Source organism: Dermacentor variabilis, chromosome 9, assembly GCF_050947875.1.
Source record: "Dermacentor variabilis isolate Ectoservices chromosome 9, ASM5094787v1, whole genome shotgun sequence".
NCBI lineage: Eukaryota > Metazoa > Arthropoda > Arachnida > Ixodida > Ixodidae > Dermacentor > Dermacentor variabilis.
Window position 1 is genome coordinate 38,780,072 of NC_134576.1, and position 144,179 is coordinate 38,924,250.

At 46.6% G+C, this 144,179-nt stretch overlaps 1 protein-coding gene and 1 long non-coding RNA gene across 4 annotated transcripts; one reads left to right on the forward strand and one right to left on the reverse strand.

The window, feature by feature from the left end:
* The first annotated feature begins 15,790 nt into the window (after positions 1 to 15,790).
* LOC142592627 (uncharacterized) lies at positions 15,791 to 18,436 on the forward strand. Of its 3 annotated transcripts, none has more exons than XR_012830747.1 (3): positions 15,791 to 17,119; positions 17,922 to 17,996; positions 18,324 to 18,436. It is a non-coding gene; the product is annotated as an uncharacterized LOC142592627 (long non-coding RNA). The 3 variants fall into 3 exon arrangements; XR_012830746.1 differs by lacking the exon at positions 18,324 to 18,436 and adding an exon at positions 18,065 to 18,314; XR_012830748.1 differs by lacking the exon at positions 18,324 to 18,436 and adding an exon at positions 18,069 to 18,314.
* A 6,593-nt stretch (positions 18,437 to 25,029) lies between these two features.
* LOC142558306 (endothelin-converting enzyme-like 1) lies at positions 25,030 to 98,965 on the reverse strand. Its single transcript, XM_075670455.1, has 9 exons — positions 98,766 to 98,965; positions 77,125 to 77,301; positions 64,972 to 65,479; positions 62,244 to 62,524; positions 44,405 to 44,717; positions 37,795 to 37,893; positions 35,831 to 36,157; positions 35,007 to 35,063; positions 25,030 to 25,380 (listed from the first exon to the last, which is right to left on the reverse strand). The coding sequence occupies exons 1-9, from the start codon at positions 98,963 to 98,965 to the stop codon at positions 25,030 to 25,032; spliced, it is 2,313 nt and encodes a 770-aa protein (XP_075526570.1).
* Positions 98,966 to 144,179: the final 45,214 nt, after the last annotated feature.

The window sequence follows — 144,179 nt, forward strand, 5'->3', positions numbered from 1 at the left end:
CTAAATTAACACTGAGCATGGTGTCAGCGCGTGCAACAAACATGAGGACATCACACTCGATGACCGCGGACACTCGCTGTGGAAACGCTGGCGTGAGGAAACGTGGCAGCAGCAGCGAGCGAAGTGATCTTCGTGCTGTCTATCGCTACCACCCAAAGTGAGCGCCGAGAACATACAGCACGCACATAGCTACGAGCCGCCGACGCACCTATACCGTCTAGACTCTGCCTCAACGCAGATCGCTCTAAATCCAAACCCGCGTGACCGAGCGCAGCCGCCACATGCGCAGTTGCAACCGGAGTAGAACGCTGCCCTCTCCCATCCCCCTGTGCCTCGCGCCCCACGAAAGACGGCGTGCAGTGCTGTGTGCAGTGCTTTCTATGCACTTCTCGGACTGCCAACCAATGCGCCACAGTCGACCACACGTGGACTGTTGCTTAACATGAGCCGACGCCAGCGCTTGCTTAGCATCGCCCCATTCGGCTATTAACATGGAGCCGGAGCAACAATAGATCTTGTTCCCATACGTCGAAACATGCATACTCAGTACAACATGAGGAGGCGATAGTCCCACGCTCGCAAACTGCAACATAGGTGTTCCTTTCCGCACGTGGCCTATGTAGACGCGGCTGAAGACCCTTGGCAAACAGCTATAGTCACTATGATCCTCACCGGGTCTTCGCAGGATATCACCGCACCTCTAAACTTGAGGAGAGCGAAGAGGCCGCCATAGCGCTCGCATACGCCTCTCCGCAAGCCAAAGTAATAATAATTGATTCGAAGACAGCAGTACGCAATTTTCTTAAAGGTTTCATTTTTCATCCAGCACTTCGCATTCTTAAACACGCCCCTCCCGACCGACACGGCACAGTGCAGTTGATGTGGGCCCCATGCCACTCCTTTCTCGCAGGCAAAGAAGTAGGGAGCACACACGCAAGACCTTACATGCAGGCTCTGTACAACGAGGCCGATCACAGCGCCGCCAGACAATACGTCCACCGGGCTCACACACCGTTTTTGGCGGAGAGCGGCAATCAGCCCTCGAGTCAGGTCATTGGTCATGTGCTCGCAGCTGCATCAGATAACCTGCATCAGTCGCAGGCGAGGAACCGCATGACCATTTACGGCGAGATCCTGCAATACTATCGCAAGACACGCTTGAAATACCCACCCCTCACCGCTCACTCAATAGTCTACCACATGGCGCTTACTTCAAATCAACAAGTTCCCCAACCCTAAGCTCTACCGTCGCACCTACGCCGAAATTTGCTGCCAGCTCTGCACGCTCTGTAATTATTCTGCTGACCTACATCACATTTTCTGGGCCTGCTCACAAGACATCTTGCTTGCTTTCCTTTTTTTCACTACCCACTCCTGCAATAGCCTCACCGAGGCTGCAGTATGTATAAATAAAATAAAATAAATAAATAAAAAAAGGGACCGGGGAGACACGGTCTAGTCCACTGCGCAGGAGGGACAACCAGAGTCTTACATTCGCCTCCTCCAGCTACGAGCCGCCGAGCGCAGGGCTGAACGTAGAGCACTGCGCACCAGTTAGAAGAAGAACTGTGCCGAACATCGCTGCATCGGCGTCACATGCAGACGACACTCCCGGCAATGCAGGTGCCATAGCTGGCAGGGCATTTGTGCCACGATCATCAGGGCGCAAGATTGAGCCCGAGCCCGGCGCCTTCTCAGGGCCTTGCTGGTAGGACCTTGTGTGCAACGCCTGGTGCTCTCAGTAGCTGTCGACCTGCACTGTAAGTCAAAAGAGACACAGTGGTATAGGGGTTATTCCTTTGAGGGACTAACTGCGTTGCCACGACCATTAGTCCCTTTAGGGAACAACTGCAAGGGGACGAACTGTTAGTATCCTAGCAGTCACTTTCTTGCAGATGAACCTTTAGTCCCTCCAGTTGATCTCTGAAGGATGAAATGTTAGTCTTCCCAGTTGCTCCCTGAGGACTAAATGTTGGTCTTTGCAGTTGTCTCGATGGACCTACTGCTCATTCTTCCAGTTACTCGACAGGGGATGAGCTGTTCAGTCCTCCTTATCTGTAGTTACTCCTTATGAAGTTACATTTTTATCTCGATCATGCTCTTCAGACAATCGACAAACGACTGGACATGCTTGGCCGAGCGCTGTTTGGGTGGTTGTAATAAAACATATGGAGAAAATTGAAACAAATGAACAGTACTTTTTTTTCACTGCAACATGTGTGCCACACGCACAAGGGAAGTCGGCCAGAGGTGGCCTAGTGCAGTTGGCCAAAGAACATTTGATTTAATATGCCGCATGGTTTGTGTAGTTGAACACAAACCATGCGGCATATTAAATGAAATGTTTCTGTGCCTTCAGCGGAAAGACAATTCAAAATTCCCATTGCAGAGTAATCTGCGTTGCCAGGACAGAAAGAAAGCTATCTTCGTCAACTGTAATCTACTCAAGCTGCACATGGAGGGTTGTCGCTTAGAGCAGGGCAGTACCCTCAAATGTCACTGTAGGCACCAGGTGAGGAATCCCGGTGCTGCAAAAAAAATAAATTTAGGGGTTTTCACGCCAAAACCAAGATCTGATTATAAGGGATACCGTAGTGGCGGACTGCAGAATAATAGACCATCTGGGGTGCTTTAACGTGCTGCTGCAAAAAGAGTTGTCAAATCTTTCCATTCTCTGTGGGCTCAGTCATGCAGCCCACAGGAAATTTGCACGAATCAATCTGATTTATACGCTTCGGTACAGCTCAAAAAGGTGAACTGCAACTGACTACCCAATCCAGCAGCACATCAATGACTAGTATCCTGGCTTGCGAAAATGATACCACTCCATACCCTGTTTAACTAACTGTATGCAGCATTATGAAAGCCACAGCCTTCGGCAAGAAATAAGAGAATAAGTGCAAGATTGAAAAGTAATTGGAAGACACACACTCAACAGTATCCTCTCAGTGACTAGTTTCATAGGACATGCCTCTTCAACCTTTTCACTGCCAAAGGGTGCAGCTTTTGCAATGTTGCAAGCAGTAGGTGAAACATCAATTGGGCCCTAGCTGGTAGAAGCAGAAATTAAAGAAATTAATTTACACACTAAACATCATGTAAGAAACTCAAGGCGTAAGTTTTTACCTGTGTCAGCACACTGCAACAGCGAAATCCCTGAAAATTTGCTTTAAGTCACTCCACAGTATCATGTGTAGGCACTGCACATAAATTATTACATGAGAAATGTTAGCATAACTGAGGAGAGGCAGTTTGGAAGCTGGCACAATACAAACATGCTGGCAGATGTGCAGGTATCCATTATTTTCCTTTACAGCAAATCTATGCACAAATAAGGGAACAGCCTTTTCCTGGAAATGGGAGCTTAGGACAGCTGCACGTGCATTTGATAGTAGCAAAGCATGTGCTGGGGCTTTAAGTATACACTACACGCCAACACTGTGGAGAACATTAAGCAACATTATTGAACAAGCAGCAAGTGTCATCAAAGCAATGAGCACCAAATGTAATGAACAAGCTAATGTCATGCGTAGGAGGCTTACAGTGTGTATGAGCAGAGGTAATGGAAGAACTTGGTTCCGGTTCTTAAAATGCTTTGCAGGCTCATAATTTTGCATGCTCATCTTCAAGGTTAGAGGCGGATTTGGATATCAAGGACGTCAACAATCCTAAAATACAGAAAAAATAAACAAGAGATAGAAGTTTGCAGGTTTCCAACAATGTCCTGCAATTCGGATGATTTTATGAGAAGCAAGAATGCGTTCACTTCGGAAACCGGTGCTCATGTCGCGCAATGAGCATTTGTTTTGCTTTTTCGTGCCATTACAGCTTCTCTTGTGCTGGTTTCTGTGTACATGCTTGCCCTGCAATTGTGTGCTACCCTGCGCAGTTATGAACATTATAGCACGCTGCCCATCGATACAGCAGACTCCCAATAATTAGAATTCGGGATATATATTGCCGTATAAGCAGGTACGTTGCCCAAACTTATGTTTATGCTTGCATCTGCTAATTGATACTTCTGATAATTCACATAAAATTCTGGGGCCCCCTCGAGTCTGAATTATCGAGTCTACTGTAATATGAAATGTGACAACGAATTGTGGGTGTGGACAAAAGTTTCGTGGCAAGCCGTGTCTAAAGTTGTGTGGCTCCTGGGATGGGTGCTCTTCACAGGACATCTGTTTCCGAGAAAGCAGTATTGTGGCACAAAGTCTGTGTCGTATCAACTAGGCAGTGCCCATGCAAAAATGACCGATTTGTATTTGTCGCACTTCATGCTACTGCCAGTTTATTGCACCCTTTCCCTTCAATAATGCAGCTGAGTAATATTGCAACGAGCCTTCGCACCATTCTTGCTAAACACTATCACAGGTGTCACCAACATTACATGCCTTCTGCTGGTGCTAAAGCAGATCATTTGCTAACGTGCATAGCAGCTGTGCATCCTACTGTCCTATAATACGCTGCTGCTGCGCCCTCTAACATAAACATACATCGTAACACTGGGCATACTTGAAATATAGATTATAGCCTTGTAAAGCCATGCCAATATGCATCACTTCTTTGCACAGCTGCAACTACATGAAAGCTTGCGGCATTTAAGTACAATTATTAGCTTTTCACATCGTTTTACCAGCATTCACACGTAATTGCATGCTTAATGCTGTCAGAGCACATAATTTGCATTTCGATACAATACACGACGCTCATCGAAGCAGTGATTTTAGTCAAATAATGCAATCATGCTACGGCGTGCCAGGAAACGCAACTTTTTTCTTTATTCAACGTGGACACTTGACAAATTTTTCAACAGAGGTGCACTAGCTGTGGGCATTCAAAGCATAATTAAATGGGCTATGCCGCAAGAATATAGAAAATTGGACACAACGATTGCTGGCAAAATGAGCATCTCTCCCTTCTTCTCCCTTCTCAATGTCACCCAATCATACACATACATTTTTTGATTGTACACTATAGTTAGATACATTTCAGCAAAGTTATAATTTCATACATGGCATAAGCAATCAGCACACAGCTGGGATACCGAAGACGATGACCAGCAAGTTACGATCACCCTGTCAAACACAACAGCAAGAGCAATAATGAGGCAGAAACGCACACCACAGAGTGGAAGACAGCTCATGCATGTGCAGTCGAGATCGCTAGACTCTAAGTGCTGCTGCCAAACTATCTGCCAAGAAGCCCCTTGTTACTGTGGGTTTCAGGAAAATAAGATGTCAGAGTCCGTGTTCCTATGTTATTTCGTTGTCGTCGTCACGCAAAAAAAAAAAAAAACAGTTGGTCCGAGAAAAGACCATCTTCGGGAAAAGGTGGTTTGATGAGTTTACAGCTGCGCCGGCGTCGGAGCCTCAGTCGTCAGCAAGAATTCCAACTGCATAGGCGCGCGCTCACGCCATACGCGCAACCAATCAGAGCCGTTTCGCTTCTGCTGCGGAGAGAAAGGGCAGGAAAGGGTGTCGCGCGCCCTGTGGAGGCTTTCGTTACCGTTCACTGTCTCGGAAAACGGATGGTACGGCCACGCGTTGTCCGTTCCTTCCGCGGAACGCACAACGCGGCCAGAACTCGCCCGTGAAATGGCTCGTCGTCGGCGCCCCGATCCAGCTGTTAGAGTCGCGCAAGCCCAAGCAGTCTCACAGCAATGACAAAAAGTTCCCGAGCTCAGGCAGCGGGAGGCGGAAGCAATCCGGCACCGTTACCTGTGGGTTGGTTAACTGTGACGAAGGTCAGGTACACGCAGGACAAGCTTCGCTTACCCCCATATTTCGGTAGCGGAAAAGTTGTCCATTTTTTTGCGTAGGGAGTTGCAATGGTGTGTTGCTGCACCTGTAACCGTGGACTTTCTTGTGTTCCGGGTCGCTGCACTCTGTGTGGTCAGCCAGCGCTGAGTTTGTTATCAGCGGTTGCTGATAACACACTCAGCGCTGATAACAACCGCTGATAACAGTGGTTGCTGACCCGGCACAGCGCTACAAAGCCGGACACGATCGAGGTACCTATTTATGCACGTGGTGTGATAGGCGGTCGCTTGATATTTTTTCTTTATTTACATGAGGCGTGCGGTCATTCACGGAAGAATCGCCTCCTTTGGAAAGACAACTCAGCCTTAATTGATACTGTTTATTTGCACTTGACAGCATTGTTCTGAAGGCGTATGGGGTTGAGCAGAAAGGCAAGCCCCCACACGCGAGTGCGCTAATACAGCGGCCTGAACTCGCTGTCACGCCCTTTGTTGTCGTGGTAGGTTAGCCTGGTTCCAGCAGCAACCTTAGTCGCGGCTTTCGCTGAGATACTGTAAGCCGTCGCTGAAAACAGTCGCAAATGAACAGTCATTCAACCGTGCTTCTCGCTATCGGCTGTTTGTCGCGACGTTGTACGGGGTCCCGCTTAGCTTGGCATTTTATTCCGATGTTCTCGGGCCTTTTCTGTGACAGGTTCGCAAATACGGTATGTGAATCACGACGAATGCAGCTTCAAGCGCTGGCGTATTGGTGCAACCGTGGCTTTCATTTGTGTGCATGCATATCCATGTGGTGTACAGCTTGCAACACGTAGTCCCCATTTGCCAGCCCACAAAAAAATCTGGCCCTTGAATAGACATGTGGCCGCGAGAACATTTGTCTGCGGCGTCCAGCAAGAGAGCAATGGTCGCGTGGCGAGAGCAAGCGTTGCCATTCGACCTACCCTTAGTCGTTTTAAAATCGGAGACTAAACACTTAGTTCTCTGATTTTGGGCATGCTAGCCAAATTGTTCCAGTTGGTCTCTCTTGGGACTAAGTTACCCCCGTATTCAGAAATGCAACTAAAGTTGAAGCCCATGCTTGACTTTATCTAAAGGACGCCTATCGAGAACGCGCCAAAAGAAACGCAGTGAGCGTCTTCGGGCTCGTTAACAGTAGGCATCATTTAAATCAAGTCAAGCATGGGCTTCAACTTAAGTTGCATTTCTGAATACGGGGGTAAACATTGGTCGCGAGGACTAAAAGCTGCATTTACTCTCACTTTGTCCACTTTGTGCTTAGCCTGTCGGAACCACCGCACCTGTTCAGGCGGACCTACTAGCTGACTGGTTTACCGTCCGGCCCATGGCACAAGAGGTCCTGCCTCCGCGAGCTACTGGTCATCGGCGCCTCTCCACTTTTGACCACCCGGACTAGGTGGTCGAGCAAATGGATGCTCTCTGCAACGAACCCATCCGGGCACATAAACTCAAGGCCGCGCTAGGATAAACCAAGCGATGGAGCGCTCCAGGAGCCGATGACATAACGTTCCAGATGCTTCGGAACCTGCAAGATACAGAGCAAGGTCGCCTCCCGAATACTTCAATACCATCTGAAGCATCGGGGTTCTCACGGACAGCTTGCTTACCACGGTAGTGGCACCAGTCCTGAAGACACGGAAACCTGCAGTGGTACCCTCATCGTACAGGCCAGTGTCTCTCACTTGTGCCGCCTGCAAGGTGATGGATAGATTTGCCCTGGTACGCATGGAGTGGATCGCCATGCTGGTGCCCCACTTTCCAGAGCAGCAGACCGGTTTCCGGCACCATCGCTGCACGGTCGATTCCGTCGTGGACGTCGTGGCAACAACACAAAATGCAAAGAACAGTGGTGACGTGGCCCTTCTCGGGCTGCTTGACCTGCAGAGCGCTTTTGACAGCTTGCCCCTCGTGGTCATCGATGCCTCCCTAGATGTCCTCGGTATAACTAGCAGCCTCAGGTGCTTTATATCTAGCTTCTTGATGGCAAGGACGTTCCAGGTACGAGGGGGCTAGGCGCTCAGCGACCCTCGAGCCATTGTGACAGGCATGACGCCGGGATCGGTGATGAGCCCCTTCATGGTCAATGCAGCCGTGGCAGGTCTTCCAGCCGCACTAGCGGCAGACTCCCGGTACCACACACAATGTCCTCCATTTATGCTGATGACCTGGCGCTGTGAGTCTGGAGGCCAAGGAGGTGCCTTCCAGCTGTCTCGAGATCACTGCAAGGGACCCTCGACTCGATGGCTACTTTCCTCGGGAGGATCGGCCTAACAGTCTCTCCTACAGAGACAGAGGCCCTGTCAAAAGTCTTGATGTATGCTGACGACAACACCTTAGTTTACTCAGGCGACTCACTCTCGTCGCTACAAGACACTATATCTGGCGAACTGCTAAAACTAGCTAAATGGTTTTCAGAAAATAGACTAGCCCTAAATACTGATAAAACTAAGTATGTCATATTTCTTTCCAACAGGAAAATAGTAGACTACAGTGCGTTCACATCGACTCTAGCAAACCGAACTCTGGATAAAAAAAATAAAGTATGGGGTTTTACGCGCTAGAACCACTTTCTGATTATGAGGCACGCCGTAGTGCAGGAATCCGGAAATTTCGACCTCCTAGTGTGCTTTAAGGTGCACCTAAATCTAAGCACACGGGCGTTTTCGTCCCAATCGAAATGCGGCCGCCGTGGCCGGGATTCCATCCCGCGACCTCGCACTCAGCAGCCCAACACCATAGCCACTGAGCAACCACGGCGGGTCCGAACTCTGGGTCGTGTTGACACACTTAAATATGTAGGGGTTACTTTAGACAGTCACTTGCGTTTGAGACAACAAATTAGCGTTGTCTGTAGAAAACTCTCTTTCAGCTGTTGCACACTGGCCCGTGCCCGGTAATATTTTCCTCGTGCTTTGCTTCGTTGCATATACTTTTCTTTGTTTCATACCAACATGGGATATTGTTGAGAAATATGGGGCCTAGTATATAAAACTTATTTAACACCTATACTGCAGTTGGAAAAACGCGCCCTAGGAATAATAACATTTTCCTCAGTTCATCAACCTAGTATCGTTCTGTTTAGTGGCTTTCGTATTCTTTTTTTCAGGGCGTTAAATAATTATAAGATCACTTGTTTAGTTCACAAAATAGTCAATACCAACTTCCGCTTACCCAACACCATGGTTAACTTCCCGCGCGCAAACACCAGGCCAGCAACTAGTTTTAACTTAAACCTTCCTTATTGCAGCAATGTGTACGATGAACGATTATTAGAGTTCTTTGACATAATAACTTAGAACACTGTTCCTGGGGAAATAAAAGTAACTAGGAGGAATTTTGATCTTGTATTTAAACGCTTCTTCTTTAGCCAAACGTAATAACTGTTCCTTAAAATGTACTTGTTCATGTAAATAATGTCTTTACTCATTGAGCAGATATGTACTTGGTTGACCTGTATATGTACTTTTGTGTCTTGGACCAGCTACTAGCCACATAGGCTATTGGTCCAACTATTTTTGTGCACATTCCTTGAATTGTTTCAATAAAGCTCACTTTTTGATATATTGATTGATTGATCCACCCAGGAGCCTCAGCGTCCACCAGCTGAGAATCGGCAATGACCCCCTTCCATGGAAGCCGATGGTGACCTATTTTGACCTCACCAGACACCACCGGATGATGGGGACACATACTATGAAGGTCCTCAGCACCAAGGGGCGCCGAGTACATGCAGCTGTGGGCCGACCGCTACAACGAGGCCGAGGTTGCTCCGCCAAGTGAGCCCTGCGCCTGAACAGGGCTGTAGCAACATCATCCTTGTTGTGTGCCCTTCTGCCCGAGCACTGGCTAGGGCGGGTGAATGACGACTGTCACTGCTCATGCTGCAGAGGGGACTGGGACACATTGAGAGACTGTATAGTGCACCAGACGGCTACGCTCTCCTAGGCCGGCTCCGGAGCCTGCAAGCCTCTCGCATGGTCAGCCTGTGCCGCCTCTATGAGGAGACAGTTCCCCAATTACCTATAGAAGCCTTTATTCCGCCTCCCTATTACCAGCCTCGGTATGTGCACCTCTCCCTCAAAGGTTTAAGCTAAGTGGAGAACGCCCGCCGCAGCCCTGTAGCAGGCGGCAGCCTGCGAGATCCAACAGCTGGAAGGGCACCTGCTGGTGTTCACGGATGGTTCGGTCCTCCCGAGCGGGTAAGCAGCAGCGGCGTCCAGAGTTCCAGCCATTGTTTGTCATAGACAGTACCGGCTTCCTTTCGCAGCGAGCTCCACCGCAGATGAGGCCGCGAGGCTGCTTCTGGCTGCCGACTTCCTTGCTGAGGACCCTCCCCAGGAGCCGGTGGAGACTGCGCTCCAGGTCCCAGTCAGCCCACCGCGGGCTGGACTTATAGGGGTGCTGCCACTTGACAAGCTAGCGGCTCTAGCCGCCACCTGAATGAATCTTTATATTTTCCCACTGGCTGTCCTCACACGTCGGGACAGCCGGCAACGAGGAGGTGGACACATACGCCAAAGCTTCTCACCACAATGAAGCTCCAATTACCAAAGCGGTAGCGGCCTCAAACTACACGAGAATATGGTGCCTGATCACCTCCACGCACCGGGACTCCCGAGTGACTAGTAGCAAGGCTCCTGAGCGGCTTCCAGAGAACACGTTCTCTAGAAGAGACCGGTCCATGTTCGTGCGCTTACGTGCTGGCTGCACCTGGATTGCGGCCCGGTTGTATGCGAAGGGCCGCGCCACTTCACCTTCCTGCGAGAGATGCGGAGACCCCGAGACTCTGGAAAACCTTCTCGGTACCTGTCCATCTTTGGCGCAAGAACGCTCCAAAGTCATCACTACTTACAGACGCTACGGCCTTCCAACAGCCACAGAGATTGACCTGCTTTTTCCAGGGTGTCCCCAACTCTGTGTGCTGCGAAGCTTGCTGGAGTTTGTAGACTCAACTGGAATAGCCACCTTGTCAGTGCCCGCTACAACGCTGGCCCCTTTGGTGAGGACCACCGCCTGTCACACGTAGTGGAATCTATCCCTCCTCATCCTCCGTCTTTCTCCATCCGCTTTCACTTCCCATTCTCTCTGCCCTGACGGCGCTTTGCCAGGCTCCCTCAGGGGTTGTAGAATCAAGTGTCATTTCCTTCTTTAGATCACTATCATCTCGTACTGCGACCTCGGCCTCTATCATGCTCAGGTGGAGGCATTGCGGTATGAACTTTTGTTTAGCAGACCATCGGAGAGAGCTATAACACGGCGTGAAGGTCCATTGAAACGGGGACAGGCGACGACGCTACAGGGCGCTTTATTGAGCGTCGGCGACAGCACTCACCAGCAATCTGCAGAGCTTGGATGTTCCTTCTGAGAGGTGTGAAAAGGAACGCTCTTTTTAGGACAGTATTATATACAGAGATTGTCCGAAAAGTAATGTCAGTGATTGTATTGTGAAGCGTCTGCACGTAGCAGCGCGCTAGGACCTGTTGGGATTGGTGGAGGGGGAAGTTAGCTTACGCACGCGCGGTCGCTCAGCCATGTTTTACCAGCTCGTTAGTAAAGACAGGCTTTTCCGTGAAACTCCCTCTCAATTCCAGTGCAAGCCGTAATCCCGCGCTCATTGGAAGAAAGCACCGCCATAAAGTTCTGTGTGAAACCCGGCAAGTCCGCAGTGGAAACCTTTCTTGCGATAAATAAGGCGTATGGTGATAATTTTTTGTCGGAACGTCAAGTCTGCCGTTGGCACGAGGCCTATTTAGAAGGTCCTGAAGAGGTCAGCAATGAAGCGCGCGCTGGACGGCCATCAATGACCACCACCGACGACAATGTGGCGCGTGTGGGAGATCTTTTGAACTCGGAGCGTCGTTTGGGTGTCCATTTAGTGGCACAGACATTAAACATACCAAAAAGTGCCGTTCACGAGATTTTGACGAATACCTTGCAGATACGAAAAGTGTCCGCAAAAATTGTGGCATATGTGTTGAAGGGTCCTTGAAACGGTTCGCACAAATTTTGTATACGCGTAGGGTAGAGCTACAGTAAACCATTTGCACCACAATTTCTGTGAAGCGTATCATATTAAGAGAGCTACGGACGATTACAAGTTACCCTCTTACATGGCCATGTATTTTCTCCTCAACTCGTTCACCCAGTGATCGTTGCTTAGCTCCGCCTTCACTAGCTCTGCGTCACGATGGGACGTCGTGTTGTCTACTTCCGGTTGTCTTGGAGCCAGCGAGCGAAGCCTCTCCAACAACTCCGCCAGCCGCCTGGCAGTCGATCCCAAGCGAGAGCTATCGAAACAGCGTGGGTTGCGAGCATTCTGTCGCAGCACCGAGCGTGTCCGTTATTCCGGTAACCACAGGCGAGCTCGATGTTTCGACGGTTGGGTGGAGGCGTAAACTAGAGGCCCTCCATACCACTACTGCAGTTACGAAGGAGCTTTAGCGGAGCGTAGACGTACGTGAGCGGCCTGACCTGTCTGCGCGGTCCAGATACCGGGTGGCGCAGAGCTTAGCCAGATAGACAAAAAGCTAATATTGCTCTAACCAAGTGTAAAACCCTTTAAACATTTCGAAAAACGTGTTCACGATTGCGCTCCTGCCAGAAATTTACGCCAGCAGCAAAGTAGAATGCACTTCGTTACTGCTATATTAGTTCTGTGTTTGGTTGAACTCTGCGCTACCAGCTGCCTGCACCGTGCAGACTGTTCACGTTTGCGCCTCCGCTCATCCCACGAAACGCTCAGGCCCAGGCCGCTTGCTCTTGCGTTTACCCAAATACCGGACACGCGAAACACTATATATTGTCGTAGTAATCCTTCGGCGTAAAGTGACGGCCGAAAATGCAAGATACCTGGCGCCGATGGGATACAGGCAGTCCGATGCACTGCAGCCACTCCGCTCGTCTGCTGCCTTGCAGAGGAACACGTTGTCGCGGCTTCATATAATGTCATTCGCTACGTTTGCAGCCCGCAACGTAACAAGGGCGAACCATGTTTCTCGCGAAAAAAAAAGGTGGAGACCAACACTGACCGCGGAGCTCTCGGCAACACCGCGCACGGTGTAACACAAGCATACAACACTTGCTGTGTGCTGGAAGTCTTGAGTGTAAAGATAAATTGTGCTTGTGCACTTTCTTTCTGTTAATTTATTTTTATAGAGACAAATTAACTAACATTCCAACTATTACGAACAACATTTCATCGCCATAAAGTTGGAAAAATTGTCAATGACGCGCCCTGAGCAGCAAATCGGGTAGTTCGCCCTACTTGCGCCATATGGTCATTTCGCGTCACCTAGTCAGGGGCGGCTGACAATTCAGCCGAGTGGCATGGTGCGATCGAAAGTGATGTACATTTGTAAAACCTTTCAATGGGTTACACGCTTTCAGCGGAGCACTTACTTGCGTCAATTAATGATGAGAAGGACCTGTCCTAACGGCTCAGTATGTTTGTACAAAATCGTTTCAGCGTCCCTTTAACGGACTATCAAAAATCGCGCAGAGTTGTAACATGCCAAGAACCATGTGCCCTAAAAAAAGTGTCTCCCACTCTTTTAGGTAATGTCATCACAGGTGACGAGCCTTGGGTGTTCGAAACAAAAAACCAAAGTGCCGAGTGGCACATCTCGGCGTCCTCTCGGCCCAAGGGCAGGATGAGCAAGTCAAAGGTCAAGACCATGCTCGTTGTGTTCTTTGACATCAGGGGGCTCGTCCACCTGAGTTAGCACCACATGGTACAACTGTCAACGACAAATTCTACGTGGAAGTGCTCAAGCGACTCAAAGGAATGGTTCATGGCGTCGCGGGCGATTATCAACTTCACCATGACAATACGCCAGCCCACACCGCCTTCCTCGTGACCCGCTTCCTGGTCAATTCATAGGTGCCAACGGTTCTCCGGTTGCCCTACAGTCCTAATATAGCTTCCCCAGACTCCTTGTTTCCGCGTTTCAAAGCTCCCATGGAAGGACATTTCGGGACCGATGGCATAACCACATAGACTTGCACCAAGCTTCTAAATGACATTCCGGAGAAGGCCTTCGATGCTTGGAAATCTTGCTGAAAGTGATGTATCGGTGTAAGAGGAGCCTATTTTGAAAAATTTTAATGTATTGTTTAGACCTGGACGAACACATTGGACCTACTGACATCACTTTTCGGACATAGACTGTATGCATGGGTCACACTGTGATATGCGCGAAAACGCTGCTTAGCGGCGATGGAGCGCATTTATCATATTTCTTAAGTGTTACACTCTATAGTGTCTAGAATAGGGCAGTGTGCGTATCTCGCCGCCGGCTCTGAAGCCCTTCCGCAATGCGTCGGAAAGAGAGGTCCAGGTGGCGCTGGCAGCCGCTTACACATCCACGCGCTGTGATGTCGTCTGCTCGCCGCGCAGTAAATAGACCGAGTTTGCCGACCTGCCTTTGAATTCCGGTGCGTTCTTTCTGCGCCACCTTTAGGTGGGGCCGATTTGCATGAGGACTTTTGTAAAACGACCTTTTTTCGCCGTGAATTTTGTTGCTGGAGATTGCTTTCAGATCTCGCGCTTCTTTTGCATGCTTTTTTAGCATGCTGATATACAGTACGGACTCCAGGAGCCCCAACTGCATTCGCTGGCGCAATGAAATCTGTGGCGTTTAGTTGAAATGGAGATGCGGTTCCGCTATCATAGGTGACGCACTTTGCCAAGGTCTCGGCGCACGAGAAAGAAAAGTTGGCAAGTTCGCTTCGGACCGAGCAAGCTGTTGCAGTACGATCTGGGGACAGTTGTATATTTGTTTGAATGGTCATCTGACTGTTTTTCTTCTGCAAGCGAAAAACAAATCTATGCTACAAAAAAGTTTTATTCGGCAAATAAGTGATATTAAAACATTGAAGAAATTACAAAAATGCAGCGAAAACTCTGGCTTTTTTTTTTTCAATTAGATCAAATATATTCAACCGTACTCTTAAAAGGCTGGCTTTCTACATTATCTACATTTCTACATTATCGAGGACAAAAATCAGAACACGTCACACGTCCAACATAAGCTGTTGTCATTCAAGTGGTTCTCCTTATATAGTTTTATGTGTTTCCTACTTTCGCTTGCTGACAGCCTATCTTTATTCAGGGACTTGGCGAAAAAATGGAGCCTAGTCAGAAGAAAGAACGTCATTATGTTGTTGGTAAGTTCTTTCTGGTGTGCCTGACACACCAGAAAAATAGTCGGAACAGCGCCAAGCAGAAGGACGGGCCTCGTTCTCTCAAGGCGCACAGTTTTGCCGTCAATAGTATGCTCGAATTGACGAGACATTAACTGTATGTCAAAGTGCAGTTCGCAGACAGCTGCGCTGCGCTCAAGAGGCCTGCCTACTCTTGGAATATTGCGCTGCCATTGTTCAAATACTTCCTCTTCTTTCGGTACACCAAACAACGACAACTTCTCCTTGCATGATTTGTACCCGCTTTTCCAGCCGAATAGAAATCAATGACTTTGTCGTCGGCTCATCGTGTATCTTCAAGGCAGCATTTGCACGAAAAAAAGTGCATAAAGCCCGCGCCACGCACGCAGCCGATGATACAAGTATGCGTTTCATGCGGCGACCTGACGTTTAAGCAGGCGAGCACGCCACCTAGCGGAAACATCGCCAAGCGGCTTCAGCGATTCCCATACGCGCCGCTTGGGGGTAATCACACTTCAAGTATTCTAGGCACTGTAGCTGCGTTTACGTGCTCCCATAGAGTTAGTAGAACAACTCTAGAGGAAAAGCTGGGCCGGAAAAGTGGGAACCTCTAGGGCGCCGCCCTGTTGCTACTGGTCAATGTGGCCAGCGCAATTACTATTGAAAGAGCTGAAAGCAAGTACAGGTCACCTTATGCTTTCTCATCTAAAAACGCATACCTGATGGCTTTATGAAGGTGGTACGTTAATATTAAGTTTACAGAAAGCGATCGCTAAGCCCGCGACTTATGTAAATCACGATGTACGCATTCTTGCAATAAAGGATGACGCGAATCTCGGTTTCGAATCTGTTTTTTGGATGCGTAGTAGTTTCGTACAGTTTAGGTTTGACATGCGATCGCGCGTCGACATCGGACGCTATGGCACACACACTCGTGCCTTGTGTGCCACCGAAGCCCCGAAGTGCTCTGGCATATACCTTCACATGTAAGTAAACAAATGTATCTCCTTGTTGAGAATATCACGCGAGTAGGCAGCTCTTGTGGTGCATCACAATCGTTTGAGAAGCGTCACAGTAGAGCATTTTTCTGCATGCGGAGCGGTGTTTTTATTTGCAGGTTTCCCTTCAGTAGGAAATTGCTGGACAGGCGGACCAGCGCACCGGAATTGTACTGGCGAAGCCGCAAGCAACTCAAAGAATCTGTTTAATTGTTGCAATTTGAACAATCATGCTTCTACAAAGGCCACAGCAGACAAACAGCCTGATGCCGAGTATTTCTGTGCCACGAAGTAATCGAGAGGCGAGTGCCTAATGCGGACGAAATCGAGTGCATCGAGACTTAGAACGGCAGAAAGCTCAGCTACTTGGTAAGGATTCATTATGCAAAACAGAGGTGAGGCGTGCAGACAGGACACAAGAGTAGAGAAGTGGGCGGCGCTCGTGTTGTTTGCTTGTAAATACTCTACTCTTGTGTCCTGTCTGCACGCCTCACCTCCGTTTTGCATAACGAGTGCATCAACCCACATATTAATAGCGTAGGCGTTTTATTAACTGTGCAATATTTTCAACACTTCCTTGCATGCCATTTCATATGGAATATCTTTTCTGGTCACAAATTTGTGCAGCGAACCTATTTGCATGATTGACTCCAGGCCTGCGGGAACGTTCATTTGCACTTGATGCTGAGTCTTTTACATGTATCCATAAACTGAAGATATGCACATCAGATCCCTGCGAGCATTTTCAAAATTAATTATTTGAGACAACAGGCACCATATGCGATACTGACAGAATCTCAAATACCACTAAGCAGCTGGGACACACTTTTGTTGAGTATACTCGCAGGTAAAATAAGTGATCATGTGGACAGCTCCAGCTCATTCTCCTTAAATCAGTGTGTACAAGGGGTATGCAAAGATAACTTTTTTTCTCGCGCACCGATTATTTTGCTGTATAAGCAAGAGAACCCACCACGTTAGTGTAACGTATCTTGCACATCACACTAATATGTGCTTTAATTTACCAAGTGAGATGAGTTACTTTTATGGCTCATTCAGTCATATCACACTGCAAGCTGCATTCATCAATCTTCAATTGGATATTGCAAATGTTTAATGAAACATGTTTCCCTTTTATGCAGATATGCAATAGCAAGCCCTTCCGTGTGTTCCAAAGGTAAAATTTAAGCTCTAAATTAAAGAAGACATTTTTAGTCAGAAACAAGCAAAAATGGTGAATGCAGAGTATCGAAGCCCAAGGTACATAAATTATGAGAAGTGTCGAATGATTTTAAGGAAAGAGTCATATTTGAAAATGCAAGACTCTTTAGTGGAGGTCAAGCAAGTCAATATAGGTAGAATACTCTGCAAAATTATGCGAGTGAGGGGATGTCAAACAATGGGTCAGGAAATGCGTTGTTTTTCTGCAAAACAAAAGCTGATTGCCATTACATAAGTCATTTTAGCATCATGAGACTGGTGCTTGATAAATTCAGAAATAAACCAAAAAACAAGACAAGCAAAAATAAAAAAAACTATTTAATGATGCTCTCTCCACAGTGGGATAAATAAAAACAAACACATCACATCTAATGTGGACATATCAGACGTCTTGTGAAACACTAAAGGAAAAATTCAGTTTCGAGCTATGGAACTTGCCGCATAGCTGTGGGGGGCCTTGCACTAATAGTGATAGTTACCACTGCATTTAGAAATTGAAAGCATTCGTGCAGACAAGGATGATTCTTTATATTTTTGGCTACCACTTCAAATGCCTCCACCAAGTGTTACAATGCTGCACGCAGCCATACTAAGGATCTCGCAGCAACACCTGCAGGTAAAAAGCAGAAGCAGTCAAAGTCCTGGTGTTTACTGGACACTATGTTTGAAAATTTTTGGGCAAGAAGAGTGCAAGAAGCAGACATAACTGCATTGATTTCAATAATTTCCCATTTGAATGGCCTTTTCTTTTTGCTTAGACAATGCCTACGCCTAGTCACAGCAGCTCCCTCATACAGACTCCGCAAGCCAAGAGGCCGTGGAGGCAAATGCAGGTAAGAGGCAAGAAGCAATAGCACTGGTATCGACATTCATCTAATTTCTTTCTTTTTCTTTCGTTTAGGCAGCCAGCACACCTCGAACAGCCACCTTGACTGTGGGTGTGTCACCCTAGTCACCAAGGAAACATTTGAGGGAAAGCGGCAGGCAACGTGAACAGCCACTTGTCTATGTAAACGATACTCTTTCTCTTGGATGACTCCTACGCCTCGCCACGCCAGCACACTTGTGCACAAAGATGCCGCGGAGGCACATGCAGGTCAGAGGCAAGAAGCAGTGGCACTGGTGTCGACATTCACCCAATTTCTTTTTCTTACACTGAGGCAGCCAGCACACCTCGAACAGCCACCTTGACTGCGGGTGTGTCAGTAGATTCCTGTTGTACATATGCTCATAATAAACTTCAGTAAACTTGAACTTGATAATAAACTTGAAGGCAAATGGGACATTGATGCATTATATTTTTGAACATTTATTGTACACATACAATATATGTTACACTTTGCAGTGCTACAGAGCGTATATTGAAGCTTCTCCCTATATTTTGCACCTTTAATTACGTATGTGTTGTGTGGCCCTCAATGCAGTTCATGTTGTAGCAGCTGCTTTGTCTGTGTATCGCACATTGGCTTAAGCTCGTGATATCCACATACTTCTCTCACATATACAAAATAAAGTTCTATGTAGTCCTCAGTGTTACAACAAAAAATGAAAGTAAACAATCCAATCGTGGAATTGTGTTTAATACAGTGATTCCTATGACAGTTACTGACAAGTTGACAACTTGAACTGGTCAATTGGTCCATAGCCTCCTCTATTTTTCAAAAATAAAGGAGGCTATGGATCCGTCGTGGCAAGGAATTGTATGTATACATAAAAAGAGGGGGGTATGTGTGTGTGTGTTTGTAGTAGGGGGTATAGGATTAGGGCGGTACGAAAAATGTACCAACACCGTCCTCTAGACCCATTGCGTTAAGGTACCGTAACAAAGCGTATTATGCATAAAGTTCACACAACCAACTCTGATATTACTGCACACGCCAGGCGACGCGAGCTACATTTGTCATGACGCATTCGCGACTGTACCGGATGCCCTCCATATTATTCTCTTTAATCGTGCACACTGCACCGAGGCAAAAGAAAGATGATGGGCGCAGGTGCCTTTAAGGTATCTCGACCTTGCGAGGCTCTGCTGCGCGTGCCAGGGGAGCTGTCCGTGCGAACACTCCCTGGCACACACCTGCCTCGGCGGCCCCAACCTACGTACCGTTCTGCTTCGAGCTTTGATCTCCCCACTGTCCCTTGGGTGCCCTGGAGTTCCTGCGCCGCCTGCTTTATTATAATCTCAGGTGCTCTCCTGAGACTTCCGTTTGTAGGTTACATGTGCCCTACCCCAACTGGATCAGTGCTTATAATAATAAAAAAGCCCGATCTATCGTCGCGACGATAGATCGCGAAAGCGGCTTTTGCAACATACCGCGCCCGTGCGAAGAGAATTACGGAACGCCAACGAGGAATCTGACCACAGCTTCGAGCTCGTAACCTCGTCGAGTGACACTCCTGCAACAGGCGTGACCGCTGAAAACCGCATACCACCGGAAACTTCAACAGGATCATCCCTCGGTTGCATAACTGCCACCTGTACGGCCAACATGGACCACACCCGCACCGTCCCGCAACATAGAATAAAGAACCAACTTATAAAGCACAAACACACGGCTGCACGCACACATCACGACAGTACATGCGAGACGCCATGCTGCTACGCTGCTACTGTTGCCGGATTAAAACTGACTACTGTCACCAAGTCTAGCAAGCGTCTCAGGAGCTGGCAACCTCGGCGCGTAGCAACATGGCGGCGCTCTTGCGGTTCCCGATTTCAATGCATGGGCCCTATGGGTAGCTTGTCCTCTAGAGTCAGTATAGTAACTCTATGCGTGCTCCGCGAGAGTCGACTCGCGCCCGTAAATCTACCCTCACCTGGCGCATTAATGCGAGGCGCCTTGCTAGCGCATTACAGCTGTGTACATGTATGCGATGCGCAAGAAATGCGATGCGATGCGACACTGTCGCATTCATGTAAACACGGCTACTGTAACGCAGCACCGTCGCATTAGGAACTATGGGAAGGAATTAGCTGCGGGACTGCCGCGCAGGTGAAGCTGCGAGACAGCAACACCCGATGCAGAAGCAAAATGGCGTCTCCCACGACAAGTTCACTCGCCGCAGCGTGCTCTACGTGAAACTATCTCTCGGCACTCAGCCACCAACATGCTTTCAATAGAGTTAACTATGATGCACTCGGCCCACTACCGGAAACCAGTTACACCGGAAGTCGGCTGCACTTCCCTTATACGACACCATGTGGCGCTACGTTCTCGCGAGAGTTAATGCGCTACATGTAAACGGCGTCGCATCGCCTTTCCCAAATGCGCTTGGAAAGGCGATGCGCCGTTGCAGGCACGTACCCAGGATTTTTTTCGAGGGGGGCCCCAACACCTTCATCATCATCATCATCATCATCATCATCAGCCTGTTTTATGTCCACTGCAGGACGAAGGCCTCTCTCTGCGATCTCCAATTACCCCTGTCCTGTGCCAACCCATTCCAACAAGCACCCGCGAATTTCCCAATTTTATCGCTACACCTAGTGTTTTGTCGTCCTAGATTGCGTTTTCCTTCTCTTCGTACCCATTCTGTAACCCTAATGGTCCAACGGTTATCTAACCGGCGCATTACATGACCTGCCCAGCTACATTTTTTCCTCTTGATGTCAATTAGAATATCGTCTATACCCGTTCGCTTTCTGATCCAAACCGCTCTCTTTCTCTCTCTTAACGTTATGCCTAGCAATATTCGTTCGATCGCTCTTTGCGCGGTCCTTAACTTGCTCTCAAGTCTCTGCCCCATATGTCAGCACTGGCAAAATGCACTGATTGCACACCTTACTTTTCAGTAATATTGGTAAGCTTCCAGTCAGGAGCTGGCAATGTCTACCGTATGCGATCCAACCTATTTTTATTCTTCTGTGAATTTCCTTCTCATGATCAGGGATCCCTGTGATTAATTGACCTAGGTAAACGTACACATTGCAGTAGTACTCTGCAGATTTCGCGATAACCTGATTGATGACATGGATGTGTTCCATTTAAAGTATATCTTCCTGAAGCCAGCCTGTTCCCTTGGTTGACAAAATCCAGTGTTGCCCTTCACAGTCTTTAGTGGCCGACTGGCGATCCTGATCTCTTGTTCTTTTGCCCGGCTATTTATGATTATCTTCATCTTCTGAATATTAATATTCTGCCCCACTCTTACACTCTCTCTGTTAAGGTCTCCAATAATTTGTTGTAACTCGTCTGCATTGTTGAATAGAACAATGTCATCGGCAAACCGAAGGTTGCTGAGATATTTGCCGTCGACCTTTACTCCTAAGCCTCCCCAGTTTAATAGCTTGAATTCTTCTAAGCACGCAGTGAATAGCTTTGGAGAAATTGTGTCTCCCTGTCTGACCCCTTTCTCTATAGGTATCTCCCTGCTTTTCTTGTGTAGAATTAAGGTAGCTGTAGAACCTCTGTAGATATTCTTACGCGAAGGACGAGTCAGTAAGCCGAGAAACTATTTACAGATTATATTTACAACAGTAGTTGCAGCGCTGACCGGTTAGATTCACAGCGCGAACCCAGTTCGTTCTTCCTCCTCTTTTCTGGAGTGATGGCGCCCACGCGCCTTGTTCAAACAAACGAATACCACACGCATGTAGCAATATTTTCCAAGCTTTTTACGTAAGCGTTCTGTACTCCTTGATTACGTAGTGCCTCTATGACTGCTTGTATCTCTGCTGAATCAAATGCATTTGCGTAATCTATATAAGCCACATAGAGAGGCTTATTGTACTCTGCAGATTTCGCGATAACCTGATTGATGACATGGATGTGATCCATTGTAATGTATCTCTTCCTGAAGCCAGCCTGTTCCTTTGGTTTTGGTTGACAAAATCCAGTGTTGCCCTTATTCTATTGGAGGTTATTTTGATGAATATTTTACATAATACTGGGAGCAAGCTAATGGTCCTATAATTTTTCAATTCTTTAACGTCTCCTTTTTTGTGGATTAGTATAATGTCCGCATTCTTCCAATTTTCTGGGACCCTTGCAGTCGATAGACACTTCGTATAAAGAGCCGCCAGTTTTCCAAGCATTATGTCTCCTCCATCTTTGATTAAGTCGACTGTTATTCCACCTTCTCCTCTCGACCTTCATCGTTTCATGTCTTGCAGGGCCCTTCTGACCTCATCGCTAGTTATAGAAGAGTTTCTGTATCCTGTTTATTACTGTATCTAAGTGAGGTATCGTGACTCCTCTGGGTACTGTATACAGGTCAGCTTAGAATTTTTCCGCTGCTTTTACTATATCTTCGAGATTGCTGATGATTTTATCCTTCTTATCTTTCAGTGCATACATCATGGTTTGTCCTATGCCAGGTTTCTTTTGTTACTGATTTCAGGCTGCGTTCATTTTTTACGGCTTCTTCAGTCTTTCTCATGTTATAGTTTCGAATATCAGTTATTTTCGCCTTGTTGATCAGTTTTGACAGTTCCGCGAATTGTGTAACGCTGTGCGGCAGCCAGTCCCATACAACCGCGTAGAGCGCAGGACTCTGCGATTCTAGACGTACTGCGCTCACCGCGAAAGGTTAGAAAAACACCCACATAAGCACAGCAGAGAAGTGGCAACGTGAGGCGGTTCGACCGATAACTGTAGAAGCCTCATTCAAAACAAGTAATTGTTCTCCACTTCTGGCGGCGTTTTCTCTACTTCCTTTTTAAATAAAAAGATGTTGATCCATAAATATTCTCATAAACAACGGTTAACTTTTTATTATTCGCTTTTGCTTGCAGTTTGGTTGTTGCCTTGGCTCTCTCCCTTAGTAGATCGCTTAATTTCTCAACTCCTTGCGATTTTTGTTTCCAGTTGCCAATTTTGCACGAAAAGTGCTATACAATTAGGGAAAAACAGACGAGGTAACGGGCGACAGTCATCTTGCTTACGGGTTTAAGGGTTATTGAAGGGTTTCATGATGGACTCTCTTTCACATTATTTTATTTCCCACCTTATCTAACCCATATCACGTGTAGATGGTTCCGGGCATCTGCGATAGTAATAAGCCAGGACTACAAAGAGATCAGCAGCGCGTCAATGAAGGACTGCTCGGTAACGGAAGCTGAGGAAATAGCCGTAGCTCTAGCGGCAGTGGAGGGCTACCGATCCGAAAGGTCTTTAACGATACTCACCGACTCGCAAGCTACGTGTCGGAATTACATGAACGGCAGAATAGGACGCAGAGCGCTTCACATCCTCCGCTCCTGCAGGGCTAACAACAAAGTCAGGCATACAATTTTCTGGGTACCGGGACACGCTGGAATAGAAGGGAACCTAAGGGCGGACAAGGCAGCTCGAGAGCACACAAACCGAGCGGCCACAAGCACCGACCCTGAGGAACCCATACCAGTCAACCCAAGCTACTCAGACATTTTGAATTACTATAAGGGGGTCCGAATCAAATACCCTCCACCCCACAACAGCCTAAATCAGCATGAAGCAACCTCTTGGAGGAGGCTGCAGACAGGAACATATCCAAACCTAAACACACTAAGCAAGATGTTTCCAGCACTAGCAGCTTGAAATTTTCAGCACGTACAGCTGTCGGCCAAACAATGGTGTTCCGTTATTCCAACGGGAAGATAATACAGAAATTCCGCTAACGCAGTTGCCTGGTTCGAGTGTCCGGTCGCCTAGTTAGTTTGCACATTCTTTGAAATTGGGTAGGCAATACGTTGCCCCTTGTTTCTTCGGATGAAGAGAACAAACAAGATGTGAGCGTACTCTGCACACGATGATTGTGAGCCATACATGACATCGAAAGGTAACAACAGTCGTCTTCCACATGCATAACCGCAAAGGTGTAACACACACACACACACACACACACACACACACACACACACACACACACACACACACACACACACACACACACACACACACACACACACACACACACACACACACACACACACACACACACACACACACACACACACACACACACACACACACACACACACACACACACACACACACACACACACACACACACACACACACACACACACACACACACACACACACACACACACACACACACACACACACACACACACACACACACACACACACACACACACACACACACACACACACACACACACACACACACACACACACACACACACACACACACACACACACACACACACACACACACACACACACACACACACACACACACACACACACACACACACACACACACACACACACACACACACACACACACACACACACACACACACACACACACACACACACACACACACACACACACACACACACACACACACACACACACACACACACACACACACACACACACACACACACACACACACACACACACACACACACACACACACACACACACACACACACACACACACACACACACACACACACACACACACACACACACACACACACACACACACACACACACACACACACACACACACACACACACACACACACACACACACACACACACACACACACACACACACACACACACACACACACACACACACACACACACACACACACACGCACACACACACGCACACACACACACACATATGTATATATATATATATATATATATTCTTTGATGACATTTAGAGCCTTCTTCAGCAGCTGTTACTGTGTCATGACAGCTTCTGGTGTTTTCCTTTATCCACACGTTTTTACACATTAGGAAAGTTAATTGCGCAATTTTATTATGAAATGAGTTCCTGTGCGGTGGCTTTCAACACAACTGAAATGATTGCCATTATAACACTAGCTAACATTCGCCGCTCGTCGTAAGACCTGTCAAAATATATACTGGTATTCGATGCGGCAACCTTGTGCGAATGAGTCACAGGCAGGCGTCTCGAGAGACCATGGCGCTATTGTTGGGGCAGTTAAAGGCACGCCCGAACTGGGACACTTCCCGCAGCGGCAGGTTACAGCGCACGTTAAGCGGCAGCGAGCCAGTCACGCCGCGCGGAAGCACGACGCCGCACAGCTGGAGGCAGTAAGCAGCGAAGAAGAGCCGCTCCGCGTCGTAGACGGCTCCGGAGTACTCGTCGATGCCGAGGGACGGCCTACTCTTGAAGAACGGGATCTGCTCGCCCGAGGAGTCACCGCTGTAGGATGCTGCGTTCTTCTCGGCGCGTTTACGATATGCAGAGTGGGCCATTCGGAGCCCGACTGTATGCGCTAAGACCTGCAGGAAAAAAAGAGACACTAATTTAGAAATGATTTACGATGGATCTTACTATGCAATGTCCACGAACATTCTACAGTAATAAAAAGAAGAGTACTGCAGCTTCCGTAATCGAGAGCAGACGTAGGCATGAAATGGCAAACGGAAAAGCTGATTGCTTGAAGAAGACAGTAGCCACATTTTTAAAAGGGGTGTAGTGCATGTTCGCAACGGCACACCCCACCACACCACACTGCACCAGCTGGCCATACTGTGCATTGGTCTATATGGACGCTGCCCAGCTAGAAGAAGAAAACCGGCTGAAGGCGGCACGACAGGCAGCGAAAGACGCCAAGGAGACCGAGCGCACTGCCCAGCTAGAAGAAAAGCGCCCAAAGGAGGCGTGATCAAACGTCTCAGCAAACCTCGTTACTTGCTCCGTGATCTCGACGCAAGAGGTCACGTGTTGGAACACCACAGAGCAAACGAATGGCTTCATGGAGCGTACGCTTGCCAAGGCTGGGTGCTGTTTCTGTTGCCCGAGCTCGTGTAATCCGAGAACCTCAGAAAGTGTACACCAGACCATCCTTCGAGCCAGAGCCCCTACAGTATAACGTCATGCTGCAACACCACCGACTCCATCGCTTAACCTATCCGCCACAGCACAAGTATCTCACGTGAGAATAAGCAGTAGCGTGTAGACAACTGCAGACAAACGTGTCAACCCTCAGGCCTACTGTACGCTATGCATCCCACACTTTACTCGAACAAATGCCCCTTGTAACGCACAAGCAGACCCGAAGATCCCTAACCCTGCAACTTGGCAGTGGGAGGCCGTGTTCACCAACTCAGGCCCGAACGACCAGCGACTGATACAACGGACTCAAAGCACAGCAAAAACCACGGGAACCACGGACCGAAGGCCGTTCACCGCACAGGCCCAAGACATCTCTGATTAAATAAATGTGATTTGCTCCTTCCACTCCTCGCCTTCAGTTCCACGGAAGTGTGTAGAGTTGTAGCTTGACGCAAGGAATTGTCAGTTAAATTACACCGGTATAGATAGCGCTTGTACTTAGGTGCATTGTTCTCCCTGCAAATGTCTCTGCAGGCGGACACTCGCTAAGTGTACAAACACCATTCAAACAAGCCTTTACGCCACACGATACACGGTACATTTGAGCATTGTCATGGAAGCTACAGTAGTGACTATACACTGTAGATTACTCTGATCATTCTCTGAGGTATCGCAGAAGGAACCCTAAGAAAACTGGATTTTTCTGGTGTCATAGCCTGTTCAGGTTGGCGCAATATCAACGACATGCGCCAACCAGAACCAGAAAGATGAGCAAATGAAAACTGCCACCTTAAGAAAAAAATCCTGGATATTCGGCAAACCACATAGTGTCCTCGCTGAGTACTTGTAGAGATTTATGCTGGTAATAACGAATAAAATCAAGGAAATAAATTAGCTTTTAATTATTTCCGGAAGCTCTTATTTGCGTATGCGGCGTTGTTATCTGCAGCAACACTATCTGTTGTAAGCGTGCTTTTAGCTGGTACCTGCATTTAGCGAATAGCCCCTTAAAGGGATTCTGAACGACCCCTATAGGGTTTGGTGAAAAAACACATCCCGCGGATAGCATACGTTGCCATGAATATCTCAGCCAAATTTTGCAGTCGTGTGCGACGCGTGGAGTTCGAAAGTGGAGAGCGCAGTCATCTTTTTCTCTAGTACTCTCTTTTCAGCAGAAGCCTGCTCCTCAGTCTGTCCTGGCTGTTATATATCGTCATATAGGAGATTTCCCGTACAGGGCTCTTATTGGCCAATTTCTGATATCAATCAAGAAGGGTGCTCGAATCGGTGCGCTTCTTGCTACTGCTAAGGCGCGGATATAGCCCGACATTTGCAGCGAGCCTGGCAGCAGCCGACGAAGTCGAATACGTCATGCCGGCCACGCCAGGATCGCCGAATATTGGCAGCCTTTGGCGCGATCCGAGATTTTCTTTCGGAGGGGAACGCTTTCAATCGCTGCAACGTCACAAAGTGGGCGGCCCGCAACATTTGTGAGAACGGGAGGGAGAGAGAAGCCAATCGGCAAGCGGTGCATTCCGCGGTAGTTTATGTGCCTCGTTCGTCGTCTGCTTAGGTGCAAAATATTACAAAACTAAATGTTTCTCGTCTTTTAATGAATGATCTATCTATATGAAAAACGTACCTTTTCTTTCTCAAGGTCATTCTCAAATAGTAATACGCATGACTACTACAATTTATTAGTATTAGCTTTTCTGCACGCACGCTAGGGGGGGGGGTCGCATACAGCCAGAAAGAAAAAAATAATGCGACGGGAACAGTGACGAACTTTTCAAGCTCCAAACTCTTCAAAATTGCTGCTGAAGGATGCCGTGACCCGTTCCTACGCAAGATTATCCACCGTCTCATCTCCCAGGCTCCTGATGCCTCTCTCCACCTCTTTGTGCTACACGATGACACTACATCGTAGCAGTTCGTTTTGTGTCGGTGCTGACCTCTTGTGATTCCAGCACATCCCCGCTCGACTGTTATCGCCCAGCTTCATGATGCGCCAACAGCGGGGCACCTCGGCGTTTCGCGTACATACGATCGCGCATGCCGTCGGTTCTATTGGCCAGGCATGTCCCGCAGAGTGCTTCGCGACGTGGCCTCTTGTGACGTTTGTGAGCGCCGGAAAGAACCGCTACTCCAGCCTGCTGGCAATCTCCAGCGTGTCGATGTTCCATATGAGCCGTTCCATCGCGTCGGCTTCGACTTACTTGGCCCGTTTCCTCTGTCTATCTCGGGAAACAGATGGGTCGTCGTCCGTACAGACTATGCAACGGGATTCGCGATCACCCATGCTCTTCCAACCAGCTGTGCGACCGATGTTGCGAACTTACTTCATGACATCATCCTCCAATATGGGGCACCTCGGCAAATCTTAACCGACAGGGGTAGACAAGTGTCTTTCGATGGTGATCGAGGACATTCTACCGTCCTTCGCGACGCCACACAAACTAACCATGGCCTACTATCCACAGATAAATAGCTTGACGGAGCGACTGAACCGAACAATTACCGACTTGCTGCCAATGTATGTGTCCGCAGACCACCAGGACTGGGACACTGTGTTGCTTTCTGTGGCATTCGCTTATAATACCTCAAGACACGAGGCCTCTGGTTATTTGCCTTTCTTTCTCTTATCCGACCGAAAGTCTACGTTGCCCACAGCCACGCTGGTGCCTTCTTCCGCGTGTCCTTCTCTGGTATCCAGCACGCCGTGCCAGGCTTTCTAGAAAGCTGCTGTTCCTGTACACCGGCCCATATCCAGTGTGGCGCCAAATGACCGACGTAACGTACGAAATCGCTCCGCTGTCTTGGTCCCCATCGGGTAAACCTCTCACCGACATCGTGCATGTCGCCCGCCTTAACCCATATCATGTCCCAGACACTGATTAAACCTGCGTGTGCGGCGAACCATTTGCGTGCCGTCGCATTTCGATGCACCGAATCGGTGCTTTCCCCGCCGGAGTGTAATGCTACGGGCCACCTGTCTTGCGGCCGAGCTGTGCCCCGGCCCGCCATCTTTGTTGTTGTGGCACCACTCGCTGCCGTTGTGTAACTATTGTACATAGACCCTTTTTGACATTTGACATCTACCCGTGTGACACACACAAACACACACACGCACACGCACACACACACACACACACACACGCACGCACACACGCACGCACACACACACACACACACACACACACACACGCACGCACGCACGCACGCACGCACGCACACACACACACACACACACACACACACACACACACACACACACACACACGTCAATATATATATATATATATTGACACGTGCCTTTGTTTATCGTTCTCGGGTCAGCCGTTTTCCCCGTATATATATAAAAAATGTTACCGCACAGCGCGGGACGCGCCCGCCCGCATATATAGGAAGTTTCTCGAATGTTGTTGATGGTTCTGTTGTCCCCTAAGCTTGTGTAAATGCGTGTGCGACGCAAATTCTGCACAAATTTCTGGAAGACACGCGAGCAACAGCAATTACTCTGGAACCTTCGATGACTCGTATATAAAAACCGATGCGACTGACCGGCAGATGAGGTTTCGACGATCGCCGACTGTGTTCGCCCTTATCGTTGTACAATAAGTGTAGCCTGTTCTTGTGGGCACAGGTTCGCCGAATGAAAATTAGTTTCGTCGTCCACAGTACTGACACAAATTGTTACTGTGTTCTTTACCGTCGCTACTACGTGACTATATATATATATATATATGTGTGTGTGTGTGTGTGTGTGTGTGTGTGACGTTGAGATTTATTGGAATTGGGGACTTGGTGCTACTTCGGTGGATAGGCGTTGAGTTTGAAGGGCAAAGCAGCAGAATTGTCAGGCACCCGTAGAAGTATCCCACGGTTGTACCGATGGTAGAAAGAGAGGCTCATCGTTGTGAGCCTTAATGTGCGTTCATCGGTGCTGCCAGATACACAGACCATGGCGCTCAGGAAGAGAGGCTAATTCTTGTGAGCCTAAACATACGTTCATAGGTGATGCCCGTTCCGTAGACCGTGGCGTATAGTTGCCGATGAGCCCGCTGATGGAGACCGTACTGAGCGCGACGACCTACTGTGCCAATGGAATACTAGAGAAGGAGCTAATCCAACTGTAGACGGTTTGGCACAGTTATCAAGGGAGGACGTCGCGAAGGTAGCTCTTGCAGAAGAACCCATAAAATACCACGAATCCTTTGACAAAAGCACCATTGTGCAGTGCATCGGTCAGAAAAGTGCGCTAAATCAGAATGTAGGCTGGGCGGTCGAGTTGTGGACAGCTCCCCGGTACGCGAGAAACATTGAGCAAATGAAAATGGCTGCATTGTCGCGATTTATCTCAAGCTCTGCGCTAGCTATGACAGGAACGATTTACCCGCAACATCATTCATACTGTGCGGTTGAGGTGGCAATCATGACCAACGATATCAGTGCCGATCAGCCGGAGATGCACACGAGTGGAAGGCTCGGAAATTCACACCAGAAAGCGTGCTAAGAGAAAGAGGCGCCATAAAGTCAGGAATGCGGCAGAGAATGTAACGCGGCCGAATAAAATGAAAAGCGCTAAGCCCTGTGGGGAACGCAGTCAAAGAGTTCCAAAGGCGTGTTTGTCATTTCGAATATTTCCAGCTATAGAGTGGTGTAGAGAGCGTCGGAGCCGCCCGACGAGGAAGAAAGGGCCGTTCGGCGCGAAGGTGCGCATAGTCCTGGGGACAATTTCGTCTCCCCTCGTCGGGTTCTTTTCGAGGTCTACTAGGCATGGCACAGAGAGCGAGGCGTTAACGCGACGGGAATTGGTCATACGCGGCAGTGAAGTCGTAGCGCGATGCCCAGAAAGCATGTTGCATGTGCAAGTAAAGTGTTGGGGGGTCTGCAGTGAGGGGAAGGGCTTACGTGCCCTTTCTATTACCTGGTTGAGAACAGCAGCCTTCAGACCACGCCAAACTCGAGTACGGCTGAAGAATATGCCGCAACCGTAAGCTCTTTGGAATGGAAAACGGCGATAGAAGTTTTGTGGAAACAACAGTTTGTTTCTTCATTTTTTTATTTGGGTAGACATTTTGAGAACTCCAAGACTAGAGATTGTTTCAATAAGCAAGTTTCGCGCTTTGTTCAAGTTTGTGCGCACAAAATTTTGAAAATTTCTGTTCTGGATATGTCGTTCTCCTTTTAAGCAGATAGACTTCTTTTTTGTGTGAGGTACATTTGGAACGTCTAGTCCAGGATATTCGTTAGAAGCCTGTAGTGGCGCGCTTGATTATGAGTTCAGTTTTCGCAAGTCTTCTCCAGCTGTTCCTATGACAACAAAACGCGTTAGTTGGAGGCGCCGTTGTGTAAGTTAACATTTTTTGGAAACTGTTTGTACCGTTCCTTTAAAACGTGTCTTGCGCGGCACAAAGAAGCAAAGCGTTGGTACACGCGTACTTACGAGACCGCAGCATATTGAGTTTCGTTTAGAGCGTGCGTGAAGGCATTTGGAAATAAGCGTGAACCTTCTTGTAGTTTCTAGCGCATAAATTACACAAGATTTTTGTTGTTTCTATCGCGCGTGTCCAGTGTGGACAAAAGAAATGAAAGGTTAGTGAGTAAGTCGCACGTATGAGTTAAGGGTTCTTACAGCAAAGTGAGAGCGGTTCTGATAGTATACATCCGTGAAGTCGACGAGGCTGTCGGTGGCACTAGTACGTGCGTTAATAACGGATGCAGAGTACAAACAGACTGTTCATGGCGTTTGTGCTGCGTATGATATTTCAATTATCATTTATTTAGGGCATTCTTTTGTATCTTAACTTTGGTCATACACAGCACGACAGTCTGGCTTAGTTGAACTCAGCGGAACATGAGCGGTCGCTTTGGCGGCTCAAAATTTTGGGTCCAAATTAATGGTTCAAGCAAAGCCTGGTGTACTTAAGCGGATTTCGGGTGCTTGCGCGCCTTGTGGCGATCTGAACCAAGGAATGACCCTTCCGTGTCAGTTTGCGAGAAGCTTGTGAAATCCTAGTCTAATCTGAAAATTGTGGGCTTGAGCAAAGGTTTAAGGATTTGATGGCTGCTTTGGTGCTTTCATTAGATGGGGCAGGTGCATTGGTATGTTCACTATATCCGATGGCTCTTGGTGCGAGCACGGCACTTTCCTGTGCCCTGTGGTCGCGTGTGTGTTTTTGCGTTCCCAAGGAGAAGGCCACAACGAAGCGAATGATGGAACTCCAAGCTGCGGGGTGTCTTCAGCTATCACTTCTAGATCAATCTCCGAGGTCGCGACGGAACGCCGAAGCTTCGGGCAACCTGACAGCCGGTCAACCTCAGGTCGAATCTCTCCGTGGCGGAGGTGTCTGTTCCGTCTCAAAAGAGCAATACGCATTCCTTGGACGCTTCCCACGAGGCAGTCCTTTCATCAGCGCGCGCCCAGACGGCCACGGAGCCCTACATAGACTGTGACGCGCAAACAAAGGAGTTCACTTCGAGGCGGCAACAGCCGCCGCCCTCAGTGGAAGCGATAACTACCGCGAAGACCACTCTACCTGAACCTGACAAGCGCACCGTCACGAAGCACCACTAATTGATAAAAGGGGCTTCCATGGAAACGGCGTACACATCAAGTTCCTGGGGACGTATTCTGAAACGTTCGCCGCCGCGAAAGTTTCGCCCTGGCCACGCCTCCGCCGTTGCGGCGCGCGCTGAATGGCTGCTTTGACAAAACCGGAAATTCACTTGCGCCACCTGGTAGTTCCTGTCTACGTCATTTTAACGTCATGGTGTCATTCGGTGCTCCGGACATATATTGAATAAGCGAACACGTCTTTTGGCGTTCGGTTGCTGGTGGAGTCTAGCAGGGTAGTTAGGTGGTAGCTTATAGTAGAGCTTTTGATGGCGTGGTGCATGTGTTGTTTCCAGGCGATTATTCATTGAAATATAACATTTCTCACTTTTTTTCTCTCATTTCCTTTACATAAAGCGACCGGAGCCAACCGTGGCCAGTGCCCAGAGCCGAGCGACGGCCTCTGCACTCGATTACAACACACCCGAGCCGTTCTACACTCGCCGGGCGCGATCTCTCGTGCGATGTGAAGCGTTCGAGAGCGCGCGCTGGTAGTGCACGCTGACGTCACGAGTGAGCAGGCGGTCGGCTTATCGAATGTGACGTTCGCGGCGGCGAAACTTTCGCGGCGGCGAACGTTTCAGAATACGTCCCCTGGTTTGCCACGTCGTTGTCACGTATGCGGGAGCGATCGGACAACATTGGAGGCGGGGTCCGGCGGAACGATGCGACGTCATGGCCGGTGTTTTGCGAAAGATTCGACGAATGGGATTGGCCAAGGCACAGTCATCAAATTGCCTAGTCTAGTCACCTAGGGAAGACGACTTCTTTAAAAGCGGACACCTTTGGTGCAGAGTGTGCGTCCTGACGTCTGCTGACATGCTCAGACATGTAGTGCTCCTACGTGGAGTGGGCTTCCATGCCTGGAGCTAGTGTAAAGAAATGTAAAATACACCCCCTTTCTCTCGCTTCTACTCCAGAACGTACTAATTGCTGTGGCTGGAGCACTGATGACGTATACACTACCCTGAGTCCCAAAGGAAGTCGCGACAAGGACTGTATGACGACCACGGTGTCGTGAAGATAGAATGAGGACGATTGCATGATTGCGATGGAGCGGCAACCACGGTGTGATGACGTCGGCGTGACAACCGTGGAATGACAACGACATGATGACAGGTGCGTGAAGGAGACGAAGTGACAATGAAATGACAACCACAGGATGGCGGCATGATGACGTCGTGACGACAAAAAATGGATAGGTAAGCTATTTGGGAATACATTCTTAGAAAAACTTAGAGCGCTATAAACACACAGGACGCAGAAAAATCTGCCGTGATTGAACGCGGTTAAACCAAGTTTGTCAAGTGGTAGCACGTTTTTGCTTGCTTTGGGAAAGGACAAAGACGCTACTCGGAGCCGTCCTTGTTCGCGCCGACAGCGTACAGTATATGGATGGATGGATGGATGTTATGAGCGTTCCCTTTGGAACGTGGTGGTGGGTTGCGCCACAAGCTCTTGCTATTATAGTGCCTAATGTCCTACCTAGGTAAAAAAAAAGAAAAAAAAGAAAAACAAGAACGATGAATTTCCATAACCAAATTTTCTGACCCCTATCGTGAACATTGTTTTTGTACGTCTCCGTTTTTTGTCGTTTCCCTACTGCTCTTCCACCTGTCTTCCAATCGCCTCTTACTGATCTCTATTGCGGGCATGTTTATTTTTCTCCTGCTCTCGCTGAACCCAAGGCCTTCAAGGAGTCTATTGGTGCCTAAATCGACCGCTGGGCAGATATACACATTCTAATGAAACATGCTCCGTCGTTTCCCTAGCTTTACCGCAGCAAGCACATGCTTCTTCTTCCTTCTTATATCTCGCATTATAGGTGCGTGTTCAAAGGCATCCCGATCTCGCTTCGAAAAGTAATAGCTTTCCTTTGAGCGGCCACGGTGGCCGCATTTCGATGGGGGCGAAATGCGAAAACACACGTGTACTTAGATTTAGGCGCACGTTAAAGAACCCCAGGTGGTCGAAATTTCCGGAGTCCTCCACTACGGCGTGCCTCATAATCAGAAAGTGGTTTTGGCACGTAAAACCCCATAATTTAGCTTTCCTTTGAGTTATCATAAATTGTTTCTTTCCTGATTTCGTATTTTTCTTTTGAAGTAGTTACTCACGGCAGGTTTATTTTCCAAATTACCGTCACCCATGATATTATTTCAGCCTCTCTGACTTTACACTTGTTCTTTTTTGCTGTGTTGCTCACCCTGCAGGCCGCATACTTGATGGTAAGCTTCCTAGTTATTTTCCTTTCCTCCACTGTGAATCAGTGTTTCTTCTGTACAAATACCTCAACACTCTACCAGCCCATTTACTTGCTTCCACATTCCTCAGTCGTTCTTCATAATCAATTTTACTGTGCGCCTCACTTCAAAACTTGTCCAGCCCATATCACCCTGCACAACTTAATTTGTAGTCTTCCCGTGAGCACCCGTTGCGAGGGGTTCCACTGACCTTTGGTTGGAAATGTGGTTGGTTGTACTTCGATGCAGCTAGCGCCTCTGGCGGTGGCTGCACCAAAAAGTACACCAACCACATTTCCAACCAAAGCAGTTCGTTACAGTTTACTCTACAGGCTTCGTCGCCGACAGCAACTGTTCGTTTCCCCTCCGCAACGCATTAGGCAAGCTAAGTCCCAGTATGATCTTGAATGAGTTCGAAGGTCAGGCTGACGGAATGAGGCCTTTCCTGGGTTTGTGCCTGGAGTAGTAGAGCTATCGCTGCAGAAGGAACCCACCCACACGTGCCCTATTGAAACATGGAAAAGAGCCCAGTGCAAAAGAAATACATTGCAAACGCATGCAGACAGTTCGTAATGCATTCTTAGAATAACTTAGAGCGCTATAAACACACAGGGCGTAGAAAACAAAAGCAACGCGCACCACATGTGCACACCAGCGACGACGACAGAATTACAAGAGCGTGACGACAGGAGCGAAAACCGGACGAAACCACAACGCAATGACGACGACTCGGTGAAGATGACGGAACGATCACGATTGTATGACAACGAAGAAATTATCACATTAGAGCGAAGGCGATGAAATTACGACGATAGCATGGCAACGACGGCGTGTTCGTGTTGGAGCTCCCGTGTGTGCTTTCGTATACATCACGTGCCCCCCGAGGCCGACGCGGCTGGCAGTATATCCGGTACCCGGTTAGCACTATATCCGTACCGGTTGATCGCCCAAGGCAGCAGAAACCAGCAACCGCAAAATGAGTCGAAGAGACAAGAAGAACTTCGCTCAAAAAGTGCCTAAACATATACTGCTCACCTCAGATGCTTCTTCGTTGGTGACGTCAACTCCTTCGTAGGAGGCCTGACGGAGTTGAATGCAGCGCAGCAGATTGAAGTAGGTCTCATTGCTCTGGGGCGTGTACCACGCCTCCTTGCGAATGCCCAGGTGGTCGTAAACGCCCGTCACAGGGTCCAAGTGGCGTGCAACCATCGAGGCAGTGATGGAACCCAGTGCAGCGTAGTTCACTATGGCCGAGTAGGGCAGGTCGTCGGGCACCACGAACGGGGGGAAGAGCATGGCTGGGGACACGAGCAGCTGCCGGCGCATGGTGTCCAGCACCGCGCTGGGGACCGTGTCCATGAACTGCGCCGACAAATGTCGCAAGTTCATTACTGCATACGGAGCCATAATTAAAGACGTAGTATGGGAGAAAAGCTGAGGGGTCATCCAGAGCAACTGTGTTTTAGCCTACTACTCAGGGTTGAGGTAGTGTGAGAAGGGGAACAAAAAGAAAAGGAGGAAGTGAAGGTGATAATTTGATAAGAAAAGGCATGAACAAAAGAAGGAACAATTAGCTGAAAACAGCGATTACGATCGTATATCTAGTTTAGTATCCCTAAAAAACCCACTTCCTGGCCGGACACAAAGAGTATTTTGGTCATGGACCAAAAAGATGTCAAAGAGCAGGCGCATTAATGTAGGGATCTTTATAGTGCTGCTTAAATAAAGTGTAAAACGATCTCCGGGAAAGATGAATGTGAAGTATCACGTGCGAAGACACTGCTGTGAAGTGTTCAAAACAGCCAGAAACACAATACGCTCACCCACATGGTTGGCCTATGGTATTTCAGGGTCTTTCACTTGCACTGAAGGTCAATCTCTTTGTTGGGTGTGAACTTGTTAATATTTCTTGAACATTGCGTTACCTTCGAGTGAACATATTACCCGCATATTATAAGCAAGTTTTTCGGAGATCTTAGCAGATAGGTGAGGCAACCGAGCAAGGTTTTGATAAACAAACTTGACTGGCTCAATTCTAGTCTCCAAAGAGATTTGGTCTCGTACTTTCAGTTATCCAAGTGGCGACGAAAAGGAATGAAAAAGAGACAAAAATTCAAATAGAAGTACCATTAGTGAGAGTGTAACTCTAACCAGTCGGAAGGAAAGCTGTCAAGAGGATTAATTTGAACGTTGTTAATTGAAAAATGGCGCTGAGATTGCGATTTGGATATGTCACTAGATTTACAGATAAATGTCACGGTTCCCCCGAAAGGCAAACCATTGATTGCGAAAGCAAATGATTAGACAGGTATTGGAAGTATGCATAGTAGCTTTATCGGCCGTATAAAGTTGCTGTACAGTGGTTTATTTAATAAGCATGAAAGACACGCATGCAGGTTTGCTTATCGAGCGTTATGCACCAAGCGTGTGGGCTCTGTCCTCGAGTGAGGCGTTGACGATGCGCCTGAAGTACACGCCTGCCATCTTCCCTACAACTGCTCCCAGAGAAAAGAGTGCCAACCTGGCGGCGAAAATGAGCCGGTCGTAGTAAGCTTTGAGCCGCTGCACATGGACCGTCTCGCGTGCGCGCCACCTTAACTCAGCCGACGGCGTGAGTGGCTCGACGAGGAAATTGACAGGGGATGGCTGTTGCACCGACGCGATACTTGGTGGTGCTTGACGAGGAGTTTAGAGGAAAAACCGGGAGTAATCGAAGGTATCCAGAGACAGACTAAAGAGTCCGACTGATATGCGCAGCTGGGCCGGTCGCCCTCGCGACGAAACATTTACTGCCACTGCTCTTCAGTTGTAAAGAGAGGGCGAGCTGGCGGCATTCCTTGGCGTGTCTGGAAGCTTCCGAAGGCGGTGTGCAATCGGATGGGTTAGGTCAGTAAGGGCGAATCGGGTCAAGCGTACACGAATGTTCGCGGCCATATGTACGAGAAAGAATGGGAAAATCCCGTCATAGCCTGTGAGGCGGTGCTGTAGGCGTAGGTCACATATGGCAAAACGAGGTCCTGCTGGGTGTGGTCGGACGCAATGTAGATGGGTAGCATGTCGTCCAAAGTGCGCCTGAATCGCTCAGTCATGCCGCTAGTCTGTGGGTGATAGGCAGCAACGGTGTGATGGACAGTGCCGTATGCAGTAAGGAGCGCGTTAACTACCTCCGAAAGGGAGACGCGTCCTTTGTCACTCCCGGGGCGCACCATGGCCAAGTACGAAGTGTTGCATGATGAAGGACGCAGCGTCGCGTGCTGTGGCGGTTGGTAGGGCAGCTGTTTCGGCATAACGCGTCAGGTGATGTATGGCAACACTATTCCGACGATACCCAGCAGTTGTGCAATGTAGAGGGCCGCAGTGGTCGATGCTGACGCGGTCGAATGGTCGAGATGGGCACCAAATTTGCTGCCAGGGACCAGAAGCATGGTTAGCACAAAACTTGCGGCGTTGGCATGCTGAACATGAACGGATGTACTTCTGAAGAAATGTGTAGATCTCCGGAAATAAAAGCGCAAGAGGAGCCTGGTGTAAGTTTTGAAGAGGCCAGCGTGGGCGCATTGCGGGTCGGCATGGAAAGCGGAGCATACGTCTGCGCGGAGATGGCGAGGGAAGACGAACAGGCACTTGCGATCGTTGGAGGCGCACTTGCGGCGATAGAGCGGTCCATCCCGTACCGCAAAGTGAGAAGCTTGACGGCACGCGAAGGCCGAGTCGCGGGCGAGTCAGAAAAGCAGTCGAACAAAGCTGCAATCCACGGATGCTTGCGCTGCTCCGCCGCCACATCGACCAGCACTGGTGACGAAAACACTAAGTTTATGACGGAAAGACAAGGCATGTCACTCGATGTGGCCGAGCAAGAGAGAGCCTCGCGCCCGTGTGTATGCGGCCAGACCGATAGACAACGCGCATGTCGAAGTCCCGTAACCGGAGGGCCAAGCGGGCAAGGCGGCCTGATTTGTTTTTCAATGTCGACAGCCAACATAGAGCGTGATAGCGGTAACGACATCGAGGAGACGGCTGTACGGGTATGGTAGAGATTTTCTAATAGCCCGAATGATAGCTAATTAATTCTTTTTTGTGGCGGGGCAATTAGCTTCGGACTAGGCTAGTGTCCTGCTCGCGTAGCCTACTACTCATTAGCCGCATCCACTTTTACGCCGAGCGAGTACAGCACCGAGACCGACGCCACTGGCGTCCGTGTGGACTTCTGTGGCAGCCATGGGATCGAGCTGGCGCAGTACAGGCGGCGATGTCAACAGACGCTGCAATGTTGGAAACGCGGCGTCCCAAGCTGGGGACTAGGTTGAAAGGCCAGTGTCGCCTCGCAGGAGTTGGTTCAACAGAGCAATTAGCAAAATTCCTGGTGAAACGACGAAAGTATGAATGGAGCCCGATGAAGCTTCGGAGTTATTTCGGGGACGTCGTTTTCGGGAAATCGGTGAAGGCGAGAAGTGTCAAAGCGTCGGGCAAAATTCCATGCTTAGAAATCACGTGTCCAAGTGTCGGTGATTGCTTGGTTCCAAAGCAACATTTCTTCATATTGAGTTAGAGACCCGCGCTATGTAAGCATTGCAAGACCTGCTCGAGACACGGCGCAGATGAGTGGCGAAGTCAAGAGAAAAGACGACCATCTCATCAAGGTAACATAAGCACGTCTTTCATTTTATCCCATCTAGGAGATTGTGCAGCATCTGTTCAAAAGTAGCTGGGGCATTGCCAAGGGAAAACGGCATAACGTTAAATTCTTACAGGCCGTCTGGCGTTACAAAAGCAGCTTTTGAGCGATCGGTCGGAGCCGTGGGCACTTGCCTATAGCCGGAACTTAAGCCGAGTGAGGAAAAGTACTGCGTGCCTTGCAAATACTCGCGAGCGTCGTCAATGCGCGGCAAAGCATACACGTCTCTACATGCTATCTTGTTACAATGACAATAGTCCACGCAAAACCGGATGGATCCATCTTTTTTGCGCTGGAGCATATCGCTGTCTTGGTCTTCAATAACAAGGGGATCCGTGGGTGACATGCGAGGAGGTCGCTGACGCAGCGGAGCGTGGGTGCCCGTATCGATCTTTTGATAGACTGTCGATATGAGGCCCAAAGTTTCTGGTTGGCAGTCGAATGCAGAAGCGCGTTTGCGAATAAGGTTGAGGAGCTTGGAACGTCGACTAGTGCTTAGGAGGACATCCATAGAACTGTCGAAGACGACCTGTGTAGACTGTGTGAAGTAGGGTAACAAGCCAGTATGCTGATCTCGGAGCAGATGCCATCGAGAGGTGCTTCGAAGATGGTCACCGAGTCGATAGGCTCAAGATGTTGAAGGCGCTCACCACGACGCAAAGTGAGGGGCGAGGCACACCCGTTGGAGCATATGAGTGAAGCCTCCGTTGGCAGTGGTAACAGCGAAGGGAAGAGAACATAGTCGATGAATAAACATATGCAACGGCGTAAAAAGAACAATGACATCTGTAGCACAGTTGGAGCAAGTAGTCGCAATCAGAGATGAGTGCGGAGGTATAGTAGTGTCATCAGAAACGAGCAGTTTTTCAATGGAATCACCAGGATAATCTAATTGGGTGTTAAGAAGAGGTGCAAATTCGACTTCGGGGCGAGAACATTCAATAACGGCCTTGCGCCCGGAAAGGAAGTACCACTCTAAGATGATTTCGTATGAACATGCAGACAACAACATATTCGACTGTGTACTAAGTCCTCGAATGGTGATACGAGCAGTTCATGATGCAAGAGGGGTAATGTGTGCTCTTGCTGTGCGGAGGGCCAGTGCAGACAAGGGTGTCATTACTGTTTTGAGCGAGCAACAAAGTCTGTCGGTTAATAAAGAACCGGCGGCTTCTGTTTCGACTAGTGCAAGTGCAAAAAATTGCGTCTACACATACTTCGACAACGTTCGTCGCGGAGTAGCGAGGCCATGTGCTGTTCGACACGGACGGAGTTCTTGCCTCAGGAACTGCGGCCACTATAGTTTTCCTGCTGTTCGGTTGGAGTGTGACGACAACACATTGAGGAAAGCGAACGACTTCATGGAGATAGCGAGCAGCGACCATGGGCAGAAGAATTGGCGGTGCGTGGGGAAGTCGGGTGTCATTCAGGAGGCGACGAGAAGAACGGAACTGGAGAGGTGTAGGCTGATCCAGGCTGGTAAGCTGCTGAAGCCGTGAGCGACGTCTGCAGAAGCGTGCCACCTGACCAGGGATGCCACAATAGAAGCATATAAGGCGATTGTCGCGAGGGCGCCATGGTCTATTGCTTGCTGGTAACCTGATCAGAAACGTGGGAGGAAGTCGACGTGGTGGTACAGCGGGCAGTGGTGGCAAGAACGTCGGTGGCAGGGGCCGCGGTAGAACTTCGGCGTAGGTTATAGATGCAGGCACCAGTGGCGGTGCACGAGCGGACGGAAGCGCCTCAGATACTTGCTCCTGTGTTATTGGTCGCAGGCTTGCGGTCAACGATGGCGTAGGGCTTAGAATGGTAGTAAGCACATAGCTGCCGAGCGACTTCGGCACGAATGAACTCCTTAATCTCGCAAAGCAGGAAGCCATTGGTCAGGAATTCCGGTTATGCTCGAAACAGAGGCATCATGTGTGGAAAAAAGCCGGGTCAGGAGACGTTGCGTGCGGAGTTCATCACAACTCTTACAAAGGTCAGCGACTTCGACCACGGTTTGAGGGTTTTTTTGATAAGATCATTTGAAAGGCGTCGCCTTCACTCTTCAAGACGTGACGGGTCTTATCGGATTGCTGCATTGACGCGCCTACACAGGTTGACAACGTCTTCTATTTAGATGGTGAAGTTCTCACCGGGCTGTCGGTGACGGTAGCGCAAGCGCTCTTTGGCACAAAGCTTTCATACCATAGGGCGACCGAAAACATGTGTGAAACTCGTCTTGAAGTCGGACCAGTTGCGAAGGTCAGATTCCTGGTTACAGAACCACATGTTCGCGACACCCGTGAAGTAGAAGACCTTGTTGTTCAACTTATGAGTATCGTCCCATTTGTTGTGGGCATTCACGCTTTCGTAGGATGACAGCCAATCGTCGACGTCGTTTTTGACGCAGCGAGCCGGAACATAGAAGTGTGGGCGAAGCCGGCGGTCATGTTTGTCTTGCGTCGTCAGGCATTATGGACGGCAACTTTTGACTACTGAGTTCCAGGGTTGGGGAAAGCCTAGCAACCTCCACCAAATATGTACCGCGGTTTCATTAACAGCAAGATCGGTGCGGAGACAGGTCTGTTGATCTAGCGTCAGGCACCGAGCGCGCGAGCTATCCTCGAGCGAAGCGTTGACGATGCGCCTGAAATACAAGCCTGTCGTCTCAGTAACATTGTAAACATTCGCTTACTAACTAAATTAACAAGGGTGGTGTCACGAACACACACGTAAACATGAACACGTCTCGCTCGATGACCGCGGACACTCGCTGTCAAGACGCTAGCTTGAGGAAGAGCGGCAGCAGCAGTGAGCGAATGGAACTTCGTGTTGCCTCTCGCTTCCACGCTAATTAAGCGGCGAGAACGCAGCGCACACGAAGCAGTCAGCCCTTGTAGCGCCTAGACTTTGTATCCATTGCAAATCGATTTCAAGACTACCCATACGCAGCCGCCGCCGAAGTTTTACGCCCCCACGGTGCCCTGCGCACGTAGAAGACAGCGCGCTACCTCTTTGCCTTCTCTTGCGCGCGCGAAATCAAGCCAGAATCCTGGGCTCACCCTCGCATGCTCTCATTAGCGCCCCCATCATAAGGCGGGCGACCACGATGTTGTGGCACTTGAAGTTTACACGAAACATAACGGTGACGACAACAACAGAAATGCACCAGTAGTGTCCATATAATTACTAGCGCAACAGCGCTTGTTGCGCTTATGAATGTAAGAAGTGGAAGGGTGAGAACATAGGGTATCATAGAAGGCGGCGCGAAGCGTTGAAAAATTTGTTTGGCCAAACAGTGTTTTTTCAAACCTTTTCGATGGTAGGGCAAGGTTAAGTCATAGATCCTGAGCGGGCGTTGTACACAGCAGCCACACAATGGAGTGAAAAAAATAAAATGAAACATACACGTCTTGCTGCTAAGGCAAGTGTCCGCGAGATTCAGATGCCTATTGTGGCCGCTTACTGCAATAAGCGAGTCATTGCCCCGCTGGGAAAGATATAGACGTTTAGAAGCTGCGAAACTTCGACTTTCCGCGACAGCAATGTTTTCAGTAAAAACTATGGACTGGCCTTCTAACAAAACATCTGGCTCAAGGCAGAAAGTGATACCAAAATAATTTAGGTAAGTGGTAATCTACTGAACACAATGTCAGCAGTGCACTCATTTATACAAGCTCCGAGTTACACTTACCCTTGGTGTCAAAAAGTTGTGCAGTGTAATTACTTTGTTCATTGACATTTGACAACGAAGGTCTAGATACGTACTTTTGATAACGTCTTCTACGTAAAGAAAACCCACATGAAAACAATAATGCATAGAAATGCCCTACATGAAGCGTACGCACCGGGGCTAAGCCTCTGGCACAAAATTTGAGGGGACATCAATGTTCCCTTTTCCTTAAAATGATGTACATTTTCCGACCCAATAATTAATATTACGCTCATAAAAGGGGTAATTGATCAGTCAGAACTGGTAGCACAGCTTTTACTCCCACTGTAAGATAGGTCATATAATGCGGACGTGGTGAGAGTAGTGTTCTATCACGGTTTACGTTTTTGAAGAAGATGTCAGTTCGAAAGCCGTATTTCGCGGTGGAAAGTAGCACTGTTACACTGGCGTCATCGTTTAGTTAGAATATATACCGTCTTCCAGCCAGTTTTATTTGTTTAGTTGTTAAAAGGAAACAAGAAAAACCAGATGTACGATACACTTATAAGACTTAATCCGAACTTACACTTTGTTTGTTTAGCCTTGTTTCCTATTGGCAGCTTGGCTTCTATCGCTCGGCCCGCTGCCATATTAATACTATGGGCGTGACGGAATAGGAAGCTACTAAGTGTCAAAATATGCAGCAGATCCAACGAGTGGTAATCTATATGCAGTGAAGCTTTGTGTTACTGCATCAGGAATCGAAACACGAGTACAAGCACGCACAACGAACACACACACACGCACACGCACAACGAACACACACACGCACACGCACACGCACACACACGCACACGCACAACGAACACACACACGCACACGCACACGCACACACACACACACAAATTGCACCGAGCCTTTTGTTAAATGGAGCTGCTGACTACTAGCAAGAACGACAGACGTTTTGGAGGCATCATGGTTATAGAGGTAGCCTGCGCATACGTACGTAGCGCAATTCAGCTCCCATTCTATCCGCAAGAAGTGTTCACTTCCTTATTACCGTGCAGCAGCGGATGTACAAAGGCGAGCTTTATCGTTCATTTTCTTTCTTTCCACGGCACAGCCGGCGCCGCGGATGCGCGGAGGCGAGCGCCATCTGTTTGTGTCGAGGAAACGAGCGCCGCGCGCGGTACGCGCGATCCTCTGATTGGCTGGCCTGTTCGGCAAGGGAACAGCCAAGCCGGAGCGCGCACGGTAACGAAACCTGGCAAGGTGTGGAAGGGAAATTAACTCTTACCGCGTCTGGGTCGAACGTTCCCTTAGAAGGGGTCCCGCTTTCTTCCGCGAGTTCGCCAGCGCGCGCCACCAACTCCGCGGCACGATTCTCCAGTATCCAGGCGGCGAATGACATGGAGTCGGGCAGTGGCTTCGCGTGCTTATAGCGCCTCTGCACGGCCTCGTGCTTCGACAACGCGGGCGGAGGCCCTAGCACCACGCGGAGCTGGCGGATCCTCCGCTCGGCCCGCTGCCATGTCTCGTCATCCATCCACGAGTACTGGTCCATCGCAGAGTCCAGGATGGAGGTCATGGTTGCGTCTAGTGCGGGGTACCTGCGCCAGTGGTGACCGAATGAGAAAATTTTAGTTTGTCTCCAAATTGCGGTGTTGCGGATTACGGTGTAACCGTAGACGTAAACGTGAGGTTGTGATGATTTATTCGCACCCATTTTCAAACGGGGCGTTGACAGTCACCTACCCCAACTAGTCACTTATCTCCTAGACTCACCTAGACAGCCGATTCCATGCAATGTATGGTTGATTGCGTGACGCTTTTATGATGGCGCCGTCACCCGCTTTTTAAAATGGGACCCTTTGTTCAAAGCGCCTAAACACAATAAGCGCTTCTTTGCTTCACTCCGCATTCCCTGCCTTAGCTTTACGCATCTTTCTTTTTTTTTCGCGTCTCATTAGTAACAATAACCTAGTGTTTATTGTATCTTCTGAATAGTATACGAGGAGATCAAGCTTAAACGACCCGCCGTAGTTGCTTAGTGGCTATGGTGTTTGGCTGCTGAGCGCGAGGTCGTGGTATCGAAGCCTGGCCACGGCGGCAAAAGACCCGTATATTTAGATTTAGGTGCAGGTTAAGGAACCCCAGGTGATCCAAATTTCCGGAGTCTTCTACTACAGCGGGCCTCATAATCAGATCGTGGTTTTAGTGCGTAAAACCCCATAAGCTAATTTTCAGCGTGGAAGAGTTCACTAAAGGCGCGGCGAGATCATGAAAAAAAAAGAGCACAGTAATCGCCCCAAAACTGCAGTAAACAAAGTGCGATCTTCTCCGTCGAACATTCGCGATGTACCGCCGCCGCCGCGCTTGCTCATGAAGCATCACCGGAAACTATGTGTGCGCCTGGCGAGTTTTGTGTACGTGGTAAAGAACCCAGCAACGGAACAGTTGTATCAAGACACCGCTGAAGGCTGACAGAAGCGTTAAATCACCATTAAGAACGCAAACATAACAGCACGTGCATAGGCGCTGACGAGAAGAGTCATTGCCCGAATCCGCCTCAGCTTCGCCGCTTTGGCGACAGCGGCATTGTCGGCGTTTTGCGCATGGCGTATTGCGTGAGAGACTTATTCGACGGGCCTCTGCTTCTCCCTATGCTGAAGATGATAGCGGGCTGTTGGTTTTGATTTCAGTTTTGCTAGCTGCGAAACATCGACGGAAGGAGGGTTTCGCTTTTATGCATACTTTGGCGCAGGCTCGGCGCAATTTTTCGCTATAATGTCGTTTTGGCGCAGGGTGGCTGAAAGGCTCGCTCTCGGCGTAGTTTGGCGCAATTAGTGCAGCCGTTCCACCGCTGCATATGGGAAATTATATGTATAGCGCTCACGGATTGGAACGCGACATTGGGAGCGCATGGTCACTCGTACATGCAGCGCCACCTGTGGCCGCCCGTGGAAGCAAGGTGTTGTATTGTGGTATACCGCGAAGGTGAGAGCGTTTTGAGCGTAGGCTTGCTGCTCCTGGTTGCCAATGAGGGAGACTGGTTACTCCCAGCGCCAGCGGGGCGCGCTTAAAGCCTCTTGATAATTTGAATTAGCACCATTCTCCTCCCCCCGGCGCTTTCCTCCTCGATTCTCATCGCGCGCGAGCTGCACACGACACGCTCTTTCTCCTTGGCTGCTGCGTACATGCCGAGCATTCGATGGAGGCGCATAATTTTGGGCCAAGTGCGTGCCCCAGTGGTGTAGAAAATTTGAAAAATCATGACAACAGCATCGAGAATGCTGAATGTAACGTTTATGATGAGGTTGGTTTCTTCTTTAAGCTGTGTAAATGGAGAACACTGATGTAAAAGGAGCTTTGCAGCGAGTTCTTTACTCCAGGCACTTTTTTTCTACCACTTGCTTCATTTTGTGCATCTGATCTAGTTTTGCTTGTTGCACATCTCTCTTTGTTTGGCTTTCTTTTCTTGTCTGTGCGTGCATGTCCACCGCAGCTATAATATTCAGCGTACCTTCTCATACGGAATTAGTCATAAGTGCATCTTCCGTCCATGTATTCGTCTTAACGTGAAAGTAGGTTTTGCGCTGCGGTCTCTAAACTGAATAGCATGGTTGTGCAATTTCAGTGCAAGCAAGCGTGCGCGATCATGTGAACAACTTCTGCACATTTCCTGTGTCCGCGAGAAAACCAAATAATGATTGTCGCCCATTCATGCGTGCGTGGCAGCCCAATTCAAAACATAATAAAGAACTTAAAGAACGCAATACGTGATACGAGCAATAAGAGAGGCGCCTCACCTAGCAAACAACACTGTTATTTGTCGGAACAAAGTTATTTCGGCCAATGTTGTGCACCCACTACTTCTTGCGCAAGCCATGACGCTTTCCTTGTGGTATCATATAAGAAGACTGAAGAAACTCTACTGGAGTTGCCCAAGTAATGGTAAGCACACCCCTAAATTAAGTTGGCCCACGTGCAAATTGGGCGGCCAAGCTGGCGCACCCCTAAAGTTAAATTGGCCGACCCCCAAAATTGGCCAGCTCCAAGTTTCAGTTAGGCCACGCCGAAATTTCAGTTTGGACCACCCCTATGTTTTAGTTGGCGCAGCTAAATTTCAGTTGGCCCATGTCCAAATTTCAAGTTGGCCAGCTGTTTAAAATTCAGTTGGCCCACCCCATATTTCAAGTTCACCCACCCTCAAATTTCAGTTGGCCCGCCCCTGCTATAATCTGCCCCATGCACTTTCTAAGGAGTCCTATTTATTTATTTATTTAAAAACACCTTACAGGCCCGGTCGGGCATTGAGTAAGGGGGGCAATGTAACAAAGAACTGTTAAGTACAATGGAAACAACTCAAAAATAAACCTAAGACAACTGTACAGTGGCTGAACTAAAAAACAAAACAAAGTATAGCATGATCAAGCATAGCAGATATATAAAAGAAAGGAGATTATGTAAAAGGCACGCACAGGCGTTCACAAAATATTTTACGATCAGTTATCGTGACGATATCATCGGGAAGACCATTCCAGTGGGATGTGGCACGAGGTACAGCAGATAAATTGAAAGCAGTGGTTTTACCGAAAATGCGCTTGAAGCTAAAATGATTATGTAATCTTGAGGACGTACGGACGGGGGTTTCGAGGGGTAATATGCATGGTTTATCGGAATGAACATATTTGTGTAATAGACAGAGCAAAGCAATCTTGCGGCGGATGTCTAGGGGCTGTAAAGAAATATCGAGCTTGATCTGCGTTATACTTGACTTTCGATCAAAATTCCGAGTTATATATCGGGCAGCTCTGTTCTGGATGCGTTCCAGCATGGTTATTAAGTATTCTTGGTGTGGTGACCACACAACGGATGCAAATTATAATTGCGGGCGTACGAATGTCAGGTATGCTAATTTACGCACGACAGCAGATGAATTTTGCAAGTTGCGCCTCAGAAAGCCAAGGGTTTTAGATGGGGTTGCGCAAATTGTAGTGATATGCGGAGACCAAGAAAGGTTACTAGTCAGGTTTACACCAAGGTATTTGTAGGTAGTGGTACGTGACAGATTCGTGTTATTTATGGTGTATGTGAATATGGAGCTAGTGCACTTGCGTGAGAACGATATATTATTACATTTGGAAGGGTTAAGAGACATTTTCCAAGTATTACACCAGTCGGTAATAATGTGAAGGTCATGCTGCAAGGCGGTATGGTCGTTAATGGAATTAATTGGTCGGTAAACAACGCAATCGTCGGCGAACAGTCGTACGCAGGTAGAAATGTGTGAAGGTAGGTCGTTAATAAATATTAGGAAAAGCAGAGGCCCCAAAACACTCCCCTGTGGTACACCAGAGGTGATCTCAGTGATAGGAGAAGGACAATCGTTAACAACGGTAAATTGGCGACGAAGCGATAAAAACTTTTTAAGCCAAGAAAGTGTTAGTGAGTCGATACCTAGATGAGATATTTTAGAAATGAGCCGGCAATGGGCAACGCGATCAAATGCTTTTGAAAAGTCCAGGAAAATGGCGTCTATTTGTTGACTGTTGTTCATACTGCTGTGTAGATCGGTGGTAAACTCTAGTAACTGTATTTCACAAGATAGACCTTTCCTGAAGCCATGCTGTTTCTGAAAGAAAAAGTAATTTTTTTCTAGGTGCGTGTAAATGTGCGAGGCGATTATGTGTTCGAATAGTTTGCATGACACAGATGTTAGCGATATTGGGCGATAGTTTTCAGGCCTATCTCTATCTCCAGTTTTAAAAATGGGGACAACCTTCGCAATCTTCCAGTCAACGGGCAAGACACCAGACGACAAGGACTGCTTGAAGATATGATACAGAATGATACTTGAAGTAGATACTGTGTTTTTAATAGCTTAGTGTTAATATTGTCAATACCACAGGCAGATGTGGTTTTAAGTCCGTTAATGAGGCTAACAATGCCTTCAGTTGAGATATTTATGGGTGCCATAAATGGGTAATCGTAATCCGGAACCACTGGAATATCGGAATGGTCTCCCCTTGTAAAAACAGAAGAAAAATATGCATTAAATAGTGATGAACATTCCCCGTCTGAAAGAGGTTGTTGTTTGTCGTCTAGCAGAGAAATATCAGAAGTGTGACCGGGTGTTAATGTTTGCCAAAATTTTCGCGGATTAGTCTTCAGGAGAGAAGGTAAGTCGTGAGCGAAGTACTTGTCTTTAGAAGTGCGTAAGGCTAAAGTGTACTCACTAAGTAAACTTTTGTACTTGCTCCATGAGGACTCGCTTGCACGATTTATAGCATTGCGGTACAGACGTTTTTTTTTATTACGCAGTGTTCGAATTTTTTTATTGAACCATGGTTTAGACTTGTCGTTCGCTGCCGAAACATACGGAATATATTTGTTGGCTAGAGCGAGTAATTTGTCTTTGTAAAGTACCCAGTATTTGTTAACAGAACGTTGGGAAAAAGACGGCAAGAATGAATCACTGAGAAATAACTGAAGTTCAGTGCTGATGGAAACGTAGTTAGCTTTGTTGTAATCCCGTATTTTTTTATATTGAAACCCAGTAAATAACATGGGTATTCGGAGCGTCAGCTGAAGCAGCTTATGGTCACTAAAACCATCAGAAATTAGCACAGGACACACGGTTTCAGGTGCGGTAGTTAGTGCCAAATCTAAAAGGTTGTTGTTACGGGTGGGTTGATTGATTACCTGAGAAAGATTTAAGTCCAAGGTTAATTCAATGAAATCAGTTGCGTGCTTGCACGACGATGACAAGCATGGCCAATTGATTTGGGGAAAATTGAAACCGCCAAGCAGATAAACATAACTAGTTGAACATTTCCGCATGGCAGTAACAATGCTTTCGCGTAGTTTATCAGCAAATGGAAGGGACAATTCAGGGGGGCGGTAACAGACACCAACTAATAGGTTTCCACAAATGGTTTGACAGGCAGCCCAGATAATCTCAAGTGATGATGAGGTGTCAACTTCATAAGAAGCAATCCTTTTATTTATTGCAAGCAAGACACCACCGCCCCTTTTATCATTGTGGTCATGCCGATATATGCTGAATATGTCATTTTCTATAAAAATTTCACTATCTGAAACATCGTCGTGCAGCCATGTTTCTGTTAGAGCTAAAATGTCGGGATTGCTATCTTCTATAAAGGAACAAAATATATCACGCTTATTTAGTATGCTGCGTATGTTAGTGTACGATATTGTGAGCAAGCGAGATGAGTCAGTATAAGGGGCAGTTTAGGGATCTATGCACCCGTAGGTTTCTTTAGCTATCTGCTACATAATACGACGGTGTCTCTATCAACATCGTACATGTACTCCTTGTTGTTAATGCGCATCTTGTCAAGTGAAAGTTTGCACGGCTTGTCCTGCGCTCTTGCATATTCTAGCAGTTCTTTTCTTGCTAAGCGAGTGCTTCGCGCGAAATCCTCGCGGACAGATAAGCGGGAGCCTTTTAGCTGCCTTGCAGAAGCCAAAATGTTCTGTTTGTCTTCAAATGTGACAAGCTTAGTGATTATTGGCCTGCATTTGTCATGAGCGAATCGACCAATTCTGTGCACTCGTTCAAACTGGTCGCTTGATAAAGTAAGCTCCAGCCTTGCAGCGCAGAGTTTGATGACTTTTTGCACTGAAGTCGTCCAATCTTCACCGGACTCATTGCTGATGCCAAAAAAAGTAAATTTGACCTACGTAGTCTGTTTTCGGCGTCCTCGCACTTTGAAGTTATGGTTTTTAACTGGCGTGAAAATGACTGGATGCTGTCAGGAGTGTCTGTCCCAAAGGTTTCACGTAGGCTAAGGGTGGACTCGAGAGTGGCGACTCTGTCCTTAAGGCATTTCACCTCAACGTCTGTGGCGTCCTGCTTCTCTTTTATTCCCTTAAGTTCGACCAACATTGCAGTTTGGCCTGCTTCTATCCTGCGTGCAATGTCTAACACAGAATCTGCAGGTCCAGGATTAAGTTCGACATCCCCAGACAGCATCAATCGCAACGAGACACAGAAAGAAGCCTGAAGTCGCACAAAGCAGCACAGTGCGCGTTTAACACTGTCATAGAGCTCAATTGGGCACGACACCGCTATTTGACAGCAATTACTGCACTTAAAGCCGCTGGTATTGTCCAGGTAACTAACCTGTAACAACAGAAGCGGTGAGCGTCCCATTGTCGTAGCGGCGTCGTGCCCAGCAGAGAGCAGTTGTGGCGGGCTTTTATATCCCGCGCCGGATCCGATGTTCGTGCCGGTGCATTGCCCGCGTTGCCAGGTGATGATTCCGTCATCCGCCAAAGTTGGTGCCGCATGCCACGTAGGCGCTCCCTCGTTCTGCGGTAGATCGTCGATACCGTTGTTGACAGGGCTCGGCCAAGGAGACCACGCATGCGCGTCCAAGATTCGTGTCACAGCCACGGAGCCAAGTTCCAGAATGATGACAGGCCGGCGGGTCAGCCCGAGCAGGAGGAACTGTAACAACAGAAGCGGTGAGCGTCCCATTGTCGCAGCGCCGTCGTGCCCAGCAGAGAGCAGTTGTGGCGGGCTTTCATATCCCGCGCCGGATCCGATGTTCGTGCCGGTGCATTGCCCGCGTTGCCAGGTGATGATTCCGTCATCCGCCAAAGTTGGTGCCGCATGCCACGTAGGCGCTCCCTCGTTCTGCGGTAGATCGTCGATACCGTTGTTGACAGGGCTCGGCCAAGGAGACCACGCATGCGCGTCCAAGATTCGTGTCACAGCCACGGAGCCAAGTTCCAGAATGATGACAGGCCGGCGGGTCAGCCCGAGCAGGAGGAACTGTAACAACAGAAGCGGTGAGCGTCCCATTGTCGCAGCGCCGTCGTGCCCAGCAGAGAGCAGTTGTGGCGGGCTTTCATATCCCGCGCCGGATCCGATGTTCGTGCCGGTGCATTGCCCGCGTTGCCAGGTGATGATTCCGTCATCCGCCAAAGTTGGTGCCGCATGCCACGTAGGCGCTCCCTCGTTCTGCGGTAGATCGTCGATACCGTTGTTGACAGGGCTCGGCCAAGGAGACCACGCATGCGCGTCCAAGATTCGTGTCACAGCCACGGAGCCAAGTTCCAGAATGATGACAGGCCGGCGGGTCAGCCCGAGCAGGAGGAACTGTAACAACAGAAGCGGTGAGCGTCCCATTGTCGCAGCGCCGTCGTGCCCAGCAGAGAGCAGTTGTGGCGGGCTTTCATATCCCGCGCCGGATCCGATGTTCGTGCCGGTGCATTGCCCGCGTTGCCAGGTGATGATTCCGTCATCCGCCAAAGTTGGTGCCGCATGCCACGTAGGCGCTCCCTCGTTCTGCGGTAGATCGTCGATACCGTTGTTGACAGGGCTCGGCCAAGGAGACCACGCATGCGCGTCCAAGATTCGTGTCACAGCCACGGAGCCAAGTTCCAGAATGATGACAGGCCGGCGGGTCAGCCCGAGCAGGAGGAACTGTAACAACAGAAGCGGTGAGCGTCCCATTGTCGCAGCGCCGTCGTGCCCAGCAGAGAGCAGTTGTGGCGGGCTTTCATATCCCGCGCCGGATCCGATGTTCGTGCCGGTGCATTGCCCGCGTTGCCAGGTGATGATTCCGTCATCCGCCAAAGTTGGTGCCGCATGCCACGTAGGCGCTCCCTCGTTCTGCGGTAGATCGTCGATACCGTTGTTGACAGGGCTCGGCCAAGGAGACCACGCATGCGCGTCCAATATTCGTGTCACAGCCACGGAGCCAAGTTCCAGAATGACGGGAGGCCGGCAGGTCAGCCCGAGCAGGAGGAACTGTAACAGCAGAAGCGGTGAGCGTCCCATTGTCGCAGCGGCGTCGTGCCCAGGAGAGAGCAGTTGTGGCGGGCTTTTGTATCCCGCGCCGGATCCGATGTTCGTGCCGGTGCATTGCCCGCGTTGCCAGGTGATGATTCCGTCATCCGCCAAAGTTGGTGCCGCATGCCACGTAGGCGCTCCCTCGTTCTGCGGTAGATCGTCGATACCGTTGTTGACAGGGCTCGGCCAAGGAGACCACGCATGCGCGTCCAAGATACGTGTCACAGCCACGGAGCCAAGTTGCAGAATGACGGGCGGCCGGCAGGTCAGCCCGAGCAGGAGGAACTGGTGAGCGTCCCATTGTCGTAGCGGCGTCGTGCCTTTATATCTTTATATTTAGTTTAGATTGCTTCTTATAGTGTATAAAGCTACCAATTGTCTAAATTTACACTGTTATAACGAATAAATATCTTAGCTTAACAAATTACGCGTTTTTCTGCAGATACAAGACATTACACTTTTCGCGTGACGGGGCTGGGGAACAAAGAATGCTTGCGCATTAAAACTGCATAGCCGTTTTCAGGCTTGTTGCCGCAGTTATATGTGCTACAGCACAGCATAGCACTTGCAGAACACTGCAGGAAACAGCGCGCCACAATCGCTGCGCCGAGCCAACAAAGCAAGGGAGAAAAATGGCGCCAACGGAAAAGAAAAACAAGCAAAACGCAAGATCCGCGTGTTTACAAGGTCAACGGCAGGCAGGCCAATCGTCGTGCAGGAAAACGAGTGCCAAACCGGTTCCCACGGTGGGGACGAGCAAGGGGCGAGGAGGAGCAAAGGAGTTCGCGCGGTGGCGGCCTAGTTCAAAGAGTGGCGGCACCTTCAAATTATCCAGGGACTTTAGGCGCGCTACGCTTGCAGCGTCACGCTGGCGCTGAGGGGTACCACAGTCCCACTCATTGGTAACCAAAAGCACTGAGCCTGCGCTCAGAACGGTATCACCTTCGCGGTCTACCACAATGCAAAACCTTGCTTCCACGGGCGGCCACAGGTGGCGCTGCATATAGCAGCCGCCACGCGCTCGCAGTGTCGCGTTTCAATCCGTGAGCACTGTATCTATTTATAACATTAAAGAGATGAAATATACATACGACATCTGTCAGAAAAGTTCCAGGGCATAGGTAGGGAAAAATAGAAAATAAATTGCACTTATCAAGAAATGATCCTAGCTTCTATCAAAGTCTACAATACAAAGTCTATCCATACACAATCGCCAACGTTACTGGAAGTCTTGGAAGCAAGCAGGGAAATCTGCAACTGCGATGCTTGTAAGCTTATTTGCCACAGCCCATTGGACGTCTGCGATACCTTGATGAAGCTTTCCTTTCAGTCGCTTTTTCACTCGCGGAAAGAATAAAAAGATCACACGGTGAGAGGTCGGGCGAATATGGCGGAAGTTTGATGGCAGTAATAGAATGTCTGGCCAGATACTCGTTAAGAGATAAAGCACTATTGGGTCTTACATTGTCATGCATTAAGAACCAGTCCTGACAATGCCACAAATCAGGGCGGCGACATTGAATTCCTTCTCGCAAACGTTTCAAGACTTCGATGTGAGGAGTTTGGTTCGCTGTTTGACCTGGAGGAACATACTCATGGTGAACCAATCCTTTACTATCAAAGAATGCGATCGACATTGTCTTTGTTCTCGAAGGTTGTCGTTTGACTTTTCTCGAGGCTGGTGATCCATGACTCCGCCATTCAGCACGCTTCGTGTGAGGATCACACCGGTAGCACCAACTTTCACCCCCTGCGATAACCTCTGACACGAATGTGGGATCACGTCTGGCTCTATCCAATAGTTCGGCACAAATTCATCGTCTGTCCTCTTTGTGTTCGTCTCTTAATGAGTGAGGGACGATTTTTGCATTAAGTTTCCGTTTCCCTAAGTCATCGCGTAACATCTTTTGACACCACATCACGATTTAAATTAAGTTCTGATATCATACGCACAGTTACATGACTGTCTTCTTGCAATAACTGCCTTTCACGCTACACATACGCATTGGAATGTCCCGTAGACGGGCGACCAGCTCTGGGGTCGTCTTGCACTGAATCTGTGCCTTCACGAAAACTTTCGTGCCACTCGATAACACGACTTCTAGAAAGTGCGTCACCTGCATATGCTTGCTTAATCATGCTACACGTTTCACTAGGGGTTTTCCAGAGCCTAGCGCAGAACTTAATGTTCACTATATGCTCACAATCAGGATCCACTGTGTCGCCTTAGCCGGAAAGTGCGTGAAGAATGCTGATATCATCAAAATGTCACCGCGTTGCTACGGTTGGTATACTGCCTGAAGGCGCAAGTCCGGTATCACTTGAGCGACCCTTCTACACCGCAGTTTGAGGATGAACTATAAATAATGTGCTTATTCCTAGTATCAAATATAACGTGCCTGCAGTGAAACGTGTGATAAACGTCCTTAATAATTTCACCATAACGGCAATCACTTGTTGCTGAAGTAAAGAAGGAAAAGACGTACGAATCAAAAGAAAAAAATATGTTGCTTTTAAAAGGACGTTGTCTAAATATGCGATTGCCGGCGGTTACCCATAAAAACATGAATGAAGTGCCGAAACGCTTTCGATGGGCATTCCGATCCAAATGTACTTGGTGCGAAAACAATAGGACTTCAATTTCGAAGCTGCAAGTAAGCCTTATCAGACATGTATTCCTAAAAGAATACGTTATTAGTTTTCACAAAGCCTAATTGTGATAACCAGTCTTGCTTTCTCCTGATGCTTTCTCCTAATGTTTCAAGTAGCGATATCTTCCCTCCGGGTTATACTGTCATGCGCAAAGATAGGTCCTCTCGCGGTGGTGGCGTAGCAATTTTGATAAGGGAAAATATTTACGTCACACCTATGCCTGAAATGTTGATGCTGAAGCACTTTGGTGCAAAATCATGACAGATCGATCCTCCCTTTTTTAGGCACCATGTACCGGCCTCCTAATACTTACTATGATATGCTACACGTGCTAGCAAATTATATGGAAAATCATTTTACACATACTACAAAGCTAATCCTTACGGGGGATTTCAACCTTGCTAGTATTGCGTGGGACTCCCTTGATAACATAGCTGATACAACTCACGCAGAGGTACTGCTTGATCTTTGTTTTAATCTTGGCCTTAAACAAATCATACGAAAGCCAACACGTGTTACTGCAAAAAGCAGGAATGTACTCGATTTGACGTTTGTGAGTGATGCTATCGCAGAAGACAGTGTTTCATGGGAAGTTGTCGACGGCATATCGGACCACAAAGCTACTAAATGTTGCTTACTGTTAGGCGCACCTCCGCCTACCCAAAGAGGGAGTACACGAATTTTCGACTGGGCGAATGCCGACGACGTCAGCGTCCTTGATTATCTAGATCACTCTTACTCCACTTTTACAACGTTCTCGAATGATCATACAGTTTCAGTGAATGGATTATGATCAACATTAGGAAGAATCATTCAGCACTGTTTATCAAAATATATTCCCACAATGATCAAACCAGTACGTAAGACAAACCCTTGGATAACAAGAAACATAATACAACTAAAGCGAAAAATTGCCAGATTAAGGAAACTGAGAAATAAACTACCGCTACCAGGCTACACTATTAAAATACGCGAAAACTCCCTGGCACTAAAGTCAGCCATAAAAAAGGCAAAAGATGAATACATGAATGTCACCTTAAGTAATTTTATCAAAACATCTCCGTCTAAGTTTTGGCGATACCTTAATTCAAAGTCACGTCAGACCAGTAATCCATCACCAACTGAAGCTATGGCAAAGGCTAGAGTTCAATGAATACTTTATTTCAGTATTTACACAAGACAACAGTAGACAACCCAACCTTCAATCCCTTCCTAGCTACTCAGCAAAAGTAGACGACTTAATCTTAACCGAGTCGGGAATTTTTTTCCTCTTACTTGAAATAGACCCCAAAAAATTCTGTGGTCCTGACAACATACCAAATGCATTTTTGAAGCGCTGCGCGGAATAGATGTCCAGGTTCTTACTGATTATTTTTTAAAAATCATTGCAAATGGGCGAGGTTCCGGTGAAATGGAAAACTGCTAAGGTTATCCCTATACATAAATCCGGTGACCCTACCAGCACAGCAAATTACTGACCAATCTCGCTTACTTGTACGGCCGGCAAAATCCTTGAACATATAATCCTAAAACACATAGTGTCGTTCGTAGAAAAAAATAATTTAATTGCCCCTAATCAGCATGGTTTTAGAAAAGGATTGTCTACAACTACTCAGTTGAATGAGACAATCCACGACTTAGCGATTACATTGGACAAACGCAGTCAAACCGACATGATATTCCTAGATGTATCTAAAGCATCTGTATCTAAATCTTGTGGGCATCATTAAGGAGTGTGCAATGGAAGTCGGTGGTAACTCCGTTAGGCAGGATACCAGCAAACTATCGCAGGAGACGAAAGATCTGATCAAGAAACGCCAATGTATGAAAGCATCTAACCCTACAGCTAGAATAGAACTTGCAGAACTTTCGAAGTTAATCAACAAGCGTAAGACAGCTGACATAAGGAAGTATAATATGGATAGAATTGAACATGCTCTCAGGAACGGAGGAAGCCTGAAAACAGTGAAGAAGAAACTAGGAATTGGCAAGAATGAGATGTATGCGCTAAGAGACAAAGCCGGCAATATCATTACTAATATGGATGAGATAGTTCAAGTGGCTGAGGAGTTCTATAGAGATTTATACAGTACCAGTGGCATCCACGACGATAATGGAAGAGAAAATAGTCTAGAGGAATTCGAAATCCCGAAGGTAACGCCGGAAGAAGTAAAGAAAGCCTTAGGAGATATGCAAAGGGGGAAGGAAGCTGGGGAGGATCAGGTAACAGCAGATTTGTTGAAGGATGGTGGACAGATTGTTCTAGAGAAACTGTCCACCCTGTATACGCAATGCCTCATGACCTCGAGCGTACCGGAATCTTGGAAGAACGCTAACATAATCCTAATCCATAAGAAAGGGGACGCCAAAGACTTGAAAAATTATAGACCGATCAGCTTACTGTCCGTTGCCTACAAAGTATTTACTAAGGTAATTGCAAATAGAATCAGGAACACCTTAGACTTCTGTCAACCAAAGGACCAGGCAGGATTCCGTAAAGGCTACTCAACATTAGACCATATTCACACTATCAATCAAGTGATAGAGAAATGTGCAGAATATAACCAACCCTTATATATAGCTTTCATTGATTACGAGAAAGCGTTTGATTCAGTCGAAACCTCAGCAGTCATGGAGGCATTACGGAATCAGGGTGTAGATGAGCCATATGTAAAAATACTGGAAGATATCTATAGCGGCTCCACAGCCACCGTAGTCCTCCATAAAGCAAGCAACAAAATCCCAATAAAGAAAGGCGTCAGGCAGGGAGATACGATATCTCCAATGCTATTCACAGCGTGTTTACAGGAGGTATTCAGAGACCTGGATTGGGAAGAATTGGGGATAAAAGTTAATGGAGAATACCTTAGTAACTTGCGGTTCGCTGATGATATTGCCTTGCTTAGTAACTCAGGGGACCAATTGCAATGCATGCTCACTGACCTGGAGAGGCAAAGCAGAAGAGTGGGTCTAAAAATTAATCTGCAGAAAACTAAAGTAATGCTTAACAGTCTCGGGAGAGAAGAGCAATTTACAATAGGCAGCGAGGCACTGGAAGTCGTAAGGGAATAAATCTACTTAGGGCAGGTAGTGACGGCGGATCCGGATCATGAGACGGAAATAATCAGAAGAATAAGAATGGGCTGGGGTGCGTTTGGCAGGCATTCCCAAATCATGAACAGCAGGTTGCCATTATCCCTCAAGAGAAAAGTATATAATAGCTGTGTCTTACCAGTACTCACCTACGGGGCAGAAACCTGGAGGCTTTCTAAAAGGGTTCTACTCAAATTGAGGACGACACAACGAGCTATGGAACGAAGAATGATAGGTGTAACGTTAAGGGATAAGAAAAGAGCAGATTGGGTGAGGGAACAAACGCGAGTTAATGACATCTTAGTTGAAATCAAGAAAAAGAAATGGGCATGGGCAGGACATGTAATGAGGAGGGAAGATAACCGATGGTCATTAAGGGTTACGGACTGGATCCCAAGGGAAGGGAAGCGTAGCAGGGGGCGGCAGAAAGTTAGGTGGGCGGATGAGATTAAGAAGTTTGCAGGGACGGCATGGCCACAATTAGTACATGACCGGGGTTGTTGGAGAAGTATGGGAGAGGCCTTTGCCCTGCAGTGGGCGTAACCAGGCTGATGATGATGATGATGATGATCTAAAGCATTCGATCGAGTTTCCCATCCAAAGTTGCTTCAAAAACTTCAATTATAGGGTTTAACGTGCCAAAACCACTTTCTGATTATGAGGCACGCCGTAGTGGAGGACTCCGGAAATTTCGATCACCTGGGGATCTTTAACGTGCACCTAAATCTAAGTACACGGGTGTTTTCGCCTCCATCGAAATGTTGCCGCCATGGCCGAAATCCGATCCCGCGACCTCGTGCTGAGCAGCCTAACACCATAGCCACTGAGCAACCACGGCGGGTGCTTGAAAAACTTATCAACTACCTCGGTGACAACAACATCACCAAGTGGATAAAAAGTTATCTTACAGGTCGACGTCAATATGTATGTTTCAAAGACTACTCTTCGGATTTCGGCGATGTGCTATCTGGCGTCCCACAAGGAGCCGTTTTAGCTCCTATCCTCTTCTTTTTATCAATGATTTACACATTAATACTAACGCCACAGTAAGAATGTTTGCAGATGACTGTGTTATCTACAAGGAAATAACCTGTCGTGATGATCAGATAACCTTAAACTGTGCACTTGAATATATAACACAATGGTGCCAAACGTGGCATATGGTGATTAACACAGAGAAAACAGTTTGTATGACTGTAACGAATAAAAGAGCCCCCATGAACTACCCGTATTATTTACAAGGACAGATGTTAAAGAAAGTAAAAGAGTATAAATATTTAGGCGTCATAATTTCATCAGATCTTAAATTGGACAAGCAGGTAACATATATTGTTAATAAATCACTGGCAGTTCTATACTCGTTAAAACGCTCGCTTGGATCCGCATCAATAGATATTAAACGCTTAGCATACCTGTCACTAGTTCGCTCTATACTGGAATATGGAATAGTATGTTGGTTTCCCTTCCGTAAGCAGTACGTAGCAAAATTGGAGAGCGTACAAAGGAAAGCGATTACATTTATTTTTAATAAGTATCGCTGTCTTGACTCCCCCACAGAACTATTAAGGCGAGCTGAACTTCCCACTATACAAAATCGAGCTCGACTACTTCGTCTTAAGTTTCTTTTCCTTCTCCTTAATGACAGTACGAAAATCAATGCGAGTGACTACTTGCTACAGACAGATACACGTAGTTCTCGAACAAAACACACCAAGCACTTAACAGAATACAGATTTTACAATGACATATTCAGGTACTCCTTTTTCCCACATGCAATCCGTGAATGGAACATGTTGCCTGATGACGCTGTCACCTGTACATCATTCGAAACTTTTATCGCCAAGTTATAAAACTATGCTCTGTAGCTACGATCTGCCCGTAGGTGAGCTGCATCGTACAATGGCATTCTAATTCACTTAGCAGTGTCTTGTATTCTGCCGTGACATAAACACCTGCTGAATCTTGTCTTTTGGGCATTGCACATCCAAAAAATTTACATTTTCTTTTCTTGTTCTTCTGTGTGCTAAACCTTCCAACATGGCGTTTACTACCATGCTCCCCCGCTCCTGTTATAGAAATTGTGTAATGAATATAGAGTGCATATGTACTGCCTTGTTCACCCAAACTGATCTATGTCCGCGCCTATTTGAACTGTGTTCTCTTGAAGATGTATCCTACCCCTTTCCTGCAACAGCCTCATATGTGAGGCTAGCAGTATGTTCAAATAAATAAATAAATAAATAAATAAATAAATAAATAAATAAATAAATAAATAAATAAATATGAGTTTTGATCCCAAGTCGCGATCCTGATTTGTAACCGCTTAATAGAATTTCTTTTTGCCTATATGACTTGGTGCTTTTATTCTGTCCCTTTCACCTGTTAAATTTAAATTAAGAAAACTCTCTGAAGTGTTTGTTTTCTAGAATGCTGTTACACATTTCTATATGTTCCACTCCTGCAATATTCCTGTGGAAAGGCTGACAGCATGCGGGAATAAATAAAATAAGTATCTACTTGTTATAATTGTAAGTTGTGATAGTAAGTTAAGATAGCAAGTTGTTCTCTCCAAAGAAGGAGAGGGCCCACCGAGTATACATGTTCCAAACAGACGCGTGCATACGATCTCCTCTACTCACGTTATTAAAGCCGTAAAATCAATGTTTTCATGTTTTCCAGTACAGTTAACGGCCATTCCGATGGGTGGCGTTATACCAGGAAAGAATCATATTAATAGTACATTGATATGTTGACACTTATAGAATGCACCTATGATTAATATTTTGTTTTGATATTGAAAATTTTCCCAGGTGAGCTGGAAAAGGTTCAGGCAATTGTTTCCCCATACGTACATCAGTTAAAGAGAAACTGTGGGCCCTACCATCCCGAAGCTTGCCGTCTGCTATGAAGAACGCCGCAATGGCGGCCCTGCAGAATGATTTTGCTCCACCTGATGTTCATTAATGTGCACCCGATGACGGGTGCGCGAGCGCCTTCGCGTTCCAGCCTACTATATGAATGCAGCTGCCGTGGATGCTAATCGTGAGACTGGTACCGCTCTCAACTGGGAGCTTCTTCTAAGGAACAATATAGACGCTTTTGGAGCATTATAAATTGTCCACATGGGCTCGTCCGCATCGGTGGCATAGTGACTGTAAAAAAGAACGAATTACATATAAGTTTGCTGCAATATATGTTGTAAAGTGAATAAGCCTGATGGCTGTTTAAATAAGTGTAGTTGATCGAATTGCTTCTCTGTGCTATTCGTGATAAAGCTAGTACACTGACTATTATATGTATACTAACTGTTAGTTGGTTAAATTATCTACATGGCATTCGTGGGGTATCGAACTTACAAAATCAGTTCTGTCTATCAAGACTACTTTCCTAAATACCGATGCGTTTAGACAGTTTTCTAAACGGAATTTTCCGTACGGTTATATTATGCACGAATAAGTTCAAAACCACTTAAATTGGTTTCCTTAGAGCCGAACCGAAGCATAAAAACAGCTGCTTTCCAACGTGTATCATTTTCGGTATATATTATCAAGCAGGTGACTCTCACCTCTGACCCAGGCGTTCCTGGTAGAAGAGATGTTCCCAAGCACGCGGCATGATGTCGATGGCATCACGCAAACAGGCATGGACGCGCAAACGGAAGGCTGCCTTCCGGTCGATGCTGTACACGTCGACAAGATGGCTGGATGACACCGGGAGAAGGCTTTCAACAGCCAGGTACCGGACCAAGAGAACCAGGTCAATTGGTTTTGTCACAGCCACGAAGTCTGCGAAGGTGGTCACCAGAGTTGGCGTGGAGGTCACCACGTCGTCGTCCGGCCCGAAGTACTGCGCAGTTTTGGAACCGGGATCAACGCTTTTATTTTAAAACCAACCTGCCATTGACTGTAAACTTCCTACCCACTAAGGTAAGCTGTTTATGATGAAGTAACAGTAATTGTACTGTCAAAATAGTGCGTTGATGTTTCACTGGCAACTAGGCATGAGGATCCGTTCTTATAGAACGAGTACTTGGGGAGATTGACTGTAAACTTCCTACTCACTAAGATAAGCTGTTAATGCTGAAGTAACAGTAATTGTACTGTCGAAATGGTGCGTTGATGTTTCACTGGCAACTAGTCATGAGGATCTGTTCTTATTGAACGAGTACTTGGGGAGATTGACTGTAAACTTCCTACTCACTAAGATAAGCTGTTAATGCTGAAGTAACAGTAATTGTACTGTCGAAATAGTGGGTTGATGTTTTACTGGCAACTGGTCATGAGGATCTGTTCTCATAGAACGAGTACTTGGGGAGATTGACTGTAAACTTCCTACTCACTAAGATAAGCTGTTAATGCTGAAGTAACAGTAATTGTACTGTCGAAATGGTGCGTTGATGTTTCACTGGCAACTAGTCATGAGGATCTGTTCTTATTGAACGAGTACTTGGGGAGATTGACTGTAAACTTCCTACTCACTAAGATAAGCTGTTAATGCTGAAGTAACAGTAATTGTACTGTCAAAATAGTGCGTTGATGTTTCACTGGCAACTAGGCATGAGGATCTGTTCTTATAGAACGAGTACTTGGGGAGATTGACTGTAGACTTCCTACTCACTAAGATAAGCTGTTAATGCTGAAGTAACAGTAATTGTACTGTCGAAATGGTGCGTTGATGTTTCACTGGCAACTAGTCATGAGGATCTGTTCTTATTGAACGAGTACTTGGGGAGATTGACTGTAAACTTCCTACTCACTAAGATAAGCTGTTAATGCTGAAGTAACAGTAATTGTACTGTCGAAATGGTGCGTTGATGTTTCACTGGCAACTAGTCATGAGGATCTGTTCTTATTGAACGAGTACTTGGGGAGATTGACTGTAAACTTCCTACTCACTAAGATAAGCTGTTAATGCTGAAGTAACAGTAATTGTACTGTCAAAATAGTGCGTTGATGTTTCACTGGCAACTAGGCATGAGGATCTGTTCTTATAGAACGAGTACTTGGGGAGATTGACTGTAAACTTCCTACTCACTAAGATAAGCTGTTAATGCTGAAGTAACAGTAATTGTACTGTCGAAATGGTGCGTTGATGTTTCACTGGCAACTAGTCATGAGGATCTGTTCTTATTGAACGAGTACTTGGGGAGATTGACTGTAAACTTCCTACTCACTAAGATAAGCTGTTAATGCTGAAGTAACAGTAATTGTACTGTCGAAATAGTGCATTGATGTTTCACTGGCAACTAGTCATGAGGATCTGTTCTTATTGAACGAGTACTTGGGGAGATTGACTGTAAACTTCCTACTCACTAAGATAAGCTGTTAATGCTGAAGTAACAGTAATTGTACTGTCGAAATGGTGCGTTGATGTCTCACTGGCAACTAGTCATGAGGATCTGTTCTTATTGAACGAGTACTTGGGGAGATTGACTGTAAACTTCCTACTCACTAAGATAAGCTGTTAATGCTGAAGTAACAGTAATTGTACTGTCGAAATAGTGCGTTGATGTTTCACTGGCAACTAGTCATGAGGATCTGTTCTTATTGAACGAGTACTTGGGGAGATTGACTGTAAACTTCCTACTCACTAAGATAAGCTGTTAATGCTGAAGTAACAGTAATTGTACTGTCGAAATAGTGGGTTGATGTTTTACTGGCAACTGGTCATGAGGATCTGTTCTCATAGAACGAGTACTTGGGGAGATTGACTGTAAGCTTCCTACCCACTAAGATAAGCTGTTAATGCTGAAGTAACAGTAATTGTACTGTCGAAATAGTGCGTTGATGTTTCACTGGCAACTAGTCATGAGGATCTGTTCTTATTGAACGAGTACTTGGGGAGATTGACTGTAAACTTCCTACTCACTAAGATAAGCTGTTAATGCTGAAGTAACAGTAATTGTACTGTCGAAATAGTGGGTTGATGTTTTACTGGCAACTGGTCATGAGGATCTGTTCTCATAGAACGAGTACTTGGGGAGATTGACTGTAAGCTTCCTACCCACTAAAATAAGCTGTTAATGCTGAAGTAACAGTAATTATACTGTCGAAATAGTGCGTTGATGTTGAACTGGCAACTGGTCATGGGGATCTGTTCTTATATAACGTGTACTTGGGGATATGAACAGGAAACTTTCTGACCATATCCGCTTGGGCAAGTTGGCGTTCCACGGGTGGCAACACACGTTTACGGAGGCGTGAACACTCCGTTTGAATACGTGTTCATTTAGTGACTTGTGGGAAATAAATTAACCTACTAATATTGCACTGAGAAGGTGAACAAGCGCTTACGTCTCGCTTTCTATTGGTGGGCAGCGCGTCGTTTGTCAACTTCAAAAGCTGGCCCGGTTCAGTAAACTTCACAAGGTGCTCGTGCGCCTGCGAGAACTTGACGTACTGGAGCCCTCCTCGCCAGTGCAAGGATGCATTCAGCCATGACCATAGCCTCTTCAGCGTCAGGAGAACTTGCATGGCCTCATGTCGAAACCGGTCGAAGACGGTCCCGTTGTGTGCGACCAGCCGCAGGGTGTCCTCCACGACCGAAAGCGTGCGCTCACCGGCACCGGCCGGAAGCAGTGGGAACCGGAAGTCTAGGTTCATTGCCTGTCTGCTGTCGGCGGTGTGCTTCAGCGACGGGCCGAGGATGGCGTGGAGGAGGACGGGCACACCAAACTCGAGCGACAGCCTTAGCAGGACACCGAGGATGTCCTGGCGGGTGTAGGCGAGCACCTTGGGGCTCCACTGGATGCCGGCGCTTCGCAGTAGAAAGCGCAGTGCGTTTGGACTGTCCTGATTTTGTCTGCGTATACAAAGGTGGATAGAGGACGTTCTCTTTAATGTCACACTCTGACCGGAACGTCTGCCGAGGCAATATCTCCATCGCTAATTTGAAGATGACACGCGATTCCTTTGGCCCTGCCGCTAGACGGGCGTGTCCTAGATATTAAGCGATAGCGTATTTCACTGGTATGCGTAGGTGAAAACAAAGGGAAATTACCGCATTCCAGCGACTCATTTTCTGAATTCTTAGTGCGCAGGTAATTTAGGACAACCCGGCTGCTCGTTACGTTAATAGACTAATGCGTAACCTTCACAACAGCCTTCCTTCCCCTTTTACTCATGGCAAATAGGGTGGAAGTTCGGTGTTTCCCATGGTCTGTCCTGGATAATGGGAAAAATTTGTCTAAATTGCAACTGCAATTTAGACAAATATGTAGTAGGTACCTTGGGAAGGTGAGCGAATAGGATGGAAACAAATGATAGGGCCACAGAGGTCTCACAGCAGCCTAACTTTTATTCGTCTAGAATAGTGCAACAATTCTCATTTACCAAACAAACATGTTTCATATGACCAGCACACAGTCGTAATGTATAGCAACATATGTGAAACATTTTCAGAGGATCATTCGCAAGTCCATGCGACAATATATATTGAAAACCAACAGTTATCAGAGAAGAGAACATTGCTTCACATTAACACTTATAAAACATTCGACTTACTAATTTTGCTGCCCATCGGACACTTAGAGCCAGTGTTTTCGAAAGTGAACAAACACAGCGCGATGTTTCTTTGCGGAGCGTTTGCCTTTGTCGTAACGACGAGACACAGCGCGTCGGATACCGCAGCGCGAACTTGCACGATAACAAAAAACCTGCACTCGACGATAACAAAAACCTGCACCTTTCACCAATGAATCCCGTGCTCTAGGTCAGACAAAATTTGAAGTGAAGCGCAAGCCACACTTTGAAGAAACACGCAAGCAAATGAAAAAACAATGGATGAAATTTAAATTATGGGGTTTTACGTGCCAAAACCACTTTCTGATTATGAGGCAAGCTTCGACCACCTGGGGTTATTTAACGTGCACCTAAATCTAAGTACACGGGTGTTTTCGCATTTCGCCCCCATCGAAATGCGGCCGCCGTGGACGGGATTCGATCTCGCAACCTCGTGCTCAGCAGCCTAACACCATAGCCACTGAGCAACCACGGTGGGTAAATTGGATGAAACCGCCACTTTCAAGTGAGCGACGCCCTTCCGCATGAGATATATCTGGTTTGCAGTCTTGCCAAGTCTTGCGCCAGAATCACTGGTTGGTGGCGACATCAAGAACGAACTAATAAATTGTGAAACAGAAAAAATAACATTCGTTGTTTTAGTACAGCAAAAATAATTGAAACGGGATATTTACTCGTATGACGGTATTCTCTTTTAAAATTTTCGAACATATTTTTTTACATAGGTTTTCTGGTTGCTGCTGGACTTTGTAGGGGGCCGGAGCCACTCCAGTTAGTGATTTCTTTTCTGTCACCACCCTATTTCTCGTAGAGAAATAAAAGTTCCTTTGATTGATTGATAGTTTGTGTTTGTCCCACCCTCACCTAGTCGCGCTTCAATCGTGTGCCACTAACTTATCTCTTAGGCGACAGGTTTTAGCACACTTTTCGTCCCAAGCTCCGCGACCTATTCAGGTAGAGCTTGATCTTTATTTGAAGCCGGATCACTATTTATACATGCCATTCAAGAACTCAGGCATGCGCAAACCAAGACGCATCGATATGCGACAATTCTTGATAAAGATAGTGAATGCGTGCTAAACGATCTCGGCCTAGCTTCTCAATAATTGAAGTTTCAGTTAGTCTGGTTTTTTCGTCTTTGTGCTTGCGTTCAGCCAAACATTCTTGGAAAGGAGGCGAGCAACCCCACGTGCTGCAGTCGGCTGCTAACCAGTCATCGCCCCCTTTCTTTACAGTGTGCTCAGTCAGCCTATCGTTTAGACATCGCGCAGTTTGCCGGACGTAATGTCTACCACACGATATCGGCATCTCGTACAACTGCTAAAACACTGTATCAAAGATGTCGCACCAACAAGGACAGAAGTTAATACTTGTTGTAGCGTTCCTAACTAGAACGGCAACAGAAATGACATAATCTAAATGACACGGGTGTCGTCCGCCATTTTATTCCAACTTCTTCCTTTTCACTCCTACCCTAGCCCATTTCTTCGTCTTCTGTCATGCGTCAAGCGCAGACTGCTCCACTCTTCCGGATTTCTTTTAATTACAACTCCTGGGGTAGTACTTGAATATGTTTCCAATAGTGGCGCACTCCGTTTGGTCCGAGGCTCCGGCGTACCAGACATTCTTCAATATTCCATGCTGGCATGCAGTCTTAACTTGAAATGGTCCGCAAAATTTTGACTTTGAAGGCACAGCTCCTTTTCTTACAAGGACATAGTCTCCAGGCTGTAGGTCCGGTATCTCGCTACTGTGCCTTTTATCAAAATTTCGCTTCATGCGGCGCTTGTAGACCTCCTGTTCTTGGACAGTTTTCCTTACTTCGGCGAGTTCGAGGTTCTCTAGGAGACCTAGCTCACGATCTGCAGGAAGTATGGGCGCTGTACCCGAAGTTACAAAATGAGGGTTGCAGCCTAAAGCCGTGGTGTATGATCTGTTGTGATGTTTCGCAGCCGCCTCGAGACAGCACTTCCAGCCACCGGCAAAGTCTGGATACATCTTCAGATACTGTTTGATGTCTCGGATGGCACGTTCCGCTAGGCCGTTTGCTGCCGGGTGGTAGGGAGAAGAACACTTTATCATTATGGCGTGCTCCTGTGCCCACTTTGATAATTAGGCACTCCGGAAAGCCGGCCTGTTGTCGCAGACGAGCGTCTTTGTTTGTTTAAAACATTCAGCTTTCAGGAGATCTATTACGCTGCTTGCGCCTTCCTTGCCAGCTTTAGCCGCAATCGTCCTTGTGCACTCATCTATGGAGAGCAAGGAAGCTTGCGTTCGCTTGACTCCTTCCCCCTTCTTTTTGAGTTCCGCGAAGTCCAAATGAATTACTTCGAACGGGACGCTTGAATATTCAGGGTTTGTCATAACGTCTGTCGATTGCTTGAATTTAACTTTGTTCACCTGGCAGAGGTGGTATGTGCGGATGTAATGGCTGATGTCGTTTTTCATGCCCGGAAATGTGAATCTCATGAGCAATTTCTTATAAGTGCGCCAGAAGTCATCATGTCCACCCGATCCAGGGGCGTCGTGGTATAGATGAAGAATCCTTGGAATCATAGTTGGTGGTATGTGATACCTTCCATTGATAAACTGGAGCTCCTCTGTACCTTCCCATAGCTTAATATGATTGATTGTCTCTGGATTATTGCTTGATTCCTGTACAAGTAATCTTGATAGTGCGTCAGCGTCAGTGAGGAGTGGGCCAGGACGGTGCGAAATTACGAAATCAAATTGCTGCAGATAGTTCACCCATCTAGCAATGCGGCCTCTTGGCTGGGCCATGCTCAGAAGTAGAGTCAGTGCTTGATGGTCCGTGAAAAGCATAAATTTGGCACCTTCCAGGTAAGTACGAAAGTACTGCACAGCTTTTAAGACGGCCAGAGCTTCCTTTTGTGTGGTAGAGTAATTGATTTCGGCGGGTTTCAGGGTATAGCTGTAGTATCCCACAACATAGTGTTTGGTTTGATCAGCTTGTTTGGATGGCTTCTTGTAGAGAACTGCACCGGTAGCATAAGGTGACGCGTCCGTGTTCAGCACAAAAGGCAGAGAAAAATCCGGTATTCAAAAGATGGGGTCCGACGATATTAATTTTACAAGCTCACGATAGACAGCTTCGCACTTCTCGTCCCAATGAAAAGGCACGTCTTTCTGAGTTGAACGTGTGAGGCACCTTGTTCTCAGTGCATAGTCTTTGACAAACGCCCGGAAGTGTCCTGCAAGGCCAAGAAAAACGCGCAGGCAGTGCACATCATAAGGCTTTACCAGCTTGGAGATTCTTTCTACTGATTCTTGCTTAGTGCTTTTAGTCTGTCCATCAAACACCCTGCCAAGAAATACTACGGTATCTTGAAAGGACGCACTTTTCTTGAAGTTGACTTTGAGTTGGGCAAGTCTGAGGGCATGAAGAACTTTTGAAAGATGACTATGGTATTCTTCCTTTGTCTTTGAGTAGATGATGATGTCGTCGATGTACACATTGCAAAATATGCCCAAGTAAGGTTTCAGAATGTCCGTCATAATCTTCTGAAACCACGCAGGGGAGTTTTTCCAACCAAATGGCAGGCGGTTGTACTCAAACAAGTCAAATGCGGTTATGAACGCGATGTGCTTCTTCGTTTCTTCACTTAGTGGAACCTGCCAAAAGCCCTTGCAGAGATCTATTCGGGAAAAACAATGGCGACCACCAGTTTCGTCAATGATGTCGTCGATTCTCGGCATTGGATAAAGTATCAATTCAGTTTGACGATTGAGAGCCCGGTAGTCTGTGCAGAGGCGGAATGTCCCGTCTTCTTTAGGTGCAATAGTTATAGGAGAAGCAAATGGGCATACAGAAGGCCGGATGATACCTGCGTCTAACATTTCTTGCGACTCCTTTTTCAGCCACACCTTTTTATCTCTGGACATATTATAGGGGGTTCTACGAACCACTGTTTTATCTGAGAGCTCGAAAGGAACGACATGTGATTTCATTGCTGCAGGGTAGCTTCCCATGCATATAAGCTCTGGGTACTTAGTCTTGATGTCTTCCTGGTGAAAAATTAGCCTTGATAGACTAGGTTCTTCACCAGGATCTTCTGTTCTTATCGTGTCTTCGGCCATTACCTTGTCATCCCAATAGAGGTTTATCTTAAGTTTTTTCATGTCTGGACGAGACAAAAGAAAATCGTAGGAGACATTGGGAATTGCCAATACGTCACTGGTAGTAGCATTTCCTTGAAATTCAATAGCCAGGGTTACCCATTCGCTATGCTTGGTCAATGACCCATCGTAGGCTTGGACACGCAATGTTCTACCAGCGTGCGGACGACTGGCATCCACTCGAGTCTTGTTGATAATTGATACCGAAGCTCCACTGCCAACGAGAGCCTTCACTTCAATGCCATCTACCTTAATGGGGGCGTACAATAAGCTTGACGACACCAAATACACTGTCTCACTGAAGCTCTTTTTCTGGGGCTTGTGATGCACGGTAGACAGGTTATGTGGAAGTAGGTTGCAATGAACGGCCGTAATTGGTTCTTCACCATCCTCCCAGTCATGATTTACGCTTCCCAGAGATTTGTTTATGAAGCTGTGTTCACATTCAGTTGATGGCAACGACTCTAGATGCTCACTCAGCTTACGAGAATCAAGTTGCTCTGTTCTACCATCTGGCTGTCTTCTCGATGTAATTCTTGGCACTGAGGTCTGTAGAAAGTTCAGAAGGTCATCAAACGTTCTTGGACCTCTGAGCTGGACATGACTACGGATCTCGATACACAACCCTTGCGTTATCAAAGCTACAACAGCAGGAGACGACAGCATCGGTTCTGCAGAATACAATAGGCGACGCTCCTCAAGACAGTACTCAAGCAGAGAGCCACCTGTATAACTGAACCGTAGTGCCGCATCCCATCTGTCTACTGCGTTGCCTTCAAAAGCCGCTAAAGAGTTGCTTTTCCACATTTCCCAACATGTTGTTCCATGATCCATGAGTTGCACGTCATACCATTTTCTGGCTATAAGGCGCAAATAGCGGCGCATAATTAAAATCTTTGTGTCGTCGGAGTGGCACATATTCTTGTCACAGGAGTACTCGAAAAACCACAGCCAGTAGCGTGCACTTTGCGAGTTTCCTTCAACAACATCTCGTTCAACAATGCCTCGTGCTGACTGCTCTCGACTAAGCGCTTGGACGAAAGTTCTCATTATTTCGATCTGTTGTATAATGTTCCTTTGCAGTTTCCTAACACTCAAGTCTAGGCTCGCCTTCCCGGCAGGCGTTTTCTCTTTGAGGCTTCCACGTCGTATGAGTTCCAGAACGAGTTCGCTCAGTGTCTGCAGTTGTAGATTCACTGTCACCGATCCTGTTTGCACGAGGGCTTGGCGACTGATTGCAGCTTGTTGCAGCACCACGTTGATCAGCGCGGTAGAACTAACTTCAAGAGGAAGGTCCGTCGCTGGCTCACGGTGCACTTGGTATCGGGTGAACACAACAGACTCCGATGACACCTAGGCGACGAAAAACGTCACCCGCATGGCTGGTCTTCTAAAACTGTCGGCTGCGCCAAAATGTAGCGTTCCTAACTAGAACGGCAACAGAAATGACATAATCTAAGTGAGGCGGGTGTCGTCCGCCATTTTATTCCAACTTCTTCCTTCTCACTCCTCCCCTAGCCCATTTCTTCGTCTTCTGTCATGCGTCCAGCGCAGACCACTTCACTTGTTACAATTGCATCTTTCATGAACGTAACTGTTTGCGGTTACCGACTGCTGCCCCACGAAAATAACTGAACAATTACTAAAAAGTGAACGATTACTTCCGCGTTACTTTATACGCTACTTTTATTAGCGTTGCACAAATGCAGTAAATGATTCGAGCTGGACTGGCTCTTTCAGTACGCCATCTGCACTCCTTCACAAGTTTTTTGCTATGAATTGCTTTTAAAAACTTTCTTTGGTAATGTATCCTCGTCCGCGACAATGAAAACTCGCTGAATGTGCAGGCTAGAGAGAAAGATTGTGTTGTAACATATGAACATCATCATCATTAGCCTATTTTATGTCCACTGCAAGACGAAGGCCTCTCCCTGCGATCTCCAATTATCCCTGTCCTGCGCCAACCGATTCCAACTAGAACCCGCGAATTTCCAGATTTCATCGCCCCACCTAGTCTTCTACAGTCCTCGACTGCGCTTCCCTTCTCTTGGTACAAATTCTGTAACCCTAATGGTTCAACGGTTATCGAGCCTGCGCATTACATGACCTGCCCAGGTGCACTTTTTTCTCTTAATGCCAATTAGAATATCGGCTATACCGTAACGCATGACGTACGAACGCCTTTTTTCTAATATAGGATGTGCCAAAAGATTATTTAAGACTGGGCGCATTGGCTCTCTGAATGTATTGCATGCGAAGGGAGAAAAAAATATTGAAACCTTTCTGTGGTTTTGCCCAAAATACCGAGGCGAGAAGGATGTTCTGATTGACAACCTGCAAAAGAATGACCCACCGCATGCGTGCCTCCAATACCTTGTGGTCCCTGAAGGGTCAGCTGTAGCCCGTCAGGAGCTTCGAATCTTACGTACATTCGTATCGAATCTTCGTGCATTTCTAAGAAAGACTTGTTTCATGGGCATTTGGCGACATACAACAGTAACGTTGAAATAGACGCTAAGGAGGAGCAATTGCCGGCCTCTATACCCACGGTAAATCTGCCATTTGCTACAGCTCACCACGACCACCACCACATGGTTTTCGTTACCCAATGCCGCGATTACCGCAGTCTATGAAGCGCAGTGCTTCGTTGTTATTGTGGCTAGGGGAAGGCGCTCTCGATATCACTAGCGAAAATTTTTAAAATCGACCATTGGTGGTTTCCTGGAATCCACATTCAAACAGGTCATCAATATCAAGCCGCAGAAGCGCCGTTTTAGTTTGTCAGCCAACATCTGATGGATTTCCTCACGACACCCTTCAACCCTCACCTATTCAGACTTAAACAACTAATTGCAACAGACACCAGCAAATGTTTCACTTTCTTTGAAAATGTCGCAAAATCGGTGAGATAGTGTAATATATAGCGGCATATTATTTGTGCGTTACAATTGCAAAATACGTCTATATGAGTCACGTGTGTATCAACAGGTAGAAGCATAAGTGTTTAACAGCCAATATATTCTCTCTATATTATATAAGCCGTATACTACACTAAGCGCTAACACTTAGCAGCAGCTCTTGTTGCTTACGAAGGCTGCCTAAAGGAGCTTCCAGGAAACAGGAAGGGAGGCGGGAAGATAGAAAGAATTAGGTCGCACTTTTAAGACAGCTGTGCTAATCTGAAAGCCTGCCACGTTGAGTTGATCGAGGCTAGCTGTAAGACGCTGATTGTGGGAAGGATGTAACCCATGTACATGGTTTCACGCCTTTGACAACTGCATACTTTCCACCAAATTTAAGTACTCAAAGCTGAAAATGTGAAACTGGTTACTGTTGTTTTCTCATAAGTTGTAGCTGCTTCGACGGGGTGGTCGGAACGCGGGGCCTAGGAAGTAGGCCAACGGCCGAGGGCGTGGAGAGCATTCTTCGGACGAGGACGAAATGTAGACTGATGTTTATTTCAAAAGATGGGAAGGAGAACAGGACGCAGTACATTTACAAGGTTGGGCGCTGCGTGGCGCTAGTAGAAACTAAAATTGAGGATATAACATCAAAAACCAAAGTCAAGCTATCACCCCTCTCTTGAAAAATCCAGAGAGCTTAAGACTCACAAATGTCTTAGAGACGAAAAAAAGCAACTGTATACAGTTCTACAATATATAATGTCTTGAGAGGACCTGAGAGAACTTTCTGTCGCAGTGATGATGGGGGAATGATAGATTCTCCGCAGAATGGAAGATTATCCACGGAGTATAATTCGGACTGCAGTAATGTGTGCGGTTGTAGTTCTGGTGGCAGGTCGGCAGCATTCCTCCACCCATTCACTAGTCTGTCTTTTAAGACCTGCGAAACTGGCTCACACCGTGTAGCAGTTCGAAACTCCTCTTTTGGTGATGTATGCAGTGATGAACGATAGTATTCTTCTCGAATTGGCTCAGCCTCAGGAGGAATATGTAGACACGACAACCCATCGGCTATGACGTTGTGGTCACCGTTGCAGTACTCTGTGTCAAAGTTCTACTAAAGCAGTCGAGCAACCAATCGAGAAATTCTTAGTGGACGCTGATCAGAACCTTTGGAAGACAGCAATGCAACAAGAGCACGGTGATCAGTTCGAAGCGTGAACCGACGACTCCATAAGTAAACATGCACTAAGCCATGAGCTTTCTTTGTCTCACTGACTCGTCCGTAAGCGCCGAAAGCGCACTGCAGGAAAGCCAACGTACACATCTGCGTAGAACATTACCGTTTGTATTCGGAATACTGCGCCAGCGTCGACTGGCCGCCCGGTCAGTGCCTGATAACGGCGCGAAGTGACGAGCTCATCAAAAGAAGGTCATGCGTACAAAGTTCACTGGAAGTGCAAGTTGCGTCTGTAGGCGTGACACCACCCTTGTCGCGATTAATTAGCTTCCCTGCTTATCGGAGACAGCAAAAGAATGCCCCTTTCTTAAAGAAAGATGGTTGAACGCCACGCTACTCAGATGAACTGTGTATATATATATATATATATATATATATATATATATATATATATGCATTGCATTACGCGCGCCACGCAATGCATTTCCGGTCGTCACCATGAGTAGGCCGCGGGTGCAGCGCACGGCAGAAGAGGCTGCCGTACGCGAACGTAAGCGCGAACGCGATCGTGCCCGTAAGGCCGAGTCCGTGTACCGGCAACGGCATGCGGAAGCCACGTGGGAGACACTTGTACACTTGTGGACACTTGTGCCTACTGGTCTTGTGATCGTCAGCGTGTACATCAGACCGAACAAGTCTCCTTGTGCCGTGAAAATGTTCCTGGCAGAAACGATGAAGACCTTAAAACCACATAGTACGCCGAACTTCGTGCGCGGTGACTTTAACATCGATGTGGCGAAATAGCACGGCAAATTGATTGAGAGTTTCACGCTAGATCGCTACTCGTTGAAATTGAAGACGCTGCAGGGACCTAGGACGTAACATAGTTCCTGCATTGATCTCGCGTTTGCAAGCAGGCTGCGTCACGTTACGATGGCAGAGCTTCTGACCGTCTATCACAGCGATCACAAGGCAATACTGCGCAAGTGTAGAGTCGTCCGTGAAAGTGTGAGTGTTTAATCAATGGCTACATGACCTAAAATAAAGGCTATGCAACTTAACGAAATTTGTCTTCAACTTAAACTTGCAAAACATACAATCCTAAGCAAGCAATCAAATAACATATGCATAGTATCGGGTCGCTCAGCATATCTTGGGTTCGTTGCGTGGTAGTTGGCTTTGAACTTTGACTTAGTTTACATTGGGGGAAAGCTTCGCGTTCAACCATCTTTCTTTAAGAAAGAAGCTTTGATTTTTTTTTAACAGCAGAGCTGTTTAACCTTTAGTTCCGCCGTGAAGCGTTACCAGAAAACTCAGCCCAGCTGTGCGCCGCCTCGTGTTGCATAGCAACCACCTACGAGAGCACCGAGCTACGTAACCTCCTCGCATCCCACGCGCATAGGACGGAGTTGTGACGTCGCAGGCGAGTAAAAGCTCGGAACGGCCGGCGCGTCGACATACCTCTCGCCTCATCTACTCCGCCATGGGAAGACCGAAGAAAGTCCGGACGCCCGAAGAATAATCGGCTCACCAGGAAGAGCGCCGTACTGCCAAGCGAGAAGTGCTGCGTGGTCGCCAAGCTGATTCGGAACACCGCGCCGAAGCGGCGGCTGAGAAGAGGCGACGCCGAGTAAAGGATCCGGAGTTTCAGTCCAGGGAACGTGAGAGTCGGCGCCTGAATGCTCGACATCGCCGAAAAAATGAACCCGGCCTGCGACTGCTCGAAAACTTCCAGCGTCAAGCACGCCGAAAGAACAACTTGGCAAAACCTAGGATAACCTCGCAAACCTAGAAACAACTTAGCTAAGCCTACCATAACCCCGCAAAACCCAGAAAGGACTTAGCCACACCTATGAAAAACTTAGGAAAACCTAGCATAACCTTGCAAAACCTACAAACAACTTAGGCAAGCCACGTAAAAGCTAGGTGATCACAGGCTCCGTTGTTGACTGCAGCCTTGCACCACTAGTGCAAGCTGCACACGTTTTTTTTTCTTTCTTCAATGTGCCGATGTCTCAATCAAAGAGCAGGCATTGGTTGCCTTCAACAACACCTTCAAAATCGTCCGCATACTCAGCACACAGAGAAACCACAACGCTTGTATAGGGTGGCATACTTACCAGGTCATCGACAAATTTCAGAGAAGCAGCGTGTGCGGCGTTTACGTTTGTCTGTAAAACATGGTTAGCACAAAATGCTATATAGTTGGTCCTCAGGTCGATTGCCACGCCAGCTGCGGCAGTGGCGGCGGCGGCGTAAGTCGTAACTTGTGGTTGCGTGACTGTCAATGCCCCTTGTAGCTCCTCCAGAATAGTGTTGACTAGAGATGCTACCGGCGGATGCTGCCTGTGGATGCTGCGCACTTGTAAACACCTTCTGGAGCTTCTGGCGGGCAACGTTTCGGATGATTTTTCAGTGTTGGTCGGTGGACCGACCTTTTCCAAGTGATGCGGTGAAAAAGGTCGATCCACCGACCTAAACTGTTCGGTACATAAACCAAAGCTAACTGCGAATGCATGCTTTTATTTCTAAATACGGTTGGTCCATTCAAAATGCTGTATATATATATATATATATATATATATATATATATATATATATATATATATATATATATATATATATAAAGCAGGGAAAAAAGCAGAACGACGCGACTTGGGAATTATACGGATGCACCTTATTCACACCACGGGTACATGCGCACACCTGTACTCGTCGACGCACCGGCGGAAAGCGATGATCACGTGACGGCCGACTTCGTCGTTTTTTTCGACTGGGTGGCCATCGAGCACGTGGTTCTGGTACGTGTAAAGCCTCGACTCCAGCAGCGCCAAGTAGCTCGAGTGGCCGGGATACATGTCTTCGAAGTTGCCGCACACGTAACTGCGTGCCACGAGAGGCAATAAGAACGTTCTCGCGAACATGCCTATATCTCAGAAAGATAGCATTGTAAAACTGAAATTTCCGCTACAGCTCCTCGGACAGAAAGAGTGTAGTCATCACGTAGAAACACGGGCTCACAAGAGCTGGCATCTGGCATGGCGCAGCAAAACACGGACACAAGAACCGACAGGTGGACACAAGCGCTTGTCTGTTGTTTCTTCTTTTGTCCCTGTTTTGCTGCGTTATGCCAGATACCATACGATGATCACCCACCAACACGCCCATATTACTACCCTTGTCACCTGACGTAGCAAGGCAGCTACGTAGCTTTTTTCTTGAACGTCCACTATGAACAGACGACATGAAACGATGGTCAAATTGGTTGTGTAGGATACCGTAATAACGAAGTCGAATACAGGCCCTGGCACTAAGGGAGGAATGAAAGAAAAGAAAAAAAATTAATAAAAGCACTGGGCAAAGAGAGAATCTATAGACAATTGCGTTGCGCTCAAAGCACTTTTTCAGTTCGGAACTACCTGGTTACTTCCATTTGCTTCTAAAATGAAGACGTTGGAGGGGTGCCCTCCCGCCTGGAGATTCGGTTGCGGGATGCCTTTACCACGCCTTGCGCGTGCTCACTACCTGAGGTTTTGCGCGGGTTATAGGCTTACCCTGGTAGAGTTTCTGAAGTAGCTTGAGTCGACAAATTTGCGCTGGAGCATGCACAATGTTCTCGTACACTGCGCTTTGTATGCCAACGATGCGTTGAGGCAAATAATGAGTAGAACCCAGCCAGCTCTCTTAAAGACTCGGCTCGTGCGTTCCATGCCACTGTCTCGTCTTCTTTCCCTGAAACAGCTCGTGTGTTCCGGGGCAGTGCTACCTGCTCTTATCTCAACGCTCGGCCTACATTCATGGAACAGTGCTTTTCTCGTAGAGGCTAACGCTACGTAGAAACAGAGCGCGGGCGTAGCGACTTCAGGATCGGCCAAGTTAATGATGTTTCAATGTTTATTTGTCCAAGTACAAACGCCTTCGTCTCTTTACCATGTAGCACATAACGAAGAGATAGGTACGCATGATTGCCTATTATTTAGTCGCAGATCACGTCACATTCCGTGCTTCTCTCTCTAACACCCGTTGAGTACCTACGTAGATTCAACAATCGGCATGCACAAACTCGCGTCAAACGGTCGCCGCAGGAATGCCGTTGCCGCCATACGATCGTCCTCAATGCGGCTGTCAGATTGCTGCTGTCGCCACATACACGTTTCCTCGAGCCACTCACACAACTACTTGATTCACACATACACGTTAGTCCACCAAATATCGCTTTGCGGAACCCCATACGACGATGGATAGCAGCCAGGTACCTGCAAAATGCTTCGAGAAACATCGATTTCCACAGAGCATGGGCTCCGCAGAACTTCTGTTTTAATGGATACCAGAAGAGGTGCCGAATATAACAAGATAATCATCAATTTTGAATGTCACTGACAAAACGTTTTCTCGATCAGGTGACGCGCATGCTCTGAAGCGTAAATGCGCGACAGATTGACTCCCTATTGAACGTAAAACTCTTAAATTTGTTGCGGAGACCTAGTAGGGCTTGTAGTCAACACACTTGAGACAGAATGAACAATGCAAATATTTCTTAGTACCTGTCTTCAAGGAAGTCATGCAAAATCCCAGAATCTGTTATGCACTGTCCATTATTTCAATGGTCATGTCATTTATTTACCCTAAAGGCCCAGCTTGGGCATTATATAGGGGGGGGGGAGGAGATAATAACAATTGATATACAAAGGTATAAGGCAACGTGCATGTAAGTCGAATATCCTTATATGAAGTCGTACGTGCCATACAACCTTTACATCTCTTCTCATTCAAGAACATCAGACGCCAATAGTTCTTACATTATACAAACAATAATCTTACATCCTCTGACATCTGAAGAAATGTAAGAAGAAATATTAATGTTTCTAATTTCCGAATATTTCATTAAGTGTTTGAATATAATATGGTCAGTCATTTCGGCTATATTACTTGGGAGCTGATTCCATTCCGAAATCGCTAAGTGCAGACATGAAAACTGCAATAGTTTAGTACGTGCAAATGATTCTTCGACCTAAATTCGTTATTAATTCGTGGGAATTTTCTTTTGGCTGGTAAGATGTTTCAAGGCCTGCTGCTCCAGATTTTGCTCTTATCTTAACGCCGTGGCGCTCAACCACAATTTAGAGGTAGCAGCACAAGATAGAAAAATTAAAAAAGATTTATACATTAATGATAGAACGAAAAGAATTGATAGCATATCTGAGTAGCACAAGCAGGCTAGGTGATGACTTGAGCCCGCGCGATTTCAAAGGGGATGCCAGTTAATATTAATAATTATCATCATTTACAGGCTTCGGGCTTCTCAGTGTGGTATTAAAGTTCAAAGCACGTAGTTGTCTTCGCTTTAGGAGACATTACAGGTTGGGGATTTCTTTTTCTTTTTTTAGAAGGGGCTTCGTGCAAATTCTCACAATTTCGTGTCTCAGTTTTGTGGTATCGTTAGTGCACTACATGTACAAAGGAGACGTTATGCAAATACACCTCTCCCAGCAGGACTGCCTCGGAACCTGTTATTCTTAGCTGCATAAAGAATACAATAATAAGAGGGCGTCAACTGCAAGTAGGAATACAGATTTTTCACACAAGTTTATACAATGTTGAAGCAGTAAAACTTAACAAAACACATTCTAACGCAAAAGAACTTTGTATAAAGAGTAATATCAGGATATAGTCATGATAAGAAAACAAAGACATTGGCGTGGAGGTACATTTTAAAAAGATTGCAATATAAGTTCTAAGTGAACGCTGGAACGATGATAACGTCGGTGGAGATTTTACATGAGCCGATAAAGCCTTTTTTTCAGATTTTTAAAGCTGCAATATAATCAGTGTTCTTGCCATAGTCGCTGCGTGATTTTGGAAGTAACAGATTATCTCCTAAATAAACTCTAACACTGTTGGCTTAGCAAGACTATTTCTGCGAATGAGATTATCTAAACGTGGATTTTAGGCAATTAGGCTGTGTATAACGATGTCATGGTTGCTTTATTTCACTTCGAGAGAGAAGGTTTAATCCTTGGAGATGGGGATAACATGAGCACTATAAGGAGCCGACGTAATAATACAATACATCTCTATTTTGGATGTGCTGCAATGTAGGTATATGTGAATGGCATAATAGAATGGAAGCATGGAAGTATGCTGTGGAAAGTAGTGTCTACTCTTGAAGAGCATTGTGATACCGCAGGCGTTTTCTTTTTTAGGAAGTTGACATGCAAATGAAGCTTTAGAAATGAGTCTAATTGAATGCACAAAAATAAACACTCATTAGATGGTAATATTTGGCTGAACGCCATGTACACTGGTAGAACGGTACATCGAGAGAGCTAATAAGCAATAAATTTTTTCGCATCGAATGCCGATATTACTTAGCTCATCATATAAACGCTCGCTTAGAGTGCAGGTGTCATTATGAGAAGTGAAAACACTGACGCTGTCCGCGTACGGAAGAAATTCTGTCGAAGTTAGACAGTTGGGAAAATTATTAATGAATATAACGAATAACAAGCGACCCTTTATGGACTCCTGTGGAACGCCAGAGTTAATTATTTTGATGTCACAAAGGACTCTCTAATTGCAAGCCTACGCCAGGGTTAATTATTTTGATGTCACAAAGGACTCTCTAATTGCAAGCCTGCAGCTGTTTGTCGTGTAAACAAATGCGTAGTAGTTCTAAAGAAGGGCCAGTTATGCCATGTGCGCTTACTTTAGCAAACAGAGTGTTGTGGTTAACGGAGGTGAATGGATTTTGCGTAATCGATAAACACAGATCTTACGAATCGGCCCCTGTGAAATTCTGATTTAAGCTTGTGAGTGATTGTCAATAAAGCTAGGTTAGTATAACATCCTGGACGAACACCAATTGTTTTGGTTTTAGCAGCTGTAACTTATTTAGGTAGTTGGAGAGGCGCTGCTGAATTACTTTTTACGGCCATAGCAATTATATGGACACTACAGGTGCATTGTTTTGCCGACGTCTCAATCTCGCCCGCGCCAAAGACGAATGCGAAGAGGAAGCGCGCCGACTTCCGTCGCGCGCGAGGCACCCAACGTTGCGATGCGCCGGGAGTAGGGGAGGGGGGGGGCGCCGTTCTCTCCGGCTGCCTGCGCATTTGGAGGCTGCACGCGGCCGCATCTTGAGAGCGATATGCGTTGGGGGCACAGTCTAGGTACATCGACGGCTCGTACCTTTGTGCGTGCTGTCTCCCCGGCGCTCGCTTTGCGTTGAAGCGACAGACAGCACGAATGTCACTTCGCTCGCTGCTGCTGCCCCGTTTTCCTCACGCGAGCGTTTAGACAGTGAGTGTCCGCAGTCATCGAGTGTGGCGTGTTCGTGTTTGCTGTGCGCGCTGACACCATGGTTATTAATTTAGTTTGCAAGCAAACGTTTACAAGTCGATATGGCCGATAAAAGTGCTATCCTTTCTTCGTGCGGCTGTCTGCTAATTTGCTATCTCAATCCATGTTTCGCTTTTAGGCCGTAACTGAGACATTTTCTACAAGTTTACTAAAGCGTGTTAAGGTATATATAGGCCTGTAATTTGCTAGTAATGTTTGCTTTCTTGAACGCAGCAGTTATTTGAGTCTTTTCTTCAAGCCATTAGAGAAGATGGCCGTTTGGAATATGAAACTGCTAACGTGACATAATGCGATTATGCTTGTCAACAATCGTTATTATTTATTTTGATTTATTACTTATTAATACTGAAAACCACCTTGTGGTCCATGCAGGAGGGCTCAAGGGCCATACGAGTAACAATCCAGACTGATAAAAAGCAAGTAACAACAAGACAAGCAAGAAAATGAATAAAAATACTAAGTTAAAGCAAGCAAGGCATGAGACAATAATTACAACCACAATAAATGCGTCCCAATTTGCGTACAAAGTTATTTGTATCAAAAACACTAGAAGGTAGAGCGTTCCAGACTGACACTATTTTATCAAAACTGTATGTACATTCGTTTTGGCGGCAAATTGGAGGAAGTGCCCTTCTACTGGTATGTCTAGTTGTCCAAGCAGTGTGGGGTCGTATGCAGTTTGGTATACTCGCCTTTATATTCCCTGCAAGACAGTCCTGTAGCAAGGCCAGTCGACTGACCCTTATACGGGATTCTGAAGACGGAATGTTATGTTGGCTCATTAGTAAGAAGGGTGAATCAGACATTCTTCACTTATTAACGACGAAGCACTGTGCTTTTCTATGCATAAGTTCAAGCTCTCGAATATCTCTTCTGGTGTGGGGCTCCCTTACGATCGTAGCATATTCGAGCTTAGCCCTGACGCAAGCATTGTATTGCCAGAAGCTTAACTCTAAGAGGTCCGCTTCTTGGTTTCCTTTTGAGAAACCACAACTCTTGTGGCGCGGAAGTAAAATAGCCGCTTTATGGGACGACAAGGTATTTCTGTTATTCAATGTAACACCGACATACTTGCATTTATCTACTTCCAGTATGTCACGCTGGTGAATTGAGTATGTGAAGATGCTTGGGCTATTCTTTTCTCGTAACACGCAAAATAATAATATTTGGGGTTTTACGTGCCAAAACCACTTTCTGATTATGAGGCACGTCGTAGTGGAGGACTCCGGAAATTTTGACCACCGGGGGTTCTTTAACGTGCACCTAAATCTAAGCACACGGGTGTTTTCGCATTTCGCCCCCATCGAAATGCGGCCGCCGTGGCCGGGATTCGATCCCGCGACCTCGTGCTCAGCAGCCCAACACCATAGCCACTGAGCAACCACGGCGGGTAACACGCAAAAGTACACCTTTCTGTTTTCTTAATTGCATGTCCCATCAAGTACACCAGCCTCCAACGGTCTGTTGCTTTTCTGGTAAGATTATATGAACATTCGGAGTATCAATTCCCTTACAAACAACACACTGGTCCACCAACAGTCGAATGCAACCGTAGTACTACCATCGATCATGTCTACCAAGTCATTAACATAAATAAAAACATTAGTGGTCCAATTACACTTCCCTGAGGCACTGCAGAGGTAACACGAAACAGTTCTGAAGAGTGATGAAAAACATGTACAAATCGCCATTTATCCCGAAGTTGGGCACTTAACCATTTAATAATGTTTTATGAAAGGCCCACTCATTCCAATTTATGCAATACATTCCTTTGTGACACTTTATTGAACGCATTGGGAAAAAACTAATACGAAGACATTCAGCCGACCCACCATATCAAGGTTATGTGCAAAATACAATTTGCGTAACTGTGAACATGTGCTTTTAAATACCATGTTGATAAGACGACAAAATATTGTGCCTTTCAGCAAAATAAATAATGTGCTTCGAAACCACATATTCGACATGTACTTGTAAAAGATATGAGTCTGTGAATGTGCGCTACACGCCAGTGGTCTGTAATTTCATCTGTGGCAAGTTATAAATTGAAGAAATTTGTCATAAACTGAGATATTTGTTCGACGTACCGACACAGGAAAGCATCTGAGATACTACCCGGCCCTGAGCTTTGTCTTTTTTTCGGTGAACATTAAGATGTTGCTGTTAGACCATCGCCTAAGCATGATGCTGCACTCCCAAGGTGCATTTTTATCGCTCTTCGTAAAGACACTATGAAAGTATTTATTGAAATGGTCTGTAATTTGTCGCACTTCAGTGGATCGCCGTCGCCAATTTTAATTTTAGAAACACCCTGTCTACTTTCCTTCAAAATACGCCGAAGCTTCTGGCGCTCCCATATAATAAAGTGAGAAACTATATGATTGCTGTAGGCACTTCGCGACTCGCTTAATTTTTTTGATAAAATAATTTTGAGTTAAATAAAAACGAAAGATCTCTTTTCCAATTTGCGAAGCCGTTTAAGTTTACGTTTTGTATGAATAATATATTTTGCTATACAAGGGTTACAACGTCTCTTGTGCATAACTTCAGTAGGTGTAAATTGATAGCAGAAAATTTGACAGCTTCAGTGGCCCTCTTCCATGAAGTATCGATTTATTTACCCTAAAATCGACATTAAATTAAAATAATCTATTACTGAAACGTCACCAGCACTAAAAAAGTTCTAAATATCTAACAAAATTTTTGTAAGCGGTTACTGCTATTAGTTAGCTCCCAATGAAAAAGATCAAATGATAATCTTGAATTCCCTACCGAACTGTATAAAACGCGCCACTAAATATTTGTTATAAATACCAGGTCGAGAATGAACCTAGCACGCGTGCACTTAGGCATCATCTGCTCTGAATTCAGGCAAAACATAATTTCCAAGATGACATCAATTGCTCTAGAACATCTGTGCTTCAGTTGTTCCTAATTATTTGCAGGGAGGCTAAAATCCCTGGTCACAATAACATTTCTATTACGTGGGCTGAGCAAGTGGTCGTACAGTTTTGACAAGTACACATCACTTGCATCGGGAGAGCTGTACACTTAAAAAAATGTCAAATTCCACAAAATACACGTTCAGAAGGAAACGTTCCTCGTCAGAGATTTGATCACCGGAATTAATATCGACAGAATGCTTTCCAAGAACAACCACGCCTGCTCCTCGAGAACCCATGTCACGTCCAGACGAGCGGTATCCTGGTGGTGCAATTTCATCATCGCGAATATCGTGAGGAACCGAACTTTCACTGGTCTCCTTCGCTTTTAACACACTTCTGAGCATTTAACGATAGGAGGCGGAACCGATGAAGCTTCGGTTGTTAGCTCTGGAGCCAAGAGAAATTCTTGCCTCATTTACTTCACGGGTTGTCCTATTGCCGTCCGATACGTGAGACTGATCGCTGATGTGCCACTGAAATGTCATCTACCAAACTTATCATTTTTCCTTCGTCTTTGCCTGCCTCTCTGCTGGACCTAAGCAGCTTACGTTTTCGAAGTGTCTCTGCGCAATAATCATTTTGAAAGTATATGTCCGCACCTTTCAGCTTACGCACGTTGCGTTGCACTGCCCATTTTACAGCGAAGCTGTTAGCCTCTCGGTAGTCGGCATTTTTTGTGTCCGTCCGTGGACAAAAAAAAAATAGCAGCAGCAGCAATAGCTCGTACCTCAGTAAGGAAGCAAACAGTGCAATGGTTCATACCTCCTTAAGGCGGAGGCTATAAGCGCTCAGCAAATTGAAGCGAACAGTGCGCACATTCGACGAAGTCACCCATACAACACACCGAACAGCATACGTTTCAGTAAAGAACAACTCAAAACAAGCATTCCAACCTTCAATAAAGCACTGCGTACCCCTCTCAGCAGTTGTAGCGATGGTCTTGCAACAGCTAATCTGAACATCCACTTCCGCAGGGCCGGGATGGCGAGGACGAGCCTGAAGTTAAGGCGCGTTTTTAAATACAGGGAAATGAATAGAAGAGTGAAAGCTGGCGCTCTTGGTTGGCGGGCATTACATGGCCTTGACTAATTGTCATCACTCCGGCTTCGAGCACCTTTGTGTATTCCGAGGTCAACGCTCCTGAAGCTTATCTTTCCTTGCAGATTTGTTGTGTACAGGAAAACATTATTATTTCCCCGTTATTTTTTACGGCTCGCCTGTTTTTTCGACACTGAATGAAGAAAATCCCAAACTAAAATATAAAAAACATAACTACGCACACAAGGTGCCACCGAACGTCATTTATGTTTCACCGAACATGCCTTCGTAAGTCTCGTGGTTGATGCGCTAAACCTTATGCAACAAAATGGCTAATTCATCATTAGAAAACATTTTATTGGTCACAGGAAAACGTCGAAGGCGCAGAAAATCTCTACTACAAATGGCGGCACCGGAAGTTGTACAATTCTTTACGTTTATGGTTCCTTAAGTATAAGGATAATTAGTTATCAGTGCCAAGTCGTAGGAAAATTTTCCTACTACTCATAATTTCACTGGTCACTGAATAATTAGTCACGCTGGGACTACTTGTAGAAATTTTAGTTTAGAATTCAATGGCATAACAAACACTAGAAGCAGGGCAGTCTAACCCGTAAACAACATTGATGATGATGAATAATGGTATATTATGGTGCAAGGGCCACTGAAGGCCCTTGCATGTAGTAGTCAATGTCCGGTGTATATTTAACGTGGCTGTAAAGTGGCCTAAAGGAACTCGCTCTAAAATGCGCGAAATATACGTTTAAATGAAATTATGACAGTGATTTATGGGGCGTATACTGATATATTGGATTAAAAATAAAAGATATGCTACAAAGAGGTGATATACTTAGATATGTGAGCTATCAGAAGCAGTACAGCCTCGTCAGGGCACTTCGACAGTAAGGGCCTGGAGGCATGCCCTGTACCAGATGCTACCGTCGGTACAGCTGCTTCTCAAGAGAGGCCGCGCCACGAATTCTTGGGGCTGATAACGTGAAGCAAGTGGACTTAACTGAAAGAATCTGATACATTTTTTCGCGTTGAACATTGCTTCCTTACCAGGAAACACTGCTGAATGCATGCAGAGGGAGATGTCTGTAAGCCAAAGGAAAGTGTGTTTTCCTCTCAGCGTCTTTTCCTTGGCGCTCCATTAAGATGCGGATGACGGTCAAATCTCACTACATTTACCACAGATGGGAGCTTCAGGGCCAATAGTCATCGTCATTGTCAATAGGTGTGTTTCTGTGCTGCACGTTTGTCCTATCTTAGTCGAGTTGAGGGGACATCGGCATTCCGTGATTTGGTTGCTGATGGCCCAATGTACAACTCTGGTTTAATTCGGCGAAGCTTATCACACGTTTCAGCATCCCATAGGTGTGGCGAATAACTTAGTTTTCTCATCAGGAAAGGTTTCAGGTCTATTGTCGCGACAGCTACGCATACGTTTTATGTCTCTACAAAAGCACAGAAATCCTGTAATAATAGAACTGTATTCGCTTCTGTGCACAAGCTAGGCAGCCGAACAACGTATGTGTACCCTTGATATACTGAATTCCTAGCCACAGAAGTATTCAAGCTAATATTCTTGCCGATGAACTAGCTGCAGCCACAGCAACTAGAACTCCCAAACATTAACTACGCTTTTAACGTGTCCGTATACATATTTTCATTCTCTAAATTTAGCAGAATATGCTATAAAGCCGACGTTAATGCATATGCCTCAGCCGTACAGATGCTGGTTAGAGGGTGTAGGACATCTGATTCCAAGAGTGATGGGCCAACTGTGGCGTAGGACACACCCGCATGTGACTTTGATACATCCGTGTAAAATTCCGTGCATTAGTACTTCGCTTGCTGTTCTAGAAAGTACATTCTAATGTGTTTGTGAGGAGAGTGCTTCAAGACTTCTATAACTGACGCGTCACTTTCTACGACATCCCAGTGCTATGGTGGTAACGTCCTTGCTGGTGTCTTCAGACGAAGCTCTAGAAGGGAAACACCCATTTCTTCATTAAGTCTCCTGACATGCAGCGATACAGGTTGTATGAATGTGGGGCGATTACTAAACAGCGTAGCCACGTCATGTCATTTACAGGCGCGTAGCAAGGATGTTCAGAGTTCGAATGGACTTTCAAGAAACACGTAAAACTAGAGTACGATCTTTGAAGCTCATGTGACAACTCGCTTGATTCCACATAGAGACTTGGTGCAGGACTCGTACTGAAGGCGCCTGTGCCCAGGCGGATCCCTAAATGACGAACAGCGTCTAGTATCTTTAGCGTGCTCGGGGCGGGAGACTGATACACCTGTAGACCACAGCGCCATAATCCAGACGGGATTGTATGAGGCTCTTCTTTAGGTTTGTCAGACACTTCCTATCACTACCCCATGTTGTTTGCGAAATAACTTTGAGAACATTCATTGTGTTTAGAAATTTATTCTTAATACATTTGAAGTGCGCTATGTAGGATAGTTTAGAGTCTAGTGTGACACTCAAAAATGTGTGCTGTGTATGCAGTGGGTTGCGCTGTCCATCGAGTTAAATATTAGTATCTGGGATCAAGCCTCTACTCCTTGTAAAAAGGATGCAGGAGCTTTTCTGCGGATTTAACTTGAATCCATTTTCATTAGCCCATTTTGAAGCCCTGTTCAGGCCATCCTGAACCTGGCTCGCGCAAATTGAAAGATTACATGATATGAAACCTATTTACACATCGTCAACGTATACTGAATAAGCTATTGTATGTGGAATTGATAAGCGTAATTAATTCAGTTTTACAGAAAAGAAAGTACAGCTAAGTACGCCACGCTGCGGCACCCAACTTTGCTGGAGAAACGACATGACGAGAGCATTGTCAATTCTGGCACGAAATATGTGGTTGGGCAAGTAACTTTCTATAACATTAAGTGTGTTTCCGCGAATACCCACCTCCTACAAGTTTCTCAATATACCGTAGCGCCACGCCATGTCGTACGCCTTTTCCATATCGACAAATATAGACTAAAAGTACTGATTGGGCCCTATATCGAAAAACTATTCCAATAATATGTTTTTCTTCCATGCCCCCGACGTCAACTTTGCGTAACCACTGACGCAAGCATCGGGCAGTCAACCGCAGGGTTGTCTGAACAGACCAATCAAATGCTCTCCTCGTTCATAGGTCACTTTTGTTTGCTTGAAAGACGAATAACATTGCCTACAATGAGAGGCTTGTCTTATCTGATTGGTTGACAAGAGGCGAGGGGCACGCTCATGTGGAGAGGGGCTCGATGGGGCCCAGACACTGCACTTAAAATTGATAACCGGATGAAGAGAGCGGTGCCGGCGTCTGCGATTGGTCCGCTTTCGGTCCGCTTAGCTTGCGGTGGCTGGTAGAAAATTGCGGCGGCATGCAACGGAAGCTTAAGAAAGACGCTAAAACGGATCCTCAGCAAAAAAGAGTTGGCAGAAGAAGGTCGTAAACGTGCCCAAAGTGATCGAAAAAGTTACACGGCCACGCAAAAAGTTTCATTATACGCAAATAAACCCATGCTTTCTCGGAGGTGCGAGTAGCCAGTGCCTGAGTGATCGGCGACAGCCATCTTTTATTCCTTTCGGAACGGGGCAGCCTGTGGCTATTCAGAAAAAAAATTTCAGTTTTGTTCGGCATAATAATGCATCTTTAACGCGTACGCGTCACTTTGAGGCGGTGAGGTTTTGCTGTTTGGTGGCGCCGCGTGACAGGCAGGTGAAGTGGGTGCAACCCGAAATCTTTTTACCAATGGCCGAGGACTAATGGCGAAAAGACGTCGAATGAGAAATAACTATTTTTCGGTCGGCGAAATTATGTATAATTACGTCATATCACGTCATATCAGATGGGGAGCTATCGCGGCTTTCGTGACATTGCGTGATAGACAGGTGAAGTGGGGGCGGTCCAAAAACGATTTTGACCTTTCGCGGAGGGCTGATTCCAGAATTGGAATAGAAAAGTTTGGAATAGTTTTATGTTATAGCGTTCCTTGTGAATGAAAACTTCACGCATGTTTGACTCCTTGCGTACGAGGTGGTCCGTTGTAAAAGGACCACCTCGTATAGACAAGACTGATCAAAGTGAAGGTGGATATTTACTTTCTTTCAATATTGGTACTTAAATATCGTCTCTCCGTGTTGAAGGGAGGTTTCCGGAAGCCGAAATGTTGTTAAAAAGTGCTGGTGGAGCTATTTGTTTGTCTTTGTGGAAATTTTTTATCGTGTCGTATAGGATCCTGTCAGCTCCGGGTGCAGAGCTCTTACATGCATTCAATGAGGCTCTCAGCTCCGCAGTGCTGAGTGGACATGTATAACACTCATTCGGTTTAGATTGCCGATCGAGTGCCTTACATTCTGGTATTTGTTTATATTTACGAAACTACCTAGAATGAATAATTGCGCTAGATACGCGCTCAGGGTTCTCCCGAAGGGTGTCTGCCTGATCTTTCAAGGCGCTTTCTTGATCGCCGACCAGGGGTAATTGATGGGTTTGCTGAATATTAAGCCTTCTAAGCCCATTCCAAACTTTTGGCTCCTGTGTGCGGGAATTTGTGTTTAGAAGAAAACTCTCCCAGTTCGTTCTCTCAGCTTACTGTCGCCACCACCTGCTCTATGATTTATTGTATTTGAACTCGATCAAATTTTCAGCAGTTGGCGACTGACGGAGTATGCCCGATGCTTTATCTTGTTTTTCGCGCAACTTCTCGTTGTCTTGACTCCACCAAATAGTTCGTCATTTGTACGAGCGACCAGTAGTTTGCCGTATGTATTTCTATGCTGCATCAGTGATAAAAGCGGTAAAATATGCTACCGTGCTATCTCTATAAATTGGCTGACAAAAAAGCCCGATTCCTTAAGAAGTTTCTGATGGGCAGAGGCCATTACACCTAGGGACATGAACAGGGGAGTCGTCTTGTTTTACTAAGCTTAGAATTCATGAAAACTGGTCACTTCTGAATGAAGTTTTGATCATATTCCTTTCCAAGTCAGGAAATGGGGAAGCAGACCCGATCGATAAGTCTATTGAATATGAATTGTGATGAAGATTACGTCGGCTCCTTCTTGTTCAACAGGCATGCACTGCAGTTTACTAAGAAGTTTTCTATGAATCGGCCTCTCGCGTCGCATCGTGAGTCTCTCCACGTCATGCTGTGGGCGTTAAGATCTCCCACGAGTATGCAGGATTCGGGAAGCTTATAAATTAGGTCAGAGAAGTCTGTTTTCACGAGATGATCATTCGTGGCTACATAAGTGGAATATACATTTCGCAATTTGCTGAAAAAATTTGCCTGAACGGACACTGTTTCAATGGGAGTGTGAAGGGCGACTTGTTGACAAGCTACTGACTTGTCGGCAGCTATTGCTACACCACCGGAGGCGTTATGCTCATCACGGTCTTTACAAGAGGTGGCATAGTGACGAAGATAATTTGTGTGTGTAAGTTTCAGATGTGTCTCTTCACCACACAGTAACATTGGATTATGTTTGTGTAGGAGTTCCGTGGTGTTGTAGACGGCATGAATTCCTCTGACATTTCTTTGCAGAATTTGTTTCTCCATTGTGAGAAAAATACTTCGTCATGTGTGCTTAAAAGACGGCGCTTAGCCCACGGGCCCTTTCCAGGCGCCATGACACGAGGTTTTTTTCTGGATTGATCTCGAGAGTCTCACCGCTCCTTAGTGGCTGGCGGCGCCGTCTGGCTGGTTGTTGCGTCCACAGCCTCGTGCGAGGCGCCGGGAACGCCGTGTTTGACGTGAAGGCTTCGACGCGTCGGAAGAGACCTTTGAGGCCACCAGCCCGGAGGTCGAGGACCCCTTCTACTGGGGTGGTGGAGCAGCGCTAGCTGCAACCGCCAAGGGGGCGGATGGCGTCGCTGGCAGTTCACTGCGTGTGCGCCCGGCAGCTGCCGGAAGCCGTTGTAGCGCTGCCGCCTCTCGCGCCATTTCGGCAAAGATGTTCTTTGGCAAGTATGATATCCGCCTGCGTGCCTCTTTAAATGGTATGTTTCCTTTGACATTAAGTGCGACCATTCTCTTCTCTTTCATACATGACGCCCAGGACCGCGAGCAAGTGGCCTGCTCCCAAGCGCAGTTGACACAGTGTCAAGTGTTTTCACAAGGTTTAGATGGACGCTCGACGGCACTACACTTGGTACAGATTAGTCGGCATCGGCAGTTCTGTGAACTGTGGCTGAATCTTTAGCATTTGAAGCATCGGAGAGGATTAGGCACGCAGGGTCTGACCCGGCTCTTTACGCAGCTTGCCTCAATGATCTCAGGCAGCATGGTTGATCCGAAAATTAGGATTAGGTGCTTAGTTCCAATCTCTTTTCCTTCGCGCTTCATCTTAATTCTCTTGACATTGACCACATTTTGATCACACCAGCCCTCTAGTAGTTCAGCGTCAGTCAGCTCCATCAAATCAGCATTGGAAACGATGCCACGAGTGGTGTCCATAGTTCGGCGCGTGGTCACGGTCACTGTAACATCTCCAAATGATACTAGACTAGACAGTTTCTCGTGTTGCTTCATAAGGTGGTAGAGTAGCCTCAGTTGGAGATATTGAAACAAGAAATTCGTGAAAAATTCATGAAGACCTCTTATTCTTATCAGAGAGTACCTTTGGATATGATATTGAAGTGGGGGAAGGAATCTCGGACCATAATATGGTCGTAGGCACTCTAAAAATATAAAATGTTTAAATAAAAACCGGATAGCTCATGTCTATAATTTTAACCGAGCCGATGATACGGCCATCCTAGATTATTTAGAATTGGCTTTGGACCGTATGCCGGAAGAAAATTATGTAGATGAATTATGGAGGTATTTTACACAGGTGGTGACCAGTTCATTATCTCTGTTTGTGCCAAAAAGAGCTAAGCGTTTACATAAAAGCAATCCATGGGTTTCTCGTGAGTTAATACATTTAAAACGTCAGCTACGTCATGCGGGGCAACGAAAACTGAAAAATCCGGAGAGAATATCGGCCCTTAGCACCCAAGTTCGCCAGAAGTTAAGAGCGTCTAAAACGTGTTTCTGCGCTACAACACTGACTAGTTACCTTAAAACATCACCTCAAAAATTTTGGCGATACGTTGCCCGATCAAAGCCTACAATCAATGGAATAGTTGTAAATGATACCGTGTGCAACAATCCTCAAATTATTGCCCAAGAATTCAACACTCTTTTGGTTCTGTATTCAGCCGAAGAGATGAGAGTGCTGTAATAGATTTAGAATGCGAGGACTACGCTAATAATAGCATTTTTATCTCTAAAGAAGGTTTAATTGACATGTTGTTAAAATTGGACGTAAAAAAGTCTCCTGGTCCTGACAAAATACCGAATGAGTATTTAAAGCGATACTGTGAATGGATTGCATGCTTCTTGGTTAAAATCTTTTCTCTGTCATTAATAAATGGTGCCTTACCAAGTCACTGGTTATTAGCAAGGATTGTGCCTGTTTATAAGGCTGGAGACAGGCTAGACATTGGGAACTACCGTCCGATATCCATGACTTGTACGGCTTGCAAAATCTTAGAGCATATAATTAGTAAACAGTTAGTCGAATATCTTGAAAACAATAACATTTTTTACAACAAACAACATGGCTTTCGAAGGCGTCTGTCAACTGTCACGCAATTATTTGAAACAATACACAGTTTTGCAGAGGCTCTTAATTGTCGCGAACAAATTGATGTTATCGCTCTGGATTTATCAAAGGCATTTGATAGGGTTAGCCATAGCAAGCTAATTGAAAAGCTTTATGGGTATAATGTAAATTCAAAAATTATTAAGTGGATTCAGGCTTACTTACACAACAGACAACAGTTTGTTGAAATAGATGGCGAGTGCTCCTCTTTCCTTCCTGTATCACCAGGTGTACCTCAGGGGTCGGTTTTGGGTCCAATTTTGTTCCTACTGTATATTAATGATATCGCAACTGATGTACATCCTATGATTGAAGTGCGGTTGTTTGCCGGTGATTGCCTCTTGTTTTGCCGCGTTAAGAGTGTTTCTGATCAAGAACGACTAAATGATGCTTTATGTCGAATTTATAACTGGTGTGAAAAATGGCATATGCAAATCAATTTTGATAAATCTGTTCGCATGACAGTTACGAATAAGAAAACTTCATTCATGTTTTCGTACGCTGTAAATAATAATGTAATTAAGCGTTCCACAAAGCTGAAATATCTTGGCGTAACATTCACTAGTAACCTCAACTGGAATGAACACGTCGAAAACATATGTGGATCAGCCCAGCGCAAGCTTGTTTTGTTACGGCGTAAATTAAGAGATGCTGCACCAGATATTAAACTTAAGGCATACACTACCATTGTTAGACCAAATTTAGCGCATGCTTGTGTAATTTGGGGCCATCATGAACAATACATAACAGATAAATTAGAGCGCATTCAGCGAATGGCGGTTAGGTTTATTTTTCTGTTTACGACAGAACTCCCTCGGTCACCTCCATGCTCGTCAGAGTTGGTCTCACTACGTTGGCTGTGCGCAGGAAAATCGCACGCCTTAAGTTTTTATATCAACTCTATAACAATAAGCTGAACCTGAATCCCAGTTTGTACTTGAAGCCTCCTGGAAGGGTTTCACCATGAACTAATCACAATTACGCTATAATGCCTTATGTGCCAAGAGTTGATGTCTTTAAGCACTCTTTCATTGTCAAGACAATTGCTGAGTGGAATCACTTGAATTCTTGTGTGTTTCCGAGAAATAACATGGTTGATTCGTTTGAAAAAAAAACTTGACTGCGTTCTTTGCGGGAACTTTGTGCTCTGTATTCCCACCCTGTAACAGCCCGGCAGGGCTTATAGTATGAAAATAAATAAAGAATTCGTGAAGAATTCGAATAATTATTCGTGGTCATTTTTCTGGTTTTTCAGAGTGGATGGCATGAAATGGGGGAAGGATTCTTTTAGGCGACGAGAAAACTGGAAGTCTTCATAAGTGCGCGCTCTTTTCAGTGGGATGAACGTGTAGTTTTCGGCAGCAATGCCAGCTACCCACCATGGAGACGTACAAGGGGACGCAGCAGGGCCTGTAAAAAGAGGTCCTGCAAGCGCCAGCTGCACGTTATTGCTCTAACCGAATATAACATAACCTACGTTGGCTACTGACACTAGGTTAGCCCATGCTGCCTGGAAGATCGGAAGTAAATAGAAATGAGTGGAGGACAGGAAAGATTTAAAGCAATAGAGAAATACGAAAATTGGAGTGCAGGACAGGAAAAGGCAACTACCAGTTTCCCCAGCGTGGGTCAGTCCGAGGGTGTCATCTACGTGAAGAAGAGGACAAAGGGGGGTGTTAACTCCGCCGAGGGTCCTTAAAGGCCCAAACACTCGGCATCGGCTCAACCCTCAGGATCTCCTTTCTCCCGGGCACGGCTAAGCCATGCACGGTGGAACGCGGGTTAGTCCAACCCTCGTGTGCTCGGGTACATGGTGTCGCAACACAACAAACGCCTGCTGACTCAGATGCTCTTGCGGAGTCGTGAACAATCCTTTCTGGCAGCGAAGTGAAAGCTACGAAAACAAAGAACGCACAAGTAAGTACTGCCCTGAAAAATGTTTCACACGTTCTTCCGTTTTAGTTTAAGCAGGGATAGAGAAGACATATAAGAGGTTGTGGCCGAGTACTGCACCAGGGTGGCCAATCCTGCTCTGGTGAGGGAGTGCGTTACCGGTTCTGGTCACCGGGATCCGGCCGCACTCCAGGCCTGTTTATGCAATTTTATCAACATGGGACAACATGGCCACAATTAGTACATGACCTGGGTAGTTGGAGAAGTATGGGAGAGGCCTTTGCACTGCAGTGGGCGTAACCAGGCTGATGATGATGATGAGACAGGCACGTACCCAGGATATTTTTTCGGGGGGGGGGGAACCCAAGGTAACTTTACTCCGCAAATGGGGGGGGGGTACCTTTACTAGTATTAATGTGAATAACGCCCACCATTCGCCATAAGAACTCGTAAACCCACAAAATAGAAATGAATTAAGGTGTATTTTACACGTACGCCTGTGCGATACACCTCTCCTTTACTTGGCAAACAAAGAACCACATCAAATGGAGAGAGAGGGAGAAAACATTTATTTGTCATGAGATTGGGTGTCTTCCTCGTACTCCATCTCATGACAAATAAATGTTTTCTCTCTGTCTATCTCTCTCTCCATTTGATGTGGTTCTGGACTCGCGCAGGAAAGAAGCGCAGAAAGAACACTGACAAGAGCAAGTAAAGAAGCAAAAGTGTAAAATAAAGATTAGTTTAGTAGAATAGAACTTAAAAAAAAACAGCAGTTGCAACAAAGGCACACGGACTGCGCGGAGTTATGTTCCTTCGCCAGCCAATCACAGAAGCAAACAAAATCGTCGTCATGCGGCCTTTTAAACATGGCATCCTACTTGACACCTCCGGGGCGTCTGCTGTTCTTGAAGAGTCTTTTCATCGGCAGAAGCAATGAGGTGTGCAAAAGACATGAACAAAATTATGGAGTCTTCAAAAGTCTGCGGTGCAGTTCATTTCACTGCTTCACCCGCTTTACTCATGAAACTTCACTGCCAACTGAAGTGAAACTTTACAACAAACAGTTGTAGCGAAGCAAGCATGTTATTCCAGTTCAATTAGGAATTAGACATCCGCTATTCCACTATAATAGGCGAAGCAAAAGGTATAAAATTACGCGCTAATAATTTTACTTTTGTAGTTACCGCCTTATTTGGGTAACAGGAAAAGTTTGAAGTACAAATTATTTGCAGCCTCGCGGAGGAACAGTGGCTGGCGGTTATGAAGGCATGGGCGGGGTTTCATTGCAGTCTTTAAGTTGCATCCGACTATAGTAGCGTTTTTTTTATTAGCTCTGGAAGATTTATACAGAAATATATATTCGCGGAAGAATCACAGTTCTTTTGGATCCCTTGTTTACTGCTCTAACAAGTGCCACAAGCGACTCGTACTGTTATTTGGGAAGTTACGTAACGATGCGTGGCCGCCAATCGCGTACAACCGCGTATGGCGCAGGAAGCTGCGATTATAGACGTACGGCGCCCACCGCGGAAGGTTAGAAAAACACCTACATAAGTACAGCAGAGAAGGAGCTACGTTAGGCGGCTCTTATCATAACTGTAGAAGCATCATTCAGAACGCACTGAATTGTCCTCCACTTCCGGCAGCGTTCTCTCTGTTTCCTTTTTAAATAAAGAGATGTTGATCCACAAATATTGTCATAAAGAATGGCTAAATTTGTTAATTTTAGCTTTTCCTTGCTGTTTGGCTGTTGTCTCGGCCTTAGTAGATCGCTTAATTTCTCAACTCCTTGAGACTCTTCTTTCCAATTGTAAATTTTGCACGAAAAGCGCTGTACAATGAGGGAAAAACTAGACGAGTTAACGGGTGACAGTCATATTGCCTGTGAGTTTAAGGGTTATTGCAGGGCTCAATGATGAACGCTGTATCGCATTATTTTCCACCTTATCTAACCCATATCATGGGTATATTGTTCCGAGGATCTCTCAGCGTCGCGGCAAGCCGTCACTCGAGGAAATAATGAAACAAAAAGGAAAGTTAAACGCAATTGGCATTTTCACTGGCCGCAACTCGTTCCACGTGCATACAGACCAGCTGACCACGAAGTGTATCCCTTTCCTGGTCCCTGGATCAGTCTAGACGTAGAAGCTTCAACTAACGAAGCAACAACGATGCGCGTGACCGTTGAATAGAACTGAATGCATCTCGAGTTAATCGAGCGGGCACTGAATTGATCAGGAAACTGGCCTTCACATCCCAGGAGACGCCGACAACTACCGCCATCCAAAAGGAGTGAAAAAGGCAACAAAATGTTGACCGCAGAATAGCTGTCAAGTCTCAACATTGATTTGGCGGTGCTTTAGGAATGTGTGTGAGAAGTGGTCCAGCGGAGAGAGGGGGGGTATGCGTCTTAATTTCGGAGGGGGGGAGCCCCCCCCCCCCTTGGTTGCGTGCCTGTGATGAGAGAAGACAAAACCCTTATTTACAACACCCCAATAAGACAAAGTAGACCACTGTGCGTGAAACGACTTATTTTCTGTTTTTCTCTACCGCATTCGGCCGAATGCAAAACCGTCAAATGTGGAAGCCACACAGATTGCGTGCCCCCCCTCCCCCCTCTCCGCCGCTCTCTTTTCCAGAAAACCAAAAAGCTCTGTCGAACGCCGTCGGAATATAGGGCACAGTAACAGACTTGCAGGAGGTCCGATCCCCCAGTCTTACCGTTATTGCCACGAAAAATTGTCCACGGGTACACCAGCATATGAGTACTGATACGGTGGATTCCATTCTCCCTACACGTCGCGAATATTTCACACTGCCTCAGCGCCCATCACTCCTCCTTCGGAATCCACCCGACACGTCATGCAGCAGCCTTGCATGGCTTCTCTCCGCGAGTGCAGCAGTGCTCATGAACTCGTCTTTCACGGAGCCTGCAGTTTGCAAAGCAAATGGCGACGCATTGGTGGCGCCATGGTGAGCTAGCCAAACAACAACTAATGTCTAAAACATGGAAGGCATGAGATGTTTTTGTCTCCGCTATTACTTCCTGCACATGCACTTTGCTAAAGCATAGCCTTCGAGATCTCTTTAGGTTAGAGGCGATTGTCAGTGGGGTCCACCAATTTTATTATTGGGCACCACCTATTATTGAAGTGTAACGCACCCTAAAGTTGTTCACGAAGTGTAGATGAATCGAACGGAGGTTGCATGTCCCAAAGCAAAGTTGCCCGCAGTTACCACTGCTGATGCAGGGCTCGTAGCAATACTACTGCGAATATTGGCATGTATTGATCTATATTTAGAAAATTTTCAAAATGAATGCTACAGGGCACAGTCACCACGCCGCTTAGAATGAGACCGTTATTTTTAGGGACTGAAAGACGCCATCCCTGAAATGCGCATTTACACTACTCTTGTGGAACTTTAGGTACGTGTCAGCCGCACACCTGTAGAAGTCGTCGCAGGGATCCACGTCCTCCCTTTTGGAGACGGCGGAGGCCACCTCTCGCGCATAGTCGAAGCAGCGCGGGTCGGGCGTGATGCAGCCTGGCAACACGGCCATGAAGACGAGTGGCAGAGACAGCGTCAGACCCGTGGCTACAATTGTGCCTACAAGCACTACGGAGGTGTCCGTGGGCGACAGCATCCCTCCAGACGCATCGTCGGTTGGCTTCGGACGGTCGGGGAACCGGCCGAACGCCTTCAGCGGGAAACCCGCCGCTGCGCCTGCGCACAAGACCCGCCGGTATTTTTGGAACCAGACGAGGCGCCATCGAGTCTGTCTGAGTTAGTCCGCATGCGGGGTGGAACGAGTATAGTATGATTAGGCTACGTTCAGTTGGCTAGGTTACACTAAGTTGCAAATGGTTTTGAGGCATAAGTATAGTTGTGCTGCATGTTTATGAGTAGTGTTTCATTGTGTTATGGCCGAGAAAACATTTGATAAGATTATTTTACACTGCGCACTTGTTACAGATCTCCAATATTGTTCACCGTGAGCGTAACTTCTCGGCACGAAAGATGCTATAATTTGCCCACAGAGCTCAGTCGACATTCTGTTGCATCATTATTGCAGTATGACCTGGCACTCATTTTATCGGAATTGCTGAAAGCGCCCAATGTAGTTACGCCTTTTAATGAAACAGCAGAAAAAACTGGGCAGGTGAGTAGTAAAGATAGTACTCTTGCACTTTCTCCGTATGTTCTTGCACACATGCTACTCTTGCACTTTCATGGCTAACGTACTCAATCTGTTTTTGCAATTCATCCCTAGCTTTGCTGAACGGGCCAATCTCATCTGAAAAGTCTAGATTCATGACATTCGCCCTTTATCCTGACTCCTAGTTAATTCCCTACTAATAGTTTGAATACTTCTAAGCACTGGAGTAAATAGCATGACACAGATTGTCCCCATGCCAGACTCTCTTCTTGATCGCTATATTTCCGCTTTTCTTTAAGAGAATTAAGGTAGCTGTGAAGTTTTTACAAATATTTAATAAGACATCCATGTATGCCTCTTGTATTTCTTGGTCATGATATGCCTACATTACTGCTGGCATCTCTATTCAATGGAATGCCTGCTAGTCATCTATCAAAACCATATAGCGAGGTTAAGTGAACTTCGCAGGTTTCGCAATTACCTGATTGGTGGCACGTATGCGATCTATTCTAAAATACACCTTCCTGAAGCAAGCCTGTTCTCTTGGTTGACTGGAATCAGTGAACTGTTGGCGCGATTCTCACAAAAAATACCTTGGTGAATATTTTATACAATGCTGAAAGGAAGCGGATGCGTCTATAACCTATCGAAATTTAAGCTTCTCCATTTTCAAGGATTGTTGTAATGTTAGCATTCTTTCATCTCTCTGGCACTTGAACTCTACATTGCCTATGATGGGTTGAAAGCTTTTAAAGTGTAATGTCCTCTCAATCTTTGGTTAAATCGACTAATCTTTCACCAACCCCTGGTGCTTTACCGTGGCACATATTCCTTCTAAAGCCATTGTAACTTTATCTATAGTTACAAAATAAGCTTTCGTGTCCTTTTCGTCACTACTTTCAATCAAGGTTTCGTGGCTCCTATGGGTACTGTGCAGTTCTATAAAGAAGTCCTCTGCTGCCTTCGCTATATAGTAGAAATTGCTGATGTCATAACATTTCTCACGGCATACGTCTTTCCCGCTCCCATGCCAAGTGTTTCTCTCATTGATTTCACAGTGTGGCAATTTGTTACTGCTCCCGTAATCTTTACGATGGTAGAGTTTCGAAAATCGCTTCCTTCTTGCTTATAAGTTTTGACAGCTCAGCCAATTCTATCTGATCTCTTGAGTTAGGCAATTCCATGCTTTCTCGTTTCTTCATTCGGTAATTTATTAATTGGGAGAACTTACCTATTTGGTTACCTTAGTGCCTTATCCCCCACTTCAATTGGTGCTTCTGAAATCAGCATAAAAGTAGGCTTTCATTTATTACCTCTACGTTATCTTCATCTTTGTGTTCTGAAGCTGCATATTTGTTTGCGAGTTCCTACCTGAATTTGTCTGCTTTTATGCTTACTGCGTCTAGGTTGGCGTGATTCGTCTTGAGTAATTTTGTTCTTTCTCCCTTCGAAATGAGATTTATCTTAGACCTCATTAATTTATTATCCCTGCCCTTACCCTATTTATTAGCTTTACATCTCGCACTATGGTGGGGCCGGCACAGAATATCAACTGTATTTCATTTCCTGTTTTGCCGTTAGGGATTTTTAGGTGCACGTCCTATTATCGTGCTTCAGGACGAAGGTATTCATTGTTCGGAGGCGATTTCTTGCCCCTAGCCCTATCAACACTTCTCCTCTGCTATATATAGAGCCGTTGCCGTAGTTGCCAATTGCCTGTTCACTAGTTTACTTTTCCTTTTTTTTCCCGAAGCATCTGCTTCTTCAAAGGGACTGACGACTGGCCAGGACGTGCTGTGAGACGTTCATAAAAATGAGATGACCGTGATTGATAGTGATAGACTCCAAAATGCTGTTCATGATTAAATAGAAATGATAAGTCCAAATTAACAAAGAAAGTCTCAAAAACCAGCAGGTGACGTGACCTGGCGGTCAAATCTTGGTACCCGGAATGTTGTATATGATAGTACTGTACGTATGTCGTCTGTTCATAAGCACAGCATAGTTATTGCATAAAATTGCAGTTCGTGTATCATTAGACGCTTGCACTTCATACTGCGCGTATTAAGAAAGTCCACGGTAAGAAGTGGCATGTGCGCCCCACAGTGCATGGCGCCACACATGCTGTTGTATGCGTGCGAGCTCGCGAGTAAATACCCAGGTTTTTGTGGTCTCCCTGTAAATTCCATCGACTAGTTGTGGCGTAAATTGGTACCAGCACTACAATATTAGCACACGCGTTGCTAAGGCAACGCGCCACACTGCGTATCACGTGTAAGAGCGTCATTTCGCTTTTGATAACTTCACCTGGCTTGGCTGAAACACTCTTGACTGAGTAATGACCAAAACAGACAGGAAACTACGAAAACAAGTAGCTATTACTACCGAAAGTTAACGCCTCGGAAAAACTGTGTGGCAGGAACATCGACTTGAAAAACAAAATTATACTTTCTCACAGCTACGGCCGCACTTGTCTGCCTCCAGCTAGTGCCGGCGTATATTCGCTATCGCGCTCACCTATCACAGTTTTCAGCATGCTTCCAGTGAACGACTACACCCTCAAGGCAGATAAAAATTCTGAAAAAATTTTCAAGGCGTTTTACGCTTACCGCTTCATGATTAGACAATCTGACCGGTAAGCATTCTATTCTACAAGAAATGGGTACTATGAATATATGTTGTCAGTCCCTTTAAGGAACACGAATCACAGGCAGGCTCTCGACGATCAACGCCCCGAGAAATTGAATTTATTTTCTTTCCACAATTTTCAGGTGCCAACGCTAATGTAACAGTGCCGTTGTATGTGACGGCAATTTATGCCGAATTCCACCCATTTTCAATTCACCTGAGAGAACTTGTTGGACGACCTCAATGTTACAGATGCTCCGAGATCAGATAATATTGTCACGTGGTAGTCATGTATAAACAACACAGTAGCAATACTGCGAAAGACGAAACTAACTTTTATTGGGCGAACTTGTGCCCACAAAAACAGGCTACACTTAAAGAACGGCGACAGCGGTGAACACAGTCGGTGATCATCGAAAATATGATCAGTGAGTCAAGCGCGTCGGCTTTTATAGATCAGTCGTCGAATGTTACAGAGTAACCGCTAGGAGCCGCGTGCCTTCCACAAAGTTCTACACCAGTCGCGTCGCGCACACATGCAATCAGTATACACAAGGCTCGGTCACAGAAAGCGGATGGAATCATCGATATCATTCCAGACACATCCGATACATGCAGGCGCGTCCTGCGCTGTGCAATAACATTTGTTAGGCGGTGAAACGTGGTCGCCCGATAAAGATACACAAGTAGACGTGTCAATATACCGGCTAAAGTTATCACAATCACAAAACTAATTGCTAGCGAAATACTACAAATTATCTTCGCGCAGTCTCTTACTACCAGTGCCGTTCCAAGCGGCAAAGTTGTCCCCACGGTTCTAAATCTGGCTATAGGTCAATTGAAATCACCGTCCCGTATCCTTATTCGTGTAAGTTGATCAAGCATGTCATCAACTCCCGTTTAGCGAGTCATCTTGATCGTCCCTTTTTAGTTTTACCAAATAAGCCCGGCTTCCACATAGGCCTTTCTTTTTTAACTCGGCATTTTGAATACTCCACAATAAACCACGTCTGCTATGCTGGTATCTCGAAACTCTTTTATCGAGATTCGCAATGTCGGCTGATGAGCAAACTTACATGCCTCTGCCTCGACCCTTTACTTCGATCACTGATGTGGAGGTTCATTTACAATCGCAGGCAATGCACCGCCGTGGACTCTTATGCATCGACTACGGCCACCGTAACATCCGGTGTCCCGCGACGGTTAGTTTTCATTATTTGAATTAATGATTCGCTAGTCGGCCCCTCTCCTTATATAACCCTGTTCGCAGATGATGGCGTTGTCTAACTACCCCGAATGACTAATATTCACTCCCAAATGACTTTAATGCCCTAATTATATGGTATAATCGCTTGCAGAATAAACTAAACACGTCAAATTTAAATTCACATATGTATCTCGAAAACGTTCAAACGACCGCTTTAAGAATTGCCTAAAGCCAACTGGAATTCAACAGCTAAAATTGTACCGGTATTTTGGTGTCAAATAAACAAGATGACATTATCCCTGTGATCATGTGCTAAAATTAGCCACTGAGTCAGCAAGAACACTTGGCTTTAGGGGGATATTACTTCCGCTACAGCTACCGAATGCTCGCAAGCTTGCTACTTGGTGTGCACAAAACACTAGTTCACGTCTGCCTTCTGGTCCCATATTCGAACAGAATTGTTTGACTGAAATCAGCACAATACCGAGGGGCCTGCCTAACCTTCACAAATTACGATTGTCACACAGGCATCATCAATGTCAAATCAACACCTCGTCTTACGCTTCTGCTTTTCCGAAAAAAAAATGTAAGCCAGTTTTTTCTTCCCCTCACACGTTATTACAGCGTCTCTCGTAAACCAGAAACACTTCTGTTGGCCCGAACCGTCGCTCTTGCAGTCTTTTCAACTCTCTCTGCGCACATTTATTGTATGGCTGTGCAAAAGCCTTTAATCACTGTTTTTCACGCTTTCTGACTTAGTAAAGCAAATCACTGCCTGATCACGCTGTCGGGGAATGCCATCCTAAAAGGTTAGATACCTATTATTGAAATATGTAACCTATGAACAGTATGTTGCTTGGCTAAAGCTACTTGTGTTTTATAGGGTTCAGCTCTTTCTCACTTCTTTTTTCTGTACTGTGTCCAAGCTTGTTTGTCTAGTGTGGCGTAATATTAACGTATAGCTCCCTTTACGCACATAAGCCAATATACTCAAAACATTGTCCCGCTCCCCGTTCTGCAGTACCATGCAAATGGCATTTAAGGGATAATAAATGATAATGCTGATGGTGGTTATAGTGTTAAAGTTGCACCAGAGCACATTTATCGAGACACTGAAGTCGTATTGGAAGCGCATCATGAACAGCAAAATGCCAGACAGAGAACAATAAGTAAGAGCGCCCGTGCGAATTACTTCCTAATCATGATCGGCAGCTAACTATTTCCTTTTAAAAAACCATTCAATTATGCCTTACTTCATTCTTTATGTCAGGTGCTGAAGCTTCAATGAACAACAAAGAACTTGGATAAGTTAGTGGGTGCTCAAGGAGCATTGGAAAAGCAAGTATCCGGTGTAACCCTACGACAAACAAGTGACACTTTTGTAGTTTTCAAGGCAGGCGTGTTTAGCCAATATTCTAGCTGATCATAAAACGAAGATGTGGTATAGAGTAGGTGATGTGATGCTGGGATCGAAATTTATCTATTTGAATGAGAGACCTTTCTGCCCTAGCTCATTAATAAGAGATATTTTTGAGCTCAATGGAACCATTATGCACCTAGGCTATAAAACAAAGACAGAATGGTTCTCTACACTACGCGTACAGAAAGTGGATTAAGCTGTATACAACTAAATATGCAATCTGCGAATAATAAAACAACGTAATTTAAAACCTTTTCAGAAATAGAAAACTTGCGGGGTGTAGTTATGCTTAATGAAACGTGGTACACTGACGCTAGCAATATTTTTCAGTTACCTAATAAGAAAGTTTTCTATTTAAACAGAGAATCACGGTGTGGAGGAGGTGTTTCCTTGTTGGTAAATAAGTCTATATCATGTGATCTATCTGGCAACTTTTCGTGTACGAATGAAAATATTGAGGTGCTATGTGTTGAAACTAATGATACATTATTTGCTGTTTGTTACTGACCACCTGATGGCAGTTTGAATGCTTTTTTCATGTTTCTGGATAATCTGTTGTGATTTGCCAGTGAAAACCGAAAATGGGTAGTTATTGGTGGCGACATGAATATTGATATGGGTTCTGAAAACGCAACGAAACGCGAGTTTGTAAACACATTTGTCCAGAACGGCTGCATTAATGCCATAGAATCAGCAACTAGGGTTATAGCTACAAGTGAAACTACGCTTTATCTCTTTTTCACAATTTAGCATGCTTCCTGTATTAGCAGTTGTGTTTTGGCGCATTGCACTGGTGACCAGATGCCAATTTGTATGTACGTTGAAATTGCCAATATTGCGATACGCAGCAACGCATCTGACATATTTTAGCAGGACATTACTGAACAAACGCTGCAGACATTTCACGCAGAATAAAGCGACGTAAACTGGGATAATATCCTTCAGGAAAATAATGCGGAAGTGGCTTACACTAAGTTTATCACATTGTTTGTTGATGTGTATTCAAAACACTTCGTCTGCAGAAAACGTAAGCATAAAAATTTCAGAAAGCCTTGGCTAACAAAATACCTGGTTAAGGAAATAAAGAAGCGCAACCAGCTTTATGGTAAATTTGTAAAATACCGTGACCCTGCTGACCTGAAGGCTTTTAAAGAGTATAGAAATAAACTAACCAAAGAGTTACGAAAAGCAAAAGATGCATATTATTTCCAGATGTTTTCTTCTTCTGTCAGCGCCATAAACTTTGGAATAACCTGAATATTGTATTGGGGCGACAAAGAAGGAGCGAGTCTGTAGAACTAATTGCTTACAAAGGACAGAAGTTATCACGGCAGGAAATGATCGAACAGTTTAATAAACACTTTGTCTATCGCGATACCTATGTTACTTCTGCAAAACTTCCTGACCTTACTTTCCCTCCAAATCAAAACACGCTCTTTTTCCAGCCTACAGATGTTCATGAAGTTCATACAGTATTTTCTAGTTTTAAAAACTCGTCATGCATTGATCCTGATGGTATACAAATAACACCCGTAAAGTTTCTACTACATGAGATCACTGAGCTACTTGTACACATATACAACTTATGCATTTCAACTGGTGTTTTTCCTGCAAAGATGAAGAGTGCGAGAGGCAACAAGCAACATAAAGCAAGAAAGGCAACAAGCTAGACATAAATAACTACCGGCCCATATCTGTCCTCCCTCCCTATCTTTTCCAAAGCTTTCGTGAAAATATTTGTACGTTTAAACTCATTCTGTAGTAAGCACAACTTAATTAGCGAATCTCCGTATTGGTTTCAAAAAGACAAGTACACAGAGTTAGCCCTAGTGTGTCATAAAGAATATTACCTTACCAATTTCGAGAACAAGCTCATCACTCTCGGTTTATTTGTAGATTTCAGTAAAACGCTCGATTATATCAGCCACAATATTCTTTTTCATAAGCTCAATCGCTATGAAGTTAGAGGACTTCCTCTTAAATTTCTTCAGTCGTATATTCAAAATAGACGCCAATATGTATAGGTAAATACCTTAAGGTCCCAAGAGAGGTTAATACTTTCTGAAGTACCTCAAGGCAGCATTCTGGGTCCTTTGCCTTTTAATCTATATGTTAACGATATTATAAATATTGATTTCAATGTAAAATTTTTAATTTACGCTGACGACACCAGTATATTTATAACATCACGTTCTTACACCGACCTTATCACAATATCAAATGAAGTGCTCCTGAAACTTAGTACATGGTCTAAGCAAAACTGTTTATGTGTCAGCCCAACAAAAACTAAAGCTATATTTTTTCGTCCCAAAGGAAGCACCTCCCCTTTACTACATGGCATAGCCTATAATAATGCTCAGATTGAATTTGTAGAAAGCATCAAAATCCTAAGCGTGCATTTTTCATCATCGCTGCTATGGAATGACCATGTAAACTTTGTAACGCTAAAACTGAGTAAGATAACAGGTATAACAAGCCTAAACCATTACCTTCTTCCTACATAAGTTAAACTACTATTATATAATGCCTTATTCGCCTCTCATCTCAATTATTGTCACCTCGTATGGGGCACTACAACTGATACGAATTTAAACAAATTATTTTTATTACAGAAAAGGATAGTACGCGTCCTCGCAAATGTGCCGTACGATAGACACACCGAACATTTATTTGACAAGTTTAAAATTGTCACAGTGCACGAAATTTACAGGCGTCGACTTTTGAAGAAGTTTTATCACATGAACAGGAAAAGCGATCTATTCCTTGGTAAATAATCATGTATAGAAGAACGTGTCCCCTCACGGTTCACAAGAAACACAGAACCCTGGACTGTGCACCATTTTAGGTCTAATTACAGCTCACAAATGCCAAAAAGCAACTTACCAAGGCTTTTAAATGCTTACAAATCTGGAATTGATATATGTGCCCTTACCCCATCAGAATTTTCTCGACTGAATCAGTGGGACTAATATTCATGTTTATACGGCCAGCTGTTTCAAAAGTGTAGACTAGTTGAGTTTACAGCTTTTTGTTTACACCTATATATATATATATATATATATATATATATATATATATATATATATATATATATATATATATTTTTTTTTTTTTTCATTTATCATCTGTCATGTGTGAAACGTTTTGTAACTTCACTACGCGCAACTACTCGCTTTTCATTTAGTACTTCTCATGCATTCTTGCCAAACTGTGTATTTTTGTATTGTTAAAAACACGTGGCAGCTCCGCGCTGCAATATCTTGTGGTCTGTGGGGATGCGCGACTCTCACGCGTCCCCTGGTATGTTGTTTTCCCGCATAGCTCCTGTCTCCTGCAATCCAGCTTCGCCGCGTGGCCTGCGTGATGCCGTGATGGTCGCGGCAGTCGGTCTGGTTGAAGCGCAGTAGAAGAGATGGTGCGAGTGTTGCGCTGCTAATGCCGCCTAACGGCGGGGTTACTTGGACGCTGAAAGGAGAAGGCTCTTCCTCTTTGGTTTAGGTTCGGCAAGCTGCGAGACATTCCGCGCGTGCGCCGATCCATGCTTCAGCGAGACCGTCTCGCGTGGTATCCTTCGAACGCGCCACCGTTCGCGTGACCGTACGCGTGAACGACCAGGCGTTGGGATCCAGCATGGGACGAACATATTCGCTCGCTATCTGGTCGCGGTGAGTCCGACTTCCGCGATTTGTCGCGCGCCCATCGGCATGTTTTGGGGATAGCAACTCGGCCAGTAGGCATTGATCTATGAAAGGTACAATAAATGCCCTTGTGATTGTTTGCACTACTGTCTTGTCGTTCCTTTGTCCCAAGAGCGGATGAGAATCCCACATCTGGCTGCCCAACGTGGACTTCTTGGTGCATCGGACGATAGTTTTAACAGTTTTGCTTCGTTCGAGACCTTTGTTTGAACCGAAGCGTAGGGCTAGCGTGGATTTTGATAGCTAGCGTTGGCGGCGTGCTTTCTTGAGCGAGGCGACGGTGGCTGTAGTGTGTTTGAACTTGTCAACATGATAAGCCTTTTCGCAAGTGTTTTTATAATGACATTCGTCGGTACGAGAGCCACGTGGTCTGAATCCTGGGAGAGCGAGGCTCAGCGCCCGCGGAGCATTGGCAAAGCCTGAAGCGAGTGAGTACGGAAGCCTCGTGGGTGGTGCGAATTTCTTATGTTAATAGCTTCTTCTATCTCTCTGACTCGGATGAAGTCGCGGCTCTGGGAGCCGGGTGGCCGTGGGCCACGGGTGCCACTACGGGCTGACTGGTATTGCGGCCTGGCACCGGGCGCTCCGACACCGTCTGGGACGGTGGGCGCCGTCAACTCGGATGCTGTGTGCTGTGTGCACCGAGCGGGGTAGGACCACCTAACAGAGCTGACGTCTCCTCGCGGCTGCCTGTTTTGTGCCCATTTTGGGTGCTGCTTTTGGATGCCGGTTGTTGTCAGGGTAGCGACGCTTTAGGCCTAAGGCGTTACGAAGCTGCCTGTCGCACGTGGAGGGACACAACCTGGTGGACCGTGGCTTTGAAGTGTTGCACTTTGCTTCCCTCATTCTAGTTAGCCTCGCATGAACTGAGATTACTCGTTGGTCTCAAGGAAGCGAGCTTCGTTCACGTGAACTGAGCATCTGAGTAGCTGCCCGATCTTTTGCTAGCCGAATTGAACATCGTACCACGTGGGAAACGCGCATGCAGAATTTCTCTCACTTGCACTACTTTAGTGTTTGTCGAGTGTGTTGAGTGTACGCAGCGTGAGCGGAGTCACCCCTGGTTTGCTGTTACCTCCACATCGTGTGCGCTGCTACCCCGTACTACGATCGAGCCACCGGGCAATGGGGATGCTGTGGCCAGTTCGGCGCTGAGACTTCGGCGGCCGCCTGTATCCAGCTCGCAACCCTCGGCGACGGAGAAAAGAGCTGGCGGTCACCGACAGTTACCGCGGCTATCCGCACCAGGGCGCGTCGGCGCGAGCGACGCTTGCTTGTACCGACTACTGCGTCGCCTTTTCCGGAGTCCTGGCCTGGCATCGTGCCGTCGAGTCTGCAAAGCTGCTGCTGTGACCGGCGGACGCCAGCGGTGTACCCAAGCACAATGTCGGCTCGCGTGCTATGGACAGCGTATGGACATTTCCTCGGCGCGGCCACTGCTGCATGTACTATCTTGTTCGCGAAGCACGTGTTGATGTTAGACCGTGTGACATGTTTCGCCGGAATATGTAGTGTTTTAAGGTTCGGGGGATGTGGGGATGCGCGACTCTCACGCGTCCCCCGATACGTTGTTATCCCGAATAGTTCCCGTGTCCTGTAATCAGGCTTCGCCGCGTATCCTGGGACCGCGGTGGTCGGTGTGGCTGAAGCGCAGTACGAGAGGTTGCGCGAGTGTTGCGCTGCTAACGCCGCCTCACGGCGGGGTTACTTGGACGCGGATGGGTGAAGACGCTTCCTCTTTGGTTTGGGTTCGGCAAGCTGCGAGGACATTCCGCGCGTGCGCCGATCCATGCTTCTGCGAGACCGTCTCGCGTGGCCTCCTTCGAACGCGCCACCATCCGCGTGACCGTACGCGCGAACGACAAGGCGTTGGGATCCAGCATGGGGCGAACATATTCGCTCGCTATCCGGTCGCGGTGAGTCGGACTTTCCAGATTTGTCACGCGCCCATCGGCATGTTTTGTGTATAGCAACTCGGCTAGCAGGCACTGATCTATGAAAGGTGCAATAAATGCCCTTGTGATCGTTTGCACTACTGTGCTGTCGTTCCTTTGTCCCAAGAGCACGGGTGAGAATCCCACAGGTCATAGGGGGCAGGTTGTTTTTGCAAGCTGCACTTGCAGCTTTTCTTCGCTGTCTCCCCCAATCTGTTGGAAATAAAGATATATTCAATAAAGAATGAGCTCCTATGGAGGGATAATGCAGTCGATGACGGCGGATGATTCAGTTGCCTGGCTAGATTGGGAAATTTACTGGCATAGTCACGAGTGAATGGAGATTACAGGAAGAGGCCTTTGTCCTTCGTTGGACTTAACATTTGCTCGTCATGACGACGATGTTGACCCTGAATCTCCTATGCACTATCTATAGACCAAGTCTGGAATACAGTTATCGTACGTAAACATGAGTACACATATAAATACTTTTCGTGGTGCGATACATACAGACTTGCGACGACTGACTCTTGTACTAATCAGTCTAATTAAGTTACCTTCTATTTCACGGCAATAACCAGTTATATCTTACGGCAGTAACCGGGTATATCTGGTGGGGAGCTTTGTTTCAGAATTTTCTTAACGCCAGCTATGTAGTACGTGACGCGAAAGACGCACTTCCAGCCCCGGAAACGCTCCGCCTTTACACAACTTCCTAATAAAAGGGATACCTGCAGAATCCCCTCCGGCATCCATTGGCAGATCACTCTTTTGGAAATGTTAGAGGCCGGCTTCCGCGCAAAGGTTGCCAAGCGCGGTTCCTGGCCACAATCAGCAATGGTAGGTTCGGGTGTAAGACTGCAAAAAAAAAGAACATGGACGGTAAACGAGTAGGAATTTTCTTCGCGTTGGTAAGTACGCAGACAAGGAAACCTAACCATAGCTAATTACCGCTGCAGACTATCAGCACTATATTTTCGGCATTTCGACGCACGCACGCACGCACGCACGCACGCACGCACGCACGCTCGCACGCACGCACGCACACACACACGCACGCACACACGCACGCACACACACACACACACACACACACACACACACACACACACACACGTACACACACAGGGGGTGTGCGTGGTAACCTCAAGACGGGGAATCAAGGCGTGTAGTAACGGTTAGGAAGCAAATAAGTATTCGTATTTTAATAGTATAACGCCAAAAATTTACGTGCGGGATTGCACAAGGAAGTCGGCGTTACAATCTAAAGCTCTCGCATTCAGCATTGCGTTTCTGTCATTCGATGGTTTGGTGACTGTACAGAAACGCCTGCTGTATGTACTTATTTGTCGTATTGTATTTGTAACGCAACAGCTAGAATTGAAAGTACCACGCATTAGGTCTTTATCGTAATTTGTCTGTTCGCTCCAACGCTGTTTAGTAACCTGTATCAATCACGATTCAGCGTTTCTGTACAAGAGCAGCTGGGCATCATAAAAAGTGGACGTTTCACTTGAAGACGGATGCAGTGACAGCGATAGAGAAGTTTAGCGTCTCGCAGCGCTGTAGCCATGGCGAGTGTTGCCAGTGGTTTTGCAGACGTTCCACTTGGATGATGCACGAGGTATAACCTCGTGCATTATCCAAGTGGAACGTCTGCAAAAGCATGGATGATGCACGAGGTTATACCTCATGCATCAACCATTATCGTGCATCACTGAAGTATTAGCGTTTGTTCCACGTCTACCGATAAGACGAGAGCATACGCACAACAGCTCAGCAGGGCGCTTCTAGTGCGCTTGCGCACCACGTTCGTGCTATCAGCGGGAAGCAGAGACCTGCCTTTGCCTTGTCAGCGAGCTGATTGAGCGTAGCGTTGACGGTGCGCCGTCCTGTGCTTCGTTCTTTTTGCAGCCAAACTTGAATTTCTGCACTCTGCGTCTCTGGAGATCCTCTAAGCCTCTGCGCTCAAGTCACGCATGTTATCTGAACAGCATGACAACGACGGCGGCGGTGATTGTGCGAATCGAGCGGTCGCGTGATTGCTATCGCAATAAAACGAGGCCATCGTTTCAATAACCGGTAAGTCTGTTTTATGTAAGTACCGTCAGCCACAACAGTTTATCCGATCTGCAATGCGTGGCGGGTCCACGCAAAACTGCACTGCTACGCCGTCTGCCGTCACTCAGCGTGGTGTTGAAGCTCCTGGCACTCCCGCACAGGGGCGCTTTGCGCATTCGTGTCTTTTCTTCGCTATTGGGCATGTCTCGCCGCTCGCATCCCCATGATGTGCTTTTGGCACTTCTGGCAGCTGCTGAAGTTCCCTGTCACCATCGTCGGGCGTCTGCTTCCGCTGCTGCGAGGGATGACGGAGCTCCCTAGTGACTGTCACATTTTTGTGAGGGCCGAACGCGAGAAGAAGGCCTGTGTCGTGCGATTAGAGGAAATGGCAATAAGTAATGATTCAAATCACTCCAAACCACTACCACGAGCCTCTAGACAGCGAAAGAGAAAGCTTGGAACTGGTATATCCATGGTAAATATCATCCCAGTTAGGATTAAGCTTTTCCTGTGATGACTCGAAGCTACGCTCGTTGTAAATGGCGGCACACACACTTGAGCTTAGTTCAAAAGAAATGCAAATATAATTCTAATGCTTGACCCGCACGTCATTCGGAAGATAACATCTATTCAGACAACGTTTTGTTCTGCGCAAAAGACGCTCGGGAGCTCCGTAATCCATAGCAGCAGCCGAAGCAGACGGCCGGCGACGGCTGCACGGTGCTTCAGCGGCTGCCACAGCTGCCAAAAGGGCATCACGTGGAAACGAGCGGCGAGACACGCCCGGTAGCGAAGAAAGGACGCGCATGCGCAAAGTGCGAGGGACGCGGAAGTGCCGCGAGTTTGGACAGCACGCTGTGCGACGGTATCTGGCGCAGCAATGTATGAATGAATGTGTGCCGTTTACTGGCGAAAGGGCCACGTATGACCAAAGAGCGCCATGCCAATGTTAATGAGTTTGCGGTGGAGTTATGATTCGTATGAAGTTGATGTGACCTGGCTGTAAAAGGAGCCGTAAAAATAGCCGGTATAAAGTGCGTAAAATCAATGTGTAATAAGATCATGGTAATGACAAATGACGGGAGCCATGAGCATTAAGATGCAATGCGAGAGACTGATACGATATATACGACATGTATGTTGCTAAAATTGTCTAGAGCACTATTGTCTCATTAGATCCCTTGAAACACAAGGGCCTGGGGGCATGTGCTATACAAAGCATTATCACAGCAGCATACTCATGGGTTTATTACATGCAGGCCAACATCATTCAAGAAATCGAGGACTGCTTTGGTGTTGAAAAGTGGTTTCTTACGAATATACATAGCCCGGGGAAGAGGGATGGAATAACGGTATGCAAGAGGAAAATGTTTCTTTCTCTATGCTTCGGCTTCCCGACACTCCAGCAGGGCGTGGAGGACGGTCAGCCTTTCGCCGCATCTACCACAGGTACGTGATTCATTTCTAGAAAGTATGAAATTGTGGGTCCCAAATGCGTGTCTTATTCTAAGACGACAGAATAGAACATCTGTTCGCCGTGATATTGTTGCGGAGGGCCAATAACCTAACTGTGGCTTTATCAAGTGCAGTTTATTTGATTCTGCATCCCACATGTATTGCCAGTTCGCAGTTTCTTTCATAAGAAAGGCTTCAGATCTATGACAGGGACAACAGCGGTAGGATTAACAGCATGTGATGCAATTCTCGGGGCCATCTGGTCCACCAGAACGTTACCCGCGATGCCCCTATGGCCAGGTACCCAGCATATAATGATATGATGGTTAGATAGATAAGCTTTACACAGCTCGGAATAGAGCTGAATAAATACGGGATTTTTATGCTTACAGAGTGACATCAATTGACCTTCACGACACTTAGGGAGTCTGTATATATAAATGATTTTCGGAGTTCTGATTTCCTTATACGCTTCACAGCCGACAATAGTGCGTTGGCCTCGGCCATAAAGATATTTGTTTCCGAATGCAGTACAATCGGATTTTGGGAAGTATGGACCGACGGCTGCATAGGACTCCCCGATACGTAACTCGGAAGCGTCTGTGTAGAACTTTGCACGAGTGCTTGTATTGAACTTCTAGGAAATGCGTTCGGATTTTGACCTCTGGAGCGTGCTTTGTAACTTTTAGAAACGATATGCCACATTCCACCACCTGCCACTCCCAAGGAGGTAACGGCTTTGTTGGATGCATATCATAATCTATAATATAATTGTTTATAAAATCGGGTGAAAAATGAGTTGATTTTTTAAAATGCTCCCAGTCAGCCGATACTAATTTTCATATCGGAACACGGGGGGGGGGGAGGGGGTGTCATGCTGCGTTATTAAGTTTAAAATTATAGGGAAATGGTCACTTCCAAATGATTATTTACACATTCCATTCAAGATGAGGTAGAAGAGTAGCAGAGAATAGTGCTAGATCTATCGATGAATATGAGTTGTGTTGGATGCTGTAATAGGTTGGCTCCTTCTTATTATACAGGCAGGCACCAGATGCAAGAAGGAAATTTTCAGTGCACCGGCCTCTTGCGTCACATCGTGTGTCTCCCCATAACGGGTTAAGGGAGTTAAAATCACCCACAAGTACGTAGGGTTCCGGGAGCTGATTTATGAGTTTATAGAAATCTGTCTGTTGGAGGTGATAGTTTGGGGGTATATATATGGAACAGACAGGTACCAACTTATTGAAAAGAATCTCTCTAACTGACACTGCATCGAAGGGTGTCTCTCTGTAAGGCAACGTGGCGACAAGCTACAGACTTGTCTGTAAGGATTGCTAAGATGGAGATGCTAGGAGATGCCATCCTTGCTAGGATGCAAGGATGGAGAAAGTTTGTGTGCGTTTTAGATGTGCCTCTTGAACACACAGCAACTTTGCATTACGTTTGTGTAGGAATTCTTTAATATCGTGAAGGTTATGAAGAAGACCTCTAACATTCCATTGTATTATTTGTGTATCCATTATGATGAATTCGTTTAGTGCTGTGTGTTTCATAGACGAAGATTAGCTCACGAGCCCTTTCCAGGCGCTGTGACGCGAGTTTTCTCTTTTTTGGAGCGATCGAGAGAGGCTCGCCGCTCCTTAGGCGCTGGTGGCGCCGTCTGGCTGGTTGTTGTGTCCATCACCTCTTGCGAGGCGTGACACGCGCTCTTCCGAGCGCTGCGTTTGACACGAAGTCATCGACACCTTGGAAGAGACCTTTGAGACCACCAGCCCGGTGGTCGACGGGCCCTTCTGCTGGGGTGGCGGAGCAGCGCTAGCTGCAGCCACCGCGGGGGCAGATGGTGTCACAGCCGACTCAGTGCGTGTGGGCCGGAAAGCTACCGGAAGCCGTCGTGTCGCCGCCCCCTGACGCGTCACATGGGAAAATGTGTTCTTGGGCAGGCAGGATAACAGCCTCCATGCAGTGCGTGCAGTCTTGCTTCGCTCCGCCACGCACTGCGCATCCCACAAACTTTTGCGGCAGGCAGTACCCGCTGAAAGTAGGGTAACGATACGCCCACGGCCATTCCATGGTTCTCGCCAGCTATATGCCACATAAGGCACTCAGAAAGAAACAATCCTATTCACTCCGACCAAGCAACACTCCGATCAAGCAAAAGTGGCTCGATTGTCGCAGTTGTCTCCCAAGTCTTGTCTTTAATGGAATGGCTCCAAATCCTCGGCTATATTTCAACGAGAATCTGACACGCGCTAACCGAGATTTATTTCGTCAGGCTCGCCTAAGAGGGAAGGACAAGGACTACAAGCTTTTCTGGACAAGCAACGGAAGGGTGCTGGCCAGAAAAGCCGAGGGTGCTCCTGTCATTCGCATTGACACTTCCGTTGACCTCGAAAAGCTCGTGTAAATATGGATGTAGCTAGATCACTCTTGTTTCATACCTTCTCAGACGTTCGTAACTTTTTTATTGCTAACACCGGTAATGCCTTCACTGCCGCCCATGTTAATATCCGCAGCATCCGTAAACACCGGAATCATTTTGGCGCTTTAACTACGCCTTTCCTGTCTATCCGTGACGTCTTTGTTTTGACAGAAATTAATGTTCCAGCGGACGCCATGTCTTCTTATTTTATACCAGGTTATAAGTTGTTTTCATACACTCGCACGTTGCGTAAAGGAGGGGGCGTGGCCGTATTTGCGAAAGACAAGTGGCCTGTATCAGAAATACCGCTTTTCTTTTCGCAAGCTGAAGTTGTTGCTCTGTGACTATGCTCATCTGAGACTTCATTGGTTGTTTTGTCTATGTACCGGCCGCCTTGTTGCAATGTTCGTTTATTCTTATCAGAGCTTGACACAGCCCTATCATCCCTATCTCTTGACGAAAACGTGTGTGTGCTAGGCGATATAAACATCGACACCCTCCGCCCCACTCTGCCACCGGTCGTGGACTATCTCGATCTATTATCTAAATGGGGATTAGAAGGCATTATACATCAAGCAACGCGTGAAGAATTTCTGTGTGGAAAGTTGGTTAAATCCTGCATTGACCATATTAATGTTCGGTGCTCCAATTATGCGATGCAGGCAGCTGTTGTTGAAACCAAGGTCACTTATCATTACTTCGTCTGTTGTCGTCTTGTAGAAAATGCCACGCCTTCGAAAGTCAACAGCATGAAAAAGGCAATTTGCATTGTTGATCCTAAGCTCTTTGACGATAGCGTCACAAAGCATGACTGGCTGTCCATGTTATATACGCTCTCTCCAGCTGATTTATACGACCGTTTTGTTCAGATTCTCCACAATTACAGAAACAAATGCACCCGGTTTGTAAAAGTGAGATTACGTCGAGAAGAGAACAAATGGCTATCGCCACAAATATTAGCGGCAATTAAGGAAAAAGACCTTATGTGGGCCCAAGCTAAACAGGCTCCAAATTCTCCGGAGCTACTACTGAAATTTAAAAAATGTAGGAATCGACTGAATTCCATGATTCGGCTAGCAAAGCGAAATCATATGCGCCAAAAATTCAAAGAAGCTCGTTCGGACGTGAAAAAGCCGTGGTCTCTTGCAAATGAATTAAGAGGTAAATTCAAATGTGGTGGTCACCTGTTACCACTTGAGCCCCATTTTTCTACGGATGGAGCAACTGTTTCAAATGAATTTAATACCCACTTCTCACAGGTTTCTGGTACTGCGAAACCACACCCTGATCACTGTACTTTAAGGAACAGCGTATACAAATCTGCACACCTTCCTCCTCTATGAAAACTTGATCTGAGATCAATTCTTTTTAACCTAAAAACTCATAAATCACCGGGTGTTGATGGCATTTCTGTGGAAGAGTTACGCAGAAATTTCGACGCTGTTATGTACGTGTTGTTATCACTGCTGAATCAAAATTTAACCAATGGTATTATGCCTACAGAAATGAAAAAGGCGATAGTCATACCGCTCTTCAAGAGTGGTGCACGACATAGATACAAAAATTATCGCCCAATTTCAATTCTGCCGTGTATCTCTCAAATATTAGAAAAACACCTGCTGGAAGTCACGTCAACGTACCTCGATGCCAGTAGCATTATTTCGTGTGCGCAGTATGATTTTGTTCCAGGCAGAGGCACACAGGCTCTCCTTGAGGATATTTCAGACATTATAAATTCCGCTTTTGATGCTAACCAGGTCGTATGTGCTGTTTTTCTTGATGTTAGCAAAGCTTTCGACAGTGTTTGCCATAGTCTTTTGTTATATAAACGTTCCTTGATGGGATTTCGTGGGCCTTTCCAAAAAACTACTCTCTGACTTTTTGGAGGATAGAACGCAGCTAGTCTCCATTGGGCAGTACCGGAGTAATACAACTTAAATAAAAGCCGGAGTACCTCAGGGATCTATATTAAGTCCACTACTTTTTAATCTATATGAGAATGACCTCGCCGCTGCTACCCCTACTTTTACATTTCAGTACGCAGACGACACAGTTGTCTCAAGCTCCCCGTTTTTCAGATGAAATCTCCATTTTACAAGATGCAACGATCAACGTTATGAACTGGTTCACTAACAATGTCATTAATGTAAACGTCTCAAAAATACAGCTTATATGTTTTCATAATCCTTTGAAGAAAGTAAGTTTAAACCTTCCATTACTGGCACACGCTTCATCTTGCTGCCCCTGCACCTGCTCACCGGTTCCATATGTCTGAACAGTGAAATACCTCGTCGTTTTCCTCGACAGTGACTTAACATGGAATACGCATCTGGCCCATATATGCTCAATATAACGTGCAGTTTCAGGTACATTATACAATATCAGATATTACATGCCACTCTCCGTTCGTAAAATGGTTTTGCAAGCTTTGGGTTACGGTATGCTTCGCTATGGGATTACGGTGTAGGGTCACTGCGCGATTCGATGGCCTTAAGCCTTAAGGTTGCCAGATTTTAACACCCTTCTAGCGGAAACGGCCATCCTGAGGCATTTCTAGTCGCACAAATACAAGGTCGAATATGTTCCTGCTCGTTGTCTCCGGCCGAAAGACCGTTTTCGGGTGCCTCGCTGCTCTACCAAGTACGGTCAGCGCACTCGTAATTACTTCATCCTTTCCTTTCTCAATAAACTACCAGCAAGTGCCTTTCGCGCGAAATCAAAATATAAATTAAAGCAAATTCTTCGTCGCATTAACCTCTAATCCATTACACGGTTGGTTCTTTCATGTGTATTGAAACTCTACATAACTTTAGGGTACTGGAGCAAATACATGAATTTATTTGTTTCATTTTACATCTACTGATGTGTGTGAATAGAGCGTGTAAAGAGTACTTTTGTTTTGTTTCAGTGCCCTGCTCCCTGCAGATCTCATATGTATATTCCTGTCTCTTTTTTGGTTCCTATTTTGATTGTTTTTTGTTGGCTGTTGTCAATAGGATAATTGATGAATTTTAAGTGATATACAAATGCCTGATGCATGTTTTCTTGCTCTGTATTAAGAATGCTGGATTATGTTACTTTTCATCGCAGGATACGTGGTTTGTTTTCATTTTTTGCCTCCTCATTGCTGTTTGTGTTTCTCTTCTGTGTCCGTGACTGTTAACAATGTTTCTGCATATCTTGTGTTATCCGCGATATTACATTGTGTTAAACGCTGTTTGTCGGCTCTGCCCTTCAAGCCCATTGCGGCTTTGGCAGGTCTATTATGTATTAGTGTTGGCGGAATTCCTGTGTCAATAAAGTATTATTATTATTATTATTATTATTATTATTATTATTATTATTAATTCAGACGAAGCCTGCCCCAATAATGCCAGTATCACCCATCTAAATAGTGGCTGTGATTGGACTTGAGAAGCTTTCGTGAGAAAACTGCTTTGACTAGAGCAAGCAAGTGCAAGGCATCAAATGGAACTATCACGACTCCAACGCCATCAAGTAGCACATAAGCTTTAGTTGTTTTGGCAGTGCTTTTATTTCGACATATTTTCAGTACCGAAACTATCTGTACTGATAAAAGCAAGAGATGGTAAAACACTGTTGCAATTTATCTTCCCTTAATCCACACAATTCCTGTGTCAATAAAGTATTATTATTATTATTATTATTATTATTATTATTATTGTTATTATTAATTCAGACGAAGCCTGCCCCAATAATGCCAGTATCACCCATCTAAATAGTGGCTGTGATTGGACTTGAGAAGCTTTCGTGAGAAAACTGCTTTGACTAGAGCAAGCAAGTGCAAGGCATCAAATGGAACTATCACGACTCCAACGCCATCAAGTAGCACATAAGCTTTAGTTCTTTTGGCAGTGCTTTTATTTCGACATATTTTCAGTACCGAAACTATCTGTACTGATAAAAGCAAGAGATGGCAAAACAATGTTTCAATTTATCTTCCCTTAATCCACCTCTTCGGCAAATTATCGCAACGGTCAAGAACAGCATACATCGTCGAAATAAACGCGTTTGCTATAATACTGCTATGAACGAAAATCACCCGGTAAATGAGAAGACGGTACTTTTTGAGTATGGACTAGGGAAAGGCGAGCTCAATGCTGTTCTCGAAGCCTACACTGAAAAGTTTAGAGACGTCATGGATCAAGTTAACTGCAATACGAGGTAACGTAAGCAATCGTCACGCACGCGGCCGACATGAATAAAAAGCCCCCGAACCTCTAAGTAAGAATTAAGCCAGGAAAGTGCAAGCCGAGCTGTTCACTAACCACCAGGAATGCAAACGACCCAGTTAGGTGCGCTTCCGTGCTTCAAAATCCCAGAATCTTTCTTTTACCATGCGTGGTCTCCACTGCCTCTTCCGACACTACTTGTATTCGTACTTTAGCGGAGATTGGTGTTGGGCTAGTTGGCAGCCGATTTTAAGAAACAAATGTTTCTCGTACTTACGTTGCGTACCATACAGGCAGGTTCGCTTATTTCACGCACTGCCTACTAATAAGGCGACTTGTCTTTATATATTTGTAGCTTCTTACTGTAAACGCAACTCGTCTCTGTTTCAAGATTACCTGCTGACGCTTGGTACACACTGAACAAGCACTCGAATTATAGAAATTCCCCTTACTATAAAGGGCCAGCGAAATCGTCGTTTGTTTGAACTCGACATGATCTGTTAGCAAAAAGATTGTACTCACTTTCACCAAATGGAGGTCTATCCTTCTTTTTTTTCTTCTTCCACACGGCGTTTCTGACAACAATGTTTATGTCAGATTGCTCGAAGCATTTCCAATTCACAACACTAAACAGGAAAACTATTTTAACAGAGCTGATATAAGTTTTGACAGAGGGGTGATGGATACATAGATAGTATACAATTCTGTTTGAAATACAATAGGAGAGCTAAGAATTAAACAAAGCCGTCGTATAACTTAGCCTTGTTGTCGTTGTCATCGTTCTTGTCTCTGTTGTTGCTGTTGCCCTGAATGTTTGTGGCGCATGCCTACAATAGGGCATTAGCGGCCGTGATTTGTGCTCTTGAGAAAAAAGGGACTTGCAGAAAGACATCATTCTGTGGAGGAAATAATAGAGACAAAAAATACATTTGAAAACTAAAGATGTGTCTAGAAGGGTAATTTACTGTAAAATATATTTAGGACTGCCAAGTAATAATTTCTGTTGCCGAGCCCAGAAAGAGAGAAAAGGCTCCGAAAAACAGACTCACCAGGCACAGATAAATTTAAAGCAAAACTACCTGACATACGCAAATGTCAGTGTGCCTTACGTACACAACTTGTCGCACCTCTTTAAGAAGCTCGCTAAACGACATGGCATCCCATTAATTTTCTCTGCGCCGCTACAGCTAAGCTAGCGCAAGGAATTAACTTCTGCTAAGGAGCACACTGAACCAACACGTGGCGTGAAACATGCCCACAATTTCGTAAATTGTGCATGCAATGTGATCAGGGAAATCCCAGTTTCATGCGGCTAGGCAAACGTTGGCCAGAGGGAACGTTGTCTCAATGATAGCCTTAAAAAAAACATGGAAACACGTGCCAACAGATAACCGTGTCCACAAATCTAGCTCTGCTTTGCAGAACGTGTGACTTTGGCAAGACAGCAGTCGTTGCTCGACAAACTTACAATTAACTAGAGAAACACAACCCGAGAGGAGTTATTTAGAGATGGAGGAAAAGTGAAGTGCCTGAGCGGGGACTTCAGGAAATTGAATCAATATACCACTAATTTTTATCCTGCAGACGACATTCGCACCAGGAAAGAAATTTTTTGAAGCCCCCCTCTGCAAAGTTGGATTAGGGTTAAGTTATACCAGTATTATCATCATTTGATGCCTCGACACTCGGCTGTAGTCACAGAGACGTCTTTCACGCAGAATTTAATTATTTAACTGAAGCAAAACGATTACCCTACTAATTATTGTATCGTTATTCTAAATATCAGCTCTGCATTCATTTTACCTAAATTAGTTTCTCCAAATTCTTTACTAATTCGCTCCTTTGGTGTAGCCTCTGTTGACATTCATCTTTCTGTTAGCGTGACTGCTTGCTCGCATACTATTCTAGTTACTTTGCGTTTGTCGTTTTCAAATGAGAATTTAATTTAGCTACCTCCTGCAGCCCGATTATTGGCCTATCCCCCTTAGTGGGTGCGAGCCATGACAGAGGTTCATCATCATCACCAATTATGGTCACTGACAGCTGAATTACATATATGCACGTATGGGCAGAAGATGCTAACGAAAATATAAGGAGCAAAAATACTAGGGTGCGATGTAAGAGTATCTGTTGATTACATTACCCACTTCTGTTTACGTACTCGCAATGCGTCGTTGTCTTCGCAGCTAAGCAGGTGGTTCTAACTGATAGTAAAGCAGTTCGTAAATATTCGTATTATTTTCGCGTGTTTTCGTTTGTACTCCCGTAGATCACGAGCATCTATTCGCAACTGCTGATTGCAAGTATTGCAAGTGCAACGGCGAAAGGGACATCAATAGCTTTCCCTCGTGAAGTGTACAAACAATGTCCAACTGATCGCAGATGCATTCGTTGTAGCAGGCATCGTATAAGCCCTTTCCAAACATAGAGCAAGGCCGCTTCCAAGGTCGCCTATCGTACGCCCGGCTCAGAACCATATTGTTCAGGCGTCCCATCTCGCCACTCTGAGGATTAGCGCTTTGAGCGAAAGTCTCTGCCAATGCACCCTCCTCCCATCCGACGCGACAGCCTTGGGCGGCGCTTCAGTATCGTTCCATCTCGTTCGGGAAGACTTCGATGCTTGAGGCAGGCAGACGAGACCGCAAGGTTTTGGTGTACCTCTATCCATAAGTGACTCGTGAATTCCCAGTAAGCACTGAAAGTTGTTCTTTTTTCATTTTATTTTTTTCTCACACTAATTGTAAGTGCTGCTCAAATTCGCCGAAAACGCATCGCGTATCTAGCCGCGTTCATGGCCGCATGTCTACGGGAGGCTCCGACACCACGATGTTAGAACCATTGAGAAATGCTGTTTTGTGCCACATGCCGCGTTCAGAAAAACCCGTATATAACCCATAATTCAAGCATGTTTTCAGACCCTTTTGATCACCTGGACTGGAAATCTTCGACATGAGGTGGCCTGACAGCCCGCAGGGATATCTGACTGAGCTTGCTTGGATGCTCGGTCGCCGCAGTCACAAGTTCTAATCCTCCCGCTTTTATTTTCCTGAAGGTGAGAAACTCGAATTTACCTCCCCCAGTATACTACGTCTCCAGGCTTGGAGTGGCGCCTGACACCGTCAAAAACGCCGAGACCAAGTGGCGATATACTAATCTAGGTACAGCCTAATTAGGAAGACCAACTAATGTTCAACAGGACATTCCCTCACTAGAACAGGAATTGGCCTCCCTAGTGCAGTATTCGGCCGCTCCCTCCGAAATGACACATTCAATTACCCAATGGCCCTCACTCCCCAGCAGCTGCGGAGCACCTGAACAAGACGGTGCTCATACCTGTAACGCAGCAGAAGGTGCTAACTAACTCTGGACCCGTATAGGCCGCCAGTGGAAACTGACCCTTGCAACGTATAACACCCGAACCCTCTCGTGTGAAACTACAGGTTTTCCCGCTCAATTTAATCCAAGCGCCAGTCAATTTAATCCTAGTGCCAGTGATTTCAATCTGAGCGCCACTCAGTTTAATCCAAGCAGCATTCAATTCAATCCAAACGCCAGCCAAAATAATCCAAACGCCAGTGAATTTATTCCATGCATAATGAAATTCAACAACCTTTGAATTTCGAGACTTCAGAAAATTTGCGAACATATTGGGAGTTAACACCTTCAAAATGAAAGAGCGAGGTGAGAGACCAGTATCTATTCTGCCACGTGACCAACGACCACTTTTGGAGGTTTTTATTTTCTAGTTCGTTATGAGAGCGACACAGCAGATGACAATTCTCGAAATTAATTTAGAGGAAACGTCAGCATGAATACTGTAATTGAAGTAATTATACGCATGTGATTTGGTCATGGCTATCAAACGGTACAATAAAGAGCGATTCAATTATAATCACTAGGCCATCGCCTTGAGGCTTCGGTCGCTAGTGAATAGGATTCACTACTCCATTGTGATATGCGCATCCTCCAATCAAACACCTTGTCATCGATACCACTAAAACACTCATGAATAACATTTCATTGCATAATACACCTAACTGATATGGTCGAGTGAGCACAAGTGAAATACAATGCGCAGTTGAGGGTTCTCGGTGTCTTGCACAACATAACATCATGTATATGAAATGAAATGCGGTAAAACGAGTGGCTCACCATGCCTACTAATAAGCTCGTATGCTTAAGTCACTAGTGAATATTATTCATCTATTTTACTGTCACTGAGGCAGCTTTCACTCGTGAGTGCCGTCAGCAGTATCCATCAAGCTGTAGCAAGATGAGCACTTCTGTGTTACTGCTAACTGATGCCGCCGAGTTTTTAGTGATCACTAGTGATGCGCTCACTGCGATGTTCTCCAACTTGCATGCAGAATGGCGTCATAGATATCAAATGAAATGTCATTCAGCCGGCGATTCAAGAACTAAATGTAATAACTCGGATATACTAAGATTGAGTTACCAGTGATGAAGAATAACATTGTGTAGTGTGATGGTCACAGCCATCATTCATGCACGTCGTCAATGGCATAAATGAAAGTGTCAATATTTTGATCAGTCAACATTACTAATTGACATCACAGAGCCATTAATGAACACTAGCGACAAGATCTGTTCGGTGTTCTTGCACTTTTATATAGCATAGCGTCATGCATGTCAAATGATAATTCGAACGATGACTCAACAATAATAACCTGGAGATGCTAAGAATTAGTCATTAGTAATCACGAATCATTTCGTTTGGTATGACAGCGGTAGCCACCATTCGTTCATTTTTCCACAGGTATGAAGGTCTTTCTTTAACTACTTTCCTCTGAGATTGCTTATGTGATCGAATTCCTGGTGGTCAATGGTAACTATGTTCACTTTAATTTTCTCGAATACTCACAAATCACGGTTTCATGGAGAACAGGGGATTCAATTATGACAATTAGGAACTGCGGAGTTTGAGCCAGAAGTAAATATCAATAACTTTTTACTATTATAGGGTTTACTTGTACCCGTTCCCATTGAGTAAGATTTCAATAAACCAGCAATAATTTAAAGAATATGGAGAACATCAGCGAGTCACTAGCAATAAATAGTGATGTTGCACAGTTCTGCGTTGTCGGATATTTAAAATCCTTCACTTTAAGGGTATCTCATGAAAAGTCATAAGCAGGGTAAGTAGAGTATGGTGGATAGGATCTGGTATGCTTTAGTCCCTGGAAATGACAGGTCCCATCGAATTTCCCATACGTTGCACATATGTAAATTGCGGTAATACGCTATGAAGTGAACACGACAATCACGGGGCTTTACAATGTGTACGGTAGCTGTTGCGCGTACAGAACGTTTTTACAGGTCTGATACGTTGAGAGAAAGGCGGCTGATTTGACAGTTTGCTCTTCCAACAAATTTCTTGAAAGGGTGTATGGTGTAAATGAGTAAAAATAGCGACAACAAAGGACGAAATGCCCAACAGGTCTGAAATGGACACATAATTGCTTAAGATGCAATCGGTAAGAACGTCTTTACAACAATAAAACGAAAAAAAAGCATCACACGTCTTGAGAAGCAAGCATGCCTGTGTGCAATACAATTTGTGTTTTGTTTTCCTTCACTTAAAGAGGACCCTACTAATAACAGGGTTAATAACACATGCCGAGAACGGTTGTATATGTTTTGCTTTCTTGCGTTTTTGCGTACATTATTTCTTTCAGGGAGGGCTTAATTTATTTGTAAATATGGCCTTGCCTATCATCATCTCTCTGTCATTGTTTGTGGACATTAGTCAGGTCCATCGTAGTGGATGCTCTCTTCTTGCCAATATTCCTGTATAATGCAAGTTGGAGAACACCGCAGTGAGCGCATCACTAGTGATCACTAAAACTCGGCGGTATCAGTTAGCAGTGGTAACACAGAAGTGCTCACCTTGCTACAGCTTGATTGATACTGCTGATGGCACCCACGAGTGCGAGCTGCCTCAGTGACAGTATAATAGGTGAATAATATTCATTAGTGACTTAAGCATACGAACTTATAGTAGGTATGGTGAGTCACTCGTGCTAACGCATTGCATTTGATACATATGATGTTATATTGCACAAGACATGGAGAAGCCTCAACTGCGCATTGTATTTCACTTCTGCTCCCTCGACCATGTTGTCACGTGGTGGTGACGTTCAAGAACGCAGTAGCAATACTGTGAAAGAGAAAACTAAATTTTATTGGGCGAACCTGTGCCGACAAAAACAGGCTACACATATAGCACGATAGCGGCGAACACGGTCGGCGATCGTCGAAAATCTGACGAGCGGGTCAAGCGCGTCGGCTTTTATACATCTGTGATCGAATGTTCCAGAGCAATCGCTGGGACCCGCGTGCCTTCCACTAAGTTCTACACCATTCGCGTCACGCAATGAAATCAGATAACACAAGGTTCGGCGACAACAGACAGCCGGGTAGAAGCATCGATAACTTTCCAGAAACTTCGGATACATGCAGGCGCGTCCCGCGCTGTGCGATTACATTTGCTAGGCGGCGAAACGTGGTCACCCGATAAAGATAAGTACACGTGTCGATACCCCCCTCTTAAAAAGCATCGACCCGATGCTGCAAACAAACAAAAGTAATAAAGAAAAGTATCCTTAGCAAGGAAAACAACACAATAAGAAAGTTCGTCAGAGTCCGTAAAAGGGTTTCAGACGCACCACGTGGAGCACTTCAGATCGTGCGCGGCGCCGCTGTGAATGCGAAATTCCGTCTGGCACGACCTCATAGTCCAGTGCGCCAATACGTCGAATGACCTTGTAGGGTCCGAAATAGCGGCGCAATAGTTTCTCACTCAGTCCTCGTCGGCGTATCGGTGTCCAAACCCAAGCACGGTCGTCAGGCTGGTACTCGACGAAGTGTCGTCGGAGGTTGTAGTGTCGGCTGTCGGTCCTCTGTTGGTTCTTGATCCGTAGGCGGGCGAGCTGTCGGGCTTCTTCGGCGCGCTGGAGATAGCTAGCGACGTCGACATTCTCTTCGTCAGTGACGTGGGGCAGCATGGCATCGAGCGTCGTCGTCGGGTTCCTGCCGTAAACCAGCTTAAACGGCGTGATCTGTGTTGTTTCTTGCACCGCCGTGTTGTAAGCGAAGGTTACATACGGCAGGACCGCGTCCCACGTCTTGTGCTCTACGTCGACGTACATTGCTATCATGTCGGCGAGGGTCTTGTTCAGGCACTCCGTGAGACCATTCGTCTGCGGATGGTAGGCAGTTGTCCTCCTGTGGCTTGTCTGGCTGTACTGCAGAATGGCTTGGGTAAGCTCTGCTGTAAAAGCCGTTCCTCTGTCCGTGATGACGACTTCTGGGGCACCATGTCGCAGCAGGATGTTCCCGACGAAAAATTTCGCCACTTCGGCTGCGCTGCCTTTTGGTAGAGCTTTAGTTTCAGCAAAGCGGGTGAGATAGTCCGTCGCCACGACGATACACTTATTCCCGGATGTTGACATCGGAAACGGCCATAACGAATCCATCCCAATCTGCTGGAATGGTCGGTGAGGAGGTTCGATCAGCTGTAGTAATCCTGCTGGCCTTGTCGGTGGTGTCTTGCGTCGTTGACAATCTCGGCATGTCTTGACGTAACGGGCTGCGTCGGCGGTTAGACGCGGCCAGTAGTACCTTTCCTGTATTCTCGACAGCGTCCGGGAGAATCCGAGGTGCCCAGCGGTTGGATTGTCGTGTAGGGCGTGCAGTATTTCTGGATGCAGCGCTGACGGTACAAGAAGGTAGCTGGCACGGACTCGTGAGAAGTTCTTCTTCACGAGCAGGTTGTTTTGTAGCGTGAATGAAGACAACCCGCGCTTAAATGCCTGAGGGACAACGTCGGTCTTCCCTTCCAAAAGCTCGACGAGGCCTTTTAGCTCCTAGTCTGCTCGTTGCTGTTCAGTGAAGTCTTCCGCGCTTATTATCCCAAGGAAGGCGCCGTCGTCCTCGTCGTCTTACGGCGGGGTATCGATGGGGGCGCGTGATAAGCAGCCGGCGTCGGAGTGTTTTCTTCTGGACTTGTATATTACCGTGACGTCATATTCTTGCAGTCTGAGGCTCCACCGCGCCAGCCGTTCTGAAGGGTTTTTTAAGTTAGCTAGCCAACACAACGCGTGATGGTCGCTGTTTCAGTCGTAGAATAATTGCTTTCCGCTTTTGACAGCGACCGGCTAGCATATGATATCACCCGTTCAAGTCCATCTTTCCTCTGGACTAGGACGGCACCGAGGCCTAGGCTACTGGCGTCAGTGTGGATTTCGGTATCGGCGTCCTCGTCGAAGTGTGCAAGTACCGGCGGCGGCTGCATGCGTCGTTTGAGTTCTTGAAATGCCTTGGCCTGCGGCGTTTACCAATTGAACTTGACACCACATTTGGTTAGATGTGTTAGCGGCTCCGCGATGCGTGAAAAGTCCTTGACAAAGTGCCTATAGTATGCACACATGCCAAGGAATCTGCGCACTGCCTTCTTGTCGGTTGGCTGCGGGAACTTTGCGATGGCAGCTGTCTTCTGTGGGTCGGGGCGTACTCCTGATTTGCTGATGACATGGCCTAGGAACAAAAGCTCATCGTAAGCGAAGCGGCACTTTTCCGGCTTCAGAGTGAGCCCTGATGACTTGATGGCCTCTAACACTGTCGCAAGCCGCCTAAGGTGATCGTCGAAATTTCCAGCGATGACAACGACGTCATCCAAGTAAACAAGACACGCCTGCCACTTCAATCCTGCGAACACAGTGTCCATGACGCGCTGAAATGATGCAGGCGCCGAGCACAGTCCGAATGGCATGACCTTGAACTCGTAGATGCCGTCTGGCGTGATGAAGGCGGTCTTTTCGCGATCTCTCTCGTCGACTTCTATTTGCCAGTAGCCAGACTTGAGGTCCATCGAAGAGAAGTATTTAGCGATGCAGAGCCGATCCAATGCGTCGTCTATCCGTGGAAGCGGGTACACATCCTTCTTCGTGATCTTGTACAGCCGTCGATAATCGACGCAGAAGTGTAGGGTTCCGTCCTTTTTCTTCACCAGGACTACAGGAGAGGCCCACGGGCTTTTCGACGGCTGGATGATGTCGTCGCGCAGCATTTTGTCGACTTGTTGCCTAATAGCTTCACGTTCTCGCGTCGAAACTCGGAAAGGCCTCTGGCGGAGTGGTCGAGCGCATTCTTCGGTTATTATGGGATGCTTTGCAACTGGTGTTTGTCGAATCCTCGATGACGTCGAAAAGCAGTCCTTGTATCGTCGGAGAAGACTTCTGATATGTTGCTGCTTACTCATAGGAAGACTTGGATTCACATCGTAGTCTGGTTTGGGGACTATGCTCATCAGGGTAGATGCGGCTGAATCCGAGAGGAAAAAGGCATTGCTGGTTTCCACAATTTCCTCAATGTATGCGATTGTCGTGCCCTTGTTGATGTGCTTGAACTCTTGGCTGATGTTGTTTAGCATAACTTCCGCTTGCCCTCCATGGAGTCGAGCGATCCCTCTTGCGACGCAAATTTCACGGTCGAGCAGTAGATGTTGGTCGCCCTCGATGACGCTTTCTACGTCAGCGGGTGTTTCGGTGGCGACGGAAATAGTAATGCTGGAGCGCGGCGGGAAGCTCACTTGATCTTCGAGCACACTCAAGGCGTGGTGACTACGACAGCTCTCCGGTGGTATCGGTTGATCTTGCGACAGCGTTATCGATTTCGGCTTCAGGAGGATGACTGCGCCATGTTGATTAAGGAAGTCCATGCCGAGAATGAATGACGTCTCGTGAACACTGTGGGAGGATAACGAAGGTGGCAGGGTAAGTCCGGTCATGAACGGTAATTCTGGCCGTGCAGATCCCAGTCGGCGTAATCAGGTGTCCTCCAGCGGTCGGAATTTGAGGGCCTTCCCATGCAGTCTTAACTTTCCTCAACTGGGCGGCGATGGGTCCACTCATGATGGAGTAATCGGCTCCTGTGTCTACTAAGGCGGTGACTGCATTGCAGTCGAGAAGCACGTTGAGGTCAGTGGTTCTTTGTCTTGCGTTACAGTTAGGTCTTGGCGTCGGATCACGGCTGCGTCGTGTTGAACTGAAGTTGGAACGTCGCGTCGTCGAGTCGTCTTTTGTCGGTGTAGTCTTGGCTTCCTGATTTCGTCGGGACGGTGGCGTGTCGTTATGTCGTCTAGATGGTCTTTTCGTCGTCTTCGGCGGCGGCAGAGGATCTTCGTCAGTTCGACGAACAGCAACCGCACCTCCATCGGTTGCTGCTTTTAGTTTTCCGGATATGGGCTGACGGACCGGCCCCGAACTGGGCCAGTGTATGGTTGGCGCTGCGGGGACAGGTAGTGGCCTGGTGACGGCGAACGGGAAGGTCGTCGAGGGCTCCATTGAGTGGCGGCGAGGTAGTCAGCGATATCGCGAGGTCGTTCGCCAATCTGTGGCCGCGGCGCGTTAACGGCGAACACACGGAGTCCCATCTCCCGGTATGGGCATCGGCGGTAGATGTGCCTGGCTTCTCCGCAGTGATAGCAAAGCGGACGGTGGTCGGGGGTGCGCCAAACATCAGTCTTCCTTGGAATGCTGCATGGGGCGATGGGTTGGCGTGCTGGCGGCGGGGCTGGTGGTGGACGACGGAACTGTGTCGTCACTGCACCCTGCCGTGGGCGCGGAGGGGGTACGTGACGGCGGGCTACAGCGGCGTATGTCATCGCTTGCGGCTGAGGCTGCAGCGATGACATGATGCAGCGGGCTACTCGGAGTTGTTGTTGGAGCCCCTCATTCACGGCGGCGGCAATCGAAGTCACTTGAGGCTGTGATAACGTGAAGGGCTTCTGTAGCTCCTCCCGCACGACCGCTCGGATAGTCTCGCGCAGGTCGTCGATGGCCAGTGACTGAACTCCCGCGTAGCTTGTCGAGTTCGGGCGGCGGTCGAATTGCCGGTTTCGCATCTCGAGTGTCTTTTTGATGCTGGTGGCCTCGCGAAGAAACTCGTCGACTGTCTTTGGTGGGCTTCGTACCATTCCGGCAAAAAGTTCCTCCTTCACACCACGCATGAGCAGGCGGAGTTTCTTCTCCTCGGGCATTTGAGGGTCGGCGTGGCGAAGTAGACGGCTCATTTCTTCCGTAAAGATGGCAACGTTCTCGTTTGGTAGCTGCACTCGGGCGTCGAGCATAGCTTGGGCCCTTTCCTTACGCATGACACTTGTAAAGGTGCGCAGGAAGCCGCTACGGAACAGGTCCCACGTTGTCAAGGTCGACTCCCTGTTCTCAAACCACGTTCTGGCGGCATCTTTTAAGGCGAAGTAGACATGCCGCAGCTTGTCGTCGGCGTCCCTGTTGTTGAATGTCGCAATTCGTTCGTAGGTCTCCAGCGATGATTCCGGGTCTTCAGTCGCTGCTCCATGGAAGGTCGGTGGTTGCCGAGGTTGTTGTAGGATAACGGGGGACGCTGCCGCAGCCATTGGGGTTGCCTTTAACACGATCTTCTTTGTCGTTTCAGGTAGAAGTCCGTGCTCTGGGGGCAGTCCTTGCAGTCTGCGGCTAGCACACTGGTCTTGGGCGATGTTGGTTTTGTCCTCGGGCTTCGGACTTGGATCGCGGCTTTGTGAGGGCGTTTGGTACATGAACGCACAAGCACCTCCACCAGATGTCACGAGGTGGTGACGTTCAAGAACGCAGTAGCAATACTGTGAAAGACAAAACTAACTTGTATTGGGCGAACCTGTGCCCACAAAAACAGGCTGCACTTATAGCACAACGATAGCGGCGAACACGGTCGGCGATCGTCGAAAATCTGATGAGCGGGTCAAGCGCGTCGGCTTTTATACATCTGTCGTCGAATGTACCAGAGCAATTGCTGGGACCCGCATGCCTTCCACAAAGTTCTACACAACTCGCGTCACGCGATAAAATCAGATAACGCAAGGTTCGGCGACAACAGACAGCCGGGTAGAAGCATCGATAACTTTCCGGAAACTTCGGATACATGCAGGCGCGTCCCGCGCTGTGCGATTACATTTGTTAGGCGGCGAAACATGGTCGCCCGATAAAGATAAGTACACGTGTCAATATCAGTTAGGTGTATCATGCAATGAAATGTTATTCATGAGTGTTTTAGTGGTATCGATGACAAGGTGTTTGATTGGAGGATGCGGATATGGCAGTAGAATAGTGAATCGCATTCGCTAGAGACCGAAGCCTCCCGGCGAGGGCCTAGTGATTGTCATTGAAGCCCTCTTTATTGTTCCGTTTGATACCCATGACCAAATCGGATGAGCATCATTACCTCAATTACCAAATTCGTGCTGACGTTTCCTCTAAATTAATTTCGAGAATTGTCATCTGCTGTGTCACTCCCATAACGAAGTAGAAAATAAAAACCTCCAAATGTGGTCGTTGGTCACGTGGCAGGAAAGCTACTGGTCTCTCATTTCGCTCTTTCATTTTCAAGGTGTTAACTCCTAATATGTTCGCAAATTTTCAGAAGTCTTGACATTCAAAGCTTCTTGAATTCTGTTATGCGTGGATTAATTTCACTGGCATTTGGATTATTTTGGCTGGCGTTTGGATTAAATTGAATGGTGCTTGAAATAAATTGAGTGGCGCTCGGATTAACTTGGCTGGAGCTTGGATTAAATTGGCTGGCGCTTGGATTAAATTCACTGGTGCTCAGATTAAATTCACTGGCACTTGGATTAAATTGAGCGGGAAAACCTGTAGTTTAGCAGGACTCTTTGAGGAACTATCAGGCATTGTTTGCGGTATCATTGGCCTTAGTGAGGTTAAAAGATCTGGTTAGGCTTATACAGTGCTGACAAATGACTGCGTTCTCTGCTATATTAGACTACCAGATCAGAAGCAGTTCAGAGTAGAATTCCTAATCTATAAGGACGTAGCGGGCAACATTAACGATTTCTACAGCAAAAATTATAGGGTAGTGCTAGTCGTAATAAAGCTGAATAAAGGTAGTACAAACCTATGCTCCAAGCTCTAGTGATGATGATGAAGAAATAGAACAATTTTATGAAGATGCTGAATTAGCGATGCAAAAAGTGGAAACTCAGTATACTGTAGTCATGGGCGACTTCAATGCAAAAGTGGGGAAAAAGCACGCTGCTGAACAAGCAATTGGCAGCTACGGCGTGGATTCCAGGAACGCTCGAGGACCGATGTTAGAATTCGAGGAAAGGAATAAGCTGCGAATAATGAACGCCTTCTTCAGGAAGCGTTAGAACAAAAAGTGGACCTGGAAAAGCGCTAACGGTGAAACAAGACATGAAATTGTTTTCATACTTTCTGCCGATCCCAGCATAGTGCAGGATGTAGAAATGTTACGTACGGCAAAGTGCAGTGATCATAGATGAGTGAGGGCTAGGATTCAGCTCAATGGGAAGAGAGAAAGAGAAAAATTGGTAAAGAGCAAACAGGCCGACCTAGACGCAGTAAAGGTAAAAGTAGACCAATTCAGGTTGGCACTTGCAAAACAAATATTCAGCCTTAGAACAGAGAGATGAAGATGACATAGAGGCACTGAATGAAGCCATAAGTTGGTTGGCTACAGAAGCAGCAGTTGATGTGCGAGGTAAGGCATCAAGGAAACCAGTAGGTAAAGTCTCCCAAGTAACAAAGGACCTAATCCTGGTGCTAACAGCGCAAGACGTAGAAGGGACACGAGAATTGAGGGCGACACGACAAGCGACAAAAAACAACAGTGTCCAACTCAAGAGATCAAATAGAATTCCCGGAACTGTAGAAACTAATCAACAAGAAGCAAATAAGGGATATTCGAAATTAGAACGTGAGAAACACTGCGGAAGCAGCAGAAATTTATTTATTTATTTATTTATTGGTACCTCGAATACCCCATTTGGGGTTTTACATGAGGGGTGGGCATATTTACATAATATTTTCAATAAATGCCTTGAACGATGAATGACTGGAGTGGTGCACCGCTTCAGAAGGTAGATGATTCCAGTCTTTCGCTGTTTGAATGAAGAAAGAGTTAAGATGAGCGGAGGTGCGAGCTGGAGGGGGATAAACAGCCTTTGAATGGCCATGACGGGATGAAGTGCGATGCGCAGGCGTGATGTCGGTCTGATGAAGTAGTGAGTGATAAAATTTGTAAAAGAGGCACAGTCTTGCTGTTTTGCGGCGCTGCTCGAGGGTTGGAAGTTTCAGAGATGATTTAAGTTTAGTAACGCTAGTGTGGTAAGAGTAGTCAGAATGAATGAACCTGGCTGCACGATTCTGTATGGATTCTAGTGCTGTTGCCAGGTTAGATTGGTGTGGGTCCCATACTGAGCATGCGTATTCTAGTTTGGGTCGAACGATTGTTAAGTATGCGAATAGTTTTACTGAGTGCGGGACAAGACGTAGATTACGGCGCAGGTAGCTTAGTACACGATTGGCATCATTGCTAATGTTGCAAATGTGTGAGGACCAACTGAGGTTATTGGACAAGTTAACGCCTAGGTATTTATATGAAGTCACAGCACATATTTCCGAACCGGCGATAGTGTCATTAGCTGACATAAATGATTGGCGACGATGGAACGTAAGTAGTGATGTTTTTTTGACGTTGAGGGACATTAGCCAATTGTTACACCAAGTTTCAATGACGTTAAGGTCGGACTGGAGGGCGCGAGAATCAGCGTCGTTAGTAATAGGACGATAGATTACACAGTCATCGGCAAATAAACGAATGTTGGAAGAACAGCCTATAGGTAAGTCGTTAATGTATATTAAGAAGAGCAGTGGTCCCAGGACTGTGCCTTGTGGCACGCCAGAGATAACGGGTGATAAGGTAGACGAGCATTGGTTAGCGTAAACGAACTGAACGCAGCATGAACGCAGCAAATGAACGCAGCATGAAGTCAGTCAGAATGAAACTTGGCATAGGACAAACCGAGATCTATGTGCTGAAAGATAAGCATGGTAATATCATGAGCAATCTCGAAGATATAGCAAAAGCAGCAGAAGAGCTCTATACTGACCTAGAGCCGTCACGGTACCTCCATTCGAAGTAGTGATGACCAGGTAACGGACGCTCCTTCTATAAGTAGCATTGAAGTTAGAAGCGCCGTGCAAGACGTGGAACGGGGAAAAGCTATTTAGGTTCACGTCAGAGAACCCCAGTTGCTCGAAATTATTCCGGAGCACACCACTGCGGTGTGCCTCATAATCAAATACTGGTTTTGGCTAGTAAAACTGTAAAATTTACTTAATTAACGAGCTGAAGCGTGTGCTTAACGCGTGCGCCACGTTAAGTCGTAGCATTTTTCACCCTCATCACCTTTGTTCAAGACAGTGAATATGTGCCTCGCGCCATCATCGACGTTGCTCTTCCGCTTACGCTGGTGACGATTAGTAATAACAGCGTCGTTCTTCCGCTTCTGTATTTCAGCCTGTGGCCTCAAGTGCTTCCAGCCGGCATGTAATTGGCCAGCGTTTCTCATACTTCCGAATTTGACATTGAAAGTCTGGATGCTGAGAGTGGTTTCTTAGCGCCAATTGCAGCTCACAGCTCTGGTTCCCTGACGGATGACTTCGCGAAGGTGATTGCATCTGACCTCACTTCTGCACAGGCCATGGACATACGTCTCCTCCTCGAATCGTACCGTGACATCTTTGATTTCGGCGACAGGCTCTTAGGACAAACATGTGTTGTTCACCCCCGTATCAACACTGGAGACACGAATCTTATTCGTCGGCGTTCCTATCATGTAACGCATGCTGAACGTAGAGTCATCCAATCAGAAGTGAACAATATGCTCGGCAAAGGGGTCATCGAACCATCAGCCAGCCATTGGGCCTCGCCTGTCGTCCTTAAGAAAAAAAAAGATGGTACCTGGCGTTTTTGCGTCGAATATGGCCATTTAAAGAAGATCCCCCCAAAAGACGTCTATCCACTACCACGCGTTCATGATGCCTTGGACTGCTTGCGCGGAGCTAAATACTTCTCGTCCATCGATCTTCGGTCGGGCTACTGGCAGATTTCAGTTGATGAAATGGACCGCGAGAAGACGGCCTTCATCACGCCGGATGGCTTATATCAGTTCAAAGTCATGGCCTTTGGCCTATGCAATGCTCCTGTGACATTTGAACGTATGATGGACTCTCTTCTGCGAGGCTACAAACGGACCACCTGTCTCTGTTACCTTGACGACGTTATTGCTTTTTCTCCCACGTTCGGCAGCCACCTTACCCGACTCGCTGCCATTCTTGCGCCCTTCCGAAAAGCCGGCCTCCAACTGAACTCCACGAAGTGTCATTTCGGGCGTAGTCAGATTACTGTGTTGGGACACCTTGTTGACGCATCCGGTGTCCAACCAGATCCGGAAATGTTTCCCTGTGCCACATTCTGGTTATGACGTGCGGTGCTTCGTCGGCCTGTGTTCTTACTTTCGCTGTTTCGTCCAAAACTTCGCCAACGTTGCTCGGCCTTTGACAGATCTTCTACAGAACAACACGCCGTTTTCATGGGGCCCTGAGCAAGCGCACGCGTTCGCCGCTCTCATCGGATTTCTGACCTCCCCTCCCTACTTGCCCACTTTTATCCATCTGCCCCGACCGAAGTCCACACTGACACAAGCGGCCACGGCATGGGCGCTGTTCTCGCCCAACAGCAGAATGGTACCGAGTGCGCGATAGCTTACGCCAACCGCCTTACCCAACTCTTGCCACCGCCTTACCCGTCACCTGCCGAGAGAAATTACTTCATCACCGGACTGGAGTGCTTGGCTTTAGTTTCGACTGTCGCCAAGTTCCGGCTATATTTGTACGGCCGCACGTTTTCGGTCGTTACAGACCACCACGCACCCTGCTGGCTGTCTTCCCTACGGGACCCGACTGGGCGGCTTGGTCGCTGGGCTTTGCGGCTCCAGGAATTTACGTTTGTTGTCAATTACAAGACTGGACGCCTCCGCAAGGATGCTGACTGCCTCTCTCGTCACCCCTTGGAGCCCCCTCATCTTGCTGCGCAGGATCCGGTAACCTGCGTGATGGCTTTTACTTACATGACCGACATGCGCGCTGAACAACAACAACGCGACGCATTCTTACAGTTCATTATCGTCGGAGTGAAATGTGGCAGCACTGATGGCACGTGCTGCATGTTCGTGCTGCACGACGGCATCCTCTATCGCGGCAATATCAACCCGGACGGCCCTGAGTTGCTCCTTGTCCTTCCTCGTCATCTGCGATTCATCACTCTCGAACAACTTCACGATGCACCGACGGCGGGAAACGTTGCAGTTTTGCGTTCTTACGACCGTGTACGACGCCGGTTCTTCTGGCCGACTCTCTACCGCTCCATGCGTCGTTATGTCGCAACTGGCGAGTTGTGTCAGCACCGGAAGAAACCTCCCCTGCCACCTGTCGGACGACTATATCCAATTGAAGTTCCTCCTGAACCGTTCTTTCGCGTAGGCCTTGACCTGCTTGGCCCTTTTCTGACGACGACTAGAGGGAATAAGTGGATCGCCGTCGCTACGAAATACGCGACACACTACGCGATAACAAAGGCGTTGCCGACGAGTTGCGCGGCAGACGCCGCCGATTTTCTCCTCCACGACGTCATTCTTACTTACAGGCCGCGGCCGCTCGTTCTTGTCTCGAGTCGCGACGACCTCCTCCGGTCTTGTGCCACTGAAGCACAAGCTGTCCACTGCCTACCACGCACAAAGGAATGGTCTTACGGAGCGTCTCAAACGAACAATCACAGAGATGCTGTCGATGTACGTCTCCAGCTTTCACCGCAACTGGCACGCCATGCTGGCCTACGTGACGTTCGCGTACAACTCGTCCCACATGACACTGCAGGATATTCACCCTTTTATTTTTTGCATAGTCGCGACCCCACATTGCCGTTTGAAGCCATCCTCCCTTCTGTGCCAAGTGTTGCAGCTGAGAATGCTCGTGAAGTCATCGATCGCGCTCAAATGGCACGTCAAGTCGCCCGATCTCGTTTATTAGCCTCGCAGCATATACAACAAGAGCTCTATGACCCGCGCCAGTGCGATGTTAGGTTCGTGCCTGGTGCTTGGGTGCTCCTTCGGTCACCATGTCGTCGGGTTGGCCTCTCCCAGAAGTTTCTCTCTCGCTACACAGGGCCTTGTGAAGTCCTACGTCAATATAGCGACGTAAATTAGGAGATTTCGCTTCTACAGTTTGATGCATCCTCAAGTCCGACGCCTGTCGACATCGTCCACGTTTCGCGACAGAAGCCATACTTCGCTCGCAATTTTTCGCCTAACATGCGCCTAGACGGTGCTTCACCGCCCAAGGGTCCTGTTATGGAAGGATGAAAGAAGAGAGAGGAAGAACGTGGGACGCTGGCTGCTGCGAGTTGTTTGTTGTCAGCCATCTTAACTACTCTGACTCATCTTGTATATATATTACAAATACACTCTTTCTATACTTCCAACATCCTCGTAACAATATTTACGTAAGCGCTGTGTACTCCTTGATTACTTAATTCCTCTATGACTGCTGGTATCTCTACTGAATCAAATGCCTTTCCGTACTCTATGAAAGCCATATAGAGAGGCTGATTGTACTCTGCGGATTTCTCGATTACCTGAATTATGACATGCATGTGATCAGTTGTAGAGTATCCCTACCTGAAGCCAGCCTGTTCGCTTGGTTGGCTAAAGTGCAGTGCTGTCCTTATTCTATTGCAAATTACCTTGGTTAATATTTTACATAATACTGGAAGTAAGTAATGAGCCTATAATTTTTCAATTCTTTAACGTCGCCTTCTTCATGGATTAGTATATTTGCATTCTTCCACTTTTCTGAGGCTATTGAAGTCGATAGACACTTCGTATAGAGAGCCGCCAGTTTTCCAAGCAATATGTCTCCTCCATCTTTGATTAAATGGACTGTTAATCCATCTTCTCCCGCCGATCGTCCCCGCTTCATGCTTTGCAAGGCCCTTCTGACCTTCGTTAATTAAAGCAGGAATTTCGGTATCCTTTTCATTGCTGTTTCGAATGGAGGCATTCGACTCGCCTGGATACTGTACAGGTCAGTATAGAATTCTTCCGCTGCTTTTACTATACCTTCAAGATTGCTGATGATATTACCCTGCTTATCTTTCAGTGCATACATCTTGGTTTGTCCTATGCTAAATTTCCTTCTCAATAATTTCAGACTGCGTCCATTTCCTATGGCTTGTTCAGTATTTCTCACGTTATAATTTCGAATGTCAGTTATTTTCGCCATCTTGATCAGTTTTGACAGTTCTACGAATTCTAATTTATGTCTTCAATTGGGCATTCATTCTTTGTCGTTTCTTTATTAGGTCCTTTGTTACTTGGGAGGGCTTGCCTACTGGTTGCCTTGGTGCCTTGCCTGCCCCTTCAATTGCAGCGTCTGAAGCCAGCCTATTTAAAGTTACATTCATTACTTCTATGTCATCTTCATCTCTCTGTTCTAAGGCCGCATATTTGTTTGCAAGTACCAGCCCAAATTTGTCTCCTTTTACTCTTACTGCCTGTAGGTTGACCTGTTTATTCTTGGCCAATTTTATCCTTTCACTTTTCAAATTGAGGTGAATCCTAGCCCTCACTAACCTATGATCTCTACACTTTACCCTACCTATCACTTCTACATCCTGCAATTTTACATCCTGCAGAAACTATGAAATCACTTTCATTTCTTGTTTCTGTTGCTACGCTTCCTTGCAACTTATACCTTTCTGCAAATTCCACCAGCAACTCTCCTCTATTGTTGCTAGAATCGACGTCGTAGTTGCCATTTGCTTGTTCACGAGCCAGATTTTTGCCAACTAGATAATCCTTTTTGCCCAAGATGAAATTTTTGCCCACTCGTAGATGAATCGCAGTGTGCACCGTGCACACTGCGATTTGTTTTTTCTTTGAAAAAATCCGCAGGTTGCTGACACCTTTGGATATTTTCTTCGTGGTCCCTGCCTCGATTTCAATTTACCTCGTCCTCGCAGTACGTCAGTCACTACGCTCAATATGACCTCTAGGTGCCTCTCCATTGTGTCCTGCATGCGTTCTCTGGCTTTCGCTATCAGTTCCACAATCGGCTTTCCCGGAAGCGCGCTAACCTGCACTCGCTCGCCTTGTCCTACCCTCTATATCATCACCGGTCTTAACTTTAGCTTGTTTGAATCGCCAACAAAAAACAACTCGACGCTTTTCGTCCTCCTCGTCGCCGAAGGCTACATATGGGGTCGTGAAACCTCACTCCCCACCCTTTCTCTTTCATGCGCACCTTTCGCGTTGTTGCCTTCCGCGGCCGGCTTCTCAGTGGTAGCCCCTTCTTAACCATCACTGACTTTTCCGCTGCTGCTTTCTGGTGTGGCGGTTTCGGCTTCATCATCTGCTCTCGCTTCGTTGCCAGCCGTTTTCGCCGTGCTCGCTTTGAAGAGGTCACCATTGCTTTACAGAATGGCGCCCCTGAGCTTCATTTCTACATTGGCTAGCTTGTCTTCTACCTCCTTGTTGTGGTTCTGTTCGCTCTTAAGTTCCTTTTCTAGCTTTCAAGCTCACTTAGCTAGCTCATCCTTCTCCTGCTCTAGAGGGTCTAACCGCGACCCTAGCACACGCATCCTACAGATAAAAGATGCTCCGTTCGTTTCTAGTACCACCTCAAACCATGTTTATTCCAACGCGTAAGAGCGCTCGCACTCCAAACACCGCACACCTCGATTCCTCCTAATACCAAACATCATCACCCTCCACTAGCAAAGCGCAGTACAAAGTAACTGTACTTGTGCAAAAACATCTTTAGAAACTGAAAAGCGCGAAAAATAATTCATAAAGGTTGCTAGGCTAACCTAACACTCCTAAAAACAAGTGAGCGAGAAATATCAAATAAAGTATTTTTCGCTTTGGCACGCTGCTCCTGCTGCGCTTAGCAGGCTCCTTCATTCGGCCCGTCTGTTCCCTTCGGCGTTACACGGGACGCGTAGAAATGCGCGGAGACAAGCGCCATCTGGTGGTGTTGCAAGAAAACCAGTGGCGCGCTCAAAAAAGACCACAGCAGCGCCCAGAAAGTTGGGAGAAGAGGCAAAGAAAGTTTCGCTTTAACAATGTTTCTAACATTTAGTTCGTATACTTCAATTCATTGCACAATTTCAATTTTACCGTGACCACCGTGACTCTGACAAATATTTTTCTGTCACGTTTTATCTCCCAGCACTCGTTTAACCGCCAGCCTGTTAACCGTCTACCGTAGTGGGTACGTGGCCTCCATATGGGAAGTATACCAACAAAAAGCAACTTCGAGCCTTCTCGCAAAACTTTAGACAAGGCAACAGCAACGGGACCAGTCGCAGGCCTGCTTTCCTCGCATCCATGCCCGAGGCCACATGTTGACCTGGACAGCAAGACTTCTTGGGAGTCGAAAGCGACCCATCGTATCTTGAAGACCGGATGCATCGTATTGCTTCCGCTGTTGTGGACCATCGTTGTGGCCGGTGTCTCTGCCGTCTACCTCACAAATCCGTCTGCTTGGGAGCACCATTCGCTGGACGAACGAGAACACATCCCCGAGGTGGTGCGCGGGGACGCTGTGAGTCCAGGGCGCTGGGTCAATAGACCTGGCTTTTCTTCTGTGAAGGATGTCGTTTCGGTAAATCTTGTTGATGTAGACACTGCACGTGCTAGATCTTCGCATGAGATCACAGGTGCACCGAGGTCCACTCAGTTTAATCAGTTTAAAGCAAAGCCGCGTGAAAACTTTAATCGAAATCCGGTTGCTGAAGAGACATCTCCTGATTCATCATCCACGACATACTTCGTATCTTCTGGCCGTCGTGGTTGCTACCAGACATTCACAGAGCTATTTTTCTTATCTGAGCATACGAAGCGTGAGCAACACGATCCAGCCGGCACGGACGATCCGACACATATACAACACATGCTAGATTTTACGGGCGGCAACCGTTCGCAGACTTCCCACTAGTCATTCTCTCCTAAGAAACAAGCGAGCCATGACAAAGGCACAGCACCAGCTGATATAGACATCATACACCAATCAAGAAATATAGCGAAAATTAGCGGAACACCTGGCTCAGTGGCTACTACACCACTGCGTCCGGGTAACCCGCCGTGGTTGCTCAGTGGCTATGGTGTTGGGCTGCTGAGCACGAGGTCGCGGGATCGAATCCCGGCCACGGCGGCCGCATTTCGATGGGGGCGAAATGCGAAAACTCCCGCGTGCTTAGATTTAGGTGCACGTTAAAGAACCCCAGGTGGTCAAAATTTCCGGAGTCCTCCACTACGGCGTGCCTCATAATCAGAAAGTGGTTTTGGCACGTAAAACCCCAAATATTATTATACTGCGTCCGGGTCTCGTTTCAGATATGAGAAATATTTCAAAGACAAGAATGGCAGGCCGCAACATGTCACGTGCGTTCGGAGGCGCAGGATCTTTGTCCGAGATAGAATCGAAAGATGGTATTGCAGATATTATTTCAGTGTCCCATGAACGCTTCGGTGGCTCTATAGATACCGGAAAGTAATATAGCGAGAACGCATCGAATGAAGCACACTTGTTAACAAAGAGAGCTTCAGGCGCCTACAGTGTGCCATTGAATGAGATTGCACTGACGAATTTATTCAAAACAATAAAAACGAACCCGGACGGCTTGTATACAGGTGCACCAACTAAGACTACGGTTCAGCATCATCCTGCAATGGGGAAATTTCACGATTCAGCTGTTTTCAGTGGTTTCAGAAAACGGACCACGCCTACACACTCCGCAAATCGGCATAACAGCGCACCGACAACCAAGTTAGGCGATAAGATTGGCAGGAAGGCTCCACTAGTGTTTACAGAAATGGCAGACGCAAGGAGCCGTGCACGCGACAGTCGTGAACACTTAGAAAGCTTGAATTTGGATAGAAAGACAACACAGAGTGAAGACTACTTTCTTAACCTCATGAAAGACGATCTCGGGAACTGAATGACATTCGCTTTCAAATCGACACGTCATCTCGAAATATAGTTGTTTATAGTTGACTTTTTTTGTCTTCTTCTTTTGATGCGAAAGCATCAATTGACCAATTGAGCGAGAAAGACGGCGTCTGTAGCAGCGAAACAGCACCCAATTGCCCATTGACTGGGATACCACGTCAAGCGCTGGCGTCGACAGAGCAGACCGGGTGAAAGGGAACACCTGCTGACCCGCCTGGTATTGCGTGCGGGGAGAGGCCATCACAGTGACGCCATTTCACGCACGCTGTCGCTCTCGGAAGCCTGTTATCCGCGAATTCGTTATCCGCGCGAGTTTTCGTCTCCGTTCTAACTTTTCCTCAGAAATCGCTATAAGAAATTAATGTCTAAAAATATAATAAATTGGAAAGTAAGACGTTCGCGGTTGTCAGGTTTGAACCCAGGACCTACGCTCAGAAGCTGCGCATCGTACCCAGTTGGCTAAACCAGTAGGTTCTAGATAGCAGGCCTCTGCACTGTGCTTTATGACATCATGTGACTTGGACAGTAATTTCCTTTGCCGAGCCCGGGGTGACGAAAGCGGTGACGTAAAAATCACCGCGGTTTACTCGGGACCGTCCTCATTAGATTCTGTGGTAGTCGGGCAAGGTAGCATGACGTCGCGGATCGAAGAGCACTGGCCTTGTACTATGTAGCAGGCGTTGGCGAAGCGTTTCAATGCATTCGCTTGCCCACGGGGAGTTCATAATTTGAAGGACCGTTCAGTCGTGTTC

Coding starts and splice junctions, on each gene's coding strand:
- LOC142558306 (XM_075670455.1), bottom strand. CDS start 98,965: ATGCTGTCGCCCACGGACACCTCCGTAGTGCTTGTAGGCACAATTGTA. Junction 44,718..62,243: donor CAGGAACGCCTGGGTCAGAG/GTGAGAGTCACC, acceptor CCACTGGCGCAG/GTACCCCGCACTAGACGCAA. Junction 35,064..35,830: donor CCAACGAAGAAGCATCTGAG/GTGAGCAGTATA, acceptor TTTTTGGTGCAG/CCACCGCCAGAGGCGCTAGC.